The 144179-nt window shown below is 40.0% G+C and overlaps 1 long non-coding RNA gene across 1 annotated transcript; it reads left to right on the forward strand.

Moving 5' to 3' along the window:
• Positions 1 to 10518: 10518 nt before the first annotated feature.
• On the forward strand, positions 10519 to 97902 carry LOC128849041 (uncharacterized). The gene is made up of 4 exons (XR_008447153.1): positions 10519 to 10588; positions 42123 to 42231; positions 44355 to 44499; positions 97845 to 97902. It is a non-coding gene; the product is annotated as an uncharacterized LOC128849041 (long non-coding RNA).
• Positions 97903 to 144179: the final 46277 nt, after the last annotated feature.

Raw genomic sequence — 144179 nt, forward strand, 5'->3', positions numbered from 1 at the left:
GCAAAGTGTGTGTGTATGTGTAAAATGAATCAGTAAACATAAGGAATCTATGTGCATGAATCAGGAATGTACAATGAGGCTAACACATGTTTTCAGGTCTTGGAACTGAGCAGTAATTTTAAACGAACTTTTTAGTACAACAAAGATCACTAATATTTATTAATCCCTTATTGAATGATTTTATAGATGATACCATACACCCACAAATTAGACATAGTTGCACAGATACCATGGTGATTAGTGGTATAAAATCTTATTTTATACACCTACAGTGTATCTTTCAGTATATTGAATATACGTACAACAGAATGAGTGTAGAGACTCAAACATTAGAGAAGGTTGTTTTTTTTAAGCAATAGATTACAACATTTACCTGGGACATATTTAATGTTTTCAACAGCTGTTGCTTAGTTCACTCTGTTTCCTTTGCCATATTTATAACTGGAAATGTGCTTCTGCTTAAATAATCTTTTAAGAGAGTTAAATTTAGATGTGCACTTTGAGATAGATGATGATTTGCCTACACCATTAGCTACCTACATACATGCACCCTTGTGTGTAACCAAAATATGTAACTGAGGATGCACAGAATATTTTAGCTCTATGAAAATGTGCCTATCCTTCATTCTAGGTGTCCTTATAAACAAATGGATACAAAAAAGTTTTTAAAAAAATTACAACCTGAGCGAAGCATAACAAAATATGAAGCCTTTTGGGTAACTATATAACAAACCATTCCTTTAGCAATCAGGTTTTAAGGGACACTTGGCTTGTTAAAATAAGATACAAAATTGTTCTTGATAGAGGCAGATGGGGTAAAAGAGAGAATTTTCATCTGTATTTTACAACATACAGAGGCCCACCCCTTTACATATAGCTAGATAAGTCTTCCATAACTACGATAAAAGGATTATCTGTCACTCCCCTCACTAGTTAGATTTTCCTACAGTCAGATTAGAATGAGGTTGTACATTTTTACTATGAGATATTTGAACTTTGAGTGGTAAGGGGACTTGGTAACACAAAACTGGGGTAATTTTCTGGTTTCGTACATTTTAATACCTGAATTTTAGGGCTCTATTGAATTGAATTTCATATGATTTAGCACTGAGGGAGAGCCTGTATTAGACCTGTCAGCCCCACACCACTCCCCGGAGAGGGTAGTGTGTTCATTTTTTTTTTAAATAAAAAAATAAATGCAGAGAGGGTAACTCTTTATTAACTTTTTTGTATAAATTAACAATTAAAAATACTTCTTTATTAAGCTTCAACATATCACATTCATTTTTTGCCTAGCAGGAAACTGGGGACATGTTTATAGCCATAATAATTGTGAGTTAGTGACCTTTCTAGCCAAGTGAAATGAAATTACTTGAAAATGAAATTCTTTTTAATTGGCGCATTTGTGGGGAGTGGGATGGGAAAAAGAGAGAGGATTTTATCTCTCTCTATGTATAGATATAAAAGCCCAAGGAATGTCCCCAGATTTAAACCTGTGCAGGGAAGGAGAATGAGGTAGGTGTGTCAGGAAGCAGAATCATATTCTCAGTGGTTTTTTTTTTTTTTTTTTTAAACTGGAGGTACAGTCACTGCAGTTACGCCTCAATGACCATGAAACCGAGTCGGCAAAAGCTGAAGGACTGAGCTCCTGAAAGCCTCATCAGGACTTGTCATCGCTCTAATGAATATCATTTAAATTGCTTTGTATATTGGTGGAGTTTGGATGTCGATTTAATTTGTGCATGTGTTTGAGTTCTTCTGCTTGGCTAGGCTAACAGAGAGCAACAGCCTAATGAAAAGTGAGTTGGTGACAGTGTGATGAGCCCCAACCCAATCAAATGTGTTTGAAGGGCTGTTTTGACAGGGATCTTAAAAGTCGATCTAGAAAAGAGGGTGCAGTGCTTTAGTTTAGTGCAATTGTTTCAGGCGAGGACTAGTGCTTTTTGTATCTATGAATGGCTGAACATTTTCTATGCAAACTCCAGCTCGTGATAAAACATGAATTCACTGCTGTAATTATGTTCGGCGGAATCAGAAGAATGGTGCTCCTAAGTGTCTTTTAAAATCACTCTAGTTAAAACACAATAACATGTTTATAAAGTCATTATTGGGGCACTCCCATCAATTGAGAAAAAATTAATTCCTTACACAGGGGTTACAGTGTCCATCTCTGTGTGTATGGCTGTGTCACACAGGGAGGGTGAATAGGGAGGAGAACACAAGAGGGACTGGTAACACTGGAGGGCAGAGGTCATCCTTTTAGGGCCTCATGCTGGAGCTGTCATGCACATTAATTCCCATTCACCGCAATGGACTTTTGAGTGTGCAGTGATGGAGGAGCTGGGCTGGAGGCAGAGCAAATGGGAAAATCCTGTAAATGCATTCCAGTGCCACTTCGAACATCATGAATACCTATAGGGCCAGATCCTCAGCTAGTGTAAAGCAGCATAGCTCTTATTGAAACAGATCAGTACAGATTTACACTGCATGTTTGCCCTGACCCTAGTGGGGGTTAGGATTTAGAACTTCCCTCTCTCCTGGCAAAGTTACTATATGTGTCGGACCGGTGGCATAGTCTCTTGACTAATAAATCAATAATGCTTAGGCTTAAATCACATTTACTGAAAAGTTAATTTTACATACACACCGGAAAGGACCTATGGAATTCTATATGATTTGTTTTAAAGTCCAGTAGCAAAATCAGTTCTTCAAAACGGTATTAGCCATCCGCATAGATGGGTATTAACTGTGCACCTATCACTGTGGTATGTGCACTGAATGTCATTGTGTGACCAGGGTTGATTATTCTTACATTAGCTTCAAATCTAAGTATTTCCAAACCCCAAATAAGAATCATATTCAATTTTATTTAAAAGATCTGTGCAGCTGGATATCTGCATTGACTACATGGAATTCGAGTGGTATTCCAACAGGATTAACAGGGAATGGGTAAAATAGCCACATTAGCCTGTAAGCCAAACTAATGCCCCCAATGTCCTAAACCTGCTTTCTCTGCTCCCTCCAATGCACACAGTTTGGAATGTGGGGGAAAGGAACATGCGCTTGATCTTTACTTGCCAAGATGAAGAGAAATCAATTTCCAAAACACAATTACTGTCAGAGAAGGGAAATAAAATATTAGCCCTTGTTCTCTATTGCATCAGGAGTCATTGAACTTAAGAATAGTGCAAAACATTCTTGTACTCTATCATTCATCACAAAATACCACAAAATGAGCATACAGAAAGTTAAACAAACATTAAAACATGCAATTTTATTTTCTTTGAATGAGCACAATAAATGTGTACATTGGAGGAAAAAGCTAAAAAGAAAAATCTGCAATCCCGATCCTGGTTTCTCATATATGATTAATGCATCAGATAAATTGTTCAACAATGGATCATGGAAACAAGCCCTCTATAATTCTGCCAAAGTCAGTGAGATCAGTGGGTTCTGTTGAGGGATTGCTGCACTGGCCACTCAAATGAAAGCACCTAACGGCAGATGTAACTTATGCTAATTTTTTATTCCTTGTGATTTCAAAATACTTTTGAAATGACGTGATGTGTAACGTTTTTCTCCCACTCCATTTGGACCAAATTCATTTATGACCCTCAGTGAAATCAACCGGAGCTGTTTGGTCCTAATTTGGTGCAGAATTAGGTCCTTCGTATTTCCTTTTTTTGGTCTAAATTGAATGCACATCCTCCTTCTCTATTTGATAAATGTTTTAATGTGTACATCAAACTCCAGACAGACTGTTTGCTACCCCTAATTTGAATGATGGGACTCCATTATGTCATTTAGTTAAATAATACAAAGATCTGGGATAGGCGAAGCATACCTCTGGGAAGACTGCAGCCCTATTGGTAGGAAATATTTGTTATAGGACACGTGCAAGTCTGCAGCAAAAAGCTATTATGTTAAACACTATGTATAATCAAATTCAGGACCTGTGATGGAGTATTTAATGTTAAAAATCGTAAATTAGGTGTTGAAGAAGCACAAAGCACCCACTTGTACTTTCTTAATAGGGCTTTTTATTAAACACACTAGAAGAGATTCCAAAGAGGAAGAGATCAAAACAGCAGCCTAATCAGCTTTGTGTATTATCAGCTTCTCAGGAAGCACTGAACAGCAGACACAACCACACCAATCCACAAGTGCAGGCAGATTATAGTGTAAACAGTTTTGGTCCCAAAGGAACACAGCACACACACATAATACTCTCTTTTAGCCCATGTGCATGCACTCTGAACAATGCTTTAAACCCTCTGCTGTTGGATTGCAATATTGTGCAAAGCATGCATCTACCTCACACTCCTCTGTAAACAATACCTTCTATATGTATAAAATAATGATTTCCACATTTCCCTCCTGTCAGACGCTGTCTCAGGCCATTTTCTGTTTCCTTTTGCAGGATCCTCTCTTTTAAGATGCTGAGCACCTCATGAGAAATGCTAAGTCCCGACAGCTCTTCAGGGGCGCTCAGTACCTTACAAGATTTGGCCATTAGTAGGGCAGCATTGTTTGTAACAGTCTGTTGCTGCTGAAGAACTTTGAAGTAGGCCCAATAACGTGAGAGAGACTGCTGAAATTCTGCAAGTCCTCTGAATCACAGCAAGCCAAGCTGCTCCTTGGCAAGTTTCACCCACAGTATGCGACGCCTTCTAATGTTCAATCCTCTACACCTGATTTATAGACACCCCCCCATCACTTAATTATTTATAATCACAAGATACAGACTTAATTCAAGGACCCTTTTTATTACACACCATTCTACTTACTCCCCTGTAATCTTTACTAAACACCTGTTTAGCAGCGAGTATGTGGACTTTCACATTTTTCTGCCTGTCTGTTTTCCTTGAAATTACTTTGCTTTTGGGGGTATTAAGAGAAATCTAGGTTTTTAAAATAGCATTTGAAAATCAACTCAATTGGGCTTTGTTTTTGTTGTTGTTTCAGGAGTTGTGCAGTTACACAACAACAAAAAGAGCCTATACGATTGCTCTCTTACATCCCTTTTTTCCCTGTTGCTTTTTCCATATTTGGGCAAAGCACTGTGCCAGCTCTGTTGATCTGAGATGGTAACAATTGGCACTGTATGTTCTATACCAGACTTCTCTAAGGATGCCTGTGTGCTATTCCTCACTGAGGAACTGAAGGCCAGGGTTTAAGGCAGCTTGTGTAGCAGCAATTTCCTCCAAACTGCAATAGTTTTGCTAGAGGTAATGGCATTACTCAGATATCATTGACTGTTAAGAGGAACACTTGCTTGTCCTTTTCTGCAAAATTGGCATGACTTTCTACCTTGTGTTCTGAGCTCATTGCCAACAATCAAAGGATTTAATGGTGGGCATCTAATGAACTTGTTGGGATAAGTGGCACTGCATACTCATCAAGTCTATATTCTTAGCCTCTTTAGCTAATAGTTTGAGAGTGGAAGCAACTGGGCCTTCATTCTGGCATTTTGGGGTGTGACTGCACTTCTGTGTTCAAGAGGTAACAATTCTCTCACAGTTACTTTGGACACTGCTTCATTTTTTTTACTGGCAGAAGCTTTATGGCTTCCACATCAATTGTAAGACCCAAGGAAGTTACTTGCGACTAGACAAAGGCACCCTTCTCTTTCTTCACTAATAGCACAAACTTTTTTGCCCGTTTCAACACAGACTTCAAGTGTCTCAAATGAGTTTCCTCATTTACACCTGTAGTGAGTATGTCATCCAGCTGGCAGACTGCACCATTTAACTCTATAATCTTTGGGTTATTGGCAAGTTGGAACTCTAGCTACTGAACAATCATTTATGGGCATTAATGAGAAAATATTTCTAAGAACCTTATTTGAGCTGCACTTGCTAATAAGATTGAAACAAATATAGTGTGTTTAGCTCTTGTGCCCATATTAATAGATCCTGCCTTTCATACTTGTATTGGTCTACATCCAGCCAGGTGTTCACAATTACCATATAGTCTCCACAATAGCCTCCAGTTTCAGAATACACTCACTGTGTGTGGTTCATTCCCACAATGACAGGGCATAGCTTACGTTACCACACATGATATGCATCTAACCTTGTACAATTTGGGTAGGTGTTTGCAGGCTAGTGTAATGCAGTTTGCCATTTTTACCAAACTCAGCATAGTAAGAAATATCTCAATCTATTTTTCATATAAACTTCTAGAACATTTAGATGATGATCTATCCTGAATTAACTTAGGCCAATGTACTTTAAAGTGTAATTATATTCTTTTAATACACTTTTACAATCTGAGTAGTGTCTGCAAATTAAAATTACTGTTTTTGTTTGAAAGAAACTTTATAACTATTTCATCTTTACCTTGTATGGGTTTTTCCCCCACTAGGGCCTAGCTTCCTCGGGTGCAGACTTACAACATATGACTTCCTGTTTGCCCAGGAAGTGGTGGACCAGCAGCCAAGAAGTTGTTAGACCATAGCAGGAAGGGACTCACATGTAGTTTCATTTTGGCCATCAACCCAGATTTGGAGTGGCTGGTAAGGCTAGGGCACTACTTTGGTGCATTGTGGGGATGTCAAGGGCCTGGGGCAAAGAAAAGGAGAGATCCATATGCTCAAAAGTGGGTGTTCAGGCCCTGGAGAAATTAGTGGGGCTGGGGCACCTGCTTTGGTGGGAGAGAGGGAGGGAAAAGTGCTGAGGAACTTTGCCTATGTATGAATTTGCAACCAGGAAGTGGGGTCACCTCAAGGGGAAAAAGAAAATACAAAGTACAACTAAAATATGAAGTAATTATATATATATATATATACACACACACACACACACACACACATTTATTATTGTACTTACCAAATGTTGCCAAAGCTTAGCTACCATACACTTGAAACATAACCATTTATGGGCCAACAATAACCGTTTTGATCCCTCGGTTATGATGAATCCAATTACCACTGGCCTTAAGTTTCCTCCATCATTCTATGTTGCAAGTACAGAACTGTGTTTTCCCACAATGTTGTTACTTTTACCTTAGGGCTTCTTTGTGGTCAAAGAAAGTACAGTCACAGCACCCAGTTCTATTTCAACAGAACACTTACCAGAAGAATGTGCTGTTGCTCTGTATTAGATAGCAACAGCTGACCAGCAACTGGCGCTGCCTTCTCTAGGTCCGCAGATTAAACAATGAGGTACTTTCCTAGCCATCTCTAGTCAATGGTGTCCAGTGTGAGGTTGCTCTCCTTAATTACCTCTTTCAAGTATGGTAATTATTTGAAAGATGGCTCTAGTTGTGGCAGTGTACTCTTCAAAAGGTGCTTCTAAGACAGGCCTTAGGTACAGTAAGCAGTTCCCAAACTGCTATGCTCTTCCTTAATTGGAAGAGTTGTGAAGTGTTTATTTGTGTGCACCATTACACACAAGGGTTCAAAAACTTGGTATATCTCTATAGCCAAAACTAGTGTAAAATCTTATGAACATGCCGAGTGTAAGAAGTGTTTCTTTAGCTCACTACAGACAGACCTGTGTCAAATGGTCTTTCAGTCAGGAATTGCTCAAAATGAAACATCCCTACCATTGTCTTTGCATTGTCGATGTACTCAAAAAGTGCCTTCTAGCTGAATTCACAAGTGTGTCTTGTAATGTTCTATGATAAAGTTTGTTTTGGGAACATAATATCCCTTTAAAATGTTAATTAAGGCCTTTAACCATTTTTAACTTGGTTTTTGTGGTGGCATTAAGTTTGCAAATACTCTCAAATTCATCACCAACGAAAGTGGGCACAACTCCATTCAAGTTAATGGAATTACACCTGTTATGCCAGCACTGAATTTGGTCCCACATATTTCCTGTCTGTCCCCTATGTATTAAATAAAAAACAAAAACTCAAACCATCTTTTGTCCTCCGTCATCAGCAATTTCATTGGTAAAGAAACACTGCTTTAAGCACTCACCATACGCATCAGGACTTTCCATTTTCATAGAATGAAAATCCTCAATTGCACCTAACACAGCTATTTGAAGAGCTCTTCCTTTTGAGACTTGCTGCTTCCCCTCTTGTGGGTCCCAGTCACAGCAATTCTTCAATCAGAAATTGTTGTCATCAGTTCCAGTTGACCTAAGAGGGTACTAGCTTCATTGCTCAATATTCCCTCTTGAGTGGTGAAGAGTCACAAAAACACCCTCCCAGCTTGATTTTTTTTTCTGAGCAAGGCTTAACCTTCATTTGGCTAAAAAATAAATAAAAAATAGATTTCAAAGAGAGAACAAAACAGTGACCTAATCAGCAGCAGAAACTCCTCCTAACCTCATCAGCAGACAAACTTGTTTAGGCCAGAGCTGAAGGCAGATTGCAGTAAAATACTTTGGCCATTTAGCTAAAAGGAGCAGCAACCATACAATTTAGTTTAGTCCACGTGTGTTTGCTGTGAGAACTTAACTGACCCTTTGATCGCTGGATTTCAGTCATGTGCTGAAGTATAAATATAATATATCACTTAACATGATTTAAAACAAATCAAAAAGGAGCCCAGACTGATTTGGTTTCCTAGTGGCTAGTGCCCTGTGCTGTCAGGTGCCAAACTTGGAGTGAAATCAAGGCCTCTTTGAAGTCAAAGACAAAATTCTAATTGACTTCAGGGGGGCCAGGATTTCACCTATATACTTGATCTGTAGCTCTGAATGCCTTGTTCTTCTGGATGTTAGGGGTTGGGAGTGTCACTTGGCAGTGATTCTTCTGACCAGTTCACTGCACTATCACACCTGGTTTTAAGCTACTCTATTTAGGTTCTTATATCATGCCCATCACCATAATATGTGAACATGGATGGTGTTGCCAGGGGTGGTGGTGAGTGCAAAACAAGGCCTTAAGGTATTAGAGTGGGGAATAGTAAAGAGGAGAGGTCTTTATTGTTCTAATCTATTGTGGTGACCATGAAAAGACAACACCACCACTTCTGCAAATTGCTATTCAAAAACTGTGAGCAGGATCCTTATCTGGTGAAAATCAGTGTAGCTCCGTGGCAGTCCAGGGAATTACACAGACTTACATCAGCTGAGGATTCATCTCTATGCCTTTTCCCATTTATAGCAATGACCTGTATATCGTAGAATCATAGAATATCAAGGTTGGAAGGGACCTCAGGAGGTCATCTAGTTCAACCCCCTGCTCAAAGCAGGAGCAATCCCCAATTAAATCATCCCAAGCTTGTCAAGCATGACCTTAAAAACCTCTAAGGAAGGTTTTTGTATATACCTGTGTCTATACATGTATATTGACCCACGTATCCAATTATGCATCCTTGTACCTTCCCATAAATAAATAACTTCTAAAAACACAAACAGTCAAAATATGTTTAAGAAATTTAATGCTTCAGCATGAAAAATAGTGGCACAAAAATAGGGGTTACAGGAAATTATTTTTGTTTGATTTCACTCTCTTGAGTGTATTATATATCATGACTCTCCTGCCACCAACACACCTACTGTTCAATCCATCCGTATTGATGTATGTTTAGCTGTTCATTTTATGTATATTAATTTAAGCAGAACATTTATTTGGCTTAAATTTTACTTTCAGTGTTGGAATGTATGTTCCAAATGCAAGCACAGATGATTTGCTAGGATTTCGTTAGAAGGAATGTGGAATGTTAGTTTACAAAGATAATAACTGAGCTATTAAAGCCAACAACCCCTTTTAAAGCAAACATATCATTAAAATATAGGAACAGTTTATAGTATAAATACAATTGAGGATATGGATTACTTAAAGATAAAAGATTTTAGGGGTAGCTATGAGAGAAAGTTGAATAAAAATGTGTTTAATTGCATTACATTTTTTCCAAAGTGAACTTCAAAAATGCAAATAAAGGAAGATATTTTTTTTTTTAAAAGAGACAGAGTGACTTGACTTTTATTTTCCAATCTGAATCAGACTTCTGCAAAAAAAAAAAAAAAAAAAAAAATTGTGCTTGAACTCATAAATGGCAGCATTTATCTTGCTTGTGAATCCATACAGTGGAAAGAGAAGCAAGACATTTGCTTCTAGATCATTCTCCTGAGCTGAATGACAGATACAATAATTCCCTCTATTAGCCAGATCCATTGTCTTTATTTTGCACAGAAGTACTGTATTGCTGAGGTAGACTTCCACTGCTATGCATATTTTAAGGGTTATTTGGCAACACAAGTAAAGCTAAAAGTAGCCTCTTAATCTAATTAATTGACATTTCTGAATCTTGCTTTCACAACAACACATGGTTTCATGTTCTGGGTTTTAGCACTTGTCAAGCTTTTTTGGAGAATGTTTTGGTCAGACTGACAAGATAATTTGTGACTGAGGCTCCAAGCTAGAGAAGTGTTTAAGGCTATAATGATTTATTATCATCACAGAATAACAAAATTTACAAAGCGTTTCATCAGAATTTTTGAAGTAAGTTTGCCACCGTGGTAGAAGCATGCAGGAAAGGAGGGGGGGAGGGCCTAATCTTCATACACAAATGCCATTGTGACTTATTTATAATTATTACAATATTGCATTTATTTTAGAGTATTACTTGACAGACTTGCAGCATGGTCAGAGGAGAAGAGGTGAGAGAACTGAAACAACTGAGAAGGTAAAACACTTTTCCCCCCTTAAATTAATACTCTATGCAGCTGAAATTTTAAAAATATGTATGCTTCACACTATCGATAATGTATACATGGCTGCATTAAATCAGAAATGCTGACATTTTGGCAAGGGGCATAGAGAAAGTAGCTGCACTGTCTGTGTAAACTTTGTGGGTTTGCCATTCAAAGATACAAACAAACTATTTTCTTAAAGGGTAAAATAAGTGATATTGCTGAGTGACAGCACATTAACATACTGACATTTGCAGACTTTTGGAGCATTACCATAAAAAGAAATAATGCAGCATCACTAATTTTGACTTCATCTTTATTCCTTCCTAGGCAAGTTAATGATGCCAGACTTTCTGAGAGAAAATGTCTGACTTTGAATGCAAGACATTTCCACTTATTTTCCATGTTTCTATAATTTACTTATTATGTAATTAAATACCTAAAAACCTGAGGCACTGGTTAGTTTAGACAGAGTTGTGACAGTTATTTGACTTCAGAGGCTGGGAATAGAAGCTATTTCTCCAGTGCCCTAAAGTGATTTTGTTGCTGTTGTTTTGTTTGACTATCAAATACATACCTTTCCAGAGAATTTTTTTAAGAGACAGTCATGGCTCATCAAGAGATGAGATGAAGAGTAAACACTTTTGGCAACAATAGTATAGCTTTTAATAATAACAGTGATAATATTGTGCATTCACAGAGGGCCTTTCGTCTCCAAGGGTCACCAAGTGGTGGTTGTACGGTGATCTTTAATTATTACATACGTTTATAAGTCCCCCAGCACTGTGTCTTTAGCACATTTAGCACAGTGTTCTAACATTAGGCAACTTCCTTGCTGGCACAGAGACTGACCCCTTGTGTTCCAGGAGGTTTTTTGCAGAGGAGTGTACAGGCACTTGCACAGTCAGCTGGAATGTAAAGATCTGTGTCTCCTGTCTCCTACAAGTGCGTGCCAGGTTCAGGCTCTGATAGATTTCTGGCGAGAGTCAGTAAGGCCCCACCACATAGAATTTCTATTTATTTAATCTCTATATAGGCGTTTCTAAAGCACTCTTCCCAGGACTATCAGAACATGTCACAAGAATTAAAGGTACATCTTGAATTAAAGGTATGTCACTGACACCTAGAATGCCCTGCCTTGCGGTGAGACTTTCCATGGGGACTCCATAGCTTAAGACAGAATGCTAAGACTGTGGTGGGAGCCAAAGGGAGAAGGAGTAACTTGAGGTAGCTGGGTCCCACACATAGGATAGTAACCAATACTTTGAATTTTACCTGGGACTGGGTAAGCACTCATTTTCTGCCATGCACATCCCACTGCCTGCGAGTATCAGTTTCTTGACAGGAGTCTGCTTGAGAGAGCCTGTTTTCATCCAGTCTTCACTTCCACCAAACCCTGGGAAAGTGGGGAGGCTGTGTCCAGGCTCATTGAAAAGGAAATAGATCACTGAGGTCTGTCAGACACACAGATGATACTGCTGACTGGAGCATCTAATGACCTCTCCTGGAGGCTTCACACACATGTTGAACAAAGGGGGTGGGGAGCTTGTGTTCTATGACACTTCACACTAGAGGAGGAGGAAATTGCCATCATCAGGAGTTTCTTGGAACAGAACTTTGCTCTTGTAAAACAATCTTACTCATTTCTTCCCTGTCCCATTCAAATTCAGCTGCACTTTCTGATTAATGAAATGAAGGCAGCTGATAGATCTAAAAATATTAGCAGGGCTGCTTGGCCTCTGTCCATTGCCATGAGGAGATAATCAATTCCTTTCCCCCAGATCAATGTGTGCTATGGCTGTAGCTGGAGCTTAGGCTCTAAAGCACCGGAGACAGTAATGTAGTGCTGGAGTTAGCCTTGAACCCCTGCCCAATGATTTTCCCTAGAAAGAGGAGCTTACAGACTGGGCTGTAGTTGGTGAGGTTATTAGTGTTAAATTATGTGTGTGTGTGTGTGTGGGGGGGGGGGGGTTGTTAGGGGCCAGACCATCTCATGTGTAACTTCAGCTGGCATTTTAAGACCTCCCTCAAGGACTGCAATGATCCCTGTCTACAAAGGTCTAGTTGCCTGCTGACTTTTAACTGCCCTAAATGGCATGGACCAAACTCACAGGTAATTGTAGAGGCTTTTCCCAGTCCCATTGGCAGGGTCGGCCCACAACATTTTGGCACCTGAGGTGGGGAGCTCAAATGACGCCCCTATGCCCCCTCGCTTAGGCCAAAACTTTGAAAGGTCTCAATTCTGCCTTCTTCCTGTTCTACTCCTCTCATGGTACTGCTCTGCTACCTACCCCAATAAAGGAGAACTAACAACTTAAAATGCCTTGTTCAAAAATTTTAAGTAATGCTTAACTTTCAAATGCTTGAACAGCAAATGTAACTTTTCTTGTCTGCATAGTAAACACTGGCATTTTTATCTGTTTGAATAATCAAAGTGGTGCTTTCCGTGCCTTCTTGGTTGCAAAGATTTGAACTGCTTCCTGAAGGTCCACAGTCTGGGCCAGTTCATCAGTGGCATAGCCAGGTTCTAACAGCAGGGGGAGCGAACACATAAAAAAAGGCGCCACCTGCCGCGAAGCAGCCAAGAAAAAAAAACAAAAAAAACAAAAAACCCAAGTCTTGCTGCCGAAGACTGAAGGACCCGCTGCCGAATTGCTGGCAAAGACCCAGAGCAACTGAAGAACCTGCCACTGAAATGCCGCCGAAGACCCGGACGTGCCGCCCCTGCTGGGAAGCGCCCCCACGTGAGTGTAAAAATTAAAAAGGCACCACTTTTGGGGAATGTTCTCAGAGGGAGCAGCCGCTCCCCCGATCCCTTACTAGCTATGCTACTGCAGCTCATGCTCTATTGAGATGGTTGCAAGGCCGACCAGCCTCTCCTGTGTCATGGTGGAGCGTAGATGTGTTTTTATTAACTTCAGCTTGGAGAAGCTGCGTTCTCCACTGGCAACTGTTACAGGAAGTGTTAGAAGTGCGCAGAGCAGCAAAAGCATTTGGAAAGAGGGTGGTCATCTTATTTGTGCACATATATTCCAGAACAGCCTTTGGAGTTGATCCTGCTGAAATGTATCTTGAAAGGGCTTTCAGTTCATTGCCTAAATCACTCACATCAATATCGCGCATGTCATCATGTGTCAACACTGTCTCTAGTGCCCTGCATTGCTGGTGTTGGTCTTCTTCAGGTATAGTGAGGAGTTTTGGAATATCATACATCCCCCCCAAATATACTGCTGTGTTCCTTTCACTCATGACTGCTGTTCTTTGCCAGCTACAGTGACTCTCAACACTCAATTGAAGGGGACAAATAAGCAGGCTGGTAGCATGGCCTGAATGAGGGAAGATGTCAGCGTCTTAAGGGCCTAACTGGCTCCTACTACTTCAGTTGACTGCCTGTTCTCCTCAAGTGGGTTCAGGAAACAGGAAGCTCCCTGAGAAGTTGGTGTTTATCAGTCCAGTCTCCTTGTGGTTCTAGAGAGGTACATAAGGGGCTCCTCCTCCTCTCTCTCCCTGCAGCTCCTGCTGCTTTCTGTTATTCCCTCTCACCTTTTCTCCTGCCTGCCTGTTATGTCTATTGTACCGTCCTTCCTCCAGCACAGCATTCCACCATCTCTGTGCATCTAGAGCAGAAAGAATACATATGCACCAGCAGCAGACACAATTTTCTACACTCTGGGTCCTAGTGGTGCCCTCCCCCCAATCTGGCACCTGAGGCGGCTGCATCAATTTGCCTCATGATAAGGCCAGCGCTGCCCATTGGAGCACTACTTGTGACAATGCATAAAGACTGTGCAGTAGCTCAGCGACTGCAATTGAGCACCACAGAGAGACCATCCTGAATCCTTTTACATTTCCATCCATTTGAAATTTTGGGGTGATATAATATTTCAAGCAACTATTAAATGCTTAACACATCTACTGTATGCACCTCCCTTATCAAAATATTAATAACATACTTTTAAACCCCAGATGTCCTTTTCATAGAATCATAGAATATCAGGGTTGGAAGGGACCTCAGGAGGTCATGTAGTCCAACCCCCTGCTCAGAGCAGGACCAATCCCCAGACAGATTTTTGCTCCAGATCCCTAAATGGCCCCCTCAAGGATTGAACTCACAACTCTGGGTTTAGTAGGCCAATGCTCAAACCGCTGAGCTATCCCTCCCCCCCTCAAAAATATTTTTCAAAATATACTTATGTTTGTACAGCTATATGTATACTTAACACTAAGTAAATTGTCCAGTGTTGTACTTGGTGTTTGGTTAAGATACAATCATTGTGAGTAAATACAACCTTCATAAATGTCTTGATCTGTTTTTCTCACTGCGGTTTTATTGATGCCTTTTCCTGGGATCCTACATATCCACTTGGTTTAATACTATGTATCTTATGATGAATGAAAACTCCTCCTTTGTTTAAGCAACTTATTTATCTGTTCAAAATCTTGGTGCATTCGATACTGCATATGTAAATTTGACAAAAACACAAAGGTAGGTAGAAATAAACAGACTGCTCCTTAGGGGGTTCCCAGGAACTGTAAGATATGTTGCACACTTAAGACTGATCCAATCACACTTGGATTAGCTGGAGAATTGCTGTGTGGTTAACTAACTTGCAGGGTGATATGGGGAAGCAGTCTCTCAGAGCGTAATTAAATGATAAGTTCACATTCAAGGGACAATTGTAAGTTACTGAGACTGTCATATACAATGCCAAAAATAGGCTGTCTCATGATGAATACCCTTATTAACAGCTACACTGCTCTGTGTTCATAGGATATGGCTGGGGAATTTGGCAGGATGTAGTCCTGTTTGTTGAAGATCTCCCTGTAGATTTTATAAAGGATTCATATAAAAGACCACTACATCTGAAAAGCAAACAGACCATATAGTTGTAGCCCATGTTAGTGTGACTGTTAATGATGTGTTAATGACTAAATTTGATCTCCAATCTTCCACTTCATTTGATGTAATCAAAGCCCCTTTTCTCAAAATGCATTGATAAAGACTTTGCTAATGTGAGAGAAACCTGTGTGGCTAACCAGTTATTTTCCTGTGTATCAAACTACTTACTATGGAAGCAGTGTTTGTTTCAGAAAACTTGCACCTCCAGCATTTTGTTATGGCTTTTGAAGTTGGGTCTGTGGGGGATGGTTCATTGGCTTTCATTTATATTGTATCTGTTATCGTCCCCAATTTGTACTCCGTCAATAAAAAAAAAAGTGCCTATCCTTTATTCCAGTCATTCCGTGACACAGTTTAAAAATATGGCTATAAAAACTAGATACTCCAGTAAACTACCTAGAACATATTTAATATCTCCAATCCTCCCAGTCTCTCACAACAAGAGGAAACCAGTTTTGCAATGGGCCCTGAAAGTGCATAAATATAGGATGATTTCTGACTGGAGCAAATGAGTACCTCTGCCAGCTGCCACTCCTCTTTGGTATAGCATGGGCGCCAACTCCACACTGATCTCAGTTGTGGCAGTATGGCTAGAGGAGAGAGACATGGGCCTTTAGAGAAGTAGGCCACATGCCATCTAGAAATTTATAGGTCAAAACTAACATCATAAGTTCCATAAGGCGTGTAACATTGGTGTAATGTGCTCATGGCAAGATGTAATAAACTAGCTACTAAATAGTGCCCTAGTTTCAATTTCTGGATAGATTTAAAACGTCGCCCTATGTAGAGCGCATTGCAACCTTGTTTATTTAAATTAATTAATCTTTATTTATTTAAATAAAACCAATGTAGACTTTTTAAGCATTCTAAATGAATCTGGTTTTACGGTAAAGAAAGGTATATCAGTTTTCAGCAGACAGAAAGGCTTTAGGGGAGTATAGGTAAGCATATACAAAAGGCCTCATCCTCATCAATGGAAGAACTCTTCTTGACTTCAGTGATCTTTGGATCAGACCTACAGACATCAAAGACATGAAGGAAAGAACAGTCTCATTTCCTTTAGAAATCCCAGTCATGTAATCAGTCACTGGGATTTCTGCAGATCCTTGTTTAATTAGATATTGGTTGTAGGGAAAGAGAAGCAATTGGGTACAGAGTATATTTTGAAAGAAAACTCACATGACTCCTGAACAGATTCTGGGGGTGAAATCTTTGCCCCACTGAAGTTAATGAGAGGTTTGCCATCAACATCATGCAGGATATGAGCCACAGCAAACTGGGAACAGGACGGTTCTCACGTGACTTTGTGGTCTTCACCAATGAAGGTCTCTCATGCACAGTGTGGTTCATGTTTCCATGCATCTCACGATCTGATTTTACTCACAGCAGTTTTACAGTGGTGTCTCTTCATTGACTTCAGTGGAGAGATCCCTGATATTACACCAGTGTAAGTGAGAGGAGAATCAGGTCCCAGGTCTGAGTAGAAGTGAAATCTTGCATTTCAGAGTCAATTTTACTATTCTTACTGTCTGTAAACCAGCAACAGTTGAGGGTAGTGCCAACCTGAAGAGATGGGAAAGACACACAACTTTAAGGTTAGAAAATTTTTGTTTCCTGGAACTATACTCAAATGTTTTACTGTATTTCCTTGGCAGAAAGGAGAGAGTCCACTTAAAGACAAAGGAAAATATATAGGCTGGCTGTGTCCTTGAGTCATAAAAAGGAAAATTCTTAGGTCAGTAATACCTGTGTTTGGGTTGAGAGGGGAGAGTGGCAAGGTGAGGAGAATGGCTGAGCAAACTTGTCTTGGGGAAGGAGATAATACTATCATCTTGCCTCCAATTTGAATGTGAAAGGGTATATTGGGAGGAGACGGTAAAGCTATAGCTGGGACCTAGATGGGCAAATAAAAATGGGGACGGGAGTGAATGGAAGTGTGGAAGAAACAGTAGGAATAGACTGTCTTGTTTTTTCAGCAGTTTTTTTTTTACCACAACTTGAGTGAACCCAGACTACGCAATACCTATGATACCAGCCAGAGCCCAGATTCTGAAACCATTCTGTCCATTGTACCAGGTTGCACCTTAAATAAGCCCAAAATCTACCTAATGCTCAATGTAACAGTCCAAAATTTGCATTGATTCTGATCTGACTGACATTGATGAAACTCCATTAATGTCAATGGAATTGCTCCCAATTTATCCTGGTGTCAGTGAGATCAGCATCAGGCCCTATGAGTATAGTGTCGAGCTGGACAACTAGTAAAAATAAAGCAAAACAAAGAAATCCCTTTGAACATAAGAATGGCCGTACTGGGTCAGACCAAAAATCCATCTAGCCCAGTATCCTGTCTACCGACAGTGGCCAATGCCAGGTGCCCCAGAGGGAGTGGACCTAACAGGCAATGATCAAGTGATCTCTCTCCTGCCATCCATCTCCATCCTCTGACAAACAGAGGCTAGGGACACCATTCCTTACCCATCCTGGCTAATAGCCATTAATGGACTTAACCACCATGAATTTATCCAGTTCCCTTTTAAATGCTGTTATAGACCTAGCTTTCACAACCTCCTCAGGTAAGGAGTTCCACTAGTTGACTGTGCACTGCGTGAAGAACTTCCTTGTATTTGTTTTAAACCTGCTGCCTATTAAGGATTATTCATGAATCCTGAAATTTTACTACAGATGTTTATTTGTCCAAAAATTAGCATTATAAAATTAGTCTCATTGACGTCAATGACTGTAACTGCAGAGAGAAATATAGAATAGGTCTTGCCTATGCTAGAAAAGTGAGTCTCCATATTATAGCAACTGTCACCAGTAGTAGCAGCTATGTAGACACTAGTGTACAGAGACTCAGGAGGTTTTACCACCATGCCGTGAAAACTTGCTCTGAGAATAACAGATAACAGACTTCCCATGCTTACTTCGGGATGAATTAACATATCTCACAAGTGCTTAAAGATAGGCATGGGCGTCTTCCAAAGATTGGGATCGTACAGAGCAGTTTAAATTTTAAGCAGTAGCTTTATTTTAGAATTCCCTTATTTTACTTGGCCACGTTCTGCTTTGTGGTAGATGGGCGCCTCCTGAGTGTCAGCCCCATTGCGTTGGTTGGGTGTCTCAAAAGTGCTTATTTGTATTAATTTTACAGAAAGGAAGTGTGTGGGGTTGAGCCAGATGAACTGTTACAACTTTGCGTTTTCTCAGCTCCAGGTCAGAGGAATTTTATTATCATGCTGCATAATATTCTGTTGTGTCTGTAAGATTCTGCTGGTTGCTCTTCCTTTTGGTGTCACGGCTGCCTATTGTAAAACAGAGCATGTAGGTTTTGCAGAAGAGCTGCCATAAACATATTCTATTCTATTCTTCTGAATAGGTTCTGATACCATGCTTACTGCTGTGGTATCTGCACACCTTCCAGGAGCTCATTAAGCAGTGTGACTAACAGCTGCCATGGGTTTGTTCTCTCATCCTGTCCCCAGAGTGTGTGCTGAAGTATTTTGTTTTGGTAGATTATTTTTTAAAATGTACACGGTGCTTTGTGATTGTGTAGAGAAGGTAATGTCAAAGAAATGGACATTGCATTGGCCATGAAAGGTGGTAAGCTATGTGATGTTCCTTAGTTCTTGGCGAAGTTCATTCCACAGTAGCAGACCTGCCCCTGAAAACAATTCTGTCTCCTGCATGAATGAGCTTTACCCGTACCGTAGACAGTTTCATTGCTGGAGTAGCAGACTTGTTTATCATGGCCCTCATCCTAGAGTTTTTAGATATCATTGGACCAGGTCAATGAGTGCCTTGAACATCAAGAATGAGACTTTGAACTTCATATGATAGTCTGTGGGAAGCCAGTGTAGAGAGAGTGCGGTCCAGCTTTACAACTCCTCACAAGTAAAATGTTACCAAGAGGAAGAAGATTGGGGGGTGGGGGGTAAAGGGAGAGCTATCTGGGTGTAGTAAGCATAGTCCAGAACAGTGCTCCCGTCAAACCGCTGCATGTCTGTTACACAGACCAATGCTTCTACTGAATCCAAATTCTATACACAGCCCATGATGCCAGACAGAACTTCAAGTGAGCCCAGATTCTGTGTCCTTGCTCATAATACCAGAGAATGCAGAAAGTGAAGATGAACATTGTTTTCTGTTTAAACTGCAGGAGGAATTCAGGTAGGCAGAATATAGTAACCCTAACTAGAGTTTGGCTAATGGTTTGGGATTAATATCCCCAAAAGGGTCCATGGGAATGTTAATAACTTTGTCAGTATAGTTATGATAATTCTCTTGGTTTTCCATCTTATCTGAAAAATAGTCCCACCAGCGCAAACAGCAGGGCATTTGTTGAGTGCTGACTGGCTCCCAGGATCGTGTGTCCTCTACTGATTCATCAACCCCACTTGCTGCAGCAACCTAAGGCCCAGATTCTGCAAACTCCCCCAACCCCCTGCACTCATGTGGAGCCCCACTGAATCAATCTGTAAGATTTTGGGGGTGGGGAGGAGTGTCTAAGCTTAATTTGTTTGGGATCTCCTCTCCCAGCCTAATTCTGCTTAGCTTGTGAGAACATGACAAGGTCAGAGTGCCAAGTGCTATGGATGTAGTAATTTTCTAAGGATCAGAGCATTTACAGGGCAATGGCTTATCTTTGTTATTTTAAAGATCTCTGATATCAATCTTGTTGTTGTTGGTATTGGGTCAGTCTGAGGATGTTCAGTCATGCTTTGTAGCAACCCAGCCCCTAGCCATTAACCAACCCTACTGAGGGGTCACTGCTTCTGTCCTGCACAGGCAATAGTTAAAAGAATGTTGTGACTGTTGCACCTACCTCTGTGTTTTACCTGAAGATAAAGAAGCCTCTCATAGGTTGGACTTGTGACTAAAGAGCTGGAACTACTCTATTCTGCAAGATCCAATCGTGGGGAAAGTGTGAGGAAAAATATGTATGATTGTTGGCTGAGTTTTTCAATAGAAACTCAAGGAGTTAGGAACCTAATTGCATTGAAATTCAGCTCTGGTGGAGCTAGGCTGATGTGTGTGCAATGAACTTGTTTCTATATTTTTCTTGAAAATTTATTAAAGCGTGGGGGAGGAGGGAAGGGGTATAAAATGTTTGCAAAAGGTTTTTACACTGTGATTGATGTGACATGATTGCCAGATTCTGGGTTTTTGTCTGCCTCTCAAGATCTTGAGTATCCTATTTGTTAGTTAGATAAAGAACTTACTAATTTTTTTTTATTTGTTCAAAACAATCTATTGCAACATAATTCCATTGCCTCATCGTGGAAGGGTGATGAGGAATTGAATACTTGATTAAAACCCCCAAACAAATAAGTTTTTTTCCCTTTACAACAGACTTTCTATTTTGAGCATGCTCAATTGCAATAAATTGGATTGTCATCGTTCACTGGGACACACAGTACATGTCGGTTTTGCAAGCCAGCAGGAAGTTATTAATCTATCACTTACTACTAAGATGACAGTGATATTTAGATTCAGAACTCAACAGGAATGTGCATCACAATTGGATGCCGCTGGATAACAGTCCCAGAAGCTCCTCTGTGATATGTGATAGATCTATAAGACAATTGTTTCAGGGCACTTTCCTGTATATTGTAAATATGATGCATGATGACGTGACCAATTATAGCAGGCTAATGTTCAAACAGCATGTCACAACCTGTGTATCAATGTATTAGATCTCTTCTCTCAGCAAACAAATGACACTGAAAGCAAGAGCAACTGCAGAGTCATTGGCTTAATAGAAGGTCAAAATATTTTTAATGACTTCTGTATTACTACATTATTACATCATTATTTAAACCAGTAAAGGAAATTTGGTGTTAACCCTTTCAATCTATTTATCTTTTCATGGTGGCATTCTGCACTGCATACAAAGGTCAAGACCTACTCCATGGTTGAAAGTTGGCTTCTGCCAGAATAAAGCTTGGCACAGTGGTGGAAAATTCACCAAGGGAGGTGGTTGTGGCAGTGTGAAGTGACTGCAAACTCCTTTTGGGAGAGGGCTGTATGGCGTTATCACCGCTTCAAAAATGGGTAGCCTGGCCAAGCTGGGAAGAGGCCATACAAAACCTGGTTTGATGGGGAGTATACCAATCTAGTGCCTCCATGGTGGAAAACCCAGGGGAGGTCTGTAGCAAAAATGCTGCCCCACATCTCTCAAGATGAATGTTCCTGGGGCAGAAAGAGCCTCTTTGGTACAGGAAGTTGTCTCTTCCCTTCTTGCACTAGTTGTAGTGAAACATGCCCAGGAGTTGATTTGTCAAGTTGCTCTATTTAGGGCCCTGCCCTGTGAGGCACTGAAATCAATGAGGATAGCACCTGGCAGGATGGGCTGTTGTGTGTATGTTTTTCATTCACTAGATATCAGGAATTGGTGGTTTTCTGCTTACACAGGTGAACTCTGTGTCATGCTTACCTGTTTGCATTCAATTATTTTTCTGCTGAGAGCATATTGCAAGTCGTCTAGTTTTGCTTCGTTTGATATAGTTGTTGTAGACAATGGAATAGCTCTGTGCTCCAAAGAAAAATCTTTGTATGTGCAACCTCGTCCCCGTCGAGTTTCTTAGTCCATATCTGTTTGGGCATACAATCAGATGCACTGTGCAGAGCCAGCGTTTCAGCAATGTGACTCTAATGAGACAAACCTTCCACTTTAGAATACTTTTGGGTCACTGTGGTCATTCCGAGTACTTTATGGAGGATTTGTGAGCCTATGGTTCTGTTGTATGAGCAGAAACTGTTATAAGGTAACATATAAGTTGAGAGGTAACCTTTCAGCAGAATGGTTTGAGTTAAAATAAAGGGATTGAAAAAGAGTACAATGACCAAAAAAATCTATAAAAATGCAATTGCGCTAATATAATTTTATCACTTATTTAAAAATTTAGTCGACCCAAAAGACTACCAAGTGTGAAATTAAGGAACAGCTCCTCTACTTTTATGGAAATCACTCTTCTTCACTTGTCTAATAGCCTGATTTTGTCAGATCATTTATTTCCATGGTTTTAAAATGAGCTTGACAGACAGAATTTTATAACACCACTTTACTGCAAATAAGAACATCATTTTCGCTTATTAAAACTGAAGCTTAGAGAAAGCATTAAAATTAGCAGTTCACTCTGCTTTAACCTTTTGAATACTACTGTGACTTTACACTCTGGACTATGCTTAAGGAAAGAGTAGGGTTCAGAAGTAGGTGGTAGAGAGTTCTTAAAGGGCATTTGAGTGAGAATCAGCCTGAACTATTTGCTGGACTTTGCTCACACTTGCTTTTGACAATTCTTTATATACCAATGTTTCAAATCTCACCCACAAATGAATTCTTGCCAAAGTGACTTCTGGCCGGAGAACATAGTGTTATGGAGTTAGGGTGTTATACCAAACATGATCTGAGATAACAGGCATATTGCCACACACCACAAATAGTGTAAAATGGGGCTTATTTTCCTAACTGATGTATTAGTTTCCTTTTTGAGCAGTAAAATTTGTGACTAGTTTTGGAGGTCACTCACAGATAATAGATACCTAGTGCTGGCTCTAACTCAAACACTGTGGGATGGTGGTTGGAGAGTCGAATGTCTTCTCCATAAGTACAGCTGGACCATATCTGCATTGGTGGAATCAGAAGTGACAGTTTAAATGAAGTTTTCCCATGCACGTTCATGCTGCCTTGTTTTATTTTATTATTTTGCTATTAGTTATATGCCCAGAGTGGCTCAGTAGCATACATATTCAGTCAAGTCCTGCTCTTATGTTTTGTTATTTTTAAACCTAAGTTCACTACAGAAATAGGAGTACAAGGTCACACACTGTTTCAGGCCGATCTTTCTTAGCTAAGTCATCACTATATCCACCGTGGTTTTCTGTTGTAACCTATCTAGTTAATGCTGATGATAATTATTACTTTCCTCAATTTGTATGATGTAATTTGTAGACAATGAGCCAGATCCACACCAGGATCTGCACTGGCACCAGGTCCAAGGACCTGTCTCAGGCCATTCACCCAATGTGGAGGTTGCAGAGATATAAGGCACCCAGAATCTTTCCTCTTCCCGTTAGGACAACACTAAAATTTTTGGGGCAGGAGGTGGGCTAGCAAGAGAGGAATGTGGCCAGTGGATGTGCTGGATTTGTGTATGCCCTCATCAGCCTCCATGGCCATGCTCTAAAGGAACCCCAGGCAGAGCAGCAGATGAAACACACTCTTCCCCTCACCCGGGGTGGGATTTTGCTAAATGCAGAATTAGTGAAGCTGGAACAGAAAAGTGCAGTTTGCACCTGATTTCAATACCTCTTTCTCTCTCTCTCTCAATGGGACATACAGGAACCACACTGGCAGGGCCAGGTTATTAAAAGGTGTGGAGAAGAGAGTTAAAAGGAGAAGGCCTACTTACTTTGGCACTGACCAGGAAGGAGAGCAGAGCTCTGTTTCTCCCTCGGTGAGGGAAGCCTGGTTTCAGCCTAGAGTCTGAGACAGCATGCTGGCTGGACAAGACTCTGGGTGTGTGGGGTGACAGGACCTGCTGACACAAACCAAAGGAGTGGAGTTGGAAGGCAGGCCCTGAGTAGAAGGATGGGGTCTTGTCAAAGCCTCATCGTATCATCCTGTTTTGAGTTCTTATCTGGCTTTAGTTTATGGACTTTAACACTCTGAAGGAGTAGGGACTCAAATGGAGGGCTAAAGCATGTCTGAGTTGGACCCTGCAAGAGGGGGACTGTCAGAGACCCTGCATCAGGGTGAGTAGTGCTGTGTTGAACCACAAGGGGGCAACACAGAAGCTGTGATGGGGTACTGCTATGTGCCAAAAATGCTGAGAGTCTGAATCACAAGGAACAGCTTTGTGTAACAGCCTATTGACCTTTTTCACAGCTAATTCCATCTTGCCAATACTCTATGGGAATGCTGGGGAGGAGGTATGGTGGTCACACTCCTGTTTGCCTGCAAATTCATTTAATTCTTCTGAGGCCACCGGGGTCTGTTGTCAATGGATACAGTTTCTGGAATGCCATATCTCACAAAGTGGGCCTTCAGTTTGCCAATCACTAACTTGCTTCTTGTATCAGGCAGGACACTGACCTCTCAAATTTGAATCGTAGTCCACTGCTCTATGCATGTGACTACATTGCATCTAACCTAACTCCCTGTGGTGCCTGTTTTCCTGGTGTCTTGCCAATAACACTCCCTCTAATGAACATGGGCCCTATGATTCCAGTTCCACTGATCGTGATAGAGTCAAAGGTGTTTTGGACATGCTCAGGTTTATAATGAAGTGAGAGCCTACAGATAGTTCACAAGCCTGTTCACCAACATTCATTGAAGGTCTACATGTAGTCTGAGTTCTAATCACTGTAGCTTTGTGGTGTGATTAAGCCATCATTCCTTGCCTTTAGGGATCAATCCTCTGGACTAGAGATTGCGAATCAAATTGCCACTATGCCCTGAAGTCTGCGAATCAAATGAACAAGTTTATTGCACTGAGGCTCCAGATTTTAATTGTACTAGAGTCTAAAAAAATGGCCAGAGAACTTTTTACTGTGATAGGGAATTAATCTCCCATTACTTCCAAATGATGAGTTGCACACCAGACGGTACAAAAAAGAAAGCAAGAAGTGGCTGTAGCATTGGAAAAGGTACAGCCCTGCATTGTCTTCACAAATGAAAGAAAACAGAGCTGTATAATTTTCAAACAGCAGTCCCAAATTCAAATTAAGTTTGATGATGTAGGAAAATCTAACATTCTAAGTCTAACATGCATCTCCAAACTTTAGTACTAGATAAGGAAAACAAGTTTCTGTGAAATCCCCTGGCTGCAGGTATGGAAATCAATAAACTTTTAAATGATCATTTCCCAACACGGGATCTTCTTAGAAAGGCCTTCAGATAAGGTAAAAATATCTTATTGTGAGCTACAGCTGTAATAGCCAATTAGCCATCCAGTCGTCTAGTGTGCCATAGAGATATCATCAATTCAGGATGAATATGTTCTGCAGCTATTCAATAACACACCAAAGAAATATAACAGCTGTAGGAACAAGTGGCGATGAAATGGTGATAGAATAGGCTAGTAAATGCAGGGAGGTTTTTCATCATATGACAACATCTTGCAAAAAATGCAGAGCAAGAATCACAAAAAATGAAACACTGTAACTCATAATTCCTTCTTGAAGTGACTGGAAATCTATACGTTTTTAGTCTCAAAAGGAGGATTCTGATATTTTTGAACTTCCCCTCCAATGGAACACACATACATTAGTTAAGATTTTTAAGTTTAACGTAGAGCTCAGCAGGAACCTTTTTTGGAAATCAGGCCTACTGGAAGGAACCGTATTTTGATATTTTCCACTTATATCAGCGGGAAGAAGAAACATTTGGGTGTGCCAATAGTGTAATTGATGGAGATGGAGATGTATAAAAAATACATGATTTGCACATGGAAACACAAGTTTATGAACACAAATATGGGGTTTTGAACACTCAGAGGATGAAAGCAAAATTTTGCAGGTGCATCTATTGTATCTTAAAAAATATTTTTTTCCCAAATGACACCTAGAAAGTCACTTGCAGGTGAAAACTGCTAGAATATCAGAAAGCAAAGAGATGGATTATTGGGCTCAGAAAATCAAAACATTATACTGCAGCTAAAGAATGAAGAGGGAGGTGAATTTGACTGAGATTTTATGTAAATCCAGTCCAGGTAGTCCACACCAGAGTTTGATTTACAACTGTAATGGACTGTGAGAGTGAGCAGAGTGCAGATAGTAAGCAGAAGAGCAGTTGCTGGTGGACTGCTAACCAAATCAAAAGATGGGCATTCCACCATCTCTTTGGTGGGTTTTCTATTGGTCCAGCAATATTTGTTGTCGAGGAACAGCAGAATTCAATTATCTAGGGCTCTAGATTTGTGAATTCATGACAACTACCAAAGCACAAGTAGTGTGCTGGATCCTACAGGTACTTCCTACTTGACAGCACCAGGAGTCGGAGCAACTTGTATTCCAGTGCTCAGCAGCTAACAGCACTCAAGTTACTGAGTTTCCCAGTTTATTTAATGTCATTGGCTTGCTCAAAAATCTAGTTAATTTCATGGAGGTAATATGTTTCAATCTGTAATACAGTCCATCTCATAGACAAATCCATTTCTATATCAGATGGAAGTAATGTAAGAATTTGTATGTCTGAAACAACTCAGCATGAAGGAACAAGTCACCTGCCATCCTTCCTAAGGTATTTCCCTTCGCTGTGGCACCAAAATAAAAATATCCAGTGGTGATATGAATTAGTATTGAGATGTCCCACCGCACCAGACCTATTAAGCAAGAATGCCATTTTTCAACAATAGTGGACTATATTATTGTGGTTCTTAATGGGGCAGCAAGCTCAATCTAAAATCAGGATACCAATAACTGGTGTTGCTCTCCACTGTTTGCTATATCACACAACCTTCTCCGCTCCTGTTAGTTTCTGAGGTTATAAAACATCTTGGGTGAAATCCTGCCCCATTGAAGTTATGGGGATTTTGCCACTGACTTCACGGGAGCCAGAATTTTATCCCGAACATTACCTTATCATTTGCCACCAGAGTTTTTCAAGATCCTAGTTGACAAATATAAATCCCCTTCTATGGCTCCACCCAGGTAGGAAATGACAAGCCCCTTAAGCTACATTGTATGAACAGGAACTGGCCCTTCATTGTAAGAAATGTGAATTTTAGGTCACAAGTTGAGTGTGAGGGCCATAAATACAAATAGTACTAGAAATTGTGCACACACTTTTTTGCAACATTGGAAATTTCAGCTTCTTTGGGACTCTTCCTCCCCCAGTAAAATTAGCAGCAATTTCACCCCTGTTTTCCCTCTACTCCACCCCCACAAATGTTATTCAACCTATGAGAGGTTTGCCAAAAAAAAAGCTGCCTGGAGTGCATTCTTTGTAAAGTGCTCTACAACTTTGCAGACTTTGAAGCAGCTTATTTGAAACTGTAGAAAAATTTAAGAAAAAAATTAGGGGTCCAAGTTCTCAGCCAATGTAAATCAGAGTAGCTCCATTGATTTCAGTGGATCTCTGCTGATTTACACCAGCTGACTGCCTGGGCCTAGATCTCCCCAAGTGGTGTAAGGATATATATTTAAAGTAAACATTTATTTCATCACTCTGTTGGTGAGCACTTTTATGTACCATCTTCCTTATCGTTCCCCTGCATAGTTCAGTTGTTAACATTTTCTCCTTTCATGGTCTTTAAGATGTAAATAATCACCTGATTAAATATCTCTTGAGAAGATTATGCTATGGATACAGGACCGTCATTGCAGCCCTCATAATCAATGTTTCACTTGTTCATATGATATATGTACACCTGCGAGTTGTTGCCATTACCCTTGATTGCAGTGTGGGAGATTCTTAGTTTCAAACATAATCATGCAAAATCATTTTTTTAATAGTGTCTAGTTGCAAATGCAAAAGTAAAGAAATGCACCTACTGTAGATAAACAAAGCAGCATGGCTTTCATAAAAGAAACAAACAAACCAAAAAAACCCCTAACAACAGTTGTTGAGGCAGCTTTAACTCCTACATTCCTCTTATCACAAGCAGGATGGGTTTATAAAGGATACACCTTGCCAGAAAATCTTGATTGCTTTTTAAAAATTAATCGATGAAGGAGATGCGTTAGATATAATATATCTGGATTTTGGTGCAACATTTGAAGTTGTCTCTCACAAAATCTTATCTGAAAAATTAATTCAAATCAGCTTAAGTAGAATCACTGCCATGTGTATTGAACCCTCAGCTAACAGATTGTACAAAGGGTAACAATAAAAGGCAACACATTGAGCTTAGGGGAGGTTCCTAGTAAGGAACATGTTAAGTCCAGGCTTATTTAACTGCTTCGTTAATGATCTGGAAGAGGGGAGTAAACATCCACTTAATGAAATTCACCAATGATACCAAATTGGTACCACTGAGGACTGAGAGAAATAATAGGAAGGGAACAGAGAGATTAGAAACATACCAAGGAAATAATTAAGAAGAATGCCAGCGTGGACAAATGCCAGGTAATATACTGGGGGAAAATAAACTCAGACACCAATGCTCTATGGGAGGGAGAAACCTGGAAAGTAGTAACACAAGGCTGAGAGTGAAGAGCAAATTTACCAAAACTCTGCTGTGGAATATGGCAGTAAAATAACCAAAGGCACCAAAGCAGTTCTGGACTACAAACATAGAGGTACTGCGAATGGTCGTACCCTTTATGCCAGAGGGGAAACGATATAGATACTGAGAAAATGACTCTGCACTACCTGAGGATTCTTCCACTGGTTGCTTAAACAGATTTCAAGGCTGCTTCGTGCTACCCAAGAGATGCAAATAGCTTTAGCAGACCCAAGAATTGGGCCCCAAGAATAAAGGAGAAATTACTTTGGATTGCCCCAAAGAGGAAAAGTACAAGTAATGTGATACTTTTGGGGGGGAAAATAGAAAAATTATGCTGAGTATCAGGGGGAAAAACCTCCCAAGGGTGAGCTCTATTGGGTTGGAGAATAGTCTGTCAAGGAAAGTAGTTCAAACCCCATCACTTACGATATTTAAATACTGACTGGAGATAACCCCAGAATAATGCACTATAGGAAACAACCCTGCATTGACAGAGGAAAGGGCTAGGTGTCCTAACAGGCTTCTTACACCTCTAACTTTTATGATACTAAGATATAAATTGCTAATATTACTGCAGTGTTTTAATCCCCACCCACTACATTACATAGACACATGTGATTTTTTTTTTAGAAGGTTTGGAACTGTTAGCATCTCAGTTATGGAAACCTTTGTGCTAAAATACTTTTGTGATGTATTGAGATAAACCACATAATTCAATAACTCTCAAAGTCTTACTTATCTTTTTCTGAAGGGGTGCCGTTGTTGAACTTCAGGGTACATTAAAATATATTGAAATATTGACACAACACCTATTAGAGGAAAACTGCCTTTATGCTATTCTTTGCTATGTACTATTTTATTTTTCGGTGAGTGTCCATCCTGAGTTCTGCACTCAGAACATGAAAAATGGCCAAAGTAGGTTTTGAGAAATTTGCTCTTGTAATTACAGTAAAAGGGCACCTGTCAGGAAAATACATCAGAGTAACCAAACATAGATAAAAACATAGCTTTGAATTGGGAGAGCCAATTCAATCACACTATAAGAAGGCACAACTCCCACTGAAAATTCTTATAGTAGAGTAGAATTTGGCACTGCACACAAATGCATTGCAAACAAACTGCAGCTGTAGACTTCATAAAAAGGTGAAAATGACTGTCAGAGTATACATCTGAACTACACAGTAGGCATAAATATTACTCTAACTAGTGTCCTGAAGTGAATTTAAGAAGGCAGGTGATCATTTATATCTAAAAGACTGGAAAAGGGTTAAATAAGGGATTATGAGGTGGAACTACTAAGATGGTAAGATGCACTTTCCAGGAGTAAATATAGAGCACATTTTACGAAGTAAATAAATAAAAATACACCCAAGCAATTTATATCCCATGCACTCAAACTCTTATTGGAATGGCTGGTCTCATATCCTCCTCAGAGAAGAGACTGTGAGTATAAGGTTTGGGTGAAAAAACAACCTCCCTACTAGCAAGATTCTTGCAAATTTTGAGGCACAACAATTTCACGAGACAGGTATTTAAATCTCTGCTGATCATTTTCACTTCCCATGCTTGCAATAATTCTACAGCACAGCTAATATTTGATTGATCAAAAGTAAGCCTGACATGAAACTGTCAGGAAAATGAGAGTGAGACAATATTTTTGGTTGGCTCTACACAGGGGCTGTTTGCCACAGTTTAAATGTCTGATTTACGGACCCTGGCCTATTCTTATGCATGCACAAAATTATTCATGCACGTACATACACCCACAGTTTACAGGTGCAAACATGTGTGCATAAGCTCGAAGTGTTGAGCTTTTAGGGTACGCAGGCAGATGTTTGCATTTGCGAAGTATGTGTGCATGTCGTGCACAAAATTGCATGTAAGAAGAGGCCAGGTGGAAAATTTGACTCTAAATCTCTGGTAAACAGTTCATTGCAGATCAAATTGGTCATAAGATACTAGAAGCTACATAATACTGGAGTTGTGACAGCACAGCTAGTTCTGTCCCTTTCATCTTTCTAGTAAATATTGTTAGTGAAACAATTTGGTTTCTTCTTTATTTTGCTAACTAGACACACACATTTTCTTGTCAATCACCAGAAGTGTTGAGGGAAATTTAAAGGCACTAGATATGGAATTAATTATCTTCCTGCTTACGCTAGTTTTATGCTGGTGTCATTTCACTGGGCCAAATGCAGCACCAAAGTCAATGGTGGTACATCAGGATTGAACTTGGTCCTATGATTTCAGTAGAGTTATTCCTATTTAAACCAGAGTAAGTGAGAGGAGATTCAGTTCTGATGTGGACAGTGGTGTCCAAAAGTCACCTCTCAGTGGTAGTGGAGAGATCACAGTTATTACTGATTCCAAGTGTAGAAGTACTACAGTATCTCAGTCACCATGGTGTGGTAAGTGTCACTTAAATATTGACTTTTTAATGGTGACCACTATAACCTTGTCAAAACAATAGCTAATACTATCCTCAAGTATTGAAAGGGTAAAATAAACACCAAGGTTGGGAAGACGTATTAATTAAAGGAAAATTTATGCTGAAGATCAGTAAAACATTTTGTGATGTTGAGTTCTAGTAAGTTGTGCCATAGTGTCCCAAAGAAAGAGAAAGAACACATTTACATTTTCAAAGGATTATACATAGACAAACTAATAAGGCTTCCTAACCCTCAGTGATCCAGGTGGGTAGGTAGATAAGGATGATCATCAGCCCCATTTCACAGAAAGAAAACAGAAGCACACAGAGAGATCGACTGACATTCCTATGTCACACAGCAAGTCAGTCCAAGGTTAGATCCTACAAATAATTAAGTAGCTTTTTACAGCTGAGGAATCTGAAAGAGAGGCCTAAACTCATCATTAATGTAGCTGCACTGATGTCACTGGAGCTACCCCAGGAAGGAATGTGAAAATGTGGCTAAAAGAGATTAAATGACATGCCTGGGAGGCAATGGGGTAGTCTGACAGATTAGCCATTGGCTACTAGCAAGTGCTTTAATAACCAATGTGACCTAATCTTTTCCCATCTGGGATGAGTTTGTAAGTGGGAAGGGGACATTTTTATAGGGCAAATGGTGAGTGTGCCTGGCTGGCTGCTTTGTGTCAGGGGGGAGAGTCTCTCTGAGAGCTAACAGATGCTCTTTGAACTACACATAGTTGTGTATGCTCTGTTCACTTAATGTTTTGGCAAAAAGCCAGCTTTACCTCTTACAGATGTGCTGGATCTTCCCATTTTATTCCACAAACAGTGGTAACCCTAATAAAACAGACTGCATCTTAATGGCACATTGGAAGGCAGTATCCCCATTCATAGTTAAAGAGAGACTTGAGATAACCTACACTGGCTAAAATGACACAACCAACTGCTGCAGGGTGACCAGGGTACCTCCTGCGTAGCACAACTTGGCAAACAGGCCTAATGCACTGGTAGTCCAGTAACAGTCAAATTAACACGCTGTCATGAATCATATACTGTCTCCTATTCTAATCAGCACATACTACATTCTCTGTTCTCCAAACGATATATTTAAAAACATATTTAGCATAATACAGTATTACATAGTTCTACCTGTGTCACCTGTCTCTTGTTCTGGTGTACATATAGGGCCCAAGTTGTTGGACCACTATACGCACAATTGTGTGGCAAAATTTAATATAGGCTTTGGCTCAAGCCCTAAATGTATTTGTTACTTGTGTGCTAGTAACTTACCTACACCGTAACTGTTTTTTCTACTAAAATAATCTGACAGTAAAACCAAACCAGTTGTTTCAGGAAGGTGTGTATTTGACAATTTAATCAATCTCTTACTCTTATATATATAGAGAGAGAGTAAACTATATATATATATATATATAGTATTTTTCATCCATAGACTTCTGAGTGTTTTACAAAGGAGGAAAGTATCATTATCCCAGTTTTACAAATGGGGAAACTGAGATTTTGAGTATTACATTAGTACACTTATAAGCAAAATACTAATCAATAGGGGGATACAACGTATACATAGTTTTCATGAATTACTTTAACGGCAACAAGAAATCTGTAAGATATCGAAGACTGACACTTTTTTTCATACATATCTTGTTTATGTTTTCCCAAGGAATATGGCAGGTGTCCTGGATATTTTCTTGAAGGGTGTGTGTGTGTGTGTGTGTGTGAGAGAGAGAGTGAGAGAGAGAGAAAGATAAATATCAGCATTTTGTCAAGTATCAAAGGGGTAGCCGTGTTAGTCTGAATCTGTAAAAAGCAACAGAGGGTCCTGTGGCACCTTTAAGACTAACAGAAGTATTGGGAGCATAAGCTTTCATGGGTAAGAACCTCACTTCCCCCCGCCCGAAACCTTCATTAATGAAAGCTCACAATGTGACCATGCAGTAGGTAGATGTTAGTACATCCATTGTACAGAGGGGTAATTGAATCACTGTGTTGCTTTAGACATGTCACAACAGCCTGTGTATGAGTGTTAGAGTTTTGGAATATAATCCAAGAATTGTGTCTTCTACTACTGTGCTCTAACAGACCCATTGCTATGGTATCACTCCAGTACAGTTACAGAGCCAATCTTTTCCCAAAGCAAGTTATCTGGGTAAAGAAAATCCCTGTCTGGTCAATGGGACACTCAAAACAGTTCATATTTCTTGAAGATTTATGGAGTGAGCTGCTAAAGGAGACTTCAGCTTCTGTAGCTGAATTCTGGCATTGGGGCCCAGAGATGGACAAAAGTTGTGTGGAGTTTTTTTAAGTTACTTCCAAACATTTACCCTAAATCTTGAATTACCGTTTATATTAGACGTTTCTTCTCTCTGTGTGAATTACCAAAACAGGTCCAGAAATTTGGCTGTCACTAAAAATGGACTATTTAAACCCAAGTAGTGAGAGTTCCTAGCATCTCCTTGCCAGCCACATTTTATACTTATAACATCTGAAAATACTGAGTGAACCCAATATCCATTCTGAATCTTTGAAGTGTTGTTCAAGCCTTTGAAATATTGAAACAATTTACTGACCATTTAACATCTTTTTGGATATTTTAAAGATCTGGGCATTCAAGTCTCTTTTACTTGTACCATTCTTTATTTCCCTGCTAGGCTCCAAACACTTGAAAATACATGGGCTGCAATGAGCAAATAAATGACATCCTAGCAGAACCTAAAAGCAGGAATAGGTTAGGTACACTAGGGAAGAACAAATTTCTTCATTGGATAAGTGAGGAGCCTTGTGCCATTTCATGTAAACTCCTAAAATGATTGTAGGCTATCAATCCACTTGCCTGAAATATTTTTTAGCCCAAGGAATGAATTTGGCAGGGAAGTTAAATGATTTATTTAGAAGCCTTAGGCTTATTTTTAAAAACAAATGAATGAAGAGAGTGTTTCTTGCTCTTTGAAACTTTCTTCTCTGTTTTCTCAGCTCCTGAACATAGTGAGTAACTGTTCACCAAGGCACCCCCCAAAATATTTCCCTTTTCTTGTATCTAGGTGCTGTTTGCAAGTAGCAATGCACCAAACAATTTGTTCTGGGCTATATTGCAAATCAGCATTTATAAATCAGAACTTCGAGTTAAAGTAAAAGTAGGATTTCATAAACTAGATCATTATTGTATAGCTTCAATGTTATAAATCAGTCAGTTGTATCCTAAGTGCAAAGTGAGGATTTGTAAATCAAAGCATTTTATTTTGGAATTTCTCAGCTTGATTTGTAAATCTGTTATAGAATTTGTAAATCCAGATTGTGGTATGTAAATCGATTTTGGGACCTATAAAGCAGTTAAATGTTTTAGCTAAATCTAATGTTTAAAATAATGATTTCTGAATCGAAATTTTCTGCTGAAGATTTACTGGCAAGTTTTATAAATCAGAGGCAAGACATATAACTCAAACTGTGAGAAGTGCAGATTTATAAATCCAACTTGTAAATCAATGGAAAAAACACCATGTTTTACACTAAATAATATTTTACAAATGGCACCTCATACATCATGCAATTGCCACAAATCTTTTACATGGAAGTCAGGATACACAATGTGAGACTGAATTGGAAAGAAAAATTATGAGAAAATTTGCTTAGTGGGTTAAATGCTCAGTACAAGCTTCTCAGATTGGGCTTGTGTTATCAGGGAAGAATGTTCAGTTGTGTCGACTTAGTCAATAGTGGACGTTTGTCCAGATCAATACACTGTGGCATGATTCACAATGTTGGCAATCTCAGTTGAGGGGAGGCCGCACACAGGAATAACAGTGTGTTGTAGATCATGATTGCAAAGTGTTGGCATAGCTGTGTAGAGAACCTTATGCAGCACCTCTCTGCAGGGCACCTGTTATAGCAGCCTGAGAGAGAGCCAGAATCACTGAAAAAACTAAATGTTGCCACTGGTGCATATACCTGAATGGGAGAAATTTGAAGCAAGAGCCAAAACATTGTTAAGGGGATTTGAGATACAATTCTCAGCTTTTTACTTCTAAAGGAACTTAATCACATATGCACAGCTGAACTTAGATCTAAGAGCTGATAATCACAATGTAAGGCTGGTTTCTGTGCATGAAGGCTCTCTAGACACTTCCATATCTTGGCAGTTGGAGATTCTAATATTGATTTGGCGGACCTGGGGTTATCATTTCTGTAGCCATGGAAAACTGTGTTTTTCCTTCACCTTTCCACTTTTGGAACCAAACATTTCTGCCCCTGCTGATTGCCAACTGGTCACACACCCCAGTGTGTTCCCTAGCCCCTCTACCTACCATCTCCAACACTGACATGAAGCAGAAAATCCTGGTCAGGGGAAGATTATGATTACACTGACCTTTCTGGTTCCCTTTCAGCAGCATGGGCATAGCTCCTGTTTGCAGTAATATGAATTCCATAGTGTGACTCAGTGGCATTCTAAGCAGCTGTCAGGCTTTTGCTTTTCATTTGGAGTCTGAGGCAAATGGTAGTAAGTTGGAAAGGTTTGCCTAGTGAGTATAGTATCCAAGGCACTTGTTTGTCAGACTCTGAAGGTATGCGTACTGCAATTAGACAGTATAGACGCCCATGGCCCAGCTGAACTGGGCTTATGGGACTCAGGCTGTGGGGCTGTTTAATGGTGTAGATGTTCGGGGTTGGGCGACAGCCTGAGCTCTGGGAGCCTCCTACCTCACAGGGTCCTAGATTGTGGGCTCCAGCCTGAATGTCTATACCTCAGTTCAACAGCTTCTTAGCCTGAGCCCTGCGAGCATGAGTCAGCTGGCACTAGCCAGCTGTGGATTTTTAATTGTAGTGTAGACAAACCCTGAGTCAGAAAAGAGCTTCTTGAATCAAAGAAAAATTGCACTGTGTGAGGTGGTGAAGTTCAGGCTTGTGTTCAACTTTTTATATGGGGTCTACATTCTGCTGTCCACTTCCAAGGGGAAATATCTTGATTCTCAAAATATTTTAAAACGTTCTAAATGCTGGACCACATGACGTTCAGGAATGTTAAGCTGGTGTTTGTGAATAAATGCTTAACATTTTAAAATGTAAAAAAAAATCTTAATAGACTATTGTAAATTTTTAAAGCAAAGAAATTAAAAGTTAAAGTTGCACTGAAATATGTTCTAATAGATTTTAGTTCTGCAACACAAGCAGCTCAGTATATTCCCAGAGAAAAAAAAAGTTCAAATGGAGTTGAAGTGGTGAATACTTATCAGTATTGTGAGGTAAAAATCATTACAAGGATCCTGTAATTATCCCCAAACCCAGGACATTCAGAGATCTGATTAAACGTGAAAGAAATCCAAACTTGTTCAAGTAGAGAAGTACACATTGAGGGCCTAAACAACCTTAGCTCTGTCCTGTAGAGACACCATGCAATCACTATCCAATGATGATTAATGCATTTCATAGTCCTTTAGATAAAACTGATATTTGAAGACACATTGGGTCTTTCACATTTTCCCTCCTCTTAGTATAGTGAAGTGGTTATGTGCGAGGGGGTCAGGGAGAGAGTGAGGATACAGGGGGAGGCAAGGATTGGTGTAATCCTGGCTGGAGAGGAGATGGCAGTGGTTGAGGAAGGGGGCTATGTAAGGGAGGCTGGCAATAAAAGTGAAGGTGAGACCTGAGTTAGGGAAGACCTGGCACTGAGTCCCAATGTGTCTGCACTTTAAAGGCTCCCACTGCACCCTTGCCAGAGCTTCATTAACAGTGCTGCCTCAGAATCCAGTGGAGCCAAGCACTATCTGTGTGAACCTGGCTGCTGCACTCTACGAGTTCTGTAGCATGCTTTGACATACTGCTATTTCACACCCCAGCCTTCAGTTCCACTAGAAATGGTTGCAATCCCTCACAGACATTCCTCTCAGCTCTCTAACCTACCATGGAAATCAGGGACAACATTGATAAAAAATAATCAGGGAAATATTTGAGGAGGAGTAACGAAGACGCAGACATTTAAGTGGCTGGGAATAAAGAAGCTCAAATATTAGACACGACTTCTTGACTTACAAAATGTGTGTTTCTAATAGGAGACAATGTTGCCATTCAAAGTCACGTCCCTTAAGTGACATTATAATATAGTTGAATGTCTGTGATGAAAGTGAAGCTCGATCTCATGCCATTGTTCCGAGTTGCCAGCAATACTAACTTTGTTATTATTTGGCCCAGCTTATAAAGGTTCTTTTCCCCCTCTTACTTTTCTGTGGGTCAGAGCCTGAAATAGGCATTGTTATGGGTCTGAACCTGGATCACCTCTTCAGCCCAGCTGAGCTCCATGCCTATCAAGTGCTGGTCAGATCTTGGAGCCATCCAGCCGCTTCAAAGCTATCAGGTCCTATACCCTCCCTACACTTGGACTTTGACTATTGCCTTATCACAGAGGAGCCTTTTCCCCTCTACTGTTGCTACCAGGCGTGCAGAAAACAACAATGGAAGCACTAGACAATGCAAAATACCTGCAGCTGCAGCCATTTTATCTACTGTATCATTTAGATTTGCTTCGAGCCAAGTTAGATGACACAGTGGTTAAAATACTGGTGGCTACCCAGTACCTCACCTATATTAGGAAAGAAAAGGCTAAACACAGCTGTCCTTAGCACATTTTGAACCTGTTGTGCACAATGGAAGCAGCTGCCCCGGTGCTGACAACTGACGTGGTAGTGTGGATGGGGCTCGAATGTTCGAAGCCGGTGTTCTTGACAAGTGCTGAAAACATTTGAGCTGTGTCTACACCGACACTTTAATTGCTATCGCTACGGGTGCAAGTGCACCCATTACTGGAAAATGGGTATAGAATATGCTAGGGTAGACAAGACTAATGATAGCTAGAGGTCCTATTGCAGAACAGAGGGTGGGGGAGGGAAACAAACAAACCAAAACACCACAGCAAGCTAAATTACAGGGACTTTGATCACCAGGTGAAACAGAAATGTTTTGTCTCATACCATCAGAAAATTTGCATGCTGTTCTATGCTTGTCTGACTTTAACTCACGCTAGCAGAGTCAATTATGCTTTTCATACACTGACCCACATATGAGTGATTCACATCAAAAACACATAGTACTATTTACTTTCTTTGTTCCTTTTTTGATGAGTTGGACCCTCCTGAAAATACATCAGAAAAAAGCAGGATCCTAGGGTAAAAAGAAATAGAGAGGTTAATAATAAATAGGTAAATGTTGTTATTTGTATAGTGTTTACTCTCAAAGGCCTCAGTCATATTCAGGGCCACATTATGTATGATTTAAAATAGAACAGGCTGCTATTAGCAATGCTAATTTGCATGTATATGGCATTATTCATTTTCCAAAGTGGGTAAGTAGTTTCAACCTACTTTTAAAGACAGGGAAATTGATACACAATGTTTAAGTGACTTGTCGAAATTATATGAGTTATTAGCAAAGTTGGGGAATAGAAACAATATCTCTCGACTGACAGTATCTTTTTCTAATCACTTAGACTTTGCTGCCTCACCAGTCAATAAACCCAAATCCAATTGCAAATGACATATTTTTGGATTAAAATATACTTTGGATTTACCCAATCTTTGTTATTTACGTGGTCTGATCAGTTATGTAGTGAAGCCAATGCAGCTATAATGACTAATGCCAGCTTGATGATCTGGCCCATTATCTAGCTCATCGTGATGTATAGCTAAACAAAGTATAAATTCATTATGGTTGACTAGACCTCCTATTTGTTGTTATTAAGGAAAAATTTCAGTGAAAGTGAAAGTCATTGAATGTGATAGAAAGGATAGAATATATTGCATACTATAAACAAATCTCTAAAACTGGTATCTCTCTAGTTCTAGAGCAAGTCAAACCAAATGGTCAAGGCAGTAGTCAAGAATGATCGTGATCTAAGTTCTTGCAAACAGTAGCTATAGTTCTTCCAGATTACTGGCTCAGATGTGCTGCATAAATCTACATGAGTCTTCCCATTTGTGATTTCACATCCCAATGTAACTAGCGGTACTAATACTTGAACTCATTTAAACTCTGAGCACAATAGCTAGCACTCCAGCTAATTGTACACTTATAATGTGCTTTCAACATGTCCACCTTTGCTAACAGCTTTGGTCTTTTTGCTGGCCTTTTCCCTTTTCCTTACTTGTAATTTTCACCTAAAAAGGAATATATCATTACACAATCAGTGAAGATGACTTTCCTTGTATTTGCCCTTTTCCATGCTGTAAGTAGGCAGACAGAATCTTTACTCTTTTCTGGCAGTAAGTGGATTTTCACACTGTCTATATCAAATACTTCATCAAAAAATACTCATCAACTTGAAGCTTTGTGTGCAAAAGTTTCTCAACAAGATTTTGCCTCCTTTATCACTGACCTATGCCTGACCAGAGACAGTATATTAGCAGCTGTTATTAACACACACATTCCAATTTCAAAAGGAAGAAAACAAGCAAAACAAAAAGTTGTTAAAACTTCCATTCATTTTGCAAGCCTGCCATGATTTTGTCCAAATTTCAGTAGAGATTTCTTCCATGTAAGGTCTGGCTTCTGAGCTTCACCCGGACTGAACTGAATGGAACAGAGACAGCCAACTTGATTGGCTATAACAATAACTGGCAACACTGATTGGCTCCTGGAGGCCTGCAGGACATTTCAGGGTGTCGTTGAACTGAGAGGCAAAGGGAGACGAAGTAGTTAACCTTTCCCTAAACCTTACTTATGGAGGAAAAAGGCAAAACTATCCCACCAGCTAATCTGGAGCTGGGATTTCCTGTTATGTGCCCTTTGACTCCTTCTGACAACCCTGGCAAGCATGTTGGCCACCCTACATTTAGATTTAAGCATAAATATGTTACTTGATTTATGATGCAGTGTATTGTCTTCATTTTTGTGTGTTTTGTTTGTGAGCCAGGAGTCAACCTGGATATGCAGACAATGTCATGGATACTCAAGCACAGGGGGCCAGTAATAGATTACAAGGGGAAAATAGCAAGACAAGACTAAAGGACATGCTCTTTTACTAGCAGGCTTAAAAAATTGCATTGTGAGATTAGCATAAGAATGACCTCAAAGGTGAGAGACCCCATAAACATCCAGTGAAAAGCTTCTATTAAAAGATATACAAATATATGATACCATTTTGGCTCAAAAGTCAACAGATGAAGACTTTTTAGTTGAAGTAGCTGTCTTGTGTTTGTTATGATTTTTGTATAAATGAGTTAGTGGTTCCTTGATTATTTACACAAGGTAAACTACTTAGGCATAAGGAAGAACAGGAGTACTTGTGGCACCTTAGAGACTAACAAATTTATTAGAGCATAAGCTTTCGTGGACTACAGCCCACTTCTTCGGATGCATAAGGAGAGAATCTTGCATCTCTGCCATCTCCTTGAGAAACATATATAGAGGCACAGGGCCCTGTTGTTTTCCTGCCATTTACACCTTGGTTATATCTTCTGATAGCATGTTTCTACATCAGAGAGCCATGTCAGGAGTATCTCATCCTCATCCTCTTATACTGTGACATTTCCCCATGACCGAACTAAAGTCAACAGGAGTTTTGCCTTTTTGAGGTGTGTGGGATAGGACCCATTGTTAATCTCATTCAGCCATTTTGCTGAGGCCTTTTTCAAAACTTCTCCCAGTATCAAGGCTCATTCAAGGGACATAAGAGTGTGTATGCATCCAACAAAAGAAGTGTTATTAAGAGATAGAGGCTGCCAACAAGGAAATTTCTTGAATTTACCTCATGAGAAATAGAAAAGATTTTCAAGAACAGGATGTTCTATATACCATAAAGCAGTACTAACGCTGAGTCCCACCTCTACTTCATTTTGCATCTGTAAATACAACTGAACAAAAAATTCTAAAATAAGTTTCAGGCCCAACACTTGTCCAAAATACCAACACCAATCTAATTAATCAGACACACATTACATTTACACTCTAAACTAAAGGAGCCTAGAAAGCCATTTTGCACAAGGTAAGTAGGTATCCTCCAACTAAGTTGGGTTACACAGTGGAAAAGGATCATTCATATAATTCAAGCAATGTTTTCTCCATGCCATCACACTTTCACACTGGTTAGGTGCATTGTTAGGGAAAGGAGGTAAAGGGAACCAATCCGGATCCATATTAATTGTAGGACCTGATTTCCAGAGTGACTTGCTACTGTGTGTGCACAGCCTTTTGCCTGCAAAGCTATTTGAGGACTTCTCAAACAATTGCTTTTGCAGTTGAAACATTCTAGCACCTGCACAGATGAGAGAATTTTCATGTACAAATCTCATTTATCCATCTGCATGGCCAGATTCTTAGCAGTTTATGTAGTTTTGCTGCTAATAAGGTCTTATTATGAGACTAGTTCTATGATAATATTTGTGGATCTGACCCATGTTTTTCTTTTCTTTTCTTTTCTTTTCTTTTGGTTAAACCACCCCATGGTATTTGTGTGATACGGATGCTAAAATACTCTTGTATATAAAATCTCATCGGAGATAAATATTGATGCAAAAATAGAGTAATACGGGAGAATCATAATACAGTATTTTTAAGAAGTATTATCGTCTTATGGAAAGAGAATCCCTTTGTCTAGAATTTTTTTTGACTTTTAATTATAATTTTAATATTTGTGAGACTGGAGATAAATGTGGGGTTAAATGGGTTAAATGTGGGGGTTAAATTTGGGGCTTTGTGGGGTTAAATGTGGGGTTAAAGCTTTGACTGACCAAGGTATAATGGTTCATCATGCTGCATCCAAGCCACTTGAATTCAAGTGCTTAAAGGACAATAATTAACTATCCCAGACTTGAATCTATCAAAGAGCTCACTTTGTAGTCTGCCAACAAAGTGAGTGGTTTGACATTAAGGGGGGGATGGAATTTGGAGAAAGTGCCATGGAATCTATTTTTAAAATGCACCTGACATTAAAAAAAAAAAAAGGCTATCCCAAAGGAAGTAATTTTAAATTAAACCAACAGAAGTCATAATCAAGTCAAGTGACACGATCTCTATCTGTTTAGAAAAAGAAGGGGATCTTGGGAGTTTAAAAAGGGATGCCTCTGCAGACAGAACTTCCGGATGCTCTGATCTTCAGTGACCCAGCTGTTGAGATCCCAAAGTGCATGGATTGTAAGTATCTGAAATTTCTGCTTATCTTTCTTTTTTTCCCCTTTTTTTCTAGTTAAGTTTCTTTTCAATACCTCTTAGTTAGTTCTCAGAAATAGGTTTTCTGCATTATTCACTTTGATATTTGCATGCTTCCTTTATTGTGTTTGGCTTTGGACATAGTGTAGCTAAATTGTGTGTCTCCTCATCTTTGTTCTCGAACTGCACTGGTTAAGGCAGTTCACCTGGGAACCTTTTGATGGTACATTTCTAAAACATATCCCTTAGGATGAATCTGTTTTCTCTTCATTAGCTGGGACAAACAGCAGTGTGTTTGGACTGAAGCCAAAGCACCGATACTGTTGCCTTATTCTAAGTCTTTGAGAAAGGGGAGTTGGCAACACTGAGTAAGCTTGGGCATCCATTAAATGTTTCTGGCTGTGACAAAAGGGCATATGTGAAATGCATGTAGAATTGGGCATATAGGAAAGACGTTTGTGACAATGACCTCTTCTCCTTCCTAGATCTCTTTATAATGAAAAGTAGGATTCTGAAGAGAAGCTTTAGCTTTTTCTCTCATTCCCTTTTCTTCTGTTGTTTTTCTGTCTTCCAACCTCTGTTTTCTCAAGATGTTTCTTGTCAGACTCACATGCCCAGATGATTGGTAATGATTTAAGAAATGCATAGAACTGTGTTTAGTCTTCTGGATATGGGATTCCTCTTTCTTATTCTGTTTTCTTTATCAGTTCAATTGTGCACTTCCTTCTAAAACTGTTGGATAAATTTGTGATTGATAATTAGGAACAGCAGATAATGCTGTATAAGACAATGCAAATGGGTGCTGATAAGAAGAAAGCCATTAAAAGAAAGATGAGACTTCTCCTTCTACATTGTCTATGTTGTTTGTCTCTGTCCCTCAAAATCCTGAACAACTTCAGGAGTTCTATACTTTTCTATCATCCCCCTGAATTGTTTCCCTTTCTAGGGGTGCTTTGTGGTTGGAAGAAATGATGTAAAATAAGAGCTCTTTCTGAAGTAGACCGTTTTAGTGGTGGGGGAACAGTCACTATTGATCTGATTTTTAGAGGATTCAAGCACCCTCAACACTCACTGCAATAAATTGGGCAAACTGGTGCTCAGCTTCTTTGAAAATCAGTAATTATGGAGGGATGTGAAGAGGGTATAGAGAAGCAATTTTATTCATGGGACTGAAAGGCTGCTGTTGTGGAGGAAGAAGAAGAAGAAGATGATTGAGGGCTGGATGTGGGTAGAGAAAAAGATGGAGGAGTCAAAGATGGGCCCCATGTTAAAGGTCTGGATGGTGGGGAGGATGGTATTATGCAAAACCTTAAGGAAGTCTGCTCAGAGGAAAAGCATGATAAGCATAAAAGACTGTCCTGTCATATCAGTTCATGTCTGTATCTCTTAAAATGTTATCCGTTGTTTACTGTTTTATGTACCTAGGATTAGAAATGTAAAATAAATTAGTGATGGGATTACCACTTAAAGTCCAAGGTTCAGTTCAGTATGGTTTAATGTTTGGATTCTTATCGGGCAGGTTACACCCCAAATTATTCTTATTACAGGTAACTGAGACCAGATAAATCAATTCAATCACTCTTTCAACCTTGGACTCAATTATGGTGTAACTGGACTTTGAAAATGGCAATAATTAGATAATTAAAATGTGCTTCAATTCCATTATAATATCCATAAAATTCCACCATCTAAAAACTGTGTTTTAACATATTTTACTAAATATAATTCATGTAATTGTGAATTTTATATCCTACCCAGTTATGCAATTAAATAGTATTTGACTATTTCGTACAATTAAAGATTACAAAAATCTTCCTACATATAGTATGATATATTGAACAACTTTTTATGATAAACAGTTGACATAGTTAAAGTTATATTCATTTAATTCAGTTTTAATTAGTTAAACAGTAGTTTAAAATGTGAGCTTTTGATTAACTGGCATTGCTCGTATGTTTGCTAGCTGTCTTTCCATAGTTCTTTCAAATTATGTATGTGCAATGCACTAATGTTCATGAAGGACATTAGTATTCTATTGGATGTGATGCCAAAAAATGTTACCTACAGTAATGTCAAATATATATTTCTATATATGTGGCTTTTGATAGGTGCAACTACAGCCTGAGATGAAAATCAAAGTTACGAATAAGTATCAATCCTGCAGAGAAATCCACCACCCTGGATCTCCATGAACCTGAGTCAAACAGCGTTTCTCCTCTTCCATAGCTATCTGGAATAGCACAGCAAAAGCCTGTGAGTAGGGTGCAGACAGTTTCATACAACAACTACTGGGGGGTGGGGAGGGCAGGGCTGTGGAGACAAGATAGAAAGGGGCTTGGCGGAAAGCTGACAGGAGAGAGATTGGAAGCATTTGTCAGTCACAGGGGTCCAAGTTAGGATATCTTCATTGACTATCCATGGGATTTAAAGAATTCAGGACAGAACAACTTAACTGAAAGGACTTTACACCTTAAACAAGGATCCAGAAGTAGCATTTCAAAAGGGAGTATTCCCAAGGGAAGTTGTAGCCGTGTGGCTTGAAAGCTTGTCTTTCTCACCAACAGAAATTGGCCCAATAACAGATATTGCCTCACCCACCTTGTCTCTCTATTTCCAAGGGATTTTAATAATTTATTGTTTGAGTCTGAATTATAAAACTGGGAAAAGGTGATATTAATTTGAATTTGTTATAATACTTGCTTTGCACAGTTAATGTCAGTATATATATAGCTGGGGAAAAGATTCCAGCTGGTTATAGGCTAGAAATTACCATATTAATGTTTTATTTGTGTGGCAATCTAGTTGTGTTAATTAATGTTTTGATGTAGTTACCAGCACTTAGTGGTCTCTGAATGTGCATGCTCTGCTGACTTATGAGAATTAGAATTCTCTAGGTGCAAATGGTACAGCATGGGCCCCATCATGAAATCTTTACTCAGGTCAGCCTCCCATTTATTCTAATGGGAACCTGTCCAGCTTAAGGACAATGGGATTGAAATTTAAGACAGCAGAGTGGAGTTCCTCCTGGCGAGAAGCAATGAGACAGCAGTACTCAGAGAGAGATGCCTTGGGGGAAAAATAGTTACAGAGAGATATTAAAACCTTGACAGGTGTTTCCAAAAAGTGTGATATTTTGTTGTCTGTAGCTACTTTACTGCAGCTTTCCTTCATATAAGCTTTATCTTACATTTCTGTCTCAGAATGTTCCCTCTATTCACAAAATGTTTCTTTAGGTACCTTATTTAATTCGGAAGGGAGCTGTTCATTGCTTGAACTGTGGAACTATGAGTGCTCCTCTTTCACAGGTCACAGTCATCTCAGTTTGCTCCACCCTCTTTCTTGAATTAAAGCAAATTCTTCCATCTTTCTGCTTGATTTTTTCTGCCAGATGAAAAAAACAATGACATGTAGAGACATAAAAAATATAATGTTTAACCTTAAAATTGGGTGTCATTTACTAGTTTTTCTTCATTTCCTTCTCACTTTCTCTCTTCCTCTCTGCCTTCATCGCTTTCTCTCCCTCCCCACCTTTTTATTTTTTTTCTCTCCTTCCTCTCTGTATCAGTTGGCAAAAGCTGATTTATTTTTAACGCACACGTTCCTCTGACTGCTCTAGTGTAGTTGGGCTGTGGCACTGAAAGAGTTAAACCTAACAGCACTGTGTAACTTAGATAAAATGTGTGAATTTTAATGTCTAATACAAAAAAAAGTCTAGCAGGGATGATTAGCAATAAAATTGCTCAAAAATGTTTAAATTGAAGGAAAACAATTGAAAATGGATTTAGAAATATAATGTTTAGCTTAGCAAGCTATAATGTTGTGTTATTTTAATCAGCATTGTAAAGTAATTTGAATTATGCAGGAAGAAACGTGTGTGTTTTAATATATAATTTTTTTCTCCTAGCATTGATCAAAAGTTATTTCATGTTAATATTTTAGTAGCATGCTATAGGTGCTAAAATTCCCTCTACTGGGGGGGGGGTCTTGTTTTTTGATAATTTTAGATCTATTTCCTACAGCCAACACACTGGAAAAAGTAGTAAAATGTATCTCAGGTACTGCTCCATGACCTTCACCTTGGAAATGTTGATGTTCCCATCAAATGGAATGCTCAAGGTGCTGGCCATAAGATATTTCTTTCACCTCTTGATCATTGGTTTGAATCCAGCCGCTCGCTGATACTTGTGACCAACTCTTATTACCATCTGGTGGCTGCTCTGTAGTCTGGGTAAAATAGGTGTTTCAAACCAACCAACAACCCACTATTAGAATGAACAGTCCCAGCGGAGAGGGAAAGAATTGAGTGGCTATGGAGACTCGTGATCCCAGCGGTGCTTCCACGTTAGGGTTGATGGGCTATTGTGGGGAACAATTGTCATGGCACTACCTGTAGTTTGACTTCCAGTTCTGTGACTAAATAGAGGAGTTTAGTTTCCATAGCTTTGTCTGCCACCTTTCCCAGCCATGAAATCGACTGATACCATTTTACAGCAGGAAACTGGTTTTTAAAAGTCAGGTTAAAAATAGTTCAAATTGACAAAAGTAAGGGAATTTGAGCGCTATTATTATACATATCTGGACTGTACTGACTCCCAAAGGCCTTCTAGCTCCATTGTTTTAGATGCTATATAGATGCACAAGAAAACATAGCCCTGCCCGAAACAGCTTACCCTTCAGTGCTGGCATTCTATTCTTACTATAGGTAACTGAAACTAGTGATGGGCAACCATACAAGGTTCAGATAAGCACTTCCCAGTTCACACATTTGTCTGGAGCTTATTCAGATTAGTCCATCCATTTTTTGGCCTCCCTCCCCCTTCTGCAATGCTTCCTCTCTTTCTCTACCTCTGTTGTGGGATGATCAACCTTCCCATCTGGTGACAGCAGGACTTTTGTGTGGGGGGCCTTCTTCTTCCTTACTTGCATCCAACCTCTCCCATCTCTTTTGGGCTGGTTTTGTAGGCCTTGGCACCATTGGTTGCATTCTTCTGGGTAGGTTACATGACCCTTGCTCTTCTTGCATGGAGAGTTCCATATATCTCCAACTTCCTGCCATCTTCTTGCCACAGCAGGGGAGAAAAGAGGGCTTTGAACATCCACATCTGTGGAGCCAATCTCCCCGGTCCTCTTAGGATATGTCTACATTGCAATAACACACCGGCGGTTGTTCCATGTCAGCTGACTTGGGCTCCCCGGGCTCAGACTACAGGGCTATAAAATTGCAGTGTAGACATTGGCCCTGGGACCCCAAGGGTCCCAGAGCCCAGTCTCCATCTCAAGCCTAGATGTTTACACGGCAGTTTTATAGCCCCACAGCCCAAGTCCTGCAAACCTAAGTCAGCTGATATGGGCCAGCCATCTCATGTTTTATTGCAGTGTAGACATACCCTTAAAGGAAAGGTTCTGCTTCCTCCACTTTCAGGACTCCTCTTGTGGAGAAGCAAAGAGTCTCTGCACTCTCCTATCTGATCATACTGGGGTGTGGTGATGGTACTATAGCCCTTCCACAGATTGGACAGAAGTGACAGCCTTTCCACAGCAGCAGAGAGAACACTGCTGCCCCTTCAAACTTTCTGCCTCTGGCATTTCGCCAGTGGAGATACTGCAAAGTTTAACTGTGTGGGCCCCAGACTGGCCATGTTTGGGAGCTACTTAACAGCACCGTAACCTTTGGGTTCTCAGACCGAGAAATCTGCAGTGTGTTCTGATGGAGAGGGTGCTGCATTTGCAATAAGGAAACCTGGGTTTCTTATTCTGGCTTTGTCACTAACCTGCTGTGTGATGAGGGGCAAGTCACTTCCCCTCTCTGTGTCACTTGTTACCGGCCAACTATTTGTCTGGTCGATTTAGATTCTAGAAGCAATTCAGAGCATGGATTCTCTTTGTGTGTTTGTACAGCACCAAGCACAGTGGTGCCCTGATCTCAGTTAGGGCCTCTGGTAAAACAATTAGTAATAATAAACAGCAGCAGCTCCAGTGAGCAACAGCCTGGAGGCTGGAAGTGACAGCAGAGAATTTCCTTTCTCCTCTCCATCAGCTCTCTCCTGACTCTGCTAAAAGTCAGATTCGGTTCAGTTGAAGGAAGTGTTCTCTGGTGTTTGTGGGCGGGAAGGGGGGAGATTTCTCCTTGTTAGCTGTTCAGTTCTCCTGTTGCTGAGTACACACAGCACTTTAAAATGTTTGCACCACCAAGGCACATGAGGAGAGGGGGGAGTGAATCAGACATGCAAAGGCACATGTTGTACTAAATAAAATACATACTAAATCTCTGAAATGTGCTGAATTCACTTTCTGTGAGACTTCAGTGCCAGTGCTGAACTGAGGGGAGGCGGGTGAACTTAAATTAACCCAGGAAAGGAGGGTGAATGCAGCTTGCAAGAAGCAGATGCTGCAACACCAAATAAGCATATTGCACAATAAATAGCAGTCATGGCTTTAATTAGGAATTCAATTGAAGTTGGAAACCGCTTGCCTACAGTAAAATTGTCCTATTTAACATTTCTATCAACATTTTTATCATTGGCATTGTTGCTTTTAATTTAACTTTCAATTTTAACTTTCAGTGTTACTGATAAAATCTTGGTCTTTACCCCATTTGTAGTTCTTTCTCATGAATCTATCTCTACTGTACCTTTGAGTCCCAGGCACTGAATGAATCAGAGAAAGATGCAGACCAAAATATACAGTCCACCCACCAACCCCCCTTAACACACCTGGTACTAAAAAAATAAAAAGTGTGTGTGTGTGTTTAGTGCCTGAACAAAATGCCTACATTAAAGTTCTGTTGAAATTAATGTGGTTATTCATAGTGTAAGGAGAAATGAAGAGCTTGACCCCTATCAGTGCAAAAGTGGAGTAAAATGCTACCATTGTGACATGGTAGCATTTTACACTCACTTTGCACTGAGGTAAGTGACTAAACAAAGTTTAGGGCACCAGCAAATTGGGTCTAAAGTCAAGATGGTGCTATCTTTATGTTCACAATATAAAATACATCTTTATATTCTTTCTCCCATCATTGATCAACGTGTGCTGATTAGCCATAAGTTGTTATTTCAGATCCATTTAGCCTTCTCACTTCTGCCTATAGGCCTTTAAAGAAAATACTGTCATTGGTGCCATGGGTCAGAGAAGAAGCGAAGGGCAACAACCCACAGGTGTATTGTTCAGATTAGGGATGTAGCAAGGTTATGTGTTGAATAACGAACAGTAGCTATTTTTAGGTGTTGAGCAATATGTAGGAATGTTCAGACAAGAAAATCTTGCTTGATGTGTTTAAGCAATGCACATGTCACTTATCTATTGCAACTCAGAGTGCAGAGGCTGAGTAAAGTTTCCTGGGGCCCTGGGCCAGAGCAAGTGGCGGGCCCTACCCACTCCTTCTGCGTGTGGCCCCTCCCCCATTCCGCCCCTTCTTCCTGTGGCCCTGCCCACAGCCCCACCCCTTTCTGCCCCTTCCCTGGGTCCTCCCCACACTGCAGCCCTGCAACCCCTTTTGCTCCTTTCTGCCCCCCACTGTGGCCCCAAGACTGGAGAAGCTCTGTCCCTGTGCCATGGCCCTGGGGTGCAGCAGGGAGTGAGAGCTCCTCCAGTTCCAGGGCCAGGGGGTGGATTTTTTCCGGGGCCCCCAGGCACAGGCCCCATCAGCCCAGTGGCTAATTGGCCACTGGGTGTGTGTCAATGATGTAACAGTCTAAAAGAGAGCAGCAGGTTACAAAATCTGCATGTCCAAGGATCCAGCACCACTGTGCAAGTGGTGTGGAAAGTCTGTGGTTGCTAATCCAGAAAAAGGTAGAGCTAGGATAGAGCATCTGCCAGTGGGGAATCCTCTGGATCCCTGCCTGTCATTTAAAGGGACCCTCCCCTGGTGGAGAGTTATGGTGGTATAACTGCTTGTCCTACCTTGAGGGAGACCCTGTATTCAGGAGTAGTTAAGAGCAGGGGAGCAGCTGCAAACTGCACCCTACAGATCTGAATCAAGCCCCAGAACTGAATTCCAAATTGCATGCTCCTAAAAGTATTATAAATAAAAACTGCGTAGGCTCCCACTCAGTACCACTCTGGCGAGGAAATAATGATTCAGAAGTCTGCTTCCCAAATCCTACAGAGCACACCACCAATGCTTGTGCTGAGTCTCATAACAGCTTACAGAGAGTGGAAACTCATCCAGCAGGAATCTGGATATAATCTGTTCAAAAGTACAATAGAAAAATGATATATTAGTAAATATACCAAACAATATCTCCTCTCCCTTCCCCCAAAACCCCCCTAAGAGCAGAGAGCCTGATAATGTGAGTTCGAACATGTTTCTGAAGGAAAACATAGTGAGTTAAAAATATTCAGGAACAAATTTTCTTCCCATTTGTATACTATGGAACTCTAAAATTTTGGAATAAGTTTAGTCTCTGGGTCAAAAGGCTGACGTACCCATTACTAAGCCTTCTAAAGATATGAGGCATCTGACATTCCCTTTTCCTCAGAGGTGAGGGGAGTGACAGCTTTCCAAACGGGGCTGTAGTTGGGGCAATGATGCAACATGAATAAAGTATTCCTGTGCTGCAGTTGGGTGGGAAGGGGAAGCAATAAGAATAAAAATAACACTGGAGGGAAAAAATGACCTTTTAAAGGTATGCAGCCACTAGGGACCTAGCTACTGAGGTTCATTTTTTCAACAGAAAACAGCTTTTCAACCAAAACAAAAGGTTTTGTGGAAAACTCTTATTTTGGTTGATATTTTACAATGTTTAAACCAAAAATTAGATTTTTTTCAGTAAAGATTCTGTTTTTCATAATTTTTTTTCTTTTCCTAAAATGATTTTGAAAACCATTTTATTTTTTATCTTGGCAAAAAATGGATTTCTGTGTGTGTGTGAATCTTAAAATAATATTTACGGTGAAAAATAATGCGAAGAGCTCTGAGATCCTCAGAAAGGCAAAGTTTTATTTGTTATTATTTTTCAAATACTTTTAAGTGGAGACCTGCATATGTGCATAACTGTGAACTAAAATAACAGTGACCAGGTTCAGAGTGAAAACCTGCCGCAAGACCAGTCTGCCCAGAATCTGATATGAATTCTGCTGCCCTTAACCCATGCACAGATATTCCCAACTTGGATTTTGCATTTTGTTTGTTACTTTAATACTCTTCTAGCAATGAGAATAGTTTGGATGTGAGCTTTGCATTTCCCTCACTCCATTCCAAGTATTACCTGGAGTGATTCAACAAATGCGAACTATTGCCTCTCCATTGCATTTGTTAACACACAGTTTCTTATTCGAAGACAATGTAGCTTTTTAAAAAAAATCCTTATTTTTTTTAATTTGCATTCTGTTTTTAACACCCAATAACGAAATGTTTGATACACAAATAAGAAATCACAACATCTCTTTTTAATGGCAATTCTTCATTGCCTTTGGCTGAAGATGAACAGTAACTTGCCTCGAATTGTTCATTTCCTGGAAGAATCTACAGATGTGGGTGCAATATTGTATAAGTGCAAAACAGTATTTTTGCATGGCTAGTTCAGACATGTTTGAAACCACAATAATTAAGGTAATCTTTTTTCTTTACCTGATTTCTAGCTAACACATTTAACTGAGTGTGTGTGTATGTGTGTATATCCCTGCTGTATCACAGATTTGCTTTATAGTTCCTGTGTGATCTTGAGCACTTAACATATTTCTGCCTCTGTTTCCCCATCTGTAAAGCGGACTTTGCCAACTTCACAGGATTGTTGAGAGAATTACAGTCATATTTGTAAAGCATATTGAGACCCTCAGATGGAAGGTGCTGCATACATGAAAACAATTATCATTGTTTGTGATTTAAAAAAAAAAGTTTGAGAAATGCACCTGGAAAATGACTAGGAGAACTTGTGTGCAAGTTGCTATGAGAAGTCTCTTGCTGGCCACTATTATTGTTTATAAGTAATAGGTCTTAGTGCAGCTGCTATCTTGAAATACATTTATTTTATTTTAAATATCATAGTATTACCTATTCAGCAATTTCCTTGGATTAATATTAAAAAAAACTTTAACATTTTAAAATGTTATTCTTTGCACAGAAAAAAAGTAGGCACTGCAAAAATAATTTTTTTCTTCTAATGTTAGTATAATATTGGGCTAATGAAATTCAGAAAAATATTTTAGGTACATACCCAGCTGTGTATGTGAGACTGATATTGGTTAACCCAATACCTGGAGTGGGTGAAGAGAACATTTTTTTTCTCTTCCATTCTGCTCTACTGACCTTTTGCTTAGCTTTTTGCTAATGTCATTTTCACTCTTGGTTGGGCTTTCTTGACAGTTAAGATGGCTTCTTTATGAAGATACTGAGATAAACTAGGGTCATGCATTCATTCACATCACTAAAACCACTTAATCAGTTACTGCTTCTGTATAAAATACCCCTGATCTAATCAAGAAAACATCAAAACCCTGCAAAGCGCCCTTGTTAATCCTGTCACTTAGTACCTAGCCAGATTTTGAAAAATGTAATCTAATTAAAAAAAAACTTAATCTTCTTTCAGAATTATTCACACAAGTTAAAATGTATGCTTTGGCTGAAGATATAAATAATTTGCATACATTAGGAAACTAAGTGAAATGGTAACACACATTTAAAAACTGGATTGGAGCCTCCATTATTTTATTATACTACAAAACAAATATATGTCTAAATTTTTATTAATGTTACCAACCCCCCACGAAACCTATACCAAAATTGTACTTTTAATAAATACATAATAGGAGGTTGGGGAAGAGAAATTCTAGACTAAAAGATCAAATATACACAGAAGAGTATGACCTCTGCATTCCAGCCTTTAGTTTTTATAAATCCAACATGGCCCATGGACTGCAGATCCTCCAGTTAAAATAAAAAAAATAAAAAAAAAAGCAGCCATGGAGCAGAATACACTTCTAAACAATTATTTATATATATATATATTCCATTTTAGAAGTGGTTGCAGGAAAAAAGCAAAAATAGCAATGAGCAAATGCCAAGTGATCCTATTTTAACCCTAGCAGCATTTCAATAAAATGTAGACCTAATTTTGAATGTACTCTTTATTACTATATCACAGTTATAATATCAAAGTGCTCCTAAGGTGTAATTAAAGATTTACCTAGATTTATGAGACTTTATCATTATCAATAGGGTTAAAGAATGCCAAGGAGACCCATTGTGTAAGGATTTTGCTCAGCAGTTTCCATAGCAGGAAGGGCATTACAGAATTACTTTAGTGCTTTAGGAAAACTTGACTGCTAGGCACTAATATGAGGGACATTATTAGAAAGGGAACACTCTGGACACGTTAGTCAGGCCACCTCTGTGTCTTACGCTCTTCCCTGGAAGGGAAAGAAGAAAGGGCCAGTAAAAGGGAAAAGGGCACTGTGGGGTAGAATTCTTAGGAGGTGTGAAATGAAATAGAAAATAACAATTATAATAAATAATAACAATTAGTAAAAATCCTGCAAACAGGTATTGTCAGTCCTCAGAGGGATCTTGACAGTCCAGCTCAGTGTGTTTCCTTAATAAAATTCCTATCCATGGTAATGTATCAATGCCCTTCAGTCTAAATATTACATAACTGAATATTCGAAATGCTGATGCTGAACACTGCAGGTTCCCAGACATTCTCCGCGTTTATTCTAAGATTGCCAAGCATTTCCTGCTAACTAACTTACATGTGCCCTCCTGATGCAATCTAAACTTTGTTTGGAGTTGGAAGATGGGAGCCATTTTCACTGGCATTTCAAGACATCATTCTGTCTCACCTTCCAGTTTACTCTTATGGGCAGATACGCTAAACTCACTTTGACTAGTAGCTTACTCCTCAAGCAATTCCACTGATTTTAATGGAACTTCTCAAGCTGTAAGGTACAATGCATTGTTAGGGTTTCACAATCTAGCCCTTACCAAGTCAACTGATCATAGCCACGTTAATGCATTTAAGAAGTTATAGTATGGTTGGATTAGAAAAGTGATTCCTGCATTAACGGTAAACTCTTTGAGACTGGATAATGTATGCAATTGTCTACTTTATTGTACATAGATCTCACTGGAAACATCTCAGCGCTCCTACACACAGAATCTACATGGCCTAACAGTTTATCGAGGGCAAAGGATGAAATTCCTACCTGAGTTTAATATAACACTAGATTCTGTTCATGGACTGGAAGCACTAATTGGTTGTCTTGCCCTCTAATATTAGTCTTTTCCACTGTGGATCTTTGATCCTTTGGGCAAACATTTCAGTTTCTATTTGCTAAGGAAAGGTTCCATTCGCTGCATACATAGTAGTATATGGATGCCTGCTTCTTGTCACTCTCACTGAGACAAGGTAGAAAATCTAATATTTGTTGCACATAATTTGCTTCTTTGTAACTGCAACTTACATTCTGTCCCTTCCCCTCTTTGAGAATTTAGGATTCAGATTGCAATGGAAATATTAAGTCATGGAAAAAGATTCTCATGAAGAAAGGCTGACTCCTTTTTTAGATAGACTTTTGCTTTGAGGAAGCTAGATGAGGGAGGCTGGTGGCAGTGTAGAAAGCAATAACATTAATCTGCTGATTGGGTTGCTTTTCTGTAAGCAACTCATTTTTAGAATTGCTTTCAATAAAACCCTTAGGCGTGTGTGTGTACATGTGTATGTGCATAAGTACATACAAAGAAACCTAGCTACTTAGCTATGGTAAAAGAATATTAAGGTTGTAAATTCAAGCACTCAAAAATTTAAAAATGCCAGAATTTAAGTTACCCAAGCAATCTTAATTGTGCCCCTTTGTGCATATATTATGATACAGTCTTTAATTATCTGATCACACGGTAGTTTTTTCCATAGGATTTCTGCCTCACTCAGTGCACAGGATGGACCGTGTTCTGGTAATGCATTAGAGTTTGTACTGCATTATATTTTTTCAGTTGTAGGACCCCTACCTTGTTTGCTTTAGAATTCGAAATGTGGATGGAACACAAGTCAGGGAACTGCTGTAAGAGAGGGGATGATTTGTGGTTAAGGCAGGTGAAAGCCACTCAGAAGAACTAATTTCTATCCTTACCTTTGCAACAGATGTAAATCACTTAATCCAAAGTTTTGGCAGGTGGCCATTAATTGTACATTCCTTATTTTCTGGGTGCCCAACTTGAGACACCAACTTTCTGATCTGCACAAGTCCTGAGCATTAACAGTGGCAACTGAAGTCAATTGGAGCTGCTTAGATATTCACCAGCATGGGCAGTAACACTGAATGATCTGAAGACATGAGCACAGGGTGCGAGTCAGGAGGCCCTGACTTATAACCCTGTCTGTGTCACTGCAGGGCCTGGGATAAGACTCCCTGTCCCAGTTTCCCTATCTGTAAAATGGAGATAATTGTACTCTCAGATCTCACAGGGGAGGGGTGGAGATAATTCATTAATATCTGTGAGACATGCAGATTCTATGCCGATGAGTGCCATAGAAAAGACCAAGAGGAACTAAATAATTCTGTATTGAATGCAAAAAAGAAACCAGGGACCACACACTGAATGATGAGGATAAAAAGAAACACTGAATAGTTGGCTCATTCCCTGAGCACATCCAACAAGTGAGGCACAGTTCATGTGGAAAAATAGCATTTAATTAAAAACTGCATAATTATGATTTTGCACAAAAGGACAGAATTATAGGTGGATGGACATCCTAAACTATGGAGTTTCCTAACTTTTAAGTGCTTTGCAGACTAAATAATATTCTTTACAATTGAGTGTGTGTGTGTGTGTGTGTTTGTTTTTAAGGAAAAAGGTACAAACAAATTCTATTTTGTGCAACTTTAACAAGTCGCATCACGAATAGGATTTGAACCTTGATCCCTCAGAACACACTTAACTGAGTTACAGGACTAGTTATGTTAGCTGGTACAGGAGAAGGCTATTGACGGGGAGGGGATGGGCTGCTGAAGCCATGGGCTGATTCAGAGAAGCTTAGCTCTCTTGCTTGACCCTCTCCCTCCTCAGGATATGGTGGGAGCTCTTTCCCTATGTTGGGCCACCAGAGGTGGGGGATGGGACACTGGGATCTTATGCTGAGGCCAGAGGTATGGACTATATATCAGTGGTTGTCCTATTCCGCTCTTTCTTCCTCCCAGAGTTCCAGTCTTGTGTGTGTGTGTGCTGCCGCAGTTGCTGCTTTGTCAGTAGGGTGACCAGACGTCCCGATATCGAGCAGTTTGTCCCGTGTCCCGACCGAAGTATGGTCGGGACACCATTTGTCCCGATATTTTGTTTCGGGCGTGGTTTCTCCCCCCCCCTCTTTCTTGTTGCTTAGGTAGCGGTGACAGGCAGGGGAGCGCCTGTTCAATTGTTACACTCACCCTGCATGTCCGGGTCTTGGCGGCAGGTACTTCCTTCTTTGGTCGAAGACTCGGACGGGTGAGTGTAACAATTGAAAAGGCGCTCCCCCTGTGGCGGTCCCAATATTTTTGAAATCTCATCTGGTCACCCTATCTGTCAGTGGTGTGGCCTTGGCTCTTTAGGTTTGTGTTCATTTATTTTGGCATGGTGCCAAAATTTTGCTGAAAATACAAGTGATAGAAAGGAAACTGATTTTTTGTTTGAAGTTTATAACTCAGCCAAACTTGAGAAGAATTTCATAAGACAAAAAAGAGGTAATTCGGTAGGCCCAGGACTATTCTCCTTGTCAAATTTCAAGGGATTGCTGCAAACAATTAATTTGTGAGAGCTTCTCAATTAAAATAAAAGTTGCATAAATCTTTTATAATAAAAGGGTAAATATAATCTAAATTACCACCAGCTCCCCCAGGATACACACAGAGCAATGTTTAAATTAAGAGAAGACTGGATTCTTGCAGCTTAAATATAAAGTCAATACAATGTTTTGCTTTTTCAGTTCCAAAACTCAGAGTTAAATAGAGTGTGCATGCTGATACAATAAATAAAATCTTCAAGTATTCCTAAACCCCACCTGGAAATATTTCTAGCCCCTCTAGCCCTTTAGAAGGCTGAAGACCTGAAATGACTCCAATAATAAAAAGTCAACTTGCAAAGTATTGTAAAGCATAAGGAGCAATGGGAGTGTAGTCAGAAGAAAGTCCTGCAAGGACAAGTACAGAGGAAAAACATATTTTTTTATTTTTTTTCTCTATATAATCACTCTAAATCCATGCGAGAGGAATGTTTTACCATTTACAAGTATTCTCTCACCATACCATGCCTTAAAGAAGAGATATACATCAAAACTTAAGCCATGTATTTTCCTTCAGCAGCTAGAATTCAAACAGGACAGCTTTCCAACAGTGTACAGCAGCTTCTAATACATTGTACTGTGAAGGGATAAAAGTCTTAATATAACAATGTAACTAAACTAAATCCCGTCATTTGGTTTCTTTCACAGCTGCAAAATCATGGCAGCCCTGAATTGGCCACACAGCTGCTTCTACAAAAATCATTTAGTAACAACAATAATAAAATTCTCCTCTCCGTTAAGAAACTATATATATATGAGAGAGAGAAAGAGAGTCTCACAATGTCATCTCCTTCACTCCTCTGTGAAATACTGTCTTTGACTTCTAAACTTAAACAGCAGCACTTCCCGAAGTGAGGGAAAACAGCAGCATGGCTGTGCAGCTGCAAAAGGCTGGCTGGGTAACCATCACACAGGGTGAACTAAAATAGTACAGACCAGTCCTACTGAAAGCATCATTCCACACTGGAGAGTCAAAGAAACAGACTAAAATGGGCCATAATCATGCACCAGCATTAAATGCCCTGGGGAATTTCCCCAGCACAGAGCACCCCTCAGCAAGTGCTGCCCCCACAGAAATGGCTTGGAACAGCAGGTGTTCCCAGGTGGATTGAGAACAGGTTGGAGATGGGAGGGTAGCGCTGCAGCCAGAAAGCAGCACAGCTCGTGCAGTCCTGTTCCCCAGAAACCTTTTGGCTGTTGCAAAGCCCAGAGGTACCATGACACCCAGGATATGATTTAGGAGAGCCCTTGCTTGTGGCATAGGCCAAACCCAACCTAGCAGCCCTGGGATCAGAGAGGTACAAGCGGCCCCCTTTCAGGCCATGTACAGGGGTGAATTAGGCCCTCCTAGAGGAAGTCTGTTCTTTGGCGCCTGATAATCTTACAAACAGCAGCAGATACCTGAGGGTTAAGGCTTTTCTAAAATAGATTCTATACATTGGGGGAGTTGTTTGGGGTCTGGAAGGTGAGGATGAGAAGCATGAACCTAATGCAGAAGGTGAGGCGAAGTCAGTGAAGTGATTCAAAGAGGAACATGACCTGGGTAGAAGAGCTAGAGAGGTGGAGGATTTTAGCTGCAGAATTTTGTGTTAATTGTAGTAACAATGAAAGCATCTATGGTATTTCATAATAGTAATAGCACAGTGTGAAAACTAGGGCAAGCAGGACTAACCTATTGCTGTACTACTCAGTTTCTTAAATGCTGATAAGTGTTTTTAATTCCATTCTATCCAGGTTAGTTATAAGCTCAGTGATATCAGACTGTGGCGAATCACGTGGCCAGCCCTGTCATCTCTCACCTTAATGAGCACTGAAAGCGAATAACTAGAAATTCTACTCAGTACTCCGCAGAGCAGTTCATTATATAAGTTCTACATATAGTTAAATTAGTAGCCTAGTTGACAAGAAGGTGACATAGCTCAACTTATTTTTTAAATTGCTTAACTTTATCACTCTATCGAACAGATTGTTCAAGTATTTATAGAGCAGTGTGCAACATCCAATGTGACCTGTAATTAAAGTAAAAATGGTCAAATAAAGTGACACGATCAAGTCGTTTAAAAATTAGTTGACCTCTGATTGTCATCAAACAAAGATTCGGGCTTGACCCACTAAATCTAATTTTGAATCTAACTTATGTATTCTATCAGAAGCCTCATTAAAAGACATGGCTTCTGCTGCTCTCCATTTACTAGCATGTTGTTGAGTCCCACCGAGGAGACATCAGACTTGTAAATATAGGAGGGTCCTAGTTGCCATGAGACTCTAAGCCAAGAATCGGGACTTTCTAAAAGTTTCTTGTTCCTGAAGGATATGGACGCTAAACTTCACTTTAACAGAATGTAAGTGATTAGGTATGTACTAAGGGCCTGATCCAAAGCCCTTTGTTTTCCATGGAAAGACTTCCATTGGCTTTAATGGGGTTTGAACCAAACTCTAAATGGATAGGGAAGGCCTGTCTATATGTGCATATCCCTACCTCCCTAGATGTTGGAACGCAGAGCAGATAACAGTATATCATATTTCTTGCCAATAAACAGAATTATCTGTTCTTAAACTCTAAGATAATCAGATTTGATTAACCAGGGAGAAGAATGCAGCCTATTGGTGGTGTTTGGGAAGTGCCACCTTTTATCATAGTTGCCAAGTGGTACTTGCTCGCATTTAGTGTTCGTTAATAATATTTGGCAAAGGTCCTGTTGCAAGACCAATGACTTGCAGAAAATATTGAATGCTGCTGCCGCCCTTCTAATTGAGTGGGGACTGTACTCAGACATTTCTATGTCTGCATCTCTTATCTAAGATCTAATCCAAGCTTTTATAATGTTAGTTCTGAGTGATGTATGGAGGCCTGCAGCTGTGACAATTAGTGTATCTACATCAACCTAGCTATTACCAGAGTTTCAATGTACTTTTCTACACAGGTGCAGAGTTATACTGTGGGATCGTGCTGGTCACTTGATAAAGCATCGTAGATTTACTATCTAAAAGAGTTTTGTGTTTCCCTGTAAAACTGTACCTGTATCATTGAGGATTTTTGTGTATATGAGATTTACCATTTTTTGGTAGAACCAATTCATCCTAAACTGCATGCCTGTCAAGTAGCCACATCTTTGAGGCTGCAAGAGGAGTTGTTTAATTATGCAAAGTGATTCATCAATATCACAGTATTTGGACTAGCTGGTTTGGCTGGGGAAGCAACCCTAACTAGCACATTGAATCACTTGGTTCCGGTTACTCCACTGGATGAAAAGGCAAAGCAGAATCAGAGGTTTTAACAGAGAAAGCAGATTGACCCACTGCCAGCCTATTGGCCATAATCTTAGCCTCTAAAAAGGCATTTTTCTCACCTTACAGGAAAACATCCTATAAATCCTGTTGTATGATTTATTAGTTGCGTTTTTCAACCTGAAAAGTCTGCTCTTGAAAGCCTCTCTTTCACACAGATTCACTCAATATCAGGGAATCCTTCATTACCAACAGAACTGTCTGTTTCCACTGCATCTCTGTTAGGCTTGGCAGGCCAATGCAATAAAAACACCAGTAACTGGCTGGTCCTTCAGTAGCTTTGGCAAAACTTTCCAACATTCTGGGAAGGGGAGCATGAAATAGGTAGAGGAACTGAGGACAAACTCAGATAATAAAGAGGCATCCAGAAATTAGTGCTTCAGAACCATATGAAAAATGTTAGTTATATGTTCATGTTCCCCATAAGTACCACAACCTAGGGCATGTCTTGGCTCCAGAACATTCCCTCTGATAAGATCTTGGGCTAATTAAGCTGTTAGCCATTGAATTCTATCACAGGAATCTGTTGACTAGCTAGACTTGTACTCCTTTCTCTGGCGTATCTGTAGCTTGCCTGACCCAACCTGAGTAGTTAGCACATGGAGGGAGGGATCTTTGGGGATGGGTGAGGCAGGGAAGAAGAGACTCCGTATACCCTACTCCTTACTGTGCACATCACAATAACAGATTTTTGCCCGAAGGACATCTTGACATACTGTGAAATTAACAGTACTGTGTGACGTCTCTGCAGCCCTCTTCAGGGATTATTATATCCTCGCATACAAGGGTTTTTGAAAGGATCTTTGGGCTGCTTTTGAGAAGGGGATAGTTTGAGTAGGGGAGAGCTTTCCATCACTGAGAGGTGGCATGGCAAATTGAATTCAACAGCTCACCTTAATTGAGTCAGATGGTGCCTGCCATGCACTAAAACTTCAAATTTGATCTGGTCAGCATGGGTGTGCACTGCAGAGGTAGTTTGATGTTGGATTTATCCTGCCATGGAAACTGTCTTCATCAATGAAACAGTCTGCGAGTCTCATGGACTGTGGCAGCCTGGAACTCCAAACTCAAACAAGTAGCTGGGAAGAGGAGACAGATGGGATCCTCGTAGTCAGCTCCTAGCTACTCTTCCTTCCACTCCTTTTCAAATATTGGTTTTGTTGTGTACAAATCCATGCAGGGCTGGAAAAGCAAATGCATCAACCCCAGGTCGCTACACAATGTATTTTGGGGCTTGGCATGGCAAGATCCCTTTTATGTTAAGTGAACTTTGTAAAGTCAGCCTGCCTGGCTTCCTCTACAAGCATGATAAAATTTTTAAAAGAAGAAGTTCAATGCTGCAGTGCGATTTAACTGTACCTGTCTAAACTTCCTAAGCTTGACATGTGCGCATCAGAATATGACACATCCTCATCAGAATGATGTGTGAAGCCTGGGGCATTTCAGGCATGCTATTTAACCACACTAGTACAGTTAGCTTTAAAATGCTGTTTTAATATTTTAGTTTTCAGTACCATTCAGAGAACAGCATGCATACAATGGCTTTACATATAGGGAGTACAGCAAAGAATCCATGTCAAGCAGGGATATGATGGGGGCCACATGTTTCTAGCATCTATCTAGATAATCTAGAAGGAGCCAGATGACAGGAGGAAGAGAAAAGGATCATTTGGACAGGTTGTTTTCACACATGTAAAACTCATTCTCTGCATGTGCAGTGTTAGTGTGCACACTCACTTTTTAATTCCGAACCTGGAAAACAATGTGCATTAATGGTAAGATGAAGAAACTGGTGGAGGGAAGAGAACTGACTGTTTGTCCATTACTTGAGGTGAAGCATTTGGGAGGATAAAAATGATAGTGTCGTTCCCCCCCCCCCGCTCTTTTGAGCTTTCATCTAGGACTTTCCATAGAGGGTCACTCCAGTAATCCATCTAGGTCAGTATTTTGCAGATAGGATTGTAATTCTGGACAAAATAGGAAGAGCAAGTGCCCAAAGAGAAATATATCCTAGTATATCTGGTCCTAAATGGCACCTCCCAGGAGTATCTGAGTGAGTCTGTATTCATGAGATTTCCAATCCAGTTTGGTTGATCCAAGAAAATGGGATAATTCATATAGAAGGACATTTCCCCTTCACTTGATGCCATGCAGTTTTGCTTTAAAACCGCTTTGCAAAATTCTGCTTGCCTAATATCTCACCCTCAAAGATTGAGTATTTTTGTGTGAATCCTGAGGTTTCCTCTCCCTCTCAGACATCAGACATGATGGCAAAGGATCAAAGTCACAAGAGTTGTGATAATCTAGTCTGACCTCCTCTATAACACAGACCTTAGAACTTCCCCAAAATAATTCCTAGAGCAGATCTGTTAGAAAAACATCCAATCTTGATTTAAAATTGTGGGTGAATAGCTTTGGAGTGTGGGCTAGTCTATGTTCATGATGATTTTTCAGGGCTTCTTTTGAAACATCAGAAGGGAACAGAAGTTCACAAAGAGTATTTCTGCTTTTTTTAACAAACTGCTCGGTAGCATATGCACCACTTAATATGGCATATGCTAACTTCAGTGTTCTTAAATGATTAGCAGAGTAAATAGACATATATAATGGGAATGATCTGTCAGCAGATAAGTTACTGGTGTCCTGAGGGTGCAGCAAGGTACATACTGTTCTCACTCTTTTTCATCAATGTTCTCCTTTGTCCTCCTTTGTTGTTGCTTTTGTTTGTATTGTTTTGTATTGTATTGTTGAAAAATAAAATCTCTAATGTCACAATAACCATTCTAACCTGCATTTTTGCCCTCACAAACTGTACAGCCTAATAGTATCTAAGTGTAAGGTGGCATTACATATATGAAAAGTAAAAGGATTTCATGAGCTACAAAATATATAGCACAGTAACTATAGGAGCCCATTCTAAGAAGATGGTATTATAGTAAGCTATGGTACATCCAAATGTTTGTATGTGAGTGCAGTTGGACCAGGCTGCTGCAGAATTGGAGTGGCGAGCAGGGGTCCTGGAGCTGGTGTGGATGGAAAAGCAGAGCCAATGTGTGCTTGGTCCTGCAGATCCCAGGGATCCAGGTGGCACATGGACAAATGGCAGGTCTGAGGTCTAATCCCCTGCTTTTTCTATGGAGGAAAGTAAACCCTGCTTCCCCAATGGAAGAATTTAAAGAAGACTCTGTAAGGAGAATCTCGCAGAGTTCTCTGCCATGTTCCCCTTCCATAATAATTTCTACAGGGGTGGAGGCAACCCCAGTGTTAGAGTTAGAATTAGAGCTTTTGGTCTTGTCCAAACCACTGGAGCGGTGATACTGAAATGCTAACATTAAAACAGATATTGGGAGCAGTTATTGTACAGTATACAAAAGCCACATCTCACTATGTACAGTGACTACACTGAGTGAACTAATGGACGTGAACATAGCAGAAACCACAAAAATAAGCTGCATTTGGGAAATATATTACTCTCCCCAAACTTGTGTTGCTTCCATTAACACTTGCATTAATAGGAGATCTATACCTGCACAGGAGGTCTACATGTTCATTGTTTGTGACCACTGTGACGGGTTGGATCACAGAAACCCCCTTGGGAGCTGCCACCCGATGTGCAAAGACTACCCCTGCTCCGGTTTTCCCTGCCAGCTCAGGACTCCAGCACCCTGTCTTGCTGAGCCAGACACTCACGTCTGGCTCCAGACACAGACCCAGGGTCTGAATCACTTGTCCCAAAGCTGCAAGTTTACCTGAAAACAGCTCGCAGTAGCGTGCTTGTCTTTAGCACTCAGATGCCCAACTCCCAATGGGGTCTAAACCCAGATAAATCCGTTTTACCCTGCATAAAGCTTACGCAGGGCAAACTCATAAATTGTTCGCCCTCTATAACACTGATAGAGAGATATGCACAGTTGTTTGCTCCCCCAGGTATTAATACATACTCTGAGTAAATTATTAAATAAAAAGTGATTTTATTAAATACAGACAGTAGGATTTAAGTGGTTCAAAGTAGTAACAGACAGAACAAAGTAAGTCACAAGCAAAATAAAATAAAATGCGCAAATCTATGCCTAATCAAACTGAATACAGATAATCTCACCCTCAGAGATGCTTCAGTAAGTTTTTCTCAGACTGGACACCTTCCAGGCCTGGGCACAATTCCTTCCCCTGGTACAGCTCTTGTTGCAGCTCAGGTGGTAGCTAGGGGATTCTTCATGATGGCTTCTCTCCCTCTCTCTTCTCTTCCCCCCTTTATATATCTTTTGCATAAGGCGGGAACTCTTTGTCTCTCTGGGTTTCCACCCCCCCTCACTGGAAAAGCACCAGGTTAAAGATGGATTCCAGTTCAGGTGACATGATCACATGTCACTACAAGACTTCATTACTCACTTGCCAGCACACACATATACAGGAAGACTCACAGGTAAATACAGCCATCTGCAGACAATGGGAGTCATCAAGATTCCAAACCATCATTAATGGTCCACACTTTACACAATTACAATAGGCCCTCAGAGTTACATTTTATATTTCTAGTTTTAGATACAAGAGTGGTACATTTATACAAATCAGATGATCACACTCAGTAGATTATAAGCTTTGTAATGATACCTTACAAGAGACCTTTTGCATGAGGCATATCCCAGTTACTTACATTCACTTATTACCGTATTTTCTCTAAAACTATCTCAGTTACATTATATTGACTTATCAAGTTTTTATAAAACCATATAGACTGCACAACGTCACAGAAGGGTTTACTTTGCTCTGTGGCAAATTTAGCTCTAAGTTTCATTAGAAAAATTCAGCTCAGACAGCAATGCCCAAACCTCCTTCCCACCCTTGAAGAATTCCATTTCTGAAGGTGGGTTTGCAGAGTCTGAGACATTTTGCAGGTGGGCCTCTGAGATCTTAGGCATAACTCTTCATATACAACTGTTATTCTTAGTTACTGCTCTATGGACAGCTTTCCTAAGAGACATAATCTAAACAGTTTCCCTTAAACCAATCATTCTATCTAAAATATTGTAAAAACATCCATGACAGTTCTAGATGGATTATTTTAGATATAGTAGGTAAACTTAGTTGTTTTTAACTGATACATGGGACATATTTCTTCACAGTTTTGATAACCTTTATGCACATAGCAGTTAGCAGCTGAAAACAATTTTTTTCCTTAAAGTGTATCATCAAAATACAAAACCCTACATGCAGTAGGACAAAGGCATTAGGGACCAAGGCTTCTTGTTACTCTCTGCATGAAGCTGACCTTGTCTGTATTCTATAATGGAAGTTTTCTACATCATTCCAGCTTTGGGCCTCTCCTGAGCAAATGCTGTCAATCACAAACAATTGTGCCAAATGGTATACCAGCTTTGTTATGTAGACAAATGTCCACTATGGACAAAAATGAGATCATCAACCCTAACCCTAATAGGATTTAGAATTTGTTTTCTTTCTGGAGGAAAGGCAAGTACATAAGCCTACAGGGTGCTTTTGTTTTCACAGCAGCCTTTAGTGGATTTAGTAGGGATTTTGTACACTGCCAAAAATAAAAGAAATGAGGATGTTTTATGGGTTCTTCAGAGTTTTGCAGACAACAGTGGATTCTGTGCACATTGGGCCAAGTCCTGTGCACAATACTTAGGTAAACTCCCATACACTTTGAAGGAAGTTTGCCTGGGTAAAGTCCTCAAGTTATGGTCCAATAGGTTTGCTTGATGATTATTTTGACTTAATATATAATTTCTGTATCTTTATTTTCTTGTTTGTATTCTGTTTTAATGAAAAAATGTGAGGGGGACTGGATGTCTTAAGGGGCTGGTTATGGGACACACAGACTTTCACAATTTTAAATCTCAAGTTTAAATCCCGCTTATTTTATTCACCTCCTGCATGGCCACAGCATAAGATTTCAACAATTATTTCCACAGCTGTTGGTCAGACGCAGGATGCCACTTTTGCCCTGCCACTCTAACTTTCTCCCTTATCACTTCATCAGCTGCAGATCATCAGAATACGATGCTGATCTCTGACAACTAAGCCACTGAGAGAGACAGCATTTAGCAGCCAATGGTTGTAGGCCAACTCCGAAATCCCAAATTTGATAGGTAGTGTTCTTCCTCATTCAGAACCCTTTGGGCTTTCTCAGCTTCCCAGAGGTCAACATCAAAACAGGTCCTTTGCCCCCAAAGGAAAAGTGCACCCTGATTTCTCAATTCAGGAAGTAATGTTTGATCCATTACCTTCAATCCTATCCTCAAAATCGTAACCAATTTCCAATCAACGATATCAGCTGAGCCAGGCACCAGCAGGGATGGTCCCATGTTTGACGTGGGGCTATTAAATCTGGTGTTAGTACACAGCAATCATCACCCATCTGAATGCTGGCTATTCTAGTCAAGTCTAGTCAGGTTCTTATACCATGTTTGTCACCGTGGTATCATAGCACTGATGTCACCCACAAGATTCAGGCTGTATAATTTAAAAATAATCCAACCATTTTTTTTTCAAATATTTGAAATCCTCCTGCCCCCAAAAAACCAACATTGTTTCAAAACAAGGGCCAAACTCCACTTCTGGTTGTGGTATGGGCAGTGCCCACTGAATTCAAGAGAGGCTGTGGCCACTTATTTTGGGGCAGGATTCTGGCTGATTTCTTTTTCAAGACTAGCTGCCTAATATGTAAGTAATCCTTACAGAAAAGGGTTTATAATGGAAATATTGGCAAATACTTAACTATAATACTATATACTTAACTATATACTGGTGCTACTAGGGCGAGTTAGAACTTTCTCATCTGAACTATAGGCTCCTTTCCAAAGCCAGGGTAAATACATTTCATATACCCTCTTTCTTTTAAAACATTTGAAGTAGTTCTGAGAGTGGAAGGCTAATGGCATTGACTAAGGCCAAGTATAATGCAGACAGTTGATGTCTCCATAGAACTTTCCCAACGTAACATAGTGCAGATCTGTAATAATGGCGGTTTCCCAACAGCTCATAAACCATTAGCAAGGTGATATTTTTTTCAAATCATGAAAATTTTCTAATTTTGATCTTTTATATTAAGTTCCTCTTCTAAAGAATTTTTGCTGTGCAAAACTAGTTGATTTCTCTATTTAAGGGTTTCAGTGTAATTAAACTGAATGCTGAAAAAGACATCATTCTTCTTTTAATAAGGCAATTTACATATTCAATAACTTTAGACTCACTTGCTGAAAGACCGTCTGAAAGTTTGTTTGTGTGTTCTTTCACTCAAACGTTTTCAGGGTTTCTTGTCATGTTTCCATTAACACTATTCTAAATGAAATCAAAATATAAGGTGATGAAGTTATAAGATATAAGTTATTTTTGTTGGTTAGAGAAATAGGTTACAGTAGGGCCTAAACCTGCCACCAATCAGGTCAAGGGGAATTTTGCCATTGACTTCCATAGGAGTCGATTCTGGTCTAATAGTTATAGCAACAAATAGTTTTAGAGTGATATGGAAAGGTAGTGTTTTGCAGAGAGAATCAATGAGACTGTGTCATTATACAGTTCTTCGGATCACGTACTCCATTATAGGTGTGACTGAACAAATGCAGAGGATAAGCTTTAAGTTTTTAAATGCTTGTTATCAGAGCTCCAGTTTCTAATAATATCTTCAGTTTTATTTTAAAATATACCGTGATTTGATTTCTGGAAGAATTTTTACCAAGGAGAAATGATTGCATTTGTTCTTATTGCTAAAGCAAGACTCTTAACGGTAGGCAAGTGTATACAGTAGAACCCCATTAACTGGAACACTGGAATGACCTATTTGTCCTGGTTGTGCAGTTCTGTTCAAAGCTATTTGCACTAAATAACTTACTCCATGAATTTTAGTTCATTTTTTTTGGTGTGCAGATGATCCACAAATAGTGTTTGATCTTTATAGATCTGTTCATTATTCAAAATCAGTTGACAAATGTTTTATGCTAAGAATTTCAGACTATGCAATATGAGCTCTTGTTTTATGAATTAGGCACTACAACTATTTGCTATTGGTAACTTGCACTTTGATAGATCTCTGGAGTCACATAGTACTGCCTCTGCTTCTCTGATTGTCTTACTACAAGCTTTATAAGCACAGGAAGGGCTTGGGTAAGGTTTTTGAAGATTCCCATGGATTTGAACATTCACAAAATAGATATTTCCATGAGTATGAATAGCTCTTCCAGCATGAAAACTCAAGTGTATATATTTTAATCATTCAGGGTGAAATTCACACCTATGCAGAGGGCCAACACAAGGCCCATGGACCACTTAAGTTCAATTTGGACTTCAGTGAAATTTAAATGTAGTAAAAACTTTGTCTGTCCCTGTACCTTGTGCAGCACCTCCATCCTACTAAATGGAGGAATTTATAATTCACGTGAAATTTCCTCTAATGAACAAATTAGGGGGAAAGTGAGTAAAAGAGGTTGTACATTTTGTCAAAGTCAATTTGAATTTGAATGCACAAGTGAATCATTTTAAGGTTCTTTACAATGAAATAAAAGACTAAAATAATATTTATTGAATTACATTTTAAATTCATATCTATTTTTTTCTTATTTGGCAACTTCTTTATTAAAAGAACAGAGATTAGAATTTCACATCCATCTAACACCTGGTTAACCACTTAACCCCTTGGTACTGGCCAAATGCATCCCTATTAAGCAGAATTTTTGTTACTACCATCCCAATTAAGCAGCAGACATTGCTATTCACTAACATTAAGCTAAATTAGTTTCTTGGGAGGTGCCTTAATAAAGCAACCATCCCAATTAAGCCCATCCTCATTAAATGGTACAATATTACTGTTTTATTGTAATTGAAGAAAGGCTCATAGTCCCACTTCACACAGTTTAGCTACAGAAATATTAATAAACAACAGTCCCAACTAATATATTACTGCTGACTCAATATCTAACAAGAATGACCCATAAACTGTGGCACTTGTATATAATCAGAGGCATCTTACTTTACTTTTGCGAGCTACTGGAATATAGTGGAATTTTGCCTTGTTGTGATGTCCTTGTTCTTCTCTGTTGACATCATCACATTTAGTCTGTACAAAAGAAGTGTTGAAAAAACATTGACATTGCTGACTTAGGCTCCTTGGAGCTTTTTGGAGGTGATGACTATGATAAGCTGGAATCATTTGAGCTTATGGCGTTTTCAGTTTCCCAAATGTAATTCAATTGCTTTGCTAACTCTAATTTTTAGCTTTAGCTCCAGTTGTTTTCTAATACAATCCTGAAAGGGTGAATTTGGACAATCTCATCTTGGCCATTTTGAGCACATATGCTAGAACTAAGTCTTTTTGGCTCAGCTGCTACAGAATCTAATGAAAATGACAGATAATGCAGAGCGCTGTGTGCCTGCCAAAAAAGAGGATATTTCCCATGAGATAGCACCTGGTGATGCAGAAATAGACACTATAGATTTGTGATTGGCTGGTACTTACCAGTATTCATATCTAGTCAGTATTATCAACCACACAAGATCACATCTTGGATAATAACAGCAACAATGGCATGCATAAAAAATTACTGCAGCAAAAAAGGGAAAAAAATAGATCAATTATGTCAATTATATGGTAGCACTTTTTTCCCTCACAGTTTCAACACTGAGAAAAGGTGGCATCTATCTCTGATCTAATTATTCACATGCTTATTCGTTTTTTTCTTTCTTTCACTTTTCTCTTTTTTACACACACATAAAAGATCTTTTTAAAATACACTGTAGAATCAAACATGCATACGTTGTGTATGTGACTTACATTTTAGCAGCTGAATAGTTGGCTACTTGAATCTAAAGCATAAAAAGAAAATCTTGTGTTGGCTTTCTCTAAAGGGATATATATTGAGATGACCTTACCTGAGAGCAAAAATGCCATCAGCCCCGAAAAATGTCATAAATTAAACTGCTATTTAAACCCCAGTTCTAGTAAAAGGTCCAAATTTCCAAGGTGCCCCTAATGGATCTCCGTTCAGTGATAGTGGAGCTGACCTGTGAGGGAATGCAGTCACAAAACTCTACAAACACAATGTCAAAGGAAATAGTAACCTCCTTTTATTTGCACCCTTTATATAAAAATTTGAGTAGGTCTGGGTAATTTCTTTCTAGGTTGAATTGAGCTTACTTAAGATGAGATAATGAACAAGGTGATTTTGAAAAAGAAATACAAAATCATTAAGCAGATCTGTAAAATTTTTACCGAATCTTTTCAATTAGATTCAGAAGCAGCAGATGTTAACTCATTTTGGCACGCCTAAGCTTTGAGGGTCTTAGGATGATTCCCTTTTTTAAAGAAACTTGATGAATCTCACATTTAGTATTTTGCATGAAAAAAATATGTGTTTGTGTAAAAACAGATCAAACGGGGTCTTCATTTGCTGATTAATGGGTCAAGCCTCTGTTTTGATACCACAAGGGGTTTTTAATGTAAGCAAGTGATAATAGGATCACAGAGACAACAAGCTAGGGCTTAGTGCTGTTGTTGAACTCTGTGGTATTTCTATGGGGTTGCTGGATATTTTCTCACTGTAGTCCAGCTGCACTATGTCAGAATTCACATCCTTCATATATTTTAATGTAGGGTAAAACATTAACCAGTCCCAGTAGACCTGGTGGGCAGTTGAGCTAATGTAATAATCTGGGGGCTTATTTCTCTTAAGATAAAGCAGAATCAAATGAAACACACACACACACTAGGTGTTTAAAAAAATGTTTGCATTTTAAAAGTCCTGCATTTATCAACAGGGAGATTGTGACACAATGTAGGATTTAAGATTCTTCTCTCATGTTGTTTTCCTTTCTATCCAAAACAGTTGAATGCTAACTAATATCCCTGGATTCTATCTTGCTCATTCCTCCCGACCTCATCGGCCATCATGAGAAGGGTACTATTTGTTTTGCATTGAGCAACTAAACAGATGCCTCCATGATGACACTTTCTGCCTTTGTACTGGAAGGGAATTTCTGCTGGCTCATAACATTTCTTGAAAGAGCTGTCTCTTTAAGGAGTTATCTCATATTTTCAGAAATTGACTGTGAAAATTCTAAGTAATGGTGTGACATGATCACACTCACTTTCCGTAGTTAATCCTTCACTAGGGGTCAGGCGCTTTCCCTGCTCAATGACTCATTTGATTGTCATCTACCTTGCACAAAAAACTACGAAGCCCCAAGCACTGTCTGGTAAGGATGACAGGCAGTCACAGTGCTGAGCTCTGTGCAGGAATAACTGAGTTAGAAAAAAGCTGCTGGCACTGTAATAAAGCGTTTAATGGACAGACAGCCTCTTTTACCTTCCTTGGGGTAACACTAAATCCCTTTTTATTGTAGTTTGCACAGATGTTAGTGAGTTATCCATTTCTCTAATCATACTAGAAGTTGGCACATCCATCTTAAGTAAGAAGACCAGCCCACTCTGTTTTAGAGAGTCCTTTTTCTAATAAACTTGTGTCAGTTTCAGGTCAGTTTTACCAATACAAATAAAATTCAAACAAATAAAAAGTATATTGTCTCATGATGAGATGTATGTAATCATGCCCCTTAGGTCAGTTTACATTTACAGAGAGAGTTACACTCTGTATAACCCTTGCTGCAATCTGGATTCTCCTCTTGTTTCAGCTGCACCTCTTCCCCGCCTGTCCCCCAAATAACAAAACAAAATACCTCCAATATTTAGCCAACCTACTGCCATTCGATGGGGTTCTCATTGCTGGAGCTGGACATTGAACGTTCATTTTACTTTACAGTTTTTTGTCTATAAATGCAGCATCTCGTTCTGGGAACAATCTCTCCCCTCCTCCCATCTGTAAATCTTCGTGCATGGAATCCACTTGTTTTGTTTAATTCCTCTCCAAAGTGAAACTAATGGGCTCATATACAGAATATGTATATTTGTTGTATTCTTTTGCATGGAGTTAAAGTAATTGTATCCCTTTGTTGAAGACTTTATTTATCTTCAAATACTTATTCTGAAAAGCAACTTTTTTATTAATGAAATAAAATAAAAGCATCAGTTGGGGAAAAAACAGATTGTACACAACAAGGTGCTACATGCTTCAACTTTCTAGCATGCTTGCAAAGGTCAGCTAAAGTTCAGGGAGGGATAAATGATTGCTAGTTTGAGGGGGTCCATGGTAAGCCTTGTTCTTTTTTTGCACTGAGTTGATGGGTTCACAGCGGTGGCTGAATTTTGATAGATTGGCAGACACTGAAAGGAAATGCTAAATCTGCCACAGGGACTCTAACTTCTGTTTCTAGGGGCAAAGGGTAAGAAACAAGGGGTACTGTTCAAGGACAGGACATCATATGACCTGATCAACAATGCTACCAGTGTTGTTTGTTTGGAGCATTGCCTTGTTGTACCTGGCTTCTTAACAAAAGACCTTACCAGCAGGGTGGGCTATCAAAATAAACATGAAAGGTTCAGGGGTTGATGCTAGTCCTTTGTGTATGTAAATTTACAGCTCTCTGGGGTCTCACTGTAAATGAGAAGGCCTGTCTCTGTTTTGTTTCCTGGTAAAATACTTTTAATAAATAAATCAAAGACTATGGAACATTAACTATTTCTCACCAAAATGGAAAGCAAAAGATCAGGCAGTTATTTTTTAAACTGTGTCCCCAGACATAACTTTTAAAAAAAGAAAAGAGCTGTGATCTTCCAAATACCCAAACAAGATTATATTGGCAATCTTGAAAAACAAACACACACACACACACACATACAAAACACCCAACCTCCCAGGTTGCCTTTTGAGTTTTACAGAATGCTAAGGCATTAAATAGAAAACCTCAGGTTTTTATACATGTTTTTTTCGGACATAAAACAATTAATCAAGCTGAAGGCCCACCTTTCAGAAAGTTTAGTTGTGCCATTGTACATGCAAAATGTATGCACAAAGAGACATCCAGTTAGCACCTGCAGTTGGAAAGGTTTCATCCATAAACTGGGTAACTGTGCACACATGGTTAATGGGGTGCATTTGCCTGTTCTACCAGCCAGATTGTGTGCATAGTTGTGGTAATTGTATATGTCTACATTATTTTCCCTTTCAATCTGGACCCAAATGTTTTTGATATAAGTTCCTTTGTCTTGTGATCACTTAAGAAAATAATCTGTGATTCCAAGTAACGTACTATAATGCTAAGTGGGAAGTGTTGGCAAGGGAATCTGAAACCATGTGAAAGGAGCCAGGTTTCAGGTTTTGTTACAAACTCCTAATTTACACCAGTGGTTACTCAGATTTGCAATCCATATGGCAAGTATTGATCTAGTGTTCAATGAATATAGGTTGATTTATAGCATTGCGCGGAAATTGGTCAAAATTGGTGGTTTCATCCAGTCTCTAAAGAAGAAACCAGATGATACTTGGTGATTTGGCAGAGTTTGGTGTTTGGTGTGAAGTCAAAATTCAGAATGAAATATGGCGGGAAGTTGAGCTTACACAACTTCCAACCTTGCCCGGCTGTGTTACAGATACACTAAAACTAGAACAATGACTGCCACACTAGCTAACTGCAATCAAACCCATTGGTCTCGTCTAACTTTGTAAAGGTTATTTATCTTCCTACTACACTCCAAGATGAATAAAAAATGCCTTTCATTTTGATTGCTGCTCATTAGGCAAACTCACTCAATATCCTAGATTCAAACACTGCATAACTTTTGGTTAATTTAGCTTTGTTTCCATTTTGGGAATTACACAGCTAACTTCACTTTGCAGGGATTTTTTTTCCAGCAAGGAGCAGGTCCCAGAGCTCTCTGCCTCTCACAGAACAGATCCAAGAGAGAGTTCTTGAAAGGCTACACCCAGCCTGGGTCCAGCAGCACAAATGAGGACATACATAGGTGAACTCTGTTGGCTGGGATAGTTGAGAACTGGAGAAGAACAAGAGGGTGAGTCAGAACATGTTCTACATGAAGAAAAGACAAATGACTCATGTAGTTTGAAAGTAAATCACTTCCCCCCATTTCTCTCCATGAGTAGACAAAGCTTTTGAGTGGAAGTATTATGTGTAACATTGGAGCCAAAAGTGATATGTAAATAAAGCAAGAAAAAAAAACTATCTTTACATGTTGCATATTTGCTCTGTACTGTAGCTAGTGAGTGCAATGAATTTTGGGTAGGGATTTTTAATACATTATTTCAGGGGAATTTCAGAGGTTATTCTAATCGGATATATATTTTGGTTTATTTTAATTTAAATTTGAGAAACAAAGTTGGATTTCAATTGAACATGCATTTGTACAGTCAGTTCATCTGCTGCTGTTACCAAATCTGTCGAGCTTTCGTCAGATCTTTCACTGAGATATCTTGAGATCTTTTATCTCAACGTTTTATATTTGGATCCAGATATTTTATCCAGATAGCTATATTTCATTGAACGATTTTGTGCACAATATAGCAGCTCTGTCATAGACAATGTAATTGGAAGCTATAATTCATGTATTATTTCAGAATTAACCTCAGTGATCCAAAAAGTCACAAATATCATTAACAAATCATGGGTGAAATCCTGCATCCTTTGAAGTCAATGGGAGTTTTGGCATTTACTTCAATGGAGTCAGGATTTTATCTTCCGTGAATACTTTTCAATGCTGTATCTTATGTTGTTGGCTTGTTGGATCCCTATAGGCTTCTGCATGCTCAGATAGGACCAGGACTGTCTGTACTTGACTCAGGCAGGAGAACACCTTTGTTTTGATATGCAGCCCAACACAATCATAGAATCATAGGATATCAGGGTTGGAAGGGACCTCAGGAGGTCATCTAGTCCAACCCCCTTTAAAAGCAGGACCAATTCCCCACTAAATCATCCCAGCCAGGGCTTTGTCAAGCCGGGCCTTAAAAACCTCCAAGGAAGGAGATTCCACCACCTCCCTAAGTAACGCATTCCAGTGCTTCACCACCCTCCTAGTGAAATAGTGTTTCCTAATATCCAACCTAGACCTCTCCCACTGCAACTTAAGACCATTGCTCCTTGTTCTGTCATCTGCCACCACTGAGAATAGCCGAGCTCCATCCTCTTTGGAACCCCCCTTCAGGTAGTTGAAAGCAGCTATCAAATCCCCCCCTCATTCTTCTCTTCTGGAGACTAAACAATCCCAGTTCCCTCAGCCTCTCCTCATAAGTCATGTGCTCCAGACCCCTAATCATTTTTGTTGCCCTCCGCTGGACTCTTTCCAATTTTTCCACATCCTTCTTGTAGTGTGGGGCCCAAAACTGGACACAGTATTCCAGATGAGGCCTGACCAATGTCGAATAAAGGGGAACGATCACGTTCCTCGATCTGCTGGCAATGCCCCTACTTATACAGCCCAAAATGCCGTTAGCCTTCTTGGCAACAAGAGCACACTGTTGACTCATATCCAGCTTCTTGTCCACTGTGACCCCTAGGTACTTTTCTGCAGAACTACTACCTAGCCATTCGGTCCCTAGTCTGTAGCAGTGCATGGGATTCTTCCGTCCTAAGTGCAGGACTCTGCACTTGTCCTTGTTGAACCTCATCAGGTTTTTTCTGGCCCAATCCTCTAATTTGTCTAGGTCCCTCTGTATCCGATCCCTATCCTCTAGTGTATCTACCATGCCTCCCAGTTTAGTGTCATCTGAATACTTGCTGAGAGTGCAGTCCACACCATCCTCCAGATCATTAATAAAGATATTAAACAAAACCGGCCCCAGGACCGACCCTTGGGGCTTGAAACCGGCTGCCAACTAGACATGGAGCCATTGATCACCACCCGTTGAGCCCGATGATCTAGCCAGCTTTCTATCCACCTTACAGTCCATTCATCCAGCCCATACTTCTTTAACTTGGTGGCAAGAATACTGTGGGAGACCGTATCAAAAGCTTTGCTAACGTCGAGGAATAACACATCCACTGCTTTCCCCTCATCCACAGAGCCAGTTATTTCATCATAGAAGGCAATTAGGTTAGTCAGGCACGACTTCCCCTTGGTGAATCCATGCTGACTGTTCCTGATCACTTTCCTCTCCTCTAAGTGTTTCATAATTGATTCCTTAAGGACCTGCTCCATGATTTTTCCAGGGACTGAGGTGAGGCTGACTGGCCTGTAGTTCCCCGGATCCTCCTTCTTCCCTTTTTTAAAGATGGGCACTACATTAGCCTTTTTCCAGTCATCTGGGACCTCCCCCGATCACCACAAGTTTTCAAAAATAATGGCCAATGGCTCTGCAATCTCATCCGCCAACTCCTTTAGCACCCTCGGATGCAGCGCATCTGGTCCCATGGACTTGTGCACGTCCAGTTTTTCTAAATAGTCCTGAACCACTTCTTTCTTCAGAGAGGGCTGGTCACCTTCTCCCCATACTGTGCTGCCCAGTGCAGCAGTCTGGGAGCTGACCTTGTTCGTGAAGACAGAGGCAAAAAAATCATTGAGTACATTAGCTTTTTCCACATCCTCGGTCACTAGGTTGCCTCCCTCATTCAGTAAGGGACCCACACTTTCCTTGACTTTCTTCTTGTTGCTAACATACCTGAAGAAACCCTTCTTGTTACTCTTAACATCTCTTGCTAGCTGCAACTCCAAGTGTGATTTGGCCTTCCTGATTTCACTCCTGCATGCCTGAGCAATATGTTTATACTCCTCCCTGGTCATTTGTCCAATCTTCCACTTCTTGTAAGCTTATTTTTTGCGTTTAAGATCAGCAAGGATTTCACTGTTTAGCCAAGCTGGTCGCCTGCGATATTTACTATTCTTTCTACACATCGGGATGGTTTATTCCTGCAACCGCAATAAGGATTCTTTAAAATACAGCCAGCTCTCCTGGACTCCTTTGCCCTTCATGTTATTCTCCCATCTGTTCCCTGAAGGAGTCAAAGTCTGCTTTTCTGAAGTCCAAGGTCCGTATTCTGCTGCTCTCCTTTCTTCCTTGTGTCAGGATCCTGAACTTGACCATCTTATGGTCACTGCCTCCCAGGTTCCCATCCACTTTTGCTTCCCCTACTAATTCTTCCCTGTTTGTTTGTACAAAAATGATTTGTAGCTTTGTCACCTTGAGGCTGTGTTACTGCAGTGTGCTCCACATGGGCCTACAACACTGAGAAACTTCCGTGAAGAATGTGGCTGACTCACACTCTAAGGTCACTCTCATTCCCCTCCAAGATCTTATCAATGGTAGAGTCACCTATCTTTCCGCATTTGCTTCATTTTCCCATTTGTTGGGATAGCTGTAAAATTTTCTACTCTGTGAGTGGTGCAATAAACTTGGAGCTGCTGCTTGATAATGTAGACCTTCTTCAGTCAAGCCAGCTCATTTATTGAACTAACAGTCCAATTTCATCAGAACCCATTAGGCTTAATTCACAAACCAGTGCACCTTTCCTTATAACAATAATGTTAAAGAAATTCATGAACCACTAAATTTTGACATTGTTAAAATCATGAATAATTTTTCAAAGGAAAGAAATTGATGATCTGGTTTTAGTACACCCTTTCCATGGGTGCTACCTCCTAATAATGGTATTTCTATAAGCACAGAGCCAAAGGTCAATATATTTTTCCTTACTTTCAATGCATTGATGGATAAATATATCCTGAGGTAATAAAATCTTCTGGCTATTCATTTTGGAATACCTTGAGTATTTGTACATTCCAAGACGATTCAATATTGTTTTAATTGGGAGGGAGAAACAGATTTAAATTGAGTGACTCTGATAAGCTTGACAAAAAGAAAAAAATTTATGTTGGCTAGTAGAACAAATATACTAGCCTGATTTTCATGGTTATATAAGTGTATTGAGAGATAAAAAGGCATAATTTATTACACTTTAGCCATTTGAGTGAATTTGAGAGTAAGATGATATAACTGGTTTTCACTGGTTCTTTGTGGTCAATCACAATTTCCTGGTACCCCATGATGGCACAATTAAGAACTTGCTAGTCCAAATTCAGAGGTGATATCAATTATGGTTTAAGTTGGAACTTGAAATGTAGGCCTCACAGTAGTACAAAGTCCCCTCCAGATGGGAAGGCTTGTATTGGCACAAGGTGTTCACTACCATATTACAGCCAAGAGATTGATTGCCAGCCAGTGCACCTCAAAAGGAGATGGCACAGGCCTGAGAGAGGGCTTGGCCAGAGCACCTGGGAGGAGTGTGGATTCAGTGCATAGCACACCCTATGCAGGCAGGTCCCGGATAGACCCCAGACTGTATTTTAATTGGTGCCCTCTCCTGGTGTGGACCTCTGTAAACTGCACAGTCCCCCCCATGGGGTGAATCTCCCTGGTGTACAGCTTGCCTGTACTTAGTTGCAAGGGTGAATCAAGTCCAGTGATCATAAGCGGGAACCATTGCATGCTGAAAGGTGGGCTGTAATGATTATAGTAGGACAAGAAATCACCATGAAAATGTAAGATAAAGAGCAAGTGGTGCTTTATATTATAACTGCCTGTACTTTCTTCTAGTTATTTCTCCTGTAACAATCCTAGCCTTCCACCCCTTTGACATGTAGGTTACACTGACTTACATTGTCTGGACCAGATGGTACATATTCCACCTCCATGAAGGTACTTGGCCCCCTTCTACTCCTAGTGAAATTCACCCGAGGGAACCCCCATTTGCCCTCTTTTCCAGACTATGCCTGGGGAAGGCAGCTTGATTTTCTGCAGATAGCTCTATAGGCCCCCTGTTTGCCTTGTGCCACTGCAACCCTTTCCTGAAGGACTTTTCACTGCAAGAGGCCCTTTTCCAGGGTGTGTGTGGATGGTCTGAATCAGACCCATTTACCAAGATATGATTTACTCTTCTACTTACGTTACCTCTGAACCTGCCTCTCTAAATGTACCTTTCAAAACACTCCCCCAGATTAAGAAAGTTAAAGTCCAAGAGGTGTTTTGTGAGAGGGAGAGTAGCTCATTGGAAGCCTGAATGCTAAGCACATGGGTTGTGATATCTCATTAACAGAAACATTATGACATGTGTCCTTTTTCATTATTAATTTTTACGGGGTGGCCATCTTTACATGACAGCTGAGAGACACCCACTTTTAATTAACTGTGAATCCATTCTTTTAAAAAGTGGCCCTAACAGATACATAAATAGTTTAATTGAGATTGGGAATTGATACAGTAAACAGTACATTAGAGTTCTTTCTAGTAGAGCCACTGAAGTTTACTTTTGTCACGTTACTGTTACACGTTTTCAGCCACAGCACTGGAGAAAACACTAAATCATGTCTGAAAAGTCCACTGGAAATAGATATGGCATAATATCACTGAGTTTTAAATTCTTTGCATGACATTTTTGGAACATTTTGAAAAATAACCAAGGATCACCTAGATGTTCCTAATCCGGAAACCCAGGTAAAATTGCTTACTTGCTGAGTCCCTAGACTTGTCCATTGTGATGAGACCATAATACACAAAGTACAATGATGTAACAGAAAGATCTGCATCTGTCTTCAGTGTTAAGGTTAGCTACTTGGTAATATGTATTTCACTTTAATTGTTGTTCTGTTCAAATGTATTAGGATTAAAATTTCCTTGGACAGTCATACTCCCTGATTCCAACTGACATCCCCTTCTATTGTCTTGTTATAAACGCCACACAAGAGTTTCCCCTACAGGAGTCTCTTGACTATGTATAGTCTAGATTTGGCCTAAGATGCTGATACTTTGGAGTCATTCAAATACATGTCTATTCAGATGTAAGCTTTTAAAATAATTTTCAAATATAATTTTCTGGCTCATCATAAATTATGTTTCTTTTTTATTTCCCTTTCAGTATTGCTTGTAATTCAACAAGAGCCTTTGTGAGAAGTTTGGAACTAGTTTAGACAAGCCTGAGACCCACTGTTTGAGAACATGACAACTATGACCTCCATTCTGTGCACATATAATGGGCCCACCATTATCTGTCTCTGGTAAATTCTGTTCTCCTCCCAAACTGTAATAAGAATAGGGTGAAGAATTCTTTCTTTGCTTTACTCCCAAGGGAGAAACTTCTGTAGCAAATTGACTTCTTGTATCTACAAAAACAGCATAGCAAGATACCGTACATGGTAATTGTATGCAGTGTTCAAAATATTTTAAATGAACTTGTTCTTACAAAGAAATAAGTTATGAAGTTAACTTTTACGTGTGTGTGAATAATTAAACTATTGTCACTACTCTAAATTATCATCCATTGTTAACTTACATCATTAAATCTTGCCTCTTTGCTAAAGAATAATGAAAAATACACTTAATTAACAGTTATTGCAAGCTCCAGGCCATTGATAACACAGTTCTCAGACTGAATTTCACAAGTGTGTTTTGTACTTGACTTGAAATTACTTGCTTTATACCAAACCCCTGCTTGGTGATGTGGGCATAACAAATTTTGTATCAGAAGAACAAATTCCCCTAGTAAATTATGTCACTATTGGTTAAAATTAGGCTGCTATAAGCAAACCACGCCAGTGTTATTTTTTTCAATGCAGAGGGTGGTGTTATGATCTGAATCTGCTGCCTTAGTTCCTTTTAGTAAATTTATGAAAGGCCTAAGCTATCTGCAAAATCTGATAAAATCCCACCTTCTCTGCCTTTTAGCTTCATTGTAACAGTTCAGCTGATGATTTTGGGGAGGTTTTGTAACAGCTCCCTGAGGAACAAGCCAGAGTTTTCGAGAAGATGACTGTTGTTAATTTCCTTGTTGTTTCGATTAAGGAGGTGATAGATTTTTTTTCCTTGGATATTGTTAAAGAGGCTTGCCAGCACTGTAAAGAATGTGCTGCATTCTTCAGATGAAATAAGGCCAATCAGTGGAATAATGAGGAAAGTAATATCTCCCCAGAGAGTCTGATTGGGTTTTCATCAAATCAGCCAACCTTTTCCAGTCATTTACACCAACGTTCACTCCATGCAGGGTGTTATGCTGTCTCAGATCCTTTCCGCTTTTTAAATCCCTGGTGATTATTACTGATAACTGAATAATTGGGATGAAGTCAATTTATGTATATTGTATATGCTCTCTATTTTAAAATTAATTATTTTGGTCTTATATTTTTAAAAATATATTTTAAATGTCTTTCCTATCCTGGAAGCAATTCCAAAGAGGAAAGGGATATGCCAGTGCTCTGGAGGATTTATCCCTTTCTGACAGTGCATGCCCTTTTTATTTTTAATGTGTGGGGTTGTCTCCCATGGACTGAAGCTTATTTAGCACTAGGTCTACCATCCTGTGACAAGACACCCAATTCTTGTTGTAATTAGAGACTGACACATTTATTTTTATTTATGCATTAATTTGGCTCTCCAAGATAAACCTCTAAAATGAGCCATTTAATTTACCAGGGAGTCCGGGAGAACAACAGTTACCAGGATGTTCCATTATTTCACTTATTTTTTTTTCAATCAAAATCACAGTATAAAATGAATGTACAGCACCTTGCTGTAGACAGACACAAACGTGCACACACGCACAGGCATCTATTGTGCAAAACAAGAACTTTAAATATTGATAATTCTAGACTGGACTGCTATGCCACTTTTGCCCCTCTGCCTTGCTGATGGTTTCCAATTGCATCTGTGCAAATCAATAATCTTTACTGACCAATATTAAAATAATATGAAGATTTAAAGGGCCAGATCCTCAGATTGTGTAAATCAGCATAGATCCACTGAAGTCAAGGGAGTTGTGTCAATTTACAGCAGTCGATCATCTGGTCTGGTATGTGTCACTTAGTGTATATGTAAATGTATGGCAAATGACTGGCTCACCAGGGCTACGCTCACGCAGGACTAATAATCCATTTCCTATAAACCAATGGCTTCTTTGCCAGCATTAGAAAACAGCTAGTAGCACAAAAAAGACAAGCTGGAAGAGAGCTGTGCCACTTAAATGCATCTGTATACTGAATGTTGTATGGCTGGCAATTGCATACATTGCTACACAATGTATTGTGAAGACATTTCTTTTTCTTTTGAGATGGTAGTCACTATATGCAGGACGTGTGGAGTAGCTGAAAATCCAGCATCCTATCCAAGCTAGCTTCCTTCTATGGATGAAAGAGTCAGAGACAGTGTGGAATCGTTATACACAAACACATTTATGGCATATTTGACAAGCTCCTGGACCACATCAGGCATGATCTGATTACATCACTAAAATTAATGTGCTCTTTGGATATTTCACACAGCGATCTGGGAGGCATTTATTTCCTGCATTGGGGGAAACATGTTTAGCATGTGAAAGTTTTCAAAATTAACTGAGTTCCATTCACACCAGTCCTCCCACACTGCTCAGCAAATGATTCAAAGCCTTCAGCGTGATTTCATCTGTGCAGGCTCTAATCCACTTACTTAATGAAATACATAATTAACATATTATAATTGCAGTAAAGATGGTTTTGACAGAAATCATTTCCCGTATCTAATACCGTGGTAATTTAATCTGTTCCCCACTCCCTAACACGACCCTCCGTGATTAAGTTTCATAAGAATTTTTTTGATTGATTGATTCATCTGACGTGCCTGGGCCCTGCTAAAGGAGTGTCTGTCAGTTTACAGAGCGCCACGTGATGTTGTGGCAGATGGTTGTGGAGAGGCTCTTTGCGCTGTCTCCCTGTGTGGTCGGTTTTTTGGTTTTTTTTTTCTTCTAAATGCCCTGATAATCCAAATACAGCTAGCCTGATCCACTAAATCACTACATGTTTTTATATGCTGTCTTTTTAGTTCTGTGTATGGTTATTAAACTGGGGAAGGCAGGATGTGTTAAACTAGGAGGTCTAAATCCTAATGCTGACATTCACTTCCACAATAAAACAACCCACACAGATACTTTTCATTTGATTTTTCTTTCTGTTTGTTTTCAACACAATCTCTCTAGTCTGTCATTCATGCACAGGCAGTTACTTGAGTTGAAAGGGCCAGCAAGCCAAGTCATATAGACCTTCTCAGCTAAAATATCACTTGTTACCTGCAGGAATGTATAGGAGGTATTATCAACCACTGGCTTTTCAAGTCAGACTCGAACTGCTGCTCTCTTCATATGGGTCAGGAGGTAATGTGCTGCAAAGGGGTTGTGGCAAATGATCATGTCCTTTCCATGGACTGAAACCCTATACTTTTTTTAATGCTGTCTGTCTCCAGGAGATTATGGCCTGATGGCATTGTGAAAAAAATGACTAAAGTGAAGGGATGTTGCATAACTTCCAATGAAATGTTTGAGAATACAGTACATTCTCCCCTCTAAAAGAATTCTGCAAGCTCTGGTTTGCAATGTTGTTGTTGTTAGGGCTCTCACAATAACATTCTCCTCATGCAGCGCCTTCAAAAACAGGCTGCAAGGAGCTAACCAGTCCTCAAACACCCCTGCGTGGGAGCCAAGTGTGGTACCGTCCAAATTGAAGAAAATGGGACAGAGGGGCTGAGTGACCTGACCCATAGCCACTAGTGACTCATTGCAAAAGTTGAGATTAGAAGGCATCACATTCTCTAGTGGAGTCAGACACTTGAATAATCTAGTTTTGTCTGTCTCAGGAGTAGCATTCTGTCATCACTAACTAAAATGTGCCTGTACACCTGAGAACAGTGGCAACATTTGCCCCTTACCTGCCTCTTGCTTTTCACAAAATATCTGCAGACAGATTTAATTAAAAGGTAACATTAATACTCAGCAATAATACAACAGTTCTCAGTGATACCTCACAAAACACTTAACAAAGATGGTTATACATTATTATCCCCACTTTACAAAAGGGAAAATGAGGCACAGAGAAGCACCCTGGTGAGTTAATGGTTGGGCCAGGCCACTGCAGAAAGTAAATCCACTGTAGTCCAAGTAAATCAGGAAAATGTTTGTTTCCAGTTTTGTTGTCCTATTTGATTATATCATTTAGTGCACCTGTTCTCAAACTGTGGGGTTGGGATCCTGTTTTAATAGGGTCACCAGGGCCAGCGTTAGACTCGCTGGATCTTGGGGCGTGAAGCCGAAGCCTGAATGCTTTAGCCCAGTGCAGCAGGGCTCAGGTTCTATCCCCTCCCCCCCCCCGCCCCTGCCCAGGGTCATGTCGTAATTTTTGTTTTCAGATGGGGGTCGCAGTGCAATGAAGTTTGAGAACTGCTGACACAGAACAGCCAGTGGGTGGCTGAAATGCAACCCCGGAGAATTCCCTCTGCATGGAATTGCCATAGAAGCTCCTATGTCCCCACCACTCATGGCCTGTTGAGTAGGTGGTGCACCAAGGACGATGGGCGCATGACTGGGATGTGACTGTGCCCTGGATTTCCCCAGGTACTATAACAGCCTCTAGGGACTGGCTGTGGTCACAAAGTACGTACTTCCCTCTATGCTTGGGATGAGCCCAGCAGCTGACAGCTGCATGGGTGGGGGAAAGGAAGGGATAAGATGTACCACCCTCAACTCCCCCGCCTGCCACCTTCCTTAGCTGCACCCAACTATAGCTCAGATGCAGCCCAGGATTTGGGCCCATATGGTGGTCATAATGCAACAAAGTGCATATTTAAAACTACAGATAGGCCTGATCTCAACCCCCCACATCTCTAAACAGTGGGGAATTGTGGATTTGGACTAAAAGTCCCTGACTGAGATTTGCCTTTGTAATGAACAATCAGAACAGCAGATACCAATCTTCCAGCCAGCTCTGGGGGCATTCAGATCTGGATTAAATTCTGAACCTCACTATAGCCTGTTTAAAGGCCAGCCTGGACCACCAAAGCTGAATATCACAGGAGTCTATGACTCAGGCCCTTCTCTATTAAAGAGTGATTTATTTTAGTCCAGTAATTTTTGGCATATTAGAACTAACCTACGTTTGATTGTGTCTGCTTCTATAAACTGAATGGTAGGGAATACTTGAAAGCACTCTATCTTTTGTGGCGTGCAGTAGCTGTGTCAATGTAAAATGCAATGCATTAATTCTTCTACATCTATGCTTTTCTATAGTGCCCTACTGTGTTTGTTTGTAGACTCGATCACTGACTTGTATACTAGTGGTATTGTGTTCGTGTAAGAACTTGGGCCAAGATTATCCTGTAGTAAGTGAAGACTTTCCACTTCATAGCTAAGTCTCTCCCATGAATGTGCTGATCTGTGTCCCTGCTAGTGGCTTGGAGAAATGTACGTTACTACACCTCTACCCCGATATAACGCAACCCAATATAATGTGGTAAAGCAGTGCTCCAGGCTGCGCACTCCGGCGGATCAAAGCAAGTTCGATATAACGCGGTTTCACCTATAACATGGTAAGATTTTTTGGCTCCCGAGGACAGCTTTATATCGGGGTAGAGGTGTATTAACAAAGACTCTGCCATCCCAATTGTAATGTGAAGTACTTGCCAATGAGCAGCTACAGCACAGAATGCAAGACAAATTAAGAGCAGGAGTTTATGTGAAAGGAGAGGAACACAGCTTAAAAAAAAAAATCAATGAGAATGGTCAGTTGTTTAATACACTCTCACAAACCCACACAGCAACCCTCCCATCTCCTTCTGCAAACCCACACAGAGTTCAAGAAGGTGCTTGCACATGAGTGTGTGCGCACACACACATAGACACACACACACACATATGCGCGCAGAGTGATGCACAATTCCTACCTCCAAGTCATTGAACTTGAGTCAAATTTCTTTTGCCTGGGAGTGGGAGACGGAGCGGGAGGCTCCTTTGTGAGTGGCAAGTGTACATGAACACCACCACATCAACTGCCAATATGTTATGAGGCCTTGGTAACAATCTGGAGTCTCTGGGGAGCTCTGCTGCAGTTCAAGTGAGTATCAGACAGAGAGAAAACAATTTCTGGTGCCAATAATGCAGCACAGATGAAAAATGTTTTAATATTTGAAGCTGCTTTATGGCAGAAGCAATGACAGTGATGGAGTCAATGTCAGCTTTTTTCCTTTAAATGTCATCTTTCGTCTATGAGTTTTTTCTGCTCTGGAGGCATGCAAGCCTGATGCTGACTGTTTGCAACCATTGATCATTGATTTTATTCTAAATGGAAGCTTGCCAGAAGACTAGAAATTCTGGAATTTATTAGGATTTCTTTAAGAGGCACTTTAGCTCAACAGTTCTCATTACTGTCTTTACAATGTTACTTATTTTTCTTTTTATGTCATATGATTTGTAAAGGGTTAGTACTCCGAGAACAATATACGATTAAACCATTGTGCACGCTGGAGTTGCCAGCTTAGGGGAAAAAAGCATTCTTACGAGAGCTAAGTATGTATTTGAGTATTAAACAGCAACTAATGTCTGTTTCAGAGGCAAAAGTGCTATTTTGAAATTTGTAGACATAGATTTTGATTAAACTGCAGTTCAATTGCAGCTTTGATTAAATAAGGTCACTCTTAAATTAATAACTCTTAAATACATAAATAAAAAGGCTAAAACATCTTTATATTTTGACATTTGATACATAAACATCGTACTGTATGTACCAAATGCCAGAATATAATGAAAGTTTGTCCTGTTAAACTAATACTACTGATGGACAAAAATGTTTTCGACTCTAATAGCATTTCAATGTATTTATTTACAGTGACATTATTCTGAGCATGCCAACAAGGACTGGTTTAAAGCTTTATTACATATTAACATTTAACATGTTTGTGCGCTTATGTATAGATGATTAGTCTTCATTTGGTTAAAAAGAATCCATTTACGATTATACAGTAGGCTAAATGTTTTCAGTTCCTGATGTGTTTCCATTGGCACAAGACTAGTTCAAACAGGTACGTTAGCTTTTGGCTGAGATGTCTGACATTCAAGCTTTATTACAGAGCAATGTATCCAGGGAATGTGAATTATAGTTAGTATCAACCTTGGCCTACTAAAAGCATCATTCAGCCTAGTTGATTATGGAATTTACTCTGGGGTTTGGGCCTGAAGATCCATCTACTGAACTGATATTGTTTATTTGTGTAGTCACAAATATGTTGCAGCCGAGACAAAAGAAAAATCATAGAGGAAAATATGCTAGATGAAGAAGGATGACCAGAGAAATACATAAGAGTAAAGAGCCAGAAGTGAAGTTTATTGCCACTGTTTAGATAAAACTAATTCTGCCAAACCCTTTAATAAACCATCAAGTGCAGCACTTGAAATGTTTAAAAAAAAAAAAAACTTTCCAGAAAACGAACTGACCATCTTGGAAGCTGTAAACTGAGTTTCCAGTGTACGAGGGCTGATCATATCCCATTGAGCAGGATGCTTTTAATGTTTGTAGAATATGAACTGTCATAGTCTGCAATAACATAGTCTGTGTAGCATACTGCCTGAACTGTAACTGGGGTTATAGAAACATCAGAATATTCTCTGCTTGCCTCACCGCCATCCACTTTTCACAGGCAATATCCCCACATACCTCATATTTGTTAACAGGTGTGTTTCTGTGTCTGCACTGGTGATGCTGAGGTAATAAAAATGGCATATTTCCTTGTTATTGCTGGACAACTATGTTTACTTCTGTATAAACTGCTGACAGAAAGCCCATTTAAAGTTGTTCTACAATCAGTGATCTGTTATTTCTGGCAACATTTTAGACATTCTCATACAAGATCCTATACTTTGACTAAGTGGGAAATATTGAATATATACTCCATGATTGTTCATGCAGCCATGTTCTTGAGAGCACCATTTAAAGTTCACTGGTACTAGGAATGTCTAAAGCCACAAGGAAAGACACTATTTGCACCCATAGCTCATGTACTTTTGGAAGACAAATATTTAGAAGTATTTCATCAAATGCCCTGAAAGTTTAAAATTTGAACTATCATTTGAAAAATAGCCATACATTTGTCCTAAAAAACAATTGGGGCTTTACATTACAATTTTAATACTATGAGCTGAGGGGTGCAAACATTATCTACTATTTGTTTGTGAACTAGAGCATCCCATAAAAATGGGTAAAATATTGAGCTGTGAAATTTTTGTATGCATGCACATTGCAGCGACCCTCATTATTATTATTACAACAGCACCTGGAGTCTCCAGCTGAGATCAGGGCCACATTGTGCTACATTCTGTAAATACACATAATAGGGGACAGTTCCTGCACTGAAAAGTTTACAATCTCAATAGACCAGGCAGAGTAGAAACAGGGATGCAGAAAGATTAAATGACTTATCCATAGTCACACACTCTCTTGGGATAGAACTGAGGTCTCATAAGTGTCATTCTAGTGGCCTATCTAGTAGGCCACATTGTATCTCTAACATTGTCTTGCTCATGTATTTTATGTACCTCTAGACTTCTGCATTGGAGACCTGGGTTCATTTACTGATTTTTGGCTCTCCTGTCACCGAGTCTGTGTAGTGATATGGAGATGGGTCAGCATGTTAACCTCCACAGAAGAAGGGCAGCCGTGATCCCCTCCAGCTAACTGAGGAATAACATACATGCACTATGAAGAGAGTTTGAGACAATCTTCTATGGTATTATTTGTTACTATTTGATAGATGTTTACAGGGCTGTAGTAGGTGAAATGAGCTAGTGGCATCAGACTTGCTACTGAAAGCTATCTCAGCATAGAAGCCAAGAACTGTGGGCCTGATTCTCTGCCCATTGAGGTCAAAGTTTCCTTTGACTTTCAGTGTTGTGGGATCAAGCCCTGATTGACAAATGAACACTGAATTATCTCTTTGCATGCAGGCATGGTGCTTCTAAGGTAAGTCAGGGGCACAATATCAGGGTAGCGCAGGGATACTTGCACAGCCACAACTTGCCCTATACTTATTCTGGGCAAGACTGTCACTTTATGAACTGCCAACGAAAGGGGCTGCAAGATGTGGTTAGAGGAGCACTGGAGATTGTGATCCAGTCCCCTTGTTGCTCTGAGTAGGGAGTAAACTACATGGGTCTATACTAAGCAGGGCTGGCTCCAGGGTTTTGGCCGCCCCAAGCAGCCAAAACAAAAAACAAAACAAACAAAAAAAAAGCTGCGATCGTGGGCGGCAATTTGGCGGGAGGTCCTTCGCTCCCAGGCGGAGTGAGGGACTGTCCGCTGAATTGCCGCCGAATACCTGGACGTGCTGCCCCTCTCCGGAGTGGCCGCCCCAAGCACCTGCTTGAGAAGCTGGTGCCTGGAGCTGGCCCTGATACTAAGTGCAACAAACATTCTCTTATGCCACTGGGTGCAAGGCTCAGCCCACTCCTTACCGCCTCCTGCCCTGCCCACCCACTTGTGTGAGACTGCATCTCACCCATGATGTGAATGACAGTTGGGTGCACGACCATGCTAGCCAAGCCCCTGCCTGGTCCTAAATGAAGAAAAAAATTCAGCTTCCAGGGTTTATAATCTGGTACCTTTCACTTAAAACAAAATCATTTATTGCTATTTCTTTTATAAATGGCTTATGTATTATGACATAATTTAATTGAATACAGCAAAGTATTATAGTCAACATATCAGTTTTAGATTTCTAGTTTTCATAGTGCTAGTTCTATAAAAAATCTACAATCTCTATCCCTTCCACCTAATAACAATAAAATGCCTCCATTCACATTTACAATGTAAACTACGGCAAGCTCATGTTTGTAGTTTTCAAGCCCCCTGGAATTTCATGGCTCTACCACCTTCCGATAGAGCTGACCCTACTGAGGTTCATGTTCGACTATGAAGGCTAGCTACTTAGGGACAGTGCCAGTTATCAGGCAATAGCACAGCATTGAGGACAGGGGGAATTGGGAAGGGTGTGGGAAGATGAAGAAAGTTTGGTAGGAACAGAGTGAATTTCAGCAAAGCTAGGCTGGCCTGGAAAAAGAAAGAAAAACACCTAGATATGAAAGGATTGTTTGGATAGAAGAGACAGAAAATCAGCATTTAGACAGACCATGCAGGCGAAATGAAGAGGAATGATCTTTAGAACTTAAACAAGAGACATTCTCAAGAAACGTGTGTATTACAAAAAAATTCCAGGAAAGGTGAGGGAACGACAGATATTTTATAATGCAACTCATTTTCAAATCACAATATAAGCTACAGCATCAGGTTTTGTTTGCATTGAGAAGAAGTCTTGTTAAAAAAAAACAGCATTGCTTTTTAAGTTTAACACTTAAAATATAAATATCTGAAACTTTTGGGAAAGGGGGCAAAGTAATTATTTACTTATTTTAGTTTTAAAAATCTGCAAAGTAACTTAAAGTAACTTTGTATCAATAAATGCAATAATTTACAAATCAACAAAAATAGAACACGAGAACAGACGATCCCTGCTTATTAACTATCACACTTTTCCTATTTTTGCAACACTCAGTTAAAAAGTGACCAAAATATATAGTAAGTGTCCTATTTGTTTGTTTTCCCCATGCTGAACCTGAACTCAGCTAAATGAATACCTTGCCATAATGTAATGATTTCTGAACAGCACCCCTGTGAATAACCTTGTTCCGGAACCCCCACTTAAGGTACTGTGAAATATAAACTACCACCATAGAGTTGCCTGCCACAGTGCAACAGAAATACACAGACATTCTTAATCAATACACCAGAGGAAAAGATTAATTCATGATTATCTGTCATGTTCATGTACAATAAATGCAAATATTTATCAAGGATAAGCTCACAAATTCCATTCATAAAGGAATGAAAAATGCTCACAGAAATTTTTCAGGACTGTTTTGGACATAGCTGGGTCAAATTTTCAACGGGATCTTCCAAAATGTGTTGGCAGACTTTGCGAAAGCACCAGTTTGAAGAAACAAACCCCAACATTTGTATGGAGAAAGCAAGACACACATTTTTGTAAGCAAACAAGTCTTTCTCACAAGTACATAAATACTTCATATTCCGAATAGGCAATTGTGTTGATGAGTTTCCATTTAGATGTGAAAATACACGTTTTCATACACTGGCTTCACTTGTAAAAGCCCATTTTTGGAGACACAGTTTGTAATTTGGCCTAAAATCTAATAACTTTTTGTTGCATGCACTGGCTTTGTGTGTTTTAAATCATGAATCACTCCTTATCTGTAAACCAATCATATTTGCCAACTGGATTGCTTGTGAATTGTAATTAGCGGGCCTCAGATGAAGAGTAAACAAACATTCTAACAAACTACTATGACATAAAGGTTGATATTTCAGTTACTCAATCACTACTACTGTGAATATGGGAAATTTTGAATTAAATGCCTCTCTGAGATTTTAATGCTCTTAGTCAATAATGTTTTGATTAAAGCTACTAAAACGTTTTTTTTTTCTTTATAGCACATGAGTAGACCAACTAGAGGGAATTATAGTACTGTGGAAAAGATTTGTTACAATGATACAGACCCAGGCAATGTTAAGAACTGGACCGTACCATTGTGGACAAAGGAAAAGAGTGGATTATTTACCAATGGCTGCTGAAAACATAGCACAATTCAGAATAGTCATTATGATAAGCCTGAACACACTACAGTGCTCCATAGGATTAGGCTTCTGATGATAAGATCATGACTTATACCAGTGACAAAACCACAGTGCTCTCATCTTAATGTTTCAGGTGACACTTACAAACATCCAGGTATTTCAGCAGACATATTAACAATGTATTGGGTGGTGCAGTGGGTTGACTGAGAGTCTTTTCATTTCAAAAGACTTGGGTTTGAAATCTGGCTGAGATCACAAGTGAACTGTTGGAGGTCTGCAACTAGTCTTTGTTCCTAGTCATTTTCAGCCACAAACATTCATGCCTTACCCTGGGTCATTCAGTGTGCTGTACCACTTCTTATTTTAACAGGACCAGAACTTGGGTGATAATCAATTCTGTATATCTCAATGGGTGTTAGTATGAAAGCTGTATATAGAAAATTGTATAGCTGCTATACTTGACTGTAGCTGGTAGTATCCTTTACTTACAATTTACACTAAATTTGAAAAATGTGACCGCATGCGTGCGCACACATGCACACACACACACCTTTATTGGTCAAAATATCTGGAAAATATGTCTTGTAAAGTGAGTGTATTAAGAAATAGAAGCTTACTACAAGTGTCCCAGCTGACATCTCTTCAGGTTGAAAAGAAGACATTTTCAAGGTAAAAGTGACCTGAGAAGCAAGTTTTTAGATGTTCATATATCAGACAGTGTTGCTGTTCATACTCTTTAAACCATGACATGCAACTGTCCTAATCTTATCTGTACTCTTAAGAGAGTGGAATGGCCAAAACATGATAAACCAAATACATGATAAACCAAACTTGTTACATTTGCAAAGCAAGTCCGTTACTTGGATTTAAAAATAGAGGTATGACTGTTTCTCATCTTAATGGTGTCCAGCCTCCTTAACCTTGCATCACGCCACTTTCCAGACCCTTAATGTTTGTTTTCACAGATGAAAATAAGGCCTCTAGCGATTAGACTCACGATGGGTCAGAAAACGGGCTCCAATAACAGATGGGCTCATTCCTAAAATATTAAACAAAACTAAAAATTATCTGATCTGCAAATGGAATTACGTGGCTAGACTGAAATCTGGGCTGGAGTGAGGAAGGCAGTGAAAAGAGCATATTTATTCAGTGAAGGGAACAGCAAACTGATAAAAAGATAGGTGTGTCCTTGACACATTCTTTGGAAATCTTTTCTTCTTTCACCTCCACAGCTGCACCAAGGAAAGTGCAAAATCCTTCACATCTGGGCTAGTTTTCTAGAGAGGGACATTTCTTCCAACCCTCATTTCACTCTAGTGCAACTCTATGCAGATCACCACCAAACTGTCATTGTTATGCTGATGACTTGCAGATCTACCTCTCCTCTCCTGACTTGTCTACTTTTATCCTTCTGGCAGCTCCTCATGGATGTCCAGCTGTTGAATTAAGCTCATCATGGTCAAAACAGAGCTTTCTCCCATCCTCTTTTCCAGTCACTGGACAGAACATCATCTTCCCTGTCACTCATAACCTAAGAATATTTTGTGTCTCAGATCTCTCTTTAAATCCTCACAAACAGGTTGTGTCTAAAACTTGCTGTTTCTAAAATCTCGCCCTTCCTTTCTGTCCACACAGCTAAACCGCTTTGCCAGGCCCTCATAATTTTGTGTCTCATGAGCTGCAATCACCTTCAGTCGTGCCAAATCCTATTTTACCCCACTTGTGTCTAGTCAAAATGTTGCAGCAAAAGATCATTTTCCTGGCTCCTCACTTCAACCACCTCACCTCTCACATGACATCCCTCCTTGGACTTCCCCTTTCTACCACTTCAAAAACAAATGACTTTTCTTCTCATTTAAGGCTCCTTGTGGCCCATTCCCACCCTACATATCCTCTCTGATACACCATCTACATGTTAAGCCTTCCCATAGCTCTACAAATTATGCCAGTTTTGATTGCCCATTTAAAAAATTCCAACAAGCATCTTTGCACTTTCTCCCATGCTGGCCTTCACCCATGGGAGGTGCTCCCCATAAAATTCTGCATGCCACCACATTACCCCCCTTCACATTCCTCTTTAAAACTCTCCTTCACCATGGTGTCTGCACAAATCTCAACAGTGGTTAGGCAGCCGGTGTGCTGTGATCACTGCTTTTTGTGCAAAGCACAAACCATTTATTTCCCTGTTCTCCTGTCCGTCTGCTGCATCCACCTGTTGTCTCTTGTCTTATACTTAGATTGTAAATGCTTTGGGGAAGGGACTGTATCTGTTATATATAATATTTGTTATAAGTATCTAGTATTATGGGCCCCTGGTCTGTAGGCACTATTGTTATAATAATAATAATTAATTAATAATTAATGAATAATAATAAAAATAACGGAATAATGAAAGTGGTTTCTCAGCTCCCAGCCAAGGCCTGCTCCCAATACCCATTAAAGTCAATGAAAATACTCCCATTGATGTCAATACTCATTGGAGCAGGCTCCAAGCTAGCAGCCACAAGGCCGCCTGTCTGTGGTGGAGAAGGGGTGGGGGAAAACTCCTTCCCCCACCAGCAGCCTCACAGCTCCTGTACACCTTCAGATGGGCTCAGCTGATCACATACCTCAGTGAGTTTCAAACCAGCCAGCAGTGTGTAGTCAAAGCCTAGAGAGCGCCTTGCCTGTTCCCTCCATAAAAGCCTAATGTGGTGGGCGGGGAAAGGGTTTTTAAGGTTAAACATGGTGTGCAAGATCCTGCATGCTATTGGCAGGTTCTGAATATAGAGCCAGGGCATCTTGCCCTGTGAGATCACACCAATGCAAGGGAATTCTCCGGTGGCACAGGGCTGGCAGAGGTACTCCCCTGCCTGCTACACGTATAGGGAACATGACCAGAGAACAGGGAGCATGCCAGGAATGTCCCTCCCTTGCCTTTGAGTTCAACCCTTTGAGACCAATATCATCCAGTGTGAGAGCAGTCCTCTTCCCCTCCAGCTTGTGCTGTACCTAACTGGATCCCAGGATCTAGTCAGCTGAGGTTCTATGCAACCAGGAACCAGATCTGGAAAGGCCAAGTGATATCCACCAGGAGATCAATACATACTGACGCTGCATAGTTGGTTATAAATGCAGACAGGAGGAATGACACCAAAGAAGAGGACCAGCTGTGTGCTGAAGGCATGGCACAAGATACCTGATGATACAAAGCCCAGCAAATGGGAACCAGTAATCTGTACAAGGAGGTAGTAAAAAAAAAAAAAAAAAAAAAGGAGACGTTGTACTTAAGAGATATCTTGTTTCATACACATTTCGCCAAATTTGTAGAAACTCATGGTTTAGCCTATTTGTCTATGCAAAAGTTTTGCATCTTCATATAGGGTGACCAGATTTTATAGGGACCGTCCAGATTTTCAGGTCTTTTTCTTATATAGGCTCTATTACCCTCAACCCCCATCCTGATATTTCACATTTGCTGTCTGGTCACCCTATCTTCATACCAGAAAGCTGTGCTCATTGGTTCAAACATTGGATCAGATTCATGACCACTCATGAAATTCTCAGCTTTCACTCAGGAATACTTACAAAACAAATATCAGTGGCTTTGCCCAGCTCTCCTTAAAGGAAGGAGCTGCAAAATAACGCAAGAAAAAGGGACAACAATATTCATGAGGGAGTCTATTAAGTATGCAAAAGAAAATGCTATAAATATTTTGGTTGAAACACCAAAGACGTTAAAAATAAAAGTTCAATGGAAATAAAGGCAGTCAGATGGTTATTATATGTTGCTATAAAATTCAAGAGCTGTTAGAAAAGGGAGATCAGGATTTGGTTTAAAAATGACAGGGCTGTATGAATGTAATATTTATGATTGATATAAATGTTAATTGTTCTGCTATTTATTGGGATGACAGTTATTAGGAAATGAAGTAGTGACAAGTGATTGTCATGAGGCTTGAGGCCAGGGGGCATTTTAGCTATAACCCCCGCTGCCCCCAATTTTTTTTTGTATGCTTCTCAGAGGCTTATTTGAATGATCTTATACCTTGAATACTTAAATCTGGCTGAAAACCTTTCTTGGAGAATTCTGGTCCTTTCCCCTTCTGGTGAGATGAGAAATACCCTGTTACTGAAATGCTTTACCCTCCACTATCTTTCAGAGTTTATGCAGCCTAGGATAGGCAAGAAGTACCCTCCAGACATTATTTGCATACATAATTGTCCCAGATGATAGATTTACAGACACAATTCATTAGGATAATACACGTCAGTCAAACCAGCATCTTCCTTCGAAGTTAGCAACTTTGGTGCTGTTTCCTCTAGCACTTCAGGTCTGATTTTTAAGGGATCTTTACCCAGTCTTCACTTATGTGTACACAATTTTGCATCACCAGTAAAGGATGGGCTCCGTTCTTTGCAGGCAGAAATGCTAGTATTTAACCAGCTAATTACTTGATTTCTGTGCACAATCAGGCCATAGAGGACTAAATTTAAAAAGTGTCCACTGAATTTGGGTGCCTACATTTTCTGTGGCCAAAAATCAGTCCTGGGTACCCAAATGGAAGCAGTAGGTGTTCAGCAAATCTAAAAATAAGGCCATAGATGCTTGAGGTGGGCCCATCACAACCCAGTCTTGTTGCTCTATACATCTTTCTGCTGCATGTAGAAATCAAATAGTTTAGCAAAATAAAAAGTGCTGACGAAATGATATATATTATGCGCCATTCTTATTTCTTCTTCTTTTAATCTTTATTTAGCAACTTCTACATTAAAAGGCAAGCGATTAGAACACCACACCCATTTAATCCCTTGGCACTGGTCAAATGGAGGTGAACTTTTTTGCAAATCCTGTCCCAGTTATGCAGCAGTCATTGCCATTCATTATCATTAGCTAAACCAGTTCCCTGGGGGATGCTCCAGTGAAGTGTTTGTCCTAGTTAAGCATTGACTAAGTGGAGTGTGTTGTATAGTGAAGGTTGTATATAAAGTCTCAGGACAGGTAAATGTGGCAGGGCACATTTGTGTGGTTATTTACCTTAAAATATTAGGGTGATGTATAATTGTAAAAGCTGATATTGTTGAAAAATTATTGGAAAAGGTTGTAGTAGGAAAGCCACCACTGTTCCGCTAAGGACTGAGGGCTGGCACTGCCAAAGATCAGCTCTCAAACAAGATTCAAGCAGCATTCTATTCTCAGCTCTCTTTAGGGGTTGGCGTCTTAGCGGAAAATGATGTCAAGACAGGCTATGGTGCAACACTTTTGATTTCATGTTCCCAATGTTTATATTTGGGAGCTGTATATAATCAACTCTACCATAAAGCATTAAGGAAAAATGGGTAAGAATCACGGACACAGCACTGTCAGCAAAGGTCTGAGGGTTGGAAGGAAATGGGGCGCAAGAGGAGCTGCTGGGATAGGGGAAAAAGGATACAGCAGCTTGTACCCTAATGGCTGAAGGAAAAGGAACCGGATTCGTTCAGAGGCACTGGGGGAAAGGAAAGATGGGATTGAGAAGGACAGGGAACAGATCTAGTTGTGTTGGAAATAGGAGACCTTACCTGAAGGTCCATTAAACTTCAGGTAAGCATGCAAGCTTTAGAGGGCTTATCTCAAATACATTTCTGCACCTTTTAAATGTTGTTTGCCCACCACTTTCACATAGGCTCGCCCTCTCCACCTCTCCAGTCTCTGAATTCTTTCTCTAGAATCCCTCCATTCGCTTCCCTCTCTTTCGCCATTCTCTAGCCCCTTTCCATTTTCTCTCTTTCCCTTCCCTCATTCTGCTCTTTGCCTTCCCCTACTTCCTTCTTCTTTCCATACACCATTTATTTCCCCCCATCCTCTTTGTGGGACATAATGCTTGGAAAGTGCTTTGAGTTCCTGCTTTGGAAGAAGTGCAGAGTGTTACTATTAAACCCACATGGAAATGGAGGTTGGTAGCTTTCAGCAGCTGAGCTGTAGAACAGGTCTGGTGTACTGTGCATGTCATGCAGTCAGGTCAACTCTTGCTATTTGACGGCTTGAATTTTAATATCAAACTTTGCACCACAGTTCTGATTTTATTTTATTTTTCTCTGTGCCACGATGATCAAGTTAGTCTAACTGTAGCTAATAATTATGAATGGGAAGAACCAACCCAGAATGGAGAGCCAATGATCCAGAGAACTTCTGTTCATTGCATAACCTCCAAATTGTTAACAAATTTCTCTTTGATAACAGCGTGTTTTCTTTCACATAGGTAAGATGACATAACATAACCCCTGGCGTTTGGGGCGAACATTTTTTCTTCAGATGGATTAGTTCAGGTAAGCAGATCTCATTCAAATATTTAACAGATTGCTCATAAATCAGACATTCATAGGAAGCTGGTAATTCTGAAGTGATCATAATACTTCACAAATGCAGATACTTCAGAGGGTACATAACTCACTAAAAACTGGTAGGTTATGGAAAAGGTTTCATTGATGTCTGTGCCTAACCATCAAAAGATGAACAATGAGTCTGTAGGTTTCATCAAATACTCCTCTTTAAAAGTATTTGGCATCTTTTAGATTATTGCTTACATTATCTTTTTGTTACAATTGATTGTGAGTCAACAAAATTTTCTCAACAAAACATTTTAATAATAAAATAATTACAACAGTACATTTCTGTAATCAATGCATTTTTTTCAGTGTATCCTTTAATTCCAGTATTCATTCTTCATCTTGGAGCAGACACTAGCCAGGTATTTTCTATTTGACCACAGTAATGGACTTGGCTCAGATTACTTGAATTTGCACCTATAAATCATGGCAATTTTTTTAAAGATTAAAAATAGTTTAGTTGAATAATTCCCCAGCATATTTTTTCTTGACTCTGTAGTTCCTGGTTTGGATTAGGACTAGTAAGAGAAGCTCCAAATATTGTGAGATAGTCTATTCCAGCAGGGTTTTCCACACGGTTTAGGAGCTCCAAGACATAGCTGATGTAGCTTGAATAATGTTTGAATAACAGGTAAAACCCCCTTTTGGGGCACCCTGATCCCCCAGGATAGTGGAGCCCTGACTCCACTCTCCTCAGGAACTTGCTGAGTCCCCCTTTAGCTGCTTGGTGCCTCCACCTAGCGCTGGGTGCATAAACCCAACCCCTGTTACCTTTATGATATTCTATTCACAACTAAAAGCCCACAAACTAAATCTCTAAAATGAGAAGCCCTCCCCCACAAGTTTTGTCTGGGTGATGGGGCTGGAGCATAATGTCAAGGCCTGGTTTCCTTCCTGGGAGGCCAAAAGCTCTGCCTTCCAGCTAGTTGGAGTCCTTGGCAGACTCGATCCCCAGCCATCCCCGAGCTTCTGGTGGTGGGAAAGCCTATGGGGCTCAGCTGGTTTTTTTTCCACACTGGCTCGGTGTCCGTGTTGTGGAGCTGTGGGTGTGGGTTGGTGTTTGACAGAGAATCAAAATGGCCACCTCCCCTTCTACTGCAGAGAGTGACTCTTAGGCTGGGTCTCCAGCAGTTTGATTCCCTGCAACCAGGTCTCTCCTTGGCCACATAGTCCCTGCCAGGCTCAGTTTATAGGGCCCAGCCATGTGTAGGCTCTCAGGGGTCACCAGGCATGCTAGTGAGGGTCCTAACCCAGCCCCTATAGGCTGTGTGTGTTGTTGGATATAGTGTGAGGGTGCTGGGCAGTGTTGGTGGCCTCTGGCATTCAGGTGGTCAGACTAAATGATATGATCTTTTGGCTTTAAACTCTATGACTCTATGTGTGTCCCTCCAGCACAGGTCAAGCTGGCATTCTCAGATGCAATCCCAGTTTCTGCCTACATGCTGATCTCTGAGGGAGCTGCTTCTCTGAAGCCCCTAAGCTGGAAAGGGGACTATATAAGTATTTGAACTTTTGGCTGCTTAACCAAAGGAAATCTTTGACCCTTGTGAAGTTCACCAATCACTAATGAACAGCAGCCTCAAATGGTCCAAGCTAGACCTAGATAGACAGTTCACAAGCATTTTTACAGTGTATCTAGCCCTTTTCTTCTGTTGCGAATTGTCTCTGAACAGACCATGACTTGTTAGCTACATGCAACTGTTCAAATATATTTTGCGAAAAAATTTCTGCAGGTTTCATGTCAATTGCTTTCTGTGATGTGTTCCCTTGTTATATGAATGTAGGTGAAATTCAGCCCTGTGCAACGAGACAGCACAAGGCCTGGGTGCTCCTTAAATCACTCTCAAGCCCTCAAAATAGGCTCTAAGTAGGACTAACATGGTGCATAGGCCTGTTGCTAACCCTATGCCCAGAGGTGAATTTAATCATGTGGTAATGTCTTTCTTCCTTAATTGGGGACCTAACCTTTAATAAACTAATCGTACTTCCTGCTGAAATGGATTGTGTTTAGTCATGATACAAATTGCAGTTTATGATTAAACAAATCTTGCTAACATGATTGTTTACAAAACGTAAACAGAGATGTGAGCACAGCTGAAGTTAAATTCCATCTCAAACTTACTGAACTGTTCATAACTGATTTCCCCTATATTTGCTCATCTTTAGTCTAAACCAGTAGAACTAAAGAATTCTAACCTGCAGTAGGGAATAGGTAGCCATACATGCTTACAGTAGGCATTGGTTCCCTCTCCTGGTTTTTTCCATCACTCTAACCTTATGTCTCCTGCTAAAATGACTAGAAACCTCCATTATGTTGTCTGAGCAGTGGTATTTTGAAATAATCCAGATATGCAGGTGCAACTAATGAGGACAATAACATGTGAGAAGCAAACTTCAGAGCATTTAGGGATTTAAAAAATACTATAGAATTAACCTGTCCAGGCTTTGACAGATGAAATCTGAAGACAAATGATTTGTTTGTCTTTGGAGCAAATGCATTTTTTTTAAAGAAAATCTAAATATAATGCATGAGGAAGAGTTGTACTAATCTGAGAAGAGGGTAAACTGATCTGATCTTGATTGTAAGTGCTTTATGCTGCTACTTTGAAACAAACAAACAAACAAGTTAATATGAGAGCAGGGAATGTCTTCTAGCAGCTTAGCCCATGGGGAGAAAAATGTAACAAACAGAGCTGGGGAATGTTTGAATTGTCTTGGTTGTGCAAGATTTATGGGCTTTGTGGGGAACAGAGGGCCACATTATGTTTCTACCTACTCTTGCTGTCTGAAGAGCTGGGGGAGGGAACGCAGCTAGAAGCAGCCTTCCCCAAATGTTTCCTCGAGCAGTGGCTAAAGTCAAAAGCCATTTTGTTTGTCTCTTGTTTGACTAAGCAATCAGGTCATGCTGAATCTGTGACATTCCACTACAGCAGAAGTCTTTGTAAAAAATGTGTTGTGAGATTGCTAAAATGTGCTCATCCCACAATCTCCGAATGCTGCTACGACAGAAAAAGTATAACAATGCATGTAAATTACTGACAAATGTCAGCCTTACTGGGGGGTGGGACGTGGAAAGCTGTACATTTCCCACAACCACTCCCTCAGGCAAAAGATTGAGCAAATACAGTAGATGTGGTGCAATAAACCAAGATTATGGCACTTCACTTCCCAAGTGTGGCCTTAGGCACAGACTAAGTAGGCAGTTACCCAGACACTATATTTAAAGGGACACTAGAATAACATGGGCAGCCATGGTCACTCACCAGTACCCCAGTTCTGAACGTCTCTTCTGTGGCTGCAGCACTTCAATACCATCTGTGGCACCTTAGAGACTAACAAATTTATTTGAGCATAAGCTTTCGTGGGTTACAGCCTACTTCATGTAGCCTACGAAAGTTTACGCTCAAATAAATTCGTTAGTCTCTAAGGTGCCACAAGTACTCCTGTTCTTTTTGCGGATACAGACTAACACAGCTGCTACTCTGAAACCTGTCAATACCATCTGTATTCCACCCTGGGTTTCGCTGCAGTTTCTGCATATGAACTGGATATCTTTGTGTCTTAGATCTTGTCTACACTGGGATTTTAGCCAATGGTGTAGTGTACCAGAGCCAACCATTTGTATAGATCAGTGCTGCTTATTTCAGTTTCAAATCAATGCACATCATGCTGCACTGCTGTAAACCATGTCTACACTAGGGGTTTGTCCCAGTGCAACTACAATGGTGGCTAAAACAGGGAAATTTTAAGATGAAAGGACTACAAGCCTGGCCCTGAGGGCAAGTTAGATAGTAGAAGCCGCCTGACAGAAATTGCTGGAGCCCTAATTGAAGCACAAACATCTTTAATAGCAGCAAAAGGTAAACAAAAATACTAACCAACTAAATGTGCTTGTGTACAAAGGATCACTTTTTCCGGATGTGAAAGTCCCTCTGAGAAATAATTTGAATAGGAGGTACACTGGCTAGCTGTAAATTGTGTATTTAGTTATTGCTGTTTACATCATGACTCAAAGTTGAGAAAGAGATCTTAATATGAGAACATTTAGTCCTCAACACTGTTATCATTTTGCTTTCAAATAAATGGTCCTAATCTCAGATATGTGCACACAGAAGTTTTTGGGTGCTTTTCAATATGAAATGCATTGAATCTCCAAAGTCCAAACAACGTTGCTGTTCAGTACTACCTGAATCTCATTAAACCCACGCTGTTAAAATAAATACAAAGTACATGGTTTGAAAATAACCAAACTAATCAGGGAAAACATAAATAATCCCCCCCCCCTTACTGCTGTTTTCCTCAGTCTATTCTCCCATAATGCTTCAGTGATAGCTGACAGTTGGATACAGCACAAGACCCTGCTGGACAACTGTCAGGTTTGCTGAAGGATATTAAAGAGAACTTGATCATGTGTCAGCTCTCTTCAAAATACACTCACAATAGGAAAGTGATATATCTGTCAAAGCAAGGACTTCAGCATTTGGCAGAACAGGCCATTTCCACAAACAAAACTGTCCAATTACATTAGAGGGCATGAACTTCAGGTGTGTATGCCAGGGACAGAAAGATCTGTAGCCACACATCACAGAGACTGTCTCCTTAAACCATATGGTTGAATGCAGGCTGAATCTCAAACATAGTTTCTTTATTCTTCACAGATTAAGAGTTAATTTAGAACTATCAGAAACATAAATCACAGCTTTGAACTTCTACATTAACTTTTTTTGACTTGAGTCAAGGCTGCCAAGAATTCATTTTGGGAGAGAGTGGAAAATTTATGGGGTTTGATTAGATGATTAAGGACCAAACTATGGCACAGTTAATGCTTGTTTTGTTTTTTAAATGCTTTTAAGAATGCTAGTGTGAGTTTTGATTAAATATCATCATTGGTTGGGAAACAAATTATGCCTGACACAATAGCAGCAAAGACTTTTTCCTGGAAATATGTTATAGTTGAGTTTAGGTCTTTCTTGTCTCTTTCAAAAAAATGCAGGCATTTGGTGGGAGTGAGCTTTCAAGTTAAAACTGTTTGTTTCACGTACAGTATATTTCTGTGGATGACTAAATTCGAGGAAGCCATCAAATTTTATGACTGAGGGTGGAAACTGTTTTGGTCACATTGTCTGTGCCAAAATGCTCATTTTTGTGTACATGAAATATAACATTTCATCTGTGTGTAAAGGTAAAATCCTGCAGTTTAATATAGTGCCCATGGAGACCTTGACTGGGACAATTTGCAAAGAATATGCTCATTTTCAGGAAACACACTCTATTGTAAAGTGGGTGCTGCTGGCTTTATTTGATTGTGTACAATTTTGTTAAGGAGCTGTAAACATTTATTTAACCCTTTAAATAAATCGCATTAGAAAGCAGAGAGGAAAACAAAATACAAAAATCCTTTTGTTCAGAGTGGAGATGTGAAAAACACAATATTAAGTTGAAGCCCAGCTAAACATCTGGGCCAAATTCTACGTTGATTTACATCCTGTGCAATCCCATTGAAAGCTATTTTTTTGAAATGATGACTCTTAAAACTACTATTCTTCCTAGCCTTCCCAACTCCCAGAAGCAAAATGCTCCCAATTAACAGCCCCAGTCCTGCCTTGTCCTCCTCCTCTGAAATGGAGCATTCCACTCTAATGTTTGCAGTTCCTGTTGGACAGGGTATATCTTCTTCACTTCCTCTCTTCCACTGACTACAGGTTGGTCTACATGGTGCACTAGAGGGGTGAAAATTCAAACAGTACTACATTAATACTCACTAGGGAACATTTAGAAACACCATCAGGAGCCACAGGGGCCCCTTAGTGTGCACCATGTTAGTGCACATTAGAATTTACACCCTTCATTGTGCAGACAAGCCCTTAGTTTCCCAAACGTTAGCAAGTTGAGCCTCTTTCAGGAATAGGAAACCAATTGTGTTAGCCCACCATGTGCTGTTAAAGCACTACATATTTTAATGTATACATCTTCTATGCCTCCACACCACTCCCACTCCTCCCCTCAGCCATAGCTTCACTCCATTCCCCATCAGGAAATACTGGTTTCACTCTTCAAAGGCTTTGTCTTTGCTGCCAAGAAAGGTATATTTTCACAGCAGGATAATGTTAGTTAACCATACATTGCCCATAATCCCGCTCTTCTGGGACTACTTGCAATATTCCAAACTTCTGAGCTGCTTCAATAGCCACCATTTAAACCAGCCAATCAGCTGGTGGCTTCATTTTTTGGTCATGCTGTGTGCTGTAACTGATCAACTGTTTGACGAACAGGGAGTTATCTGTATGGAGCCCTTCACTAGGGGCTCAATCATACGTCTCTTTCTCTGCTCATCTGTACAGGAGAGTGAGGGGGCATAGGAAACCCCTTTAGCCATCTGTGTAGGCTTCTTGCATCACCAGAGTTGGTTGGTAGTGGAGGAGAGCATAGCTGCATTCTTGTGCAGATAGTTAGAGTGGGTGGTACAGGCAGCAAGTAGGTGGAGCTTTGGTTCTACCCAATGGTCCAGCAAATGCAGGTTGGCTGATGCAAAAAGAAAAATAAGATGTGACAAATTCCTGACTCCTAGTGGCCAGGGAAGGAGTAGAGTTCAGACTGAGATTGAGACCCAGTCTCATTCCAGGCCTGACCCTCAGACAGCACAGTTACGTGATGCTGGACTGGAAAGCAGGGTTACAATCCGGACTTACGTGTATGACTTTCTGAAGTCAAACATTTCCTCCTGTAAAATCCAAACAAAACAGACAAAGTTTCTTGCTTTCACTGAAATGCTGAATTTTTCAGCCAAATTTCACTGCCTGGGGCCTGGGCAGTAGTCAAACCTGGTCCAGCAGCAGATTTAATATCTCACAAACCATCAACTGTAATAACTGGTGCTTAAATAGACAGAAATCTCCTCTTTTCGTTGGCATTTGGTTTTGTTTCTAGCCCGGTTATATCACAAGATACCATGTAAGACCCTCAAACTATAATGTTATTATGCGTGAAAAAGCTATTTAAGGTCATGTTAGTGATTTTTAATATACCCTGATTATAATTTTCCTCTGACTTCAAGAATTGAATAGTTGGCCTCCTGTGGAAGCATGGCTTTATAGATGGATGGAAACAAACTATAGGAACTATAACAAACCTTTCTATTGTTTGCTATTTGTGTACAGCACCATATATAGCACATACAGCGTGCATGCTAGGGCTGTATGGTACAGGTATAAATGGTTTTTTAGTAGTTCTTTGAGATGAATTGTATATCACATGACTTTGGAACTCATGAATTATATGGCCTTCTGAAACTCATGCTGATAAACCTTTTTAACTACACAGCACTAGCATGTATTATCTCTCACACTCATCTTTCTGTTTGTACAGTAGGCATGACAATAGAAGAGTTATTTACACTGCCAATACAATTTTAACTTTGCAATAACCTCAATTGACATGATGGCTGTGTGGAACATTCAGAGTTACAGGTATGGAAGCCTTCACAGGTTTCAGTTAGTGAAGTCGCGCCTTCAGTTGGCAGCTCATTTGCCTGAAAATGCTACAGGATCTGAAATTCTAGTTCCCCTCTGCCTTCCCTCCATAAATTAATCTCTTAATTAGCAAGCACAATATGCCCGTTTATTTAATGAGCTGTGTGGTGGCCTATCCTGGTTCTTAGAAAAGATCATGCAGCATTTGATGCCCAGCTTGCAACCTATGCTAAAGACCCACCATGTGACAGAGCTCATGGACAAGGGCTGTTTTAGTTGAGAGAAGAATGTAAGACATAATCAAATATCTCTTAGAATCTTTACCAGGCTTCTTGCTGGAGCTGACAGACTCTTGGGCTAACGGTCTTGGAGTCAATGGTTTTCACCCAAGTTTACCCTCATGTGAGAGCAGAATTGGATCCCTTCTTTGGGGATGCTGGAGTGACATATTCTAATGATACCACAACAGCGTTCCATGAAATCATTGTTCCCCCAGGCCCAAATTATTGACCAGCATATCTGATTATTTGATGAGAGGTGATTCCCTACTTAAGGCCAATCACCTAGCAAGCGTCAAAGGGGGGGGGGATATAGACATTTATACAGATAACAAGAATATCCAGAAATATAATCGTTAATATTTTTAAAAATGGAGAGGTTTGGAATAGATATACAGTCTCAGGTTCAGGGCTTAAGCCAATCTCTAACTATTTGGGTCTTTATGAGGACAGGGTATCCCACATCGGCCTATTGTGTGGTTTCTTGCACATTTCTCTGAAACTTCTGTTGCTGGACATTGTCAGAGGTAAGACACTGGACTAGCCAGATTGATCCTGTTTGGAAATTCCTATATTCCTTCAGGTGGATGCCAAACATTTCTTATACATCCAAGGCTACATGTGTTTGAGCCGAAGTCCATTAAAGTAATGGAAAGCCTCCCATTGACTTAAATAGAATTTAGATCAGGCCCTGAAAGCACAGCTCACAGTATAATAAGTTTTTTACAAGATGTGTTTTTTTATAATTCTTGCAAAGTTTTGTTTTGTTTTTAAATAATTAAAATTGCGTTTGAATGTTCACAATATGCAATAAAACCAAGCAGAAACAAACAAGAAAGATCAGACACTCTTTGTGAGTTGGTGATAGCTGGTATGAACTTGCATGGTAGTATCAGTGCCTGATCTAGACTGTGCCTAGCACTATAATGGTAATGTTAGAGAGATCAGAACTCTACTTGCCCTTAGGCAGATCTATCAGACAGGTCTGAGCCTATAAACCATATATTCAGAATGGAAAAGCCGGGAGAAGGAGGAAAAGGAAATTAAGTGTACTCATGTTGGTTGTCTTTTTAAAGATCTGAAATGCACAGACTAGTTAGAGTACTAGGAATAATGGGACAAAAATTATACTGGGGGTGAGATTCCATACTGCACGTCTTAGGGGATGTCTACACTTCAGCTGGGAGTGCACTGGAGCTAGCCCACTAAACATAGTAGTGTAGCAGGGAGTAGCATGGGTGGTGGCTCGATCTGGCCTCCTGTATATATACCCAGGGAAGCTGGGTAGGTTTGTACTCAGCTGGATTGGCTAGCCAGAGCTGCCACCCATGATACCCCAGCTACACTGCTATTTTAGTGTGCTATCTCCAGCAGAACTAGCACATATCCATCTACCCTTGTTGAGACACAGCACAGAACTTGCAGCCCACAAGAAAGGGGCTATTGTGGCTTTAAGACACACCTTTGCTTCTGGTTGTGGGCTACTTTGGGGGGCTGGAGAGGCCTATGGTATAATTTAGACAATCTGGGGTGGGCTGTCTAAGTTACAGCAGTCTTTTTGGGTTTTCCTGTGGCCTGGAATATCCACAATACTGAGTGGTGTGGCCCTGCCCTAGACACAGACTGCTTCCAGCCACAGCCCCAGTTCCCTTTATACCCCTGTACTGGGACTTATGTGGGGTGGGGGTCCTCAGAGAACAGCCAGCTGTCTTCTGTAGTGCCTCAGAAAGAACTGGGGCTTGAGACCTTTTACATTGCTCTAGCCCTTTTCTCAGTGTAAAGGGTGCAGAATGGGGGTGAAGATTTCATGCAATGAATACAATAGATCTTACAGGCTATTCTCCCTTTATTGAGCAGTCACTGTTACACACATGAATCCAGTACATAAAACCAAACCAATATCACTAAGTTTTAGATTTAAGCCCACAACTCGGAGAAATAGTTACCTCCTAAAATGTAGGTTATGATCATAGCTGTGAAAGCTTGGAAAAATTTGCTTGGCAAGCAAACATGCTTAAAAAAACTCAAAGCACTGAGTGTTTAATTAGCTTAATTTACTTCCTGTTACTTTAAAATATGCCCGTTTGAGCTTGACATTACCGTACTTCAAGAGGCTTCTGCTCTGATACTGCATCAAAGCAATGTTGAAGCAAGAAGGGCTGTATTTTAAAGTGGCAACTCTAAAAATTACTGTTCTCCTTTTGCCCTCCTCAACTCCCAGCAGCAAAATCCCAACCCGATTAGCAAAATGATTTATTTTACATAAAAATAGTCATCTCCCTTTTGCTCTTCTCCTTTCAATTGGTGAATTTCACTTGACATTTGCAATTTTATCTGGATGCTGTACTATGAGGTCTTCACTTCCCATCTTAAACTTAGGTCGTGTTGTTGGGTGCCGTTAAATGTCTGCTTCAGTACACCTCAGAAGTGGGTGCAGTTCCATGATGGATGAAGTGATTCCTGTAGATAAATAACTTGTAAAGTTCTATTTTGTATCCTTCATGATGAAATATACTCTGATACTACCATTTTTATTCATTTTCATTGTATAGTATAATCTTGTTACATTAGTTCTATTGAACTCTTTTATTTAAAACAATAATAATGATGTGCCTTTGCTCTTTCTCTCACAGCTACAGCATCTGTGCTAATCCTTAGTTAACAAATTAATTTAATTAAGTGAAAACAGCCCACAATGCAGTTTTTGGGTCAGCTCTTCATACCTTTGCATCACCCTTGCATCAAGGAACCTCCTCCCCTCCCCCCTGTCAGATAAAGTCAAAGGAACCAATTCTACTTCACTCAATCCTCCCTGACATAACTGGGACCCAAGGTTCTGTGAGTGCAATCCAGAGCTGGTGGAAAAGGCCGTTCCAGCCAGCATAAATTAGAGCTACCCTGAGGCCAAACAGGCCTCAGGATTTAGGGGGCAGCAGAAGGTTGAAAGCCACCCGTTTTCCACTCATGTGTGCAGAACGTAGCTCCCATGAATCCAAGGAGATGGCCCTATAATTGCAATTGATGGATCTGGTTTTCCTCACTTATATCAGAGTGAGTCAGGAGTAATTCCATTGAAGTCAATAGAGTTACCCCTGTATAAAACCAGTGTTACATCAGTATGAGGCCCAACATTTCTAAGCCTACTGGTGGTAGCCATGGTGCTGAGAGTAACTCAATTTGTGACACCAGTGGAGTGGTAAATAGAGCAATACTTTCCTGTATGGGTTCCAGGTGTCTTCAGTGAACCAAATCATTTTGTTCAGTTTACCAGGTTTTCCATCTTCTAATCTTGACTCAGAGTTTAAACCTTGTGCAAAACTCCCAAAATTCCAAAACAATCTCAACAAATCTTGGCTAACCTAGTTAGTTTCCTAATGAAACGGGTGAGCTTTGTTGCTCCTCCAACCATAAGTTCTGAACCCTCAGGTAGCGACAGGTGGGATTTGGAGGCCTTCCTTCTCAAAAGCTTCAGAGGGTGATTAGCAAGTTCTATCCCTCATGGACTTTGTGAAGAGTGAGTTTGGTGGGACCAAACCAACATGTCAGTCTTCAGGGGGACTAAAAATGGGGCCAGTGCCTCCCATTCTATAGCAAGGCTTTCTAGAGAAGTAGATGATTTGCTACCCCCATTTAGCAGCAGGAGTGAAAACAATCCTGCTTCCACTGCAGCCAGTGCTTTCCTGGGTATTACCATAAGGTGAGGACTGAGATTGTCCCATGGCAATAGGTGATATACCTGACATAATGAAATTCTTCACATTACTGCCATGCAACCTTCTTGACTCAAGAGTGGACAAGAAAGGAAACATCTATAAATATTTTGTTAATATCATATGCACCTCAGTTTACCTGTCTGATATTATCCTGCCTGACTAGGAGTTAAATCAAAAAAAGCCGTAAAGGGAAAACCAGTAGGAAACCAAACAATGGCAAAGATAAGATACTAACATAGGGAATACCAAGGGTCCTTGGGGAAACAATAGGGAAGCTATTAATTGGGGAATACCCTCAACCTGGCTTCAACCAGGTTGGCAAAGTTTACTCTTCCCAGGTGGACCCTAGGATCAAAGGAGGTGCTAAAATCTTAAAGCTGCAGGCTAGGGAAGAAGGAGGTGTGGAGAGGAGAGAGAAGTGACTGAGCTTGTCAGCAGTTGCTCAGGAGAAAGAGAGACAGAAACTGCAGCAAGAGGGCTGTCCCTCAACCTAGGGATGGAGGTAACTGGGCTAAAGGGAATTTACAAAAGCTTGAAAGCAAAAATGATGGTGTAGGTAAGAGTTATGTGCATGAACCTTTTTCATTCTAGCTCTTTGATCTGCATACGATGTACCTTTGAGTAAATAAATAATCCTTTGGGCTGAAGAAGCTGTTTTTGAATCACTGTAATCAGCTCCTTGGTCACAAACTCCTGGAGGGAAAAGTGCTTACAGGAACCTGTTATATTGATATGGTTGGTAAACAGGGGGCTGCAGCCCAGAGAGCTAGTCTCAGAGTGGTTGAGCGATACGGGTTGACCCTTGAGAGAGGGGAAGGAAGTCAGGCCTGTCACCAGAGGGAAGCATCTTATGGGGACTAAAAGTGGTCTAAAGCATAGCTCGCCCTATAACCCTGACACTTGGATTGTAGGAAGGCTAGCCAGGGGTCGGCAACTTTTCAAAAATGGGGGTCCGAGTCTTCATTTATTCACTCTAATTTAAAGTTTTGTGTGCCAGTAATACATTTTAACGTTTTTAGAAGGTCTCTTTCTATGTCTATAACAGGGGTTGGCAATGTTCGGCACGCGGCTCACCAGGGTAAGCACCCTAGCGGGCCGGGCCAGTTTATTTATCTGCTGAAGCGGTAGGTTCGGCCAATCGCGGCCCTCACTCGCCGCGGTTCGCCGTCCCGGGCCAATGGAGGTGGCGGGAAGCTGCGGCCAGCACATCCCTCGCCCCGCGCCGCTTCCTGCCGCCCCAATTGGCCCGGGACGGCGAACCACGGCGAGCGGGGGCTGCGATCGGCCGAACCTGCCGCGTCAGCAGGTAAATAAACTGGCCCGGCCCACTAGGGTGCTTACCCTGGCGAGCCGCGTGCCGAACGTTGCCAACCCCGGTCTATAATATATAAGTAAACTATTGTTGTATGTAAAGTAAATAAGGTTTAAAAAATGTTTAAGAAGCTTCATTTAAAATTAAATTAAAATGTAGAGCCCCCGGGACTGGTGTCCAGGACCCGGGCAGTGTGAGTGCCACTGAAAATCAGCTCACGTGCCGCCTTCAGCACGCATGTCAGAGGTTGCCTACCCCTGGGCTAGACCATGTCCTTGTGCCGCATCTCAATGGGTGAGGAGTGAGTAGGTAGCAGGCTTCCCTGAAGACTCTATGGAGTGAAAGGGCAGCAGACCTTAGGTTTGCCTAAAACCTCTGTTCATCCCCTGACTGCCAGCCTGGCACAGAAAATGGGGATTGGGTCAGCCACTTGTCACCAAAGATGTTGGGGAGTAATGAAAAAGACCCTTTTTACACCCCTCCCCGAGATGATACCTAGAGGTATGTGGAAAGGGGTTTGTGTGAGGAGCCAATTAGGTAGAGATGTGGAGCCTTTGGGGTTGAGGGGAAGGAAAGATGTATAGGAGAGAGTTAAAGGTCCTGAGTCAAACCAGGGCTGGCTGAAATTATCTGAGGTTTGTGCATCCCTAGAGAGAATTGCTTTTACATCAAAACCAGAAGATCTTCCTCTGCTTTTGAGGTGAAAGTTTTGCTCAGTATTAGTCACACTGGAAAACAGTTTTCATGCTGCTTTGTTACTGGCTTAAGGGGAGAGAGAACTCGGAAAGTAGGAGAATTAAAAGGAACTTGATTGAGATATTTGAGACTATGAAATACGTAGTGAAAACTGATCAGTCCTTCCTCTTCATGGTATCTCACAGTACAGCAACAACTTGTCGCGTGATAAAATTAATGGCAGGTAAATTTAGAACAAATGAAAGGATCTGTTTCTTCACCCAGGATGTCACCTGCCTCTGGAATTCACTTGCACAGCAGGTCATAAGGACCAGAATTGTAGCAGGAAAAGAGCTGGATAAGTTTATGACCAAATAATACCATTCATAGTTATACTTGCTAAGATAAGTGTAACTTAACCGCAACTCAAGTACAGCGCCTAAGATGAACTCTGAGCTGGCCAGTAAGGAAATTGATCCCATAGATAATCCAAGGTGGCAGACAGAGTTATTGTTCTTGTACTCTTTAATTTTTTCTGGTTTTGTTATTTTTGTAGTTTGATAGCTTTCATTTTTACATATCCTTTAAAATAATAAAATGATCATTATGAAAAAAATAGTCTGAGCTATGCCAGGAAACATCTACTCACCAGAAAGTTTTTAGTTCCACCACGGCAAACAGCTGCATGAAAATTGAATATAGGGTGCTAAAGATCGATGGGCACAACTGATTGCTGTTCCAAATGAAACGACGATGCACAAAGACATTGAGAAATCAAACTGATGACCTGTAAAATATAAGTTCCGATTAAGAAATATTGAGTTGATAGAAATTCCTGAAGGCAAGGAGACAAGGGAAGATGAAATATTTTTGAGAGTGAAAGATGAAGCTGTTTGGTATGGATGATTTTTGAGCTCCCTTTACAGTGTGTTAGAGCACATCAAATCCATGGCTGATCAGACAACACCTTGCATAATGCGTGTTAAGTCTGTATTCCAGTTTGTTTAGGCTGCAATTCTGAATTGGCAGTCTGTATAGCCTATTCCCCTCAACAAGGAAGTGTCTTTGACACCCAAAAATACCCTCACTGCATATAAACATATATCAGAGTATTCTTCAGCAATAACGTCTGTACTGCAGTATCACTAATTTGGACCATTACTATAGAATTTCACAGTGATTTTTTAATTAGGGTATGTCTGCCCTCATGTAAGCCAGTGCACTGCCTGTGCAGGATCAGGCACCAAATCAATATGCAAATCCTTATTCATGTGATTAGTTCTTAGTCAAGCAAAAAGTCTGGTGACCTTCATGGCACTACTCATATGCATAAAACTCATCTGAGTAACGATATGCAGGATTGGGTTCTCTGTTTGTAAACTCATTGAGGGCAAGAGGTCCCCTCTTTGTGCTGTGCACACTTTTAACTCTCCAGAAGCCAAATGCAAAATGAGTCAATTTTTCAAAAAGTAGAGACTGAGGTTGGCTTGTCCACATGCACCCACATTTGTATTCATGATGGACAAATGCCTAACTGCTTGTATAATTAAGTAAGTACAAATATGGGTTTCTTTTGTTATTTACATGCTCCTACTTTTGAAAACATCACTCCATGGGGCTGATTCACTGCTGAGTTTCTCCAGGGGTACACCATGGTAACTGCCTAGAGAGAAGTGGAGTTACACCAGGGTGAATCTACAGTAAGGAAGTGGTGTATCAGGCCTTGTGGGTCTTTCTCTTACAGAAGAGATGATGTTTCCAGAAGAATGGAGCCAAATAGTACCTGAACTTTGTGTACCCAAAGGCTACTAGGGGAGCCAGACTCATGGAAAGTTCATCTTTCCTGATGTGGATTTTCATTTGCTTTTTACTGTATGTTTTCTAAAAGTACTGTCACTGTGTTTGTTCAACCGAGTATATATGATGTTATAATTGTTTTGTTTAGTGCTGTAAATAGTACGTGTGATTAATCTTGTCCATGCTGGAAAGGTATTTGAGTTTCTTACCAGGCGGTATGTGTTTAAGGTTCTGCTTTATTTATGTGTAACAGACGAGGACAAGTACTGTAGTTGGGAGTACAGAAAAGTGAGGGATGGGGACTAAAATCTGTTTTGTTTTTGGTTTTTTAAGGACCGAGAAAGCCTGGTTTGGAAATGGGGTCAGATTATGAGCTCCTGCTGTGCTTCAGGTTGAGGTGAAGCTGCTAGTGGAGGCAGAGCCCTGGAGATTGCTGGAGTCTGTCGCACCCAGCTCGAGATAAGAAATAAACTGTAAGGACCAAGATGAGCAGGACACAGTCCTAAAGGCTAAGGAGAGTGAGCCAGTGAGGGCTTGCTCACCAGAGTTTAAATCTTTTGTAAACATCTTGTTCCAGCAGTGGGACTGATACCATGACCCTGAGCTATCGAAGTTGCTGTTTTCGATAGATCCTGGCGGTTCCATTAATACCGCTAGATTATTCACACTGGGTGACTCAACGGTCCTTTATTTATTTATTTATTGTACTGCCTGAACAGTGGGTGTTTTTTTAAAAAAAGCCTTCTCCAAGAGAGCATCTACTTAAAATGCAATAATAAATTGTACCCCATTAGAGTTAATATAAACATAGCTACAGCCCAGCCATACTTTTGGGAAACACCGCTGTTCTATTTTATTTCAGTACTGCAGGAGTGTTTTGATCTCACTCCACACCAGCCTCACAAATCACTGGTGCAGTGCTCTCACTAACTTGTCTGTATTATGTTCATTTTCTGGGTGGCAATAAATATTAGAATAAAATAAACTAAAGACTGCTGGCTGGGGCTCTGTTAGCTATCTTTATGGTTTCCACGGCAGCTGAATGACAGCTCAGGCTGGAAGCAAGCAGCCCCTTTTCACCAAGTAAATTTAGCCTTGGGAAGGATGAACATCATCTAACTCTTGAGCTGTGATGGTTGATGCCAGTCAGTAAATCAGTCAGATTTTAATTATCGGACACATGACAGGGAGCAGTGACAGGCTGCAGTCCACTGGAGAGCATTCCTTCAAAGCAGCTTTAAAAACAGAACAGCACTTGAAGAGGAAAACCAAGTGAACAGAACACAGTCACAGCTGAATTGCAGGACATTAATAGCATGATGGAATTACCTTCCTCATAATTTTAACTGTTTGTTGGCTGTAGACCTCCTACAGAGGGAGTGTATCTAATGCAGTATTACTGGGAGGTTTTGGGGTTTTTTTTTTAAGCCCTCTTCAAGAGACCCTGTGGTTTCTAATAGTGTTTCACACAGTTCTTTGCATAAGCAGCTGTTAAATGCAATGAAAGCAGTTACAGAGTTATATGGCAGAAGAAGCCCCTAATTGGTTAGATGAAGTTGTGTTTCTGACAGTGGCCCCTTATGAAAATTGGTAATATACCTTAAAATGACTGGAGTATGTAAGAACTTTAGTATGTATGATTATTTTGCATTTTTATGATTAATTCTCAGATAATTATCTAAAAATATCTTCCTGGAAATCTCTTTAGGCCTCATGTTAGGAAAAGGTTTTGGGAATTTCACAAAATCTATTTGGAGAATTCACAGAATTTTAAAAAAATACTTTTGTAATTCCGTGTGTGTTTTGGGATAAGAATGGGAGATGGCCGGATGGCAGCTAGATTATTGTCTGAAGAGTCTTCTAGGGAAGTGTTTTTCGGAAATCATCACTGAATTAAAAATATGAATGTCGATGACAAAATAAATAAATAAATAAATTAATTAATAATGTATCATTAAGTTCATAAAAACACCCGTCACCTTTTTAACTGAGCTCTTCATAATGCGTGTAGGGCAACTTGAATGTCCGTAATCTTAAAGCTGGTGAGATCTTTTTCTCACAAGGCATAGGTTCAGGTTGAATCTTTGGGCACACGCATACACTGGAGTCAATAAGAAGTCCTACATAAAGCTCATTAGCAGGACATGCTGTAAAATCTTTCATAAAAACAGCATGTGGCTATTACAGCAGGCCATATTATGGAATCTTCAGACACAATATAGCCCAGTTCAGTGCAGTGCGTAGTCTCTGCTCAGAATACATGAAGCCTTGGAAACAAAAATAATGTTCAACTTAATCTCAGTGAAGATCAATAATTTTCCAATGGGTAAGTCACAGCAAATACAAATGAGTCCTACATCAAAACTGGATCTCTCTTCTTCCATGAAACTAAACACTTATTGACACAGAAATCATCTGGTATCTGAAAATGTAGCCCATTTCCCAGTGGGAATCACACGATGCACTCAAACTGGGATTTGTGTTCGATGTTTTAGGCTCAAGCTTAAAAAATAATTTTAATTTAAAGACTTCTGTAGGGAAAGCTTTATAATAGGAACACAGGTCTCCAAGGGATATATCTCTTTGCATCCTTTCTTGTGGTTAACTTCACAAATCTAAAATATATATATATGTATATGTATATAGATGTGTGTATGTAATTTCCATAAATTAGCAACCATTCAGGTTTTGTTGTATTTTTCTACAAGAAACAGGTAGTCCGCATTTTATAAATAAATTCAACAAATACCAGCCAATTAACTGACTAATGACTTTAACTCTCTAAACCAGACCACTATTTCTTGGTATTAGGTTATGACTGTGAAGCACTTAATTATTAAATATTATTATTATTACTACTGTAATATCTAGGAGTTGTAGTGGTGTACCAGGGCCTCATTGTGCTAGGCACTACTTGCTGGTAGCATGTGGAGAGCTAGATGGTCACATGGGCCCTCATCCTGCACTATTAAAATCAATGGGAGCTTTCCTATTGATTTCAATGAGTGTAAGATCAAGCCCATGGTGCAGCTCTCTATCTGGTTTCCAGCTGCTAAACTGTATTGGAAGCTAATTAACAATACATTAAATCGATTCCTAATGCTACTTCCCCAGCTAAACAATTGCTGCAGTTGCCCAGGGGACATTATTTGACTGCACGTGGGAGTGGAGATGGTCCTTGTGACCGGGAAGGGGAGGTTGTCCTAGTGCCCATAAATGGGAAGAGAAGTGTTCATGGCATAAATTTGTCAAGCTATGAAAAAATTGTGACCATCTGGCTTACATCAGTTGATAAGGGATAGACTGGACTAGAGTCGGGTTTCAAATACACCAGTTGTAAATGAGGTAGTCATTACTCCATGGAAGTCAACTGAGTTATTTTGGATTTACACCAGTGAAATTTAGAGCTGAATCTGGACCATGGTATATTATCATAGTAATATATTTTTCTACATCGTTGAGGTGTATAAATTTAGTTACACAGGTGAATTAAATAGTTTACTGTATTTTCTAAAGAAAACAGATTTTTAAGTAGAGTACAGTATGTCAGTGTTTTACAATTATTAATGAATGTTACAGGAAATATAGTGCATGATCTACACCTTTTATGCTTTTTCATGTATAGATGAACAACAAGATAATATAGCCACAAACAAACAAACAAAAAAAGAAATCACCTAACCCTAAATTTGATACAAAAACAAGGCTCAACAGAAGCCACTTCTACAAAACAGTCCTTCCCTGCTAGTGGATAAACACCATGAAACAAAGGAAAGTGCATATCGAAAGGTGAGAAAGTAATGGAACAACACAAAACCAAGAGCCAAATCATCAGCTGGTATAAATTAGCATAGCTCCACTGAAATTTACACAAGTTAGGAATTTGTCGCTGAGAATTTTTCTGGTTCTGAGAAAGCAATGGAACGCTAAGGAGATTCTATATCTTGTCAAAAGCTTGCACCCTGTCAATGTCAAAGGGTAGGAATTAAGATTTTGTGTTAAGAAAAATGTATGTAGTTTTCTATTGGAAACATTCTACACTGAATGGAAAAATCTTACACTCCCGGTCAGGAAAAAGCTAAATCAAGTCTCTGATCATCCCACTCTCCAATCCCTTCAAGTATTTTCAGAGCAATATTCTTCTACAGTAGAGCCTCAGAGTTATGATCACCTTGGTAATGGAGGTTGGCTGTAACTCTGAAATGTCCGTAACTACAAACAAGATGTTACGGGCTTCAACCACGTGTGTGTGTGTGTGTGTGTTTTATTGCTCGGGGGCGGGGGGGTCAGAGCTTCTGACCCTTGGGAGCACAATGGCTCAGGGCTTTAGGTTGGGGGGTGTGCTGGGGCTCGGGGCTTCAGCCCCACGGCTCCGTTCCCGGTTTCAGCCTGACAGGGGACATCAGGGTTTGGGGCTTCAGCCCAGTGGCTCCATTCTTGGCTTCTGCCCTGCGAGGGATGGGGTGAGGTGGATGCCAGGGCTTGTGGCTTCATTCCAGCTTCTGCCCCGGGGAGGGCATCGGGGCTTGGGGCTCCGCTCCTGGTTTCAGCTGTAGTGGTTAGTTTTAAGCTTAACAGAGTGAAAGTTACTTCTGCTACCTGCTTCAGATTTAGAGTCTCTAGGAACACCTAAAGACCAAGGACAGTGACCACACAGACATTCACAAGTACAAGGTTTACTTTATTTTACAAGTTTCATTAAAGTTACAATTAAAGTTATGATTACCTAAGTATATAAAAATTCTATAAAGACCTATGTAAAAGTTACAAATATAGTTATACTTACATCCTTAACAACAGTGTTAGGATTTGATAGGTCTTTCATAGATTGATCATCAGTAGAGGGATGGTTCCTGCTGGAGTTTCCCACTGGGAGCTCAATTTTCCTAATCTGGGCACCCTTTTTTATAATGAGATTCTGACTATGCCTCATTAGCATTTATGCACATTGTGCACCCTGCAGTTAGGGCATGTGTTAGAAAAATGTGACTACCAGGTATCTTGTAAGCAAAAAATTACTCTGACAGTTAATTTTTCGCAATATCACCCATTGGTACATGTTTTTCCATAATGTTAAGGCACTGGGTTATTCTTTAATCACTTATTTATATCAGCATTTCTTAACTCAATGGCCTAGTATGGCTAAGCTAAAATCTTACACGCCTCAGCCTTGCATTTCATTCCTACTTACTTAGATACCTAATACAGGATTATTTCCTCTACATCAGGGGTGGCCAACCTGTGACTCCGGAGACACATGCGGCTCTTCAGAAGTTAATATGCGGCCCCTTGTATAGGCACCAACTCCGGGGCTGGAACTACAGGCACCAACTTTCCAATGTGCTGGGAGGTGCTCATTGCTCAACCCCTGGCTCTGCCACAGGCCCTGCCCCCAATCCACCCCTTCCCGCCCCCTCCCCTGAGCCTGCTGTGCCCTTGCTCCTCCCCCCTTCCCCCCAGAGTCTCTTGCATGCCCTGAAACAGATGATCGGGAGGTGTGGGGAGGGAGGGGGAGGTGCAGATCAGCAGAGCTGCCAGTGGGTGGGTGGGAGACACTGGGAGCCGGGGTGGTGGGAGCTGATGGGGAGCTGCTGATGTATTACTGTGGCTCTTTGGCAATGTACATTGGTAAATTCTGGCTCCTTCTCAGGCTCAGTTGGCCACCCCTGCTCTACACACTGATCAATCTTATACTTCTATAATCCTACAATTTACCTGTTTTTAACATATGATTATATATGAAATAACGTTAGATAAGTATAACAGCACATAATAAATGAACAATAAACTAAAATCGTTGGCTACAAAAGTTTGCAAGAAATGTGCATGTGACGGTCAGTGTGTGTGTGTGCACATGGTGGGAGGGGAGTGGAGGGCAGGGGGAAGCTAGAGCTACCAGTAAATTGTGTCTGGGTGGGGCTAGAGCCATGATTCACACAGCCTCCCCCCATCTTGATTCCCTAGTCACACATTGGCAGGGCTACAGTGAGGGCAACTGTCTGGCACTTTCTCTCCTAAGAGCCTAGGAGGCAGTAGGCTTATTTCTCTGTTACACACCTAGTGTAACCATTGACACCTATGCAAAGTGAATGCCATTGGTGCCATTTTGATTTGATAGTATTTTAGAATGATTTTGCACTGTGTAAATGGCTGCCCGAGTGCCCAGTCATGTCTGGCTGACAAAAAGTCTCCAGACACTGCCACTTAGGTTGTTCATCCCCTTCTCTACTACCTGGAGAATGAAGGAGTAATCATTAGCGGCCAGCATGGATTTACTAAGAACAAATCATGCCAAACCAGAGTGATTTCCTTCTTTGATAGGGTTACTGGTTTGGTGGATGGGGGGAATGGGGTGGACATAATATACCTGGACTCCAGCAAGTCTTTTGACACAGTCCCACATGACATTCTGATAGGTAAGCTGGAGAGATGTGGGCTTGGTGGATCTGCCATTAAGTGGATACATAATTGGTTAAACAAACACAAAGAGTAAGTGTTAATGGAATGATGTCAGATTGGAAGGAGGTCTCAAGTGGGGTTCCACAGGGATCTGTTCGGGTTCTTGTGTTGTTTGTCATCTTTAGTAATGACCTGGATGTAGGACTAGAGAGCAGACTGATCAAATCTGCAGATGACACAAAGCTAGGGAGGCTTGCCAACACTATGGACGATAGAACTAAAATTCAGAGGGATCTTGATAAGTTGGAGAACTCAGCTATAGACAACAAAATGAAATTCAGCAAAGACAAGTGTAAGGTGCTACACTTAGGGAAAAAAACCAAATGCACAAATACAAAATGGGGGCTAACTGGCTTGGAAGCAGCACTGAGGAGAAGGATCTGGGAGTTGTGGTGGATCACAACTTCCACATGAGTCAGCAATGCGATGCTGTTGCAAAAAAGAAAAAGAAAAAAGGCAAATGCAATTTTAGGTTGCATTTACAGAGGCATAGCATGTAAGTCCATGGAGGTGATAGTACTGCTCTACTCAGCGCTTAGGCAAGTTTGGTCACCGCTATATAGAAAGGATGTAGAGAAACTGGAAAGGATCCAGAAGCAAGTGACAAAGATGATCAAAGGGATGGAATGCAAGCCATACGAGCAAAGACTGAAGGAACTGTGTCTGTTTGCAAAAGAGATTAAGGGGGACATGATAGCAGTCTTCAAATACTTGAAAGACTGCCATCAAAAAGACGGAGAAAAGTTGTTCTTGCTTGCCACAGAGAGAACATTCTACTACTTCTACTACAGTTCAAACTAAAGCACAGGTGGTTTAGATTAAATCTGAGTAAAAACTTTCTAACTTACAATAGAACAATGGAAGAGACTGCCTAGGGAGGTCATAGAAGCTTCTTCACTGGAGGTTTTTGAAAGGAGTCTGGATAGCCATCTGTCGTGGATGGTTTAGACACAATAAATCCTGCAGCTTGGCAGGGGGTTAGACAGGATGACTGTTGCAGTCCCTTCTAACCCTATGATTCTCCCCTTTATCTCTGTCTCTGAAGAGGCACATTTTGGCTTAAAGTGTGTTTCCCAATATGAATTCCTTCATTAAAGCTCACAACATCCTTGTGAAAGAGGTAAAGGCTCTCTTCACCCATCACCGACATGTAGCTGCTCTTTTAATAGCACACAGCAACATTACTGAACAGCTGGGGCAGGAAATGAAGAACACTGTATTCAGTTTAAAGTGTAGGTAGGCAGAATGGAGCTGGCATGTGGCCAGGATGCTGAAGTTCACTGCAAATGGGCAGGAATTCTGCTTTACATTTCATCTGAGCGATCACTCTTCTAGCAGAAGAGTGCCTCCTCAAACACCAAGCGTGGTTGTTTGCTCAGAGTTGACTCAGAGAGAAGCATACAATCCATTAAATCATCCTTACAACTTCAGGATCATCTAAGTGCTGACTGATCTTGACACTGCTTAGTTTCTGAGTTCTTACAGGGTCTGAAAATCTTAAAGGTCTCCTGAGATGTGATGAGCACCTTGGAGTCAGAGCTCTCCAATCCCCTCATAGCCAGATAACAAAGCAGTGATCAGTCTCTACTACATATGGCTCTTTTGCTAAATGAAAACTTTGCTTATTACCAGGAGAAGTGACATTATAATGTAGAGAATAATAAGGTGCTTCTACTATTGTGTCTCACTCTGAGTGCACAGATCTGAACATCACCCTACATATTATGAAAGATTGGATCCCGAGCTGAACTTTAGAGATGATGAACACCATACCCCAAACAGCACAGAACTTCTGGGAAGTTCAGACCCAGATCTGCTCTTTGTGGCAGGAACCCACCTCTTGTTCTCTTTGGTGAGAGGGTTTATCTCATGAGAACTTTAGATAACAGAACTGCCAGCAAAAATTGCATTGACTGTAAACTCTTCTGTCCCCTCCCACGCCACAGTGCAAAAACTACCTCTGACACAGTCAGACACCAGAGCTTAAGCCTAGGCCCAGGAAAGCATCCATTCTGTGGGGCTGTTCCAGACAAAAGGAACAATGTTCACATCCTTTTGATGGTATTAAAACCAAAACTTTATGGAAGTGGGAATAGTAACACAAAGCTTATTATAGTCCTGAGCATTTGAAAAGCACTGGGACAGCTGTCTGACATATTTTTCTAACTGGTGGGATCACATTAGACTCACGTGCAAAAAAAGGAATGACCAGGTAGAATCAAATTACACACAGTGACTAGAGGAATGGGAAGGACTGGAATGTATAGTATGACTGGTGGAATAAAATACAGCAGAAGGTGGGGGAGGGTTCCACACACTCCTCCCCCCGCCCCCGCCTCCCCAATTACAATTAATTTTAGTGGACTTGGGCCTACAAGTCCCTGGCCTAGGGCACTTTTCACATCATAAGAGTTGTGGGGAGGGAAATTGCACAGATGAAATGCAGCCATTGAAACCTAGCCCAAAGCTGTTCTTGCAAATAGACAGAATTTTCTCATTTTCATGAAACCAGTGAATATATAAATTTTACTGGATTCACTTTTCTGTGACAAAGAAGTTAACGTAGTTCAGGTTGGCATGTTCAAAATTGGAATGATCTGATTGACAGAAATGGGAGATTTACAATATTCAAATCTTGCTGTTGCACACTTCACTACAATACAAAAGATGTAGACACAGAGCACTATTGGTGACAGGCCACTTCCCTGTGCCATACACACTTACACTATACTCCCTTTAAAATATTTCTTGACTATTTAGTGTTATATGGGCTCTTTGTTACCTTGTTAACCTCAATATTATATGTTCATAGCTTTTAAAGCTTCTTTAATGTATATAAACCTCATGGGTCACCTGAAAGTTAGAGTCTTGCAATTCTCTGGTTCCTTCTGCTTTGCAAAGGCTTCACCTAAACACTTTTCACATTTCCATAAGTTCTAGCTCTTCCTGAGTTTCACTTCTAGTTTTTGGATAGACTGGAAACAAAACTCACCCCAAAACTGCCAGGTATTCCGTAAAAATCATGTATGGCACACTGACAATATCCTGCAATGTCCTGGACAAACCTTATGGAATTAAAATAAACTTTACTGATTTAAGTTAAACCTTATTGAATTAGGGTTAATACCTTTAGGGTCCATTGTATTAAAAATGTGTGTGTGTGTGTGTGTGTGTGTGTGTGTGCGTATGCACACGCTATGTAATTCCTCTGTTATCAGCCCTTTTGAAGCCACCCCACTGGAGAAGTTCACATATACTAGTTCAAACTTGATTCTCCAGGGACTAACAGACAAAGAAAGGATTTTTGGATAAATAGCCTGATTTTACACAGGGCCAGGGCCTGCTTTCTTCCTGGACTGGGCCCCTTGACCACAGAGCGCCCTGTCCTTAGGGAAGGGGTAGAAGGACTTGGTCACTAAGGCCCCATAAGACTGAGTGCTTGTTCTGCGCAGAAGCTGGGATGAACTCGAAACCACAGGGCTCCCTTAGATGGTTTTGAAGGACTGTTCTTGCCAGGGCCCATATTAGTATTAGGGTGGTCTTGGTAAGCTCATTAGCATGCATGTAGGTTCTTTTATTGTTTTGAATGTTTTATCTGTAGCGCTGTGTTCTTAAGAATAAATAGGTTGACATAGGAAGTGCCGTGTGGTACGTTATAACAGCAAGTCACACTTTTAGCAGTCTCTGAAGAGAAGGCAGGAGAAGCTTGCTTAGGCAGCCTGCCTTTTGCTGTGACTAATGCAGTGAAGGCAGGATACTATTCAGCCTGGAAGTTCCCTGGTTGAGAGAGAGAGAGACATAGGTCTCCACCCAAGAGAGTTGATGACCAGGGGAGCAGGAAACCTGAGGATGGGTGTCCTTGCTGGACCACTGAGGGGAAATACAGGTGAAGTTGCCCTGAACTTTGACACCATGAGACAATGTTAGGTTAGGTGTCCTTTCCAAGACATAATTCCCTTCCTGGAACCAACAGGAAGCAAATATGCAAAGTGCGTGTGATATCCCCTGACCAAACCTTTCAAATGGCCAGAGAAGAGACTGACAGAGAACTTAATTGGGGTTATACCCTGAGACCATGCCTGGTGGACAGGACATTGGGAATGCAACCAATAGTGTGTGGATGCTCATGCCGTGAAAACACTGGGGCTGATGTTACTCCACTCAGACCAGTGCGGTTCCCATAATCGAGAGTGTGATTCTGTTCTATTTCTATTCTTTACCTCACTCTTCACTTTAGTATCTGAGTGCCTTCCAGTAGTGCATTAAGTAACATAACATCTGTCATATGGTGTGTGCCCAAAACAGCAAACAATGAGCAAGTCTGGGTTGAGTTCTGGGTTTGTAAAGAAACCAGGTTAGTTTTGGCAGGGTCTGGGTTTTGTTATGAATTTTTCACACAGCTCTAGTTAAAATGCTTTCTTATCCCCTGCTTTATTTGCCACCAAGTGATAGTTCATCAGGCTTTCTGTGTTTTGCATCGTCACTCACTTCTCCTGCCTTTTTCTTTGGCAGGTTTCAGGATTTTCAAACACTGGTTAAAAAAGTTAATGCATGTGGACCTGGGATCTCATTTTAACAAGTGCTCTGTCTGTCCCTAAATCAACCAAGATTTGTCAGACCCTCCTTGCCATTTATTTCATATCAATCCCATGATTAAATGGCTTTACCCCAAACCCATAGAAAAAAACTTCCTTACAACACACAATAATCTTCACATGAAAAGTTTTCTGTCAAAAGGAGATTTCTAGGTATGAGACATACAGTAATTAATGCTGCTCGGTAGAATCTTTAAATGTACATTGTAACAATGCTATTTGCTCTAAGCACTGCTTTAAGCAGGAAAAGGCAATGGATTCCCCTTCCAATAGCTGACTTCATGTTTAAGAGCTAATGAACTGAATTCTTCGTAAACAAGGCAAAAGATGCAAATGAACAGACAGATTCTCCAAATGCAAAGGGACACATGAGAAAGAGCTAATTTTACACAATTGACTCGCTAACCTTTTTGGATCAGTGGAATTAGAGGCTGATTAATCTGCCATGATTAGCATTTATTGAAGCTTTTTGACACTGCTGCATTGTTTTTCCTTTCCTATTCTTTTGTGTCTCTGAGAGTTAACAGTTTATAATACATTTAACTGCCAGTCCATCACCCTGACAGGGTCATCGCTTTCCTTTATGGACTTTTAAAATTAATAACAGACAGTTCTATTTTGACATGCCCTTGCTTCTGCTGCAGAACTTGGCTGTTTAATTGTAGAGCTGGCCTCTTGTGGCCGAATGCTCCCAATGTTTAGCAAGGGTTGAAAATATGGATGTTAGGAGAAAAACTGGCAGATGGCTGACAAGGCATTTTTACTCATAACACACCAGTAAAACTTTACCTCAGAAGATTTAGTGCTAGAGCTTTCCAGTCAGCAAGCTGCAGCCATATGCAGATTTTTTTTCAAACTTCTAAACTGATGGTTTTGCAAAGTGTGCATAAGCAGCCTTTATTGATTATGATGTTAAAAATTGAAGGCGTCAGTATCATTTAGCTTGAGACACTTTTAAAGAAAAAATGAACATTCGTTTTCATTATGAACTCCTGATAGGTCAGACACTAGAGAGGGCCATGGTCTTTATTTTTAAAACTAAAGCAAGGAACTCTCTCAACTCTGGTTGGTTAAAAAAAACAACAACCCATAAAATATATATTGATGTATACGTACATAAGAATATGAATCAAGCAACACCTGGCATGCATAGCATAACTGTTGGCTGTTCCATGGTCAAAGGTTCCAGATGATGTCAGAACCCATGAAAGTGACTTGTTAGCTGGTTATAAAATCACAGACACCATAAGCCTGGGTGAGAGCTTCACAGCCCAACTTGCAGACACAAGCTAGTATTTATAACATACTCAGTACCTATCTATCACCACAAAAAGCAAGTTAAATAATATTAACGGTCTGACAAACCCACAAAACTAGCAAATTCAGATTTAGGGGTATTCTGTGCACAAATTTGTGCCATCGTGCCAAGGTGTTTCAGCAGGCATAGACATGACATACATTCTTCTTATGTAATTGTGATGTAATGAGAGCGTATTAGCACAGATAGCCTGCGGTGGACTGGCACCTCTACTCACTAGTTTTGCATTGAAAAACAACATTGGTTTTGCTTGTTAGCAAAGAATAGTATGAAGTAGCTGGTTGTTTTAATTTCTTATCTTTTTTCTATATCCAAAGGCATTAGCTCACATTATAGGCTGTCATAAATATTTTAGTTTAAAAAAAGGAAATATGTTTAAGTTAGAACCTGCACAAAGAAGAAAATTTTCCTTGTCTCTCTTCAGTGTGAAAGGACTAAAACAGAATCTTTAAAGAGTTCTTAAATAAAGCGAGTGAGAAGGAAAAACACCTTCTTCCCTACAGCCTTGTGGGCTAAATTTTCAGCACTGGATACAGTGTTGGTGCAAAAATGTGTTTCTAGTCCTTGCTGCTGACAGGCCTCAGATTTGTGCACACACAGCAGCATTTGTGGATAAAAATTGGGCAAAATTGTGCACCTGACTAGCCAATCTATGGTTACAAATGACAGTTTGAATCTTCACATGTGATGTTGTGGATGCATGTGCCTCTTTTGCTGATTCCGCTATTGCACCTACCTCTGGCCGCTTCACAGCCTTTGTCAACCTTTAAAACCTGTAAAATTCTTTAACCCGAAATTGATCTAAAAATAGAAGTTTGTAATAGAAGTTCTGAAAGACACTTCACTATAATGGTGCTAGCAGATGCAACTGTACTGTAAGGTGACTTAATCAACTATAGTTTACAATTTACCAAGGACTCTAGAAGTCCTGACAAATTCTGTGCTACCAGCAGAAAAATTTGATTCAATGTTAAGGAGAGATCCCTCTTAACCCAAACTACCAGACTCCAGATTGGGATTTTGGAGCAAGAGGATACCTCCTTTGTCCCAGAGATTCTGGAAGAAAGACAAGACACTAGGAATGCGGTTTAACTAGGCTGCAACTTTATTAAGTAACACATCTGGGAACTATCCGGCAACAACTCATCCTGGGCAGGTCATCCTTCCTTTGTAATATGTAACACATGGTGGAAGTCTACCACCAGCCCTTCATCCCACCTGCTTTTCATCCCATTAACTTAATCCCAACACTGTTGCTGGGATCCCATCTTTCTTTCCCCTCATCTGAAGGTTAATGCGGTGGGGAAGAGAGGGTTGTGTCCTCAGTGTACTAGACATTAGAAACACCAACCTCATTTCCCAGCTTCTTCTTGAGATGCCTCTTCCTAATCCACTTCCAACTCCAGTTTATCAGGGAACCAGACCACCTAGGGAATGAATACTTGCATTGGATACCAGCCAAGTTATGACTATGATTTTTACAACCTAACCTAACCACCAAGACCCTGGGCTGCTGAGAGACAGGCGAAAATACCAACAATACCCTGGCCAGTTTGGCAGTGAGAGAAAAATTCTACCTATCCCCCCCAAGTTATCCCAAAGAGAAAGGGGGAGCTTTTTTTCCCAGTGCAGAATGGCAGTAGCTGAGCAAGGATTTTGAGGATCCTAAATATTGGAATTAAAGTGGGAGTTAGGCCCTAAGTTCTTTGTTGATCTGGTCGCAGGGTTTTTTTCCCTTGCAGGCCCACAAAGTCTCCCCACCTCTGAGACTGATAAGGTGGGGGACATTCTTTGTACAAACCAAGCAGGAGGGTCAAAGGGAAATCTGTTTGCTGGGAGACAAGATTCCTAAAAGAAAACATCAACTTTAGAGTAAAGCTACTTTATTTCATAAATTCCAGGCTTGTGGTTCTGAGACAATAGTATTGATGTCATTAATAGAACAATTGGGTCCATGGCCCTGTCTTCCCAATTATTTTGTCCTTACAAACATATTACTTCATTCTATAGTAATACTAACGGTGCAAAGTGCTTTGCTATTACTATTGTTAGATATAGGGCTACATCCTCAATTGTGGGCTGATCCAACAACCCACTGAACTCAATAGGGTCTTTCCGCTGACTCCAAAGGACTTTGAAGCAGGTTCAGGTGTACTTATGTGCAGGTCCATTGACTACATGAGCTGAATCCAATTGAATTAGCTGGGGATCTGGCCCAGGGTGTTTTGAACCATTACTATATAAAATAAAGATTACTACAGTACTCATTAGGAGGAATTACATTTCATATATGTATAAACTACCCTTTGCTTTTTGAGCATCTTAAAGAGATTACAAGAATAATTACTGTGAGGTTTAATATGGAGGCAAAGTCAAGTAGCCTGACATAAGAATGAATAACACAATTACATATATGAGGCAGCCTTTAAGGGACGAAGGTCCAACCCTTTCAAGTAATTGTGGGTCGGAACTGCTGAAAAACTGGCCGTGTTCCCTAATTTAGGAGAACTTGCAGACATTTGCCCTGCCCTTTGCCATGTAGGGTGTTGAATTATTTCCGTTAGAAAGAACTGGAGTCCATTTTGCAAAATAAACGTAGCCCAATACCACTTTCCCAGGGAGGCAGGGTGTTTGTTAGCACAAAGCACAAAACCCCTTTAACACCAGGAGTTGGGCTTCCTCCTTTTGCCAGCACTGGGATGTGCCAGAGCCCACCAGTGCCAAGGGGATAATGAGGTAATGTGCTTGGGTGATAAAATTCTGGCTTGCTGCCCAGTATATATGATGGCACACACCTATCTTCATCTGGAAAAGCTAGTGTGGGACATTCCAAATAATTCATCAAAGAATGAATGAATCAGGCATCTGACAGAGAAAAATGCCTTTAACTGTTTATAAAAACTGAACTTGCACAATACTGTCCATTTCTAACCCAAAATCCGCATTAACTAATGCTTGTTGGGTATTGAATTACAACAGAAAGCCTATGTTAATGCATGTGAGAGCCACATGAATATCAAACAAATTCATTATGATTAGTGCTATTACAGTGAATATCAAATGAGTTCATAATGATGGAACAATGAAAGTGTTACCGAGATATTTTATTTCTGCAACAAATCCTCCATATAAGGGTCCACTCCTGAAGTATTAATTCTAATATAAGATTGCATCTGAATATTAGCATCATCAAATAAATTATACCTTTCAATAGCCTCAACTATATGGTTCAACATTTTTTTCTCCACCGCTACATCAGTTTTCTTTAGTCTCAATTTGTCCTTAAAGTTTGATGACTATTGTATAGGGGTAACACTTTATTTTAAATGTCCAATCATTAGGAATTCATTTAGTATTCATTGCAATAACACTAATACAATAGAATGGAATGAATAAGAAATTCATTTAGTATTCATATGGATGTGATATGTACTTCTAAAAGAGTTCCACTCTATTTCAGCATTAGTTTAGCATTATTTAATGGACACTTAAAATAAAGTGTACTGGTAAAGATGACTTAATTTCTGCACTTCAATAGCTTTTTTTTTTATTATTAAAGAAAGGCTCAGGAACGTATGGCAACTTCATTGGAATATGAAACAAAAGTCTCAAACCTGTGCAACAGCCTCAGACTTGTGAAAATGGTTAGAAGGAAATTTGAAACCTTTTTTCCGATCCATTGTGATGTATTCACAGAGCCAACTTGCCACAGAGCTTGCAAGAACTTTGCAATAATTACTTAAGCGTAAACAGCCTAACTGGTCACTGCTACATTCAATAGCTATTGCACAGATTTGGTACTGAAATCACAGAAACAATAAAAAAAAATTATTAGTACATATGATCTTCAACATACAAATTGCACTAGTTAGAACACAGGCAAGTCAAATTTCTTACAGATTATTGTCTTTTGCTTTAGAAAGAGCTCTATCTGTCTGCAACTTCTCCGTACAAATAAGTAAATGGACGAAATGCCTCTAACCAGGAAGGGCAAAGGTACATAGATAACCTACACTTCCTCTTTAATCCAGCTCCCTATTATCCATTAGTGATGGTTACCAGCAAACTGAAGGCACATCACTGAAGCTGACGAAGTTATTTTGAACCCAGAGGGATTATAGTGATTTTCCTATAATTTCTGTACTGCAACAAACACATTTATGAAGTACCAAGTATCCTTTCAGCTAACTCTTCATTAAAATATATTTAGATGTCCTTCAATTTAAAAAAAAAAAAAGCATCTTAAACTGAAACTCAAACTGGCTGATTCCCAGGCTTACAGTTACGTTCCTATCAAGAATTAATGCAATATCATGCACACACCATTACTGAAAAATTCTACGCTGTTTTTTGCCAAGTGTTCCTATATAACAGTTTTATCACAAGTCTGACAGCCGCCATAAAAATTCCAGGCATTCTATATCAACAGCCCTCTTTGTACTAAGTTATTAAACATTAAATTTTTATTCGTCATTTGTATTCTGTTATGCAAAATAAGCTCCTTGATAAGATGTGTCTTCTTAATTGGGCCCTTGATGCTTCTTGGATCGGAGTTGTCAGATTAGCTGGAAGAAGAGGCTCTGCATTGAGCCAGCTCTCTATCAGGAGACCAATAGCTTTGTAACAACGATATTAAGTTAGAGGGGCCAAATGGAGGGCAGCACTAGGCTCAGGTGAGACTCTACATCTGTGCATGTCTTATGCTCAGGCACTTTTCTCATAGCATCAGCAGGGCTGATGGAAATAGATTTGTTTGTTGTTTACAGCATGCAGCTGTGGCGGCGGCTGCATGGGAGTTGTATAAGATTGAAGCAAATTTGTACTGAGACTAAAATATTGAGCTTTTCTCCAGTCAGCAGTCTCTGGAATCTTATTGTCGAAAACTTTATCCAGTTGTAACCCTCCCCAGGGTGATTTTCATTTGCAGCTGCCCTGTTCTGTCTCTCACCGCCTGTCCCATACTGCCTCTGTATTAGTCAGTGTAAAAGTAGACTCATAGTATACAAGCTACTGACTAGGCCGTGCAGAAGGAACAACAACTGAGTCAACCATTTTATTCATTGAAAATGTTCTGGTTTTATCCAAAAAGCATTCCCATTTCCACGAAAGCTGTCATTTATGGGGTTCAGCATCTTCTTTTTTATCTACGACATGAAAGAAGGCACGCAGCATTTAGTAGTGTTTAACAACAAAGCATAATCAGAAATCTCACAAGCACCGTGGAGAAGAAACCTTAAAGAAAATGTAGGATTTATTATTTTCATAAACTAGGGCCAATTCTGAGAAGGGGATTGTATATTTCCAGACTAGGGCTATTTAATTGTTTAATGCTTCTGGCAGTTGTATGGCTAAATTCTCCCATAACATGAGGGAAATTAACTTGTCATATGATTAGCACCTAGAGGCCCAAATAATATTGGGGAGCATTTGTGCCTGGCAGTGTACAAACACATTGTAAGCAAGAGTTCCTGCCCCAAAGTGCTTGCAATCTGAACAGATATGACAGACCAGCAGGAAGTACTATTGTCTCTCATTTGCAGATCAGGAACTGGAGATTAAATAATTTGCCCAAGGTCACAAAGGAGAATCTGTGGCAGAGTCGGGGATTGAACATAGATTCCTGCATTCAGCCCAGTGCCTTAGTAAATACAATGCCAGAGTCATGGTATTTACAGCTGACATGTTCAGAAGTAGTTTATTTACTAAACTACTAAATTTCAGGCTGTACTCCAACCTGTTAGTGCACACGGGAGGTTGATACACCATCCTTTAGGATTTTTATACAGGAGAAGTTTAGAGAGTTTATTCAGGTGTTTCAATGCTTACATGTATGATTTTCCATGAGCAATTTTTTGCATGAGAATGTGTCGAGCCATGTTTTAATCTTCACGTTTACATCTTACAGGGTGAGCCCAAACTATAATCACTAACTCCAGCTTTCACCATACCATCAGCATGAATCACTGAGATGCTACCACTTGCATCCTCTACACTAGCTGGGTGGATCAATTTTTTCATATCCGGTCTAAGAAACAACCTCTACACCACAAATCAGAAATAATAAGTTCATTGTACACATCACACACACATCCTGCAAATAATAAAATATACTTAAATATGCAAAATCAGAATGACACAAGACTAGCTCTGCTAAATCTCCCTGTATGGTTTTGTTTAGGGGCCTTCCCCACTAGACATTTCTGTGTTTAATCTGTAGATATTTGTTTGTAGACTATGTAATTACAGGACCTCAGTGTGTCCCTGGATATTGCAACGCAATAACAAAAAGAGAATATCAGTTTATACTTGACATAACTTAGCAGGGTACAAGATTCAAATAGCAGGAGAGTGAAAAAAGCTGCTCTAATGCATAGTGAGGAAAGACAATATCTAAAACATACATGCTTTGGCTCAGACACATATGAGTAGAAGTCAGGAGACACTACCTGCTCCAGTCCTATTATAAGAGCATGCCATCTGAGACTGATGTGCAAATATAGATAAAGATGTTGTCCTGTTCCGATGGAAGGAAGTAAAAGTACTCCAGTACAATGGAGAAGATGCTGGCCTACATGGTGAAAAAGCCCACAGTAGCTGGTGCGCTCTCTCTTCACTAGCTCTGCATGCGGACACGCTTACTGCACACTAAGCGTGCCTGTGTGCGTATTAGCTTATTGCACTTTGGAAGTGTACTAAATTAAGCCACCCTTAGTGTGTGGCAAGAGTGTCCACATGGGGAGTTAGTGCTGAGTGTGCTTTAAATTCACTCCCTAGCTTACTGTGCACTAACTTCCCCATGTAGACAAATTCATAACAACAACATTAGTGAGGGAGATTACGTTCCCGTTGCCAACACATTTTCTCTCTTTCCTGAACCATATGATGCATCTTAGCCTCAAAAGACAAGACCTGCTGTGGGAGACAGTTCTCACATCCGTTCCAGCTTTTCTTTGCTGGGGTTTGTTCTTCAGAGCTTCCTGGAAAACAAGCCCAAGGACGTGTCTGGAGAAAACTCTTTCCAGATCAATGTTGAAACAACAGAGCTCAGAACAGAATAGCTTGGCTCTATAGACTAGGTGCCCACCTCTCAGGCAATGGATTGCACAGTATAACTGAGGATAGAATTTGGCCCTAGGTTAAACATTGTATAGCTTGGCCTATATTAGTGAGCAGATTTATAACCCTCAGCTAGTTCCATGGACGTTGAAAACCAACAACATGATCAGTCAGGCATTTTCTGCAAAATACTGAGCACTCTCCCCTTCCCCCTCCCCCTCTGAAATTACAGGTATGATGCACGAGACACTTGCAGGACTGGACCTGCTTCTGCCAGCAAGTCTCTTTGTAGAATGGGTCAGAAGACTCCTTTTGTCATCCAATGCCCCTGCAGTGCTAATCTACTCTACCTCAGGTCCCAAGAGGGAGGGTGCAGTGAGGTGGTGTGTTGAGCTAGTCACCAATATTGTCTTTCTCTGATCACTCTTATTTTTGCTATCCCTGTGCTCTATTTTACTGTACGTTAATATTGCTTAACACAGATTTATCAGAATGTCCCTTCTTTTAATGTCTTTGTTCTTGTGAACACATAGTGAGAGCCAGTCCCTGCCCCAAAGAGTTTTCAATCTAAACAGACAAGACAGAAAAAACGAGAGTGTGTATGTGTGTGTGGGGGGAAACAAGGCACAGAGAGGTGAAGTGACATACAGTAGCAAAGAGTAGGTCAGTAACAGAGCTGGGACATAAACCTCAGGCTCCTGACTCCCAGGGAGGTGCCATACACTGGAGACATAGACTGTATCGATAGAGGTACAGCACATTTGATTATGGTTCTCATTCTAATGGCTCCACAAATCCATTCAAGTCTTTTTATGAGCCTTGTTGCTCCTCTTTTAAGGAGTTTCAGAATTAAGAAGATTTTGAAAGGGAGGGTGGTCATTAAATTCTGTTTGAGGGGGTAGCCCATTCAGGTATTAATAAAGGCCTGTGAATAAATATCAAACAGTTTCGTAGTAATCCACAATTCTTACCATAAACATACATTACTCGTGCCTTTATATTGTTTTAGAAAAGCATGTGATTTGAGTGGCCATGGCTCCAGCATCTGGCTGTGTTTTGACATTTCGAAGATGTAAAGGTAATGTGTGGAATTGGAATGTTTAGCTAAAACATCAGTGATAATATTCCTGGCATGCTCATGCAGTGGATAGTCTTGTGCCTAGATACCTCATTATCTGCAGGTGCCATAATGAGAATACGAATGCTGTCAATCACTTTAAGACACTTGTTAAAGCAATAACACATAAAACTTTTCGTTCGTTTTCTCTAGCTGTAAGTATGGTGGTTGGAAAATTAAGAAATGTCTGCAGGTGTTCTGGTATATTGTTCAAAAATCAAGTAACTTGTCCCCTGCCCTTGTCTCTCTCCATAGAAGGAACTTGTTTCTTACCAGTAGTGAAGAAAATATTTCTATGGTCCTGGAAAGTCATAACCTTTCTTTGACCCGCTCTTTAAAGACTTGATCCTTCAAGGTGCTGAGTAACTCCTGCAGATTCTGAGTGTCCCTTCTACTCAACTGAGTGCCCCTTGACTTCAGTAGGAGTTAAGGAGACTTAACTTGGAATTGCACAGCACCTCACAGGCTTGAACCCGAACCACCTATAGAATAGATGCACTGGATCAAGAGATGTGACATCAATGGCTTCCTTTTAATCATTCTAAGTTCATGCATTTGAGGTCTGTGGACTTTCATACTCTACTTCTTCTCTTCTGCAGACAGCTCAGGCACAAACTGGAAAACTATTGTCTCATGGTAAAAAAGTGATGTACTCTGGGCTAGCTAGAAAGCCTGAATTTGTCCCTGGAAGCCACCTTTTTATTCTGAAGGACAACAGCTTCTTCTGTATAGGTGTTATTAAAACTCTACAGAAAGAAACACAAAAATATCTAACATTCTTGATGGTTTCACAATTTTGTTGAGATTGTTTTAGAAAGGAATATTTTGTAAATAAACATCTTATTCTTCTCCATTATCAAAGGGGAAATACAGGCCCTGAGTCTCTTCTCATTTGGGTTTTCCATCAGTGCAAAATTGTTGTATTATACAGTGATACATTGCTGGCACAAAGCTGTCCAAAATAGGTGAAGCCAGCAGGATAACTTGCAAAACTTCCAGTAGAACTGAGATGGTGGTGCTTACATCACTCTCCTAGGGAGAAGGTCAGGGGAAGGATGGTAGGGAAGGCCTACTTTACATTCTGTCAGTTCCCAATTGGCATTATTAACCTCTTGGGGACATTAGTTGCTGGTATAATTTAGAGCAGGCTACTGTAGGTTACGCTGGGTACAGCTGGTTCAGGGTTAGGGGAGCACAAAGACCATCTTTGTCTCCGCAAGCTATGGTAGCACTACTAGCCTAATGCACATGTGGAGAGAATCAGGCCCACTGTATTCCATGGAGAAGGTGATTTTCCTGCTGAGTTTCTGAAGGCTCATATTTGACATCCCATCAGTAGCTTAGCTAGTGAAACTTTAAAGATGACAATGAATTTAAATAGGTCTGAACTGAATTGTTAGTGCTGTTTTATAGGTTGGAAGTGCTGTTTTATATGCTTGGTGCCATTTTCATTAAAATATCATTAATGCATTAGGAGGTGGGCAAAAATGTTGAAAGGGTACAGATATATGAGCGGTCATTGTTCTAGGCCCAGGGGAAGTTGCCTCAGTACAGTCAGAGACCCAAATTACCCACTGACTAGCTACCAATACTACTATATTGCTAGTGCTGTAACCACAAACCAATTGTGCCTTTTGCCACAAATCAGTTAAATTTTCATCTTGACTTCACATCATCTCCACTTGCAGTAGGTTTCATTTTTATAAAGCTATAACACTGTCTAACACACTTGCAGTGCATTTGGTGAACTTTCCCCCCTCCCATCTTGTCCTGACATCTAACATCATCATAGACATAAACTTGCATTGATCATTTTCATCAGGACTAGATACTATAACACAAGTATAGTATATAGATTGTCATTGAATTTGTTTTCCCTTTATAATCTCATGTTGTAATGGCATCGCCTTGGGGAGGGTCACCACAGACTTGCACAGAAATCATGTTGTCATTGTAAGCTTCATGGTAATGGGATCTCCATAGGCAAGGGCTGAAATTGTTGTGATGACAGTAATGCTCCATTCAAGCGAATGTTGAGTTGGCATCACAAAAGGCAGCAGAAAAACAAGCAAGAAACCTGAAAAATGTAACTCTATTACACGGCAGAGAAGATATCTGATTTATCTTGTTCCATAACTGAAAGATAGCTTAAGAGTTGAAACTATTGTATTTTAATAGTTGTACTACACCAGCAATAATAAGTGTGAATCTCAAGAGATCAATACTAATTTATTTTAATCAATGTCATATATAGCAAAATACTTATTTTGAATTTATTTTATTCAAAAAAGTAGGCCCTTTGCACAAAAAATGCACATGGAATTACCATGAATTCATGCACAAATGGGTAACTGTGCAGGCAAATGCCTCTTTCACTACTTAACTAACCTTTGGCATAGACCACCACATGTTCTACTTCTGCAACTGTGGTAAATGTATAAGTGCACAATGGTGTGCAGACCTTTGGTCTTCCTTTTGCAAAATTTGCCCTTGACTATCAAATAAAAGAATGTGTAATTTGTAAACCCACTTCTTTGTGTGTGCCCTTGCCACAAAGTTTGTGAGGAGAACAATATTAACATATGCACAAATGGTTGTATAAGATCAACTGTGTGCAGACATAGTCACTATGGTGTGTACTTCTGGCAAGTGCAAGTACAAAGAGGTATGGATTTTCAGTTTAAAATGTTGGCAACTATTACCTCCAGCCGTTTGGATCAGCCAGAAAGTGAAAGTTTCAGGGTAATATTTTATTACCCTGAAAATAGAGGACATTCTATTCTATTTTACTCAAACTTTTCTTGAGCAGTGGGAAGTATTTCAGTTCTAGTTACACTGATTTTTTTTCTGACAGTGTTCTTAAGGACTGGTTTTGGTTTTTTTTTTAATCATGAAACAGAATTCCTGGGTCTGAAAATATGAAAAGATTTGTTGTATTATGTTCCAACTAGACATCATCACATTTTATCTTACGGGACACAACGTTCACAATGTGACACAGTTTAGCTTTTTTAATTAAAAAAAAAAGCCTGAACAATTCGTTTAAATCCTAGCTTAGCTTTTTAAGATGGGCAAATCACTTTGGGAAAATACAGATCATCCTGAATGTTTGCCCTTGTCTAATTGCAGCCAAACTTTGTTATAATGACAGATTGGTTCAGCAAAGTCCTTTGTTCCCCCCACAAACATGCCTCTAGTTCCCTTGCCTAGACCTCCCTGCTGGTTTCCATACTTTATAAAATATGGTGGCATGTAACAGCTGGGCTCTGCTACTGCTCTATTTGCGGCCACTGAGTGTTTCCCCTTTGAGTTGCACCTCCAGAATGCATGGTGCATGTCTGTGATTCTCTCTGTGTTATTTGTGGCTTCCTAGATACATAATATAGAGAGAGGCTGCTCATCCACAGAGCCAAATCATCTGCCTATGTGGAAGAATGAGGGTTGGTCAAAACTATTATTTAACCAAAAAATTGGGTTTTCCATTAAAAGGGTATTTTTGTGGGAAATGTTGAGTTTTTATCAAAAGCTTTTCAGCAAAAATGGATTTTGGGGGAGGGCAAAAAAGCAAAGCTTTGGGGTATCAGTTTTTCAATTAAAAGTCAAAATTTTAAAATGAAAAATGGTGATGAAAATGATATTTTTTTCCACTGTAAAAAACCCACCATTTTCTGACCAGCTCTAGGAAGAACCTCTAGCTTATAACTTCAGGAGATTGAGCTCCTTCTGAAAACTCTACTGTTAGCATATTTTTAAAAAGCTTATTCATTAGTTCATTCAAAGTAGTAGACTACTAGGTAAGGTGTACTTATGCCAATTTTACAGATTGTGAAGCTGAGGCAGAGAGTAATTAAGTGACTTATGCAAGGTCACAGGGTGAGTCAGTGGCAGAATTAGAAAGCGACACCAGGAGACCTCAACTGCCAGTCCCTGTTCCAACCAGTAGACAAGACTCTCTCAGGGTGCTTTATTACTCTGGGGGATTCAGAATGCTGACTAGTTTACAAGTAGATTCTGATTTATAAATGGAACATTTAATTGACTCTGCAGTATCAATGAGCTATGAGTTAATGACTGGAATTTTAAGTCTATTAGAAAGGCTGAGAATGGCAGGTACAGTATTTTAAAACCAATGTTGACACGAGCGATAGAAGAATAAGGTATTTTATGTATTTATATCACCTTCCACTGAAGGATCTAAAAGCATGAAAGAATGAAACCTCTGTGAATTAGGTTTTATATCCATATAACAAATGGGTAAACTGAGACAAGTAAGTAAAGTGACCTTGCAGGAAGTCTGTGGCAGAGCCAGAAATATAACCCAGACATTCTGACTCCTAGCCCTGTGCTTTTACTGCTAGGCATGCTGCTTCTCTATCAGTACTATAGGCTGTAATTTTATGGGTGGCCCAAGATTCCCACCATAAAGTTAACACGAACCATCAAACTGGTCCTCACTCTTTCCTTAGATATTTCTCTTAATGTCACTGATTGTTGCCCACATGTATTTCCAAGGACAGAATCTGACCCCTAATGCAGATATTAAAAGAAGAGATTGATTATTAAGGCAATGTGATTTTTAAACAGCTTGGCTGATTGTTTAAAGCACATATGTGATTATGTCAATTTAGCTTTTCTTTAATATAAAGGCTTCAAGCAAAATGTTGCACAAGACAAAAAATATAATGCATTTGAGTGCAAATGACATCCTTTGGACAACTATAATAACAACCGCATGTTATTATACCCTGGGCTCACTTTTATTTTGCAGTACTGTGCCCTGGACTGAGGTCTACAGTTGCTGACCACTGCTGTTGATTATCTCACTGTAGCACATAATGTTTTGTACCAGGCGAATGTATTCTAGTAAGCCCCTAAATTGTATTTGGACAAAGAATAATTGAACATTGGACAGAATAACAAATGCTATGGTCAAGTTTGCTTCATGGGTTTATCGTGTTGTATTAACATGATAGAAATATGAATACTTAAATCTTATCTCAGGTATAGTTTATAACTGCATTAATCATTTACTGTATTATATATATTTCATGTCACTAAGATTGTGAGGAAAAGATTCAATTTTCGCAGTGCAGTCAGTTGAATGTGCTTTAGATAAGTTAAAGGCATTGCATTAAACTATTCCAACATGGCTTTCTCTTACAGATCCTTCAAAAGGATGGGGAACATATATCAAGCAGTAATAACTAGTATATTTTATACTTTTTTCTTTTAAAAGGTGCACCAATACATTTTCCATGGTCAGTGAAATCAGATAAATGAAGTTACAAAGTTTTCTATTTATAGGTAAATGATGCCAAATTGACAGACACTTTTACCACTCTTACATGACTATATTTGTTTCCCCTTTGAGATTTTAAACACTCTTGTACCAATTAAGGTAGTAGTTGGAAAGACACCAAAATTACCTGGAGGAATCATAGGAATAGACTACACATACCTGAAATATTTAATGTGACATTTCACTTGATTGGCATTTTTTACAGGGGTTGTAAAATTCAAGCTCTACATGTAAGGAGGGGATTACTTGCATGCATCTGTGAGACATTAGCAAACAGGAGAGCACACCCGTTTTAATCCATATAAAATACATATGTACCAGTATATACAGTATTCCCTGCAGATTGTTTTTTTAGGTCATTATATGAACATTGCACATTCATTGCCCAGGAATTAAACGCATGTCCTCGTTTGCAAGAGTGATATTGATTAATTTCCTCAAAATCAAAGGAAAAACAGCAAATGAAAAGGAAAGATACTCCAATGAGAAGAGAGACACAGCAGCTACACCATTTTCTGCAGTTTGAGGGAGGGCAGAAGACCAGATTACTAACCTACATGCTCAAAGAAGTAACCAAATCAGGCTCCTGGTGGCACAGTTTATGTGTGAAAACTGCTGCATAAATCTAAAATAGTTAGAGACACAGGCATGTAGATTGAGCAATTAAGTCTGTTTTCAGTGCCTATTCCTTTTACTACCAGTGTGATATATGGCCAGTAGGGCTCATATTCCGGGGTACAGTCTATTCACTTTGTGCCACCACTGATAGTGGAATTTGGCCATATAAATTCACCCCAATGCTGGAGGAACATCCAATGGCCTGAAGCCGACCTGGTAGCTCCTATAACAGCCCTTCTTCCTGCTGCCATTGTTGGCCAGGAAAACAGGCCTGGTCAGGGCTTCCCTGTTGATCCCCAGCTGCCATATCATCTCTGGGCTACAAGAAGCTGGAGTAACTTGGAGCAGCTCTGTTATAAAGGGAGATTGGCTCAGCCGTTAGTGCAAGATCAGCAAAAGCTGCCTTTGCAACTCCTTCTAAACTACACTGTGCATGTCTCAACCATAGCCAAGTATCTGGGCCTCTTCAGTGGGTTCCAGAAAATGTGAGGCTTTCAATCTGATCCTGCTCTCATTGAAATAGCCAGGAGTTTTATCACGGATTTCAGTGGGACCAGAAGCAGGGATAATCCTTCATTTAGCAGGGACTGATTCTGCATGGCATAAAGCAACTCTCACTCAAGCCAGAGAGTTATTCTTCTTCCATACAATACACTTGTGGACTTTATAACCTTCTGACAGTACCCTGCTTGTTGGCAAATGATGTGAATTCCTAGAGTAGCTGAAGCTTACATATGCATAAAGTCATAGCTACAGTAAGTGGTTTCTGTAGAGACTTTGAATGAAGTTGTGATTAGGGAATGAGGTAAACTGGTCCAGCAAACTCTAGTTATCTATGTATCTTTAGGTGTCGAGTTATATTACAAAATAGGCATTTCATACCTTCATGGCTACCATTATTTTTCATCATTCTCAGCACTCCTATTTTCTAAAGTTTTACTGCTAGGAAGCCAATTGCAATGCCAGAAATACTTATGCAAATGACCTTATTCCCAATTATAAAACTTCCTGAAATGACTTCTCTCTTGTGTGTCTACTTTACTCTCTCTCTCACTCTTCTGTGTAAAGAGCATGTATTTTCAAAGTATCTCACTGTGGTCACTTATTTTCTAGCAGCTTCCCTCTAATTGAGATCATTTGAGTTAATCTTAATAGCAGAATCACTGCCATAGAATGTTTATATGAATTGAATGTTTGTAAGTGGTGAGCAAAGTGTTTGCCAGTACTCAATTAGTAGCTCTTATGTCATTGTTGAATTTGTTTTAGGGTTTTTTGTAGAACTTCTTTGAATTACAGTTTCACAGGCTGCCTAAATCAATGACATATGTGTCTTCATAACTACCCTGTAAAGATGACTATCATGATTTTTTTTGTGTGGGCCTTTAAGACTTGATGTTTACTTCAGTGAAGTGAAGCAAAGGTCATAACACAGTGTAACTTATTTCTTAAAGTTTAAAAAAAAATCAAAACAGCAGGCTGTGGAATAGAAAGGTGAGATTCAAAGACACAAATCACTTCACAGTCACAAAAATTGCCAAAAAATAGCAGCTTGCAGCTGTGCACAGCAGGGACAGAAAACATTAAACACATGTTAAATAACAAATAGGAGACTTAAATATAGCTAAAAGTGGACCTTATACTGAATAAATCATGTAAACTGCATCTTAATGGTCCTAAGGAATGTAATGGATCATGTGAAATCTTCTAAATTTATACTCCTTAAAAAAATCCATAGCTTAGGCCCCTGTTTTTAAAAAAAGAGACTATTGAGTCCACAAGTAAATATTTTGTCTTTCATTTTCTTGCTACATGTACAGCTGGATTTGAGAAATTTCATTTTAGTTAAAGGCAAAACAAGACATGCCTTCAAATCAGTTTGAATTTTGGGTGTGAAACTATTTAACATTCTCTTTACAGTCCTTTGGCTTTTAATGAAAACGTCCTTTTCCTTTTCTGCCATTACAAATGCAAAGAATGTGGCTTATCCCATTTTTTGATGTACTCCTTGTAAAGTGTTTGAATTGGTCTATCCAATATCCCGCATTCATTTGTAGTGTCTGTGAAAGGGCAGCCATTGCTCAATGGGCAACAAGATTCTCATCCCATCTTTTCTACTGTCTAGGAAAGAGGAGGGGTGGGGGAAAATCTCTTCTTTTTATGAGAAGCATGGCAAATAAATCACCAGCTTGAGTATTCAGATCAATCCTGCTGGCAACTATCCTTCCCTTGAAATATTTGTAGCCTGTATTTTCTGTCTTCTGAATATTTTCAAGCCTTTTTGCTTGCCTTCCACACGGAGAGTTACAGTTTAGTTTTTCTGTGTGTATCTTTTTTGAGATTAATGTTCTTTAATGACATCATTGTGTGCTATGACGGGAAGGTCCCCAAGTTTGCCTTTCTTCCCATCTCAGTAGCACTTCTTTACAAATCAGCTGTCAGACTTTGATGTTTTTCCTTTAGGGCTATCTTTCTTAAATGCAATATAGCTTACCTATAGGTTTAGCAAACCCGCATTCTCTCATTAGATATATTTTTTGTCATCAATAATAAGTTGCCAAGGAGCGTAATGTGAGGGGTAACTGATACAGTGTGGAAGAGAGCCATTGTATGCTAATACAATTGTCTCTCACAACAATGTAAATAAGAGGCGGAATATATTTCAAGGCTCCTTTGTTTTCAACATTGTTAGATGGTGTTCTATTTTCAGTCTGAATATTCATAATGTGCTCCTAGAGTTCAGCAGCGAAATAAGTGGCTTTGAGGGGAAAAAAATTAAAAAGTGGAGGGGGAAAAAAACAGAAAGAAATGAGTAGTGTTCTAATGAGGAACAGTTGAGTAGTATGATGTAGCATACTTCTGAGGTTTCTAGCAGCCTGGAGCCGTGCTTTCTTGGCTTGTATACAGTGCATTCACATGGAGCTGTGTTTGGATGAGAACCTTCCAAAGTCAGTAAATGCGCTAATGTACTGAAAAGTGATAAATATGAAATATATGTATATTCACACACACACATATCACATAGTTGTTTCCATTTCCTCTATTTCTAGTAGATGGATGAAATTCCAGAAGGCGGTTATACAGCTACAAAATAAAATGATTCGTAGTTTACTTGGTGATTACCTGGCATTATGTAGTACAAAAGTATTGTTTAAAGACAAGCGCTCCAGTTATACATCTTGTCTCAGTTTGTGCATTAACAATAATAATAAACAAAGTGGAATAAAAATTGTGTGAGTGTCGTCACTTCCTCAGTGACATGCATGATCCTGTTAACCTGCAAATGTAGCAAAGAAGGGATCAGTTTAAGACCTAGGCAGCAAGCAATTTTGCTAGAAATATGATATTATGACTTCAGACAAGAGGTAGGAACCATGCAGCTGTTTACCAAAGGAGGACTCTTTTGAGTGACATTATGCACTAACAACAGTAATGGCAGCAGAAACTATCATTGTGATTTTTATGGCACAGCTTTTGTTAATTTCTTTTGACATATTCCCTGGAAATCTTAGGCTACCAAAACAATAAAATAAAATAATAAAATAAAATAATAATAAGGCTGAATAGGTTAATGAAATCACAAAAGAAAAGTGGCTGTAATGGAAATGCAATTGCTGACTGAAATATTTATTACTTACATTTATTTAGATCCTTTATGGAAGATGTGTCTGTTTTCCTATTCTTTGATTTTGCTCTGAAGTTTCTAGGAGTTTTTGTGCTTTTTCATCTAATATTCCTCCTCTTACTCTCCCAATGTGATTCATTTCTTTAAGATCTTGTTTTATTTTTAAGTCATCAATTACTCAAACTTTGTTGGCCTATCTATTCTCTGCCATCTGGACCCCATACCTTATTTTAAAGCATGTTCAAATAATGACAACCTTCTTTTCTCAATTAATTTATGGGCTGTGGGGACCATTTTTCATTTGTTATCATGCACTTCCATTTGATCTCTCATATCTTTCTTCTGCATCTGCAACCATAGTGTATAAATCTTCCTCTCTAGCATTGTCATGGTGTCCAAGATATATAGGTATAACTCCCTATTAGTTCCACAAAACTGACCTTAATTTCTAAAAATGGTATCAGATGTGAATAAAGTTTGGTAAGATGATTTGTTTTGATTTACTTTGTACCACTTATCTTTGCATTTTCTTCCTACTTTTCTTTTATCTAATTTAGACAGTGTAGTCTTGCAAGCCCAGTTGCATGTTTATCCATTACCTTCCTGCCAATGCTGTTCCGCGGAGAGATAGGACTGCAAGATTTTGGCTGTTAGGAATAATAAAATGGCATTTTCAGTAATCTGTAGGCTAATAAGCTTGCAATTTTTTTTTGCATTTAAAAATGGTAATTTTTTCTCAAAATCCACAGATTTTTGCAGCTATTATTGAGGTGACACAAGTCCTATACAATAAACAGAAGCAGACAAATCCAAAAAACTTTCCTTTTATTTTGCTGTGTTGACAAATGATAAGACTTAAAAATCTAATTCTCCCACCGAG

The sequence above is a fragment of the Malaclemys terrapin genome, chromosome 14, assembly GCF_027887155.1.
Source record: "Malaclemys terrapin pileata isolate rMalTer1 chromosome 14, rMalTer1.hap1, whole genome shotgun sequence".
Lineage (NCBI taxonomy): Eukaryota > Metazoa > Chordata > Testudines > Emydidae > Malaclemys > Malaclemys terrapin.